The sequence below is a fragment of the Lates calcarifer genome, linkage group LG20 (assembly GCF_001640805.2).
Source record: "Lates calcarifer isolate ASB-BC8 linkage group LG20, TLL_Latcal_v3, whole genome shotgun sequence".
Taxonomy (NCBI): Eukaryota; Metazoa; Chordata; class Actinopteri; family Centropomidae; genus Lates; species Lates calcarifer.
Window position 1 is genome coordinate 6416937 of NC_066852.1, and position 131003 is coordinate 6547939.

Consider the following 131003-nt stretch of genomic DNA (forward strand, 5'->3'; position numbering starts at 1 on the left):
GCAGTCCTACACAATCAGGCTCTGACAGCACCGGCCATACCACATTTCCAAAATGCCAAGTGGCAAAAGTATGCCTCCCTGCCTCTGACATCATTGGCTGATGTGCACGGGAACGATGTCATGTCGAGCTCATACAGCCCCTGTTCGATAAAGCAATAGTTTGACGTCACGTCTACAAAATGGTGCAGTGAGCCATTTAATAAATTAAAGTAAACTGAGTCATTCACCATCAAGTCGAGGAGTCGCTGGCATGTTGATGATACTGCAAAGATAGTTAAACTTTTATCCCTTTTGTTGAGTATTTCTTTCTCTCACTTATATGAATTATTCAACCTCTGACCCTGCTCTCTCTGACTAACATTTGGTGCAGCCCTCCCTCTTCTCACAGTACCGTATGACTGCTATTACCTTTGGCTGGCTTGAGAGGAGAGTGGGTGGAGGGTCACAGTGGGTGGCAAGGAGAAGGAGCCATGGGTGGGTATTTGTTTAACAATTCTAAAATGCAAATGACAGTATACTCTGAAGATCTGCTGTACTAACAAAGGACCTAAGGGAAAGGTCAGCAGTGTTTCAGAGGGGTCATCCTAAGGACGGATGGCCGCTCCATTAAATCGTAGCTAGACAGATTTTAGTATGTCCCCAGGTCTCAGCACCCATGTTGTTTATGTATGGGGTCAATATGGGCCAGTCATTTCTGGTGGGGTTATCCATTTTTAAGCTGCCCTTGTTCAGCATTAGTGGCTGTATTAGTTTGTATAGGAGCTGATGGGAGGGTACTGTAGCAGTGAACTATGAAGTATATAAGGTTATGTTTTTTTTATATTATCAAATGTAAATATTGCTTTGAGGCAGAGAATAAATATGAATAGTTAGTTTGGGTGGAATGAAAAGGGCATTTATAACAATCAAATGTAAATTCAAACACTAAATTTAAATGAAATGTTAGAAAAAACCCATCAGATCTAAGACTAGGTAAATAATACTGGCTGAACCATTGTTGTAAGAGAGCAACAGTGAGAAATCAGTCACTTAACAGATTATAACACTATGAAAGGATTTCAGTATCAATTTTGGATACATATTACTTTAAAGGATAAGTTTGGTAATATTCTATATTTTCCTTATTATCAGCAAATCCCATGAAAACACCAAAACCACCAATAAATGGATCCTCTGAAAATCCTGATATATCTTATTCTTCTGAGTCAGAGAGATCTGTTGTTTTCCAAAAGCTATTAAAAAGTCATCAGTGAGCCACACTGTTGCACAGGGTGACATGTTACTTCATTACACTGAACATTGACATTATGTGACAGCGAGTCTTGTTGCTGTAAATACTAGCATGTTGCTGTAAATACTAGCATACCAAATCTACAGCTCTGTGGTAATGTTGCTAAATGCAATTACGTATGCTTACAATGTCAACATGAAGCATTGTAAAGGCTTTAACCATAGACTGTACTAACATTAACTTTATACTTTATTTATCCACTTGTGGAATTTACACTTAACTTACTTTAAGATGATCGACTTCTCTGTTTACTTCTGTGTGCTTGCTGTAGAGTGTCCACAGTGCCCCTACATTGTTGGAGATCAACAACAACTCCTGCATGGATGAGATTGCAACTTGTGGGAGTACAGTGATTGTTTCAGACAGTGTGCACACACCTGCAGAGATTATGCAGAGCTGGCCATATGTAGCATGTTGGTGCCTTTAGGAAATTATTAGCCCATACTAGTGACTCTCTTTGGAGGCTATACTAACAAACAGTGGAGCTTTAAACAAAATGCTAACATACTCAAAATGACTACATTAACATGCTGATACTAAGCAGGTATATTGTTTACCATATTCACTCCCTCAGTTTAGCATGGTCATAAACAAAGTATTGAACAAATTACATTTTTGACCTGTTGATGGTGGTGTTTCCATTAGTGCCACCATGAGGTTGACATTTTTTAGACATTTTTGAGAAATGTCTAAACAACTACTAGATGGACAGCCATGAAATTTGGTAAACATGCTCAGAAGGAATTATAACAACTGGTGATCCTCTGAGCAGTAGAGGAATGTTTACCAAATTTCATGGCAGTCAATCCAGTAATTGTTTAGACATTTCTCAAAAATGTCAGCCTCATGGTGGCACTAATGGAAAAATCATTGGCTCACCAAAGTCAGTAGGCCTCTTCTTCTGGGGACCAAAGATGTCTGTATAAAATTTCATAGCAATAAATCTATAGTTTAAATGTTTCAGTCTCTGATAAAGTAGTTTACTGACCAACAGACCAAAGTTGGCACCCTAATGTTTTTAGCCATGCTCAAGACATGGTAAAAAAATGTGTGCAAGAGATCATACTGTCTGTCTGTCTGTCAGAGGCTGTCTTGAAAGTGTTATTGCAACAGTTATTTAATTTTGATGTTACACTCTTATTATCTGTTGCATGTTCCATTCAGCTGAGGTTTCACTGTTTGTCAAAGGGTCAGTCTGAATCTATGGTCAGTTATTGAAGACAAGCTGAACTGCTGCCTAATACTAGTCCCTGTGACCACAGACAACTCTGTCCTTTCCGCCTCAGACTAATGCAAATCTTGGTCAGTCTCACTTCATTTAAGTAAGGAGTTTGTTTTGCTTTGATGGTAGGTAGGCTCCATTAAACCTGACATATATCAAAGCAAGACACCATCTGCTGTGATGTTTTGTGAGCATGCTTCCTCGCTCTTCCCCCCACTTTGGCACCAAATGGAAAATATTCCCACTCCACAAAGTTAGTTTTGAGAATCCTTCAGTCTGGGGTGCCTCTAATATCCTCTGACTGTATGAGATTTTAGAGCAGGTGTACATTTATTCACTGTTGTCAGCTCAGAGACACTTGGCTAAACATTTTGCCAAAACATGCTTCAGCCATGTCAGGCAGGAGTGTTGAGAGCGGCGTGGCCTTGTGCTGCTGGGACATGATCACTGTCAAGGCCGAGTCCCTGGGACGCTGAAAGCAGTGAGAGATTACTCAATGGCAAACTTTCAGCTTCTCCTTTAGCTTATAGGCAGAACATGTTCCTGAGTGGCACAGGGTCACCCTGATCTCTGATGACTCTCCTCCTCCTCCTGTTCTCCCTCGTTCTCCCTCTCCTTGTCTGTGTGTTGTTTTTTTTTTTTTTTTTGTGATGTTATCTTTTCACTCTCCTCCCACTCACTGCTGTTCCCTGAAGCTGTCTCGGGGATGAACGCCTCATTGTTTTTGTCCTTGTGCTGCTTTCCAAAAGTGCGTTACTGGATGTGGATGTTGAGCAGCTTCACACTCTGTCTGACCTTTTTGTTTCTAATGGAGGGCAGGTCATGTCTAGGCCAGTAAGACTTTATGAAATTATACATTTCACACTGAAAATGTCCAAATTCTAGTGTCATTCATGATGTTTATTACAGGAGGCAGTTTGCTCCCATTTCATACTGTTGCACATGTTTTTCTTCCCCTTTCTCTTTGTGAAATGAAGACATAACCATATCTGTGGCTCTGACAGTTGAACTTGTTGCTCTGGAGTCTCACAGGGCGTATTTGGCAAGAAAAAGTAACTTTTCAGCTACAGCTCATGCTGCTTTTTTTAGCCAAACACTTGTGTAGTTATCTGGTGTTGTACAAATACTATATTATGGAAATGCACTGTAAGTATAACTTACAGAACACCATATTGTTTTTGACAACTGCCAAGTTACTAATCACTTCCAGTTGTTACATGTTCTCTGAAGCCATCTACCGCCACATTTTGAGGTGCCATCCATCTGTTTACCCAGGTTGTGTCTGTTTATTTTTTATTCTGATCATGCACGGTACCGGGTTTCACACAAATCAAGTGCACCTTCAGATGTCGTTTCTCCACAGGGGGCTGAGTGATCGAGGAGGAGACGCAGTGCCTCCTCATGAGGGCTCTAAAATTGATGTGCCCTTTTGGCTCTAGTGAGGGTGACCTTAAAAAATCAGAAACACTCAGCGAGCGGCACAGCCACTGTCTCACCGCTGATCAATCTCAATCCTCCACTCAGCTCTCCTCCGTGCTATTCAGACTTCGGAGTAGTCAAATACCGAGTGCTCATATGCTTAAATTCTTGTTATGTGCGGGCAGGTTGAGAGAACGTCACACAGCCGTGAAGTCAGATAGTGTGCGCTTTGTTGAATATTGAGTGAAAGTCTTGTGCATAACTACATTATGTCAGATAGTGAGACAGCCCTGATGGAAAAGGAAAGCTATTAGAGAGGATGTATGAAGTAGCATATGGTCCCAGAATTCAAATGTGGCAGGCCCTGACTACAACTGACAGGCACCAGCATCTGACATCGTCTCAGACTTTGTGAATAAGAATTCTGGGAGAAAAATCTATTTTAATCCAAACTAAAGGATGCAGTTAAACCTTTCATTAGCAGTAGGCCAAAGAATAATTATTGCACTTTGGCAGGCTTTGAATTTAGTTATTTGATAATTACTGTTGTCCCTAGAGATTTCTCATTAGGGTGTTGACCTTGGGGAGGTGCACACACCATTGACATCTTAACTAAAGACCGGAACATGCTTGCACAATGCACATGCAGGGACACTCTGATCGCATTGTCCGCTGAGAGCCAACTGGAGCGGAAAAGGCAGTGGAAGTTCAGGAAGCATGGATAAAAAAATGAATGTGATGAAGTGCTACAAGGGCAAGACGTCTTCAACGAACCCCCGCTCCCTCCCTCACCCCACCACAACAGTGCACAGACACACACACATACCCACACACACATACCCACACACACGATTTCAAACAGCAGGACACACATATATGCTCCCTATAGCCCATTACCTCAACCTGCCTCTCCACCTCCCCCTGACCCTGTCATCCCGTCCTCCCCCCTCCAACTCATTACTCCCTCACCACCTATCTGCCACCGCTCTCCAGCCCTCCACCTGTTCTCTCCCCTCGTCTCATTCTCGCTCACTCCCCGCAGGTCGGCTTGCTTGTTGATGTCAAGGTAGAGCGCATGGTGAGTAATTCTCCCAGTGATACCAGGCTCCTGACCTTTTGTTGCACCTTAAGGAAAGAGGGATTTTTCTCCGTCCTCACCGGTGTCACTCCTCATCGGCAGTGACGGCTTTCGGTGCATTCTGGGGCTCCAGCTTGGCCCTGGACTGGGTGGGGGGGGGTTGGTAGGAGGAGGGGCCGGCTTGTGCTGTCACAGCGTGCGAGTGTCAGGCCTGACCCCCCAGGTGGCCTACAGGCTGACAGCAGACAGACCTGCTATTTGTTGCCTGAAACACCTCTGAGGAAGATGTCAGGCGGCATCACAGCGGCACATCACCAGTCCCTGAGGCCTCTCCATGCACTCGGCTTTCACTTTTATGAACAACCTCCATCCAAACACTGCACAAGTGACAAACATTACATCCATTGCATCCATACGGTGGCCACCGGCCTTTGAATGATGCCCTTATTTGGCATGTGATCGAAAACCTTTTCCTTCCTTAACTGCAGCATCATCACCCCAGAGATGAAGTCTGTTTGAAACTCCTTCCCAGAGAGCCAAATGGTGAAATGATCATCCACGCCACTTGACTGTAGTCATAATCCTGTGTTTCATCTGAGCTCTCCTGACAGTCAGCGCTGTGGCTCTGGGGGTGGGGTGTGTTTTCCTGGGTTCTGTGGTTTGCCATGAGAGAAAGGTGTTTGATTTCCTCCCTGCTAGCAGCATGACTGCTTTAGAAAACACAAAGACAGCAAACACATTTGATAACACGCCATCACACTGGAATGAAGGGATTTGATGAGAAACCTTGAGCCCCAAACATGGATGCGCGCAGGAAGCATCAGCAGCTGAAGTACAGTTCACACAGAGGTTAGAGGAATTGAGAGAGCTGGAGTGTAAGTCACAGTCATAAAAAAACAACCACGCCTTAATTTGAGATCCTGTCTATGTCCTCCCCTCCTGCTTCGGGCCTTCAAAGCCTCTTTTCTGCAGCTTTTCCTAATTTACACTGAGCTAGAAGAATGGCTAATTGCTCACCAGAAAACAGGTTTATTTTGCTATCCTATTAAAAACACATGGTGACAATGTCCTTCCTGTGCTGCCGTGTGATCAGAGAGGCAGCACTAATGCTCTCAGCTTTATACACTTGAATGCACACGTAGGGGTGGGAATCTCAAAATTAGAAGTGGGATCACACCGGTGGTATAACAAGCGACAGTTCCGCTCTCTCTTCCCGCTCCTTTTTGCTCAGGAGTCCTAATTTCTTCATGGTCCCACAGTGACAAACCCTTTGTCAGCGACGAGGGCTTTGTAGATATTTATGTGCCAGGGGAAGAGAATTTTTTTTTATTATTATTATTCCAAACAATGGAGCTCACACAGGGACAGAAATGGGTCACAAATGGATTATCTATTTTGTGTTTGTTTGTTTTTTGACAGCACTTTCATTGCGTTCTATATTTAGATGTTGTAAGGAAGCATTTCATTATTATGTCTTTGATAAAGTAGTGGCTGAGTTGTGCAGCTGCTGCGCAAAAGGACCGCTTTAAGTCGTGAAATGAAAACACAGAAACTCTTCTGATCTGCAGCTGACTTTTACAGTGAAAAGTAAACTCCCTCAATTCATGTCAGCCTGCTTAGGGAACAATATTGACTGAAGAAAACAAAACTATGTTTATTTGTGCTGATGATTAAGAAAGCACTGTCATAAAGAGCAGTGTCTCAGAGAGGTAATCTGCTCGTGAAGTAGCTTTCATAATGAAGATGCTTTTCTACAATGTATGTTTAGGAAATTGTGAGCACACTTTACGATACTCTACTGCCACAGCTGGAGCCAATGCGCCACCATGGGCTACGCATATACACTCACACAGGTTACAAAATGAGGAGGAGAGTAAATAGCATTATTATTACTATTATTATTATTAGTAGTAGTAAACAGTCACATTTTGTTCCAATTTAAATCACATATATAGAGAATATAGAGAATACAGATTTTGTATTGCATTAGAAACTGGCATGCTGTAAATATTCCTCATGACAGGTTAAATTAAGGGTTAAATTAATGGTGCTATATGTACCTTTTTGCTATCACTACATAGCCAACATTAGCATTAACAGCATTACTTACCAGTTTAGGAGAGACGACAGGTGAAGCTCTTGGTAAGTAAAAGCTGTTAAGGCTAAAGTTGGCTCTGTAGTGATAGCAAAAACACTTGCATAAAATACTCACTTGTACGTATGGTGGAAGCTAAGTTAATCAGTAACATTTTTGGCAAGCTGAAGGCAGGAAAAATAAGCCATGTTCACATCAGTGACATTATATTAACCTGTCTCCTGGAAATTACATTGATATACAACTTATTTGAAAAAGCAAATGCGTTTTGAAGGAAACATAACCATGACCAAGCAAACCACTCCTCCCTCTCCCTGCTCTGTTACACTCCACCCAGCTCTTCACCTACATCCTCACTGTGTTCACTGTTTCAGCTAATGTGAGAATCAGGAGCTTGCTAGTCTGTGAGTCAACCATAGCAGATAATACAAGGTTGGAGCCTCTGTGTGAGAGGAGTAATAGAAGTAATAGAAGTGTGATCATGTATTGACTGACAGCCATGAGTTCCCACCCCTAATTGCAGCCCTCTGTGATTGATCTGAAGTATGAGGCTTAATTTACTTTTTTCCAAAAGTCACAAAAATGTTGATACTGCATGAGTAAGATGTTCACCGATAACATATTTGTTTTCCACAACAATATCCAGTCTTGCAGTATAGTATCCATTTGTAGTGCCTACAGAATTAACAAACTTTTTTATGGTTATGTCTAGACACTTGGTTAAGGTTAGGGAAAGATTGGGGCCTGGTTTGACACAGTCCACAATAACTTGAGACTAGAGGTCTTGAAAATAATATTTTCTATGATGCATCACGATGCAGACGTGGACAATTCTGCATCAATGCAGTGACACAACATAACCAATTACAGCCTTCCAAAAGTTGCTTGTTGATTTTCCAGCCTCAGCCGGACAATAAAGTTCTAAAGCTCAAAATTACCTCTAGCTAGTGACGCATGAGACATACCTGCGTTAGCCATTTCCCCCCTGAGAAGCTAATGCCTGTCACTGCAAAGGAAATAGCAGCCCAATCAAGAATTGATGTGACACTGTTGTGACATGTTAGCAATAACATATGATTCCTGGACTTCATTCATGGTGGAGCTTTATGTAACAACACTGGCAGATTATTTCACATGCTGCAAATGAGAGCTGTTTATGAGTCTCATGCAGGTGCTCATCTGGCAGAGCTACTGGCTCATGTACGTCATGTCTGTGATGCTCTCCACATTCAGGAAGTGTCCTGTCCTACAGAGCAGAAGACCAGACTAGCTGCCAGACGCTGAATAAATATTTGTTTTGTTTTTAAGGATGGAACAATTTCACACACAAATATAGGAAGGCTAGACCTATAGAATTTATTTATTTTGGTTTATAATGTAAAGACATTTATGTTGACACTGATTTCTAAAGCCCTTTTCTAAATAATAATAAAGGGAGTTGATATTTATCTGACTGCTTTTATTCAATGATGAAAAAGTAGCCATATGCAGTAATATAGAAAATGCATTTACAATGCATCGTGATGCATTGTGATATTGAATCGAATTGTGGACAGGATGATCGTATTCAAATTGAATTGTGAGATCAATAAAGATGAAAACAATGTGTTCAACCAAATCCAATCCAATAAGTGCAACCATTTTCTGTTTACATCCATGTCTGTCCAGACTCACATAATTTATATAGTGAAGACTCTGAAGGTATATAACTGGGTGGAGTGTTATCTGGTATATAACACTCTATTGACATGTTCCAGTTGTATGTCTTCACATGCTTGGCAAATAAAGCTAATTCTGATAACAAAGTCGTGGCCATGACAGCAGACAGCGTTTCAAATATGGATGCTGCTGCAAAGAGGCTACCAATTTTTTTTTAAAAAAAGGGATGCTTGAAACACATCTTCAATCCAGCAGCACAGAAGATCAATACAGTCACCACAGCAGCCAAGATTAGTGTCACCAATCCAGTGAAATATAGTCACCATCTCCCCCTCTGTTCCTGAGTTATGGCTTTTAATAATGGCTAGAAAAGTGTTTTTGCAGAACATTATGGTGTCACAGTGAATCTGACCTTTGGCTTTCTGAATATAAAATGTCGTAATTTCATTTTATCCTATCAGACATTTGTTGGACATTTTGTCATAAATAGTGCATTAATTTTTGAGTTATGGCCAAAAATGTGTTTTGTGAGGTGATCATGACCTTGACCTTTGACCACCAAATTTTAACCAGTTTATCTCCATGTGGATGTTTGTGCCTGATGTAGATCTAATGAAATTCTGTTGGTGTTCCTGATGTTCACAAGAATGGGATGGATGTGAGGTCAGAGTGACCTTGACTTTTCACCTCTGACCACCAAAATCTAATCAGTTCATCCTTGAGTCCAAGTGAATTTTTGTGCTAAATCTGAAGAAATTCCTTCAAGCCATTCCTGAGATACTGCATCCCCAAAAATGGGACAGATGGATGGACAACCCAAACTAAGACCTTAAAGTTGCTGTGAGGCTCTGCAGAGCTGAGGAGAGCAGAGGAGTCAGAATTCTTCCTATCTTCTGGCTGTTAACAGATCAGATAATGACATAAATCACAGAATCTTATTTTTCCAAATAAACAATATATATAGCAGGTATATGAAATATTAAAAATAGCACCATTACAGTCAAAATAGTTAGTTGCAAATAGTTAGAAATAACTTCATAACTGTTTTACTTTGACAAAAGACTACAAATGAATAAATTAATTAATCAGTAAATAAATACAATTATGAGGCCATTCATGAATTTTTATGTTGTTGGGGAATACAATGTGAAATGAATAAAAAACTTTACAAACCGATAATTAGTCCAATTTCTAACCATGTTTAATTGAACGGGAATGTATATATTTAAAAACTAAACCCACCCACCACACATACATGTAGTATCTGCACCACCACAAAGGCACTGAATGCACCTGTGTGTCCTTGAAACTGATAGAATGATAAGTAGAGGTGACATGGAAAAGTAAATATGGAACTGACTGCTCAACTAAAAATGAAACTAACGAAAGAAATACCCCCCAACCCTCCACTGAAATGTATTTTATCATCTATTCACTGATTGTTCAACATCCATTTTAATGGATAGGATCTACTCTATTTATTGATAAGTTGAATAATTAAAGTTTAAAGTGTGTAAATCTATTGCTGTTCAGTACCTCAATAATACACAAACTGCCTTATAAATATATTGTTTTCTAAATGAGTTACTACTTAAAGTTATCTCCTTGCTGCACCTTTATTTTCAAAATGTTAAGAGCAGCCCTCTCCCATTATAATATGTTGGTCAACTCCAGCTACTGCCCTTACTGTACTATTTAATGAATACTGAAGACAATAATGGTCACTGCTGCTATTGAGTACAAGTATTATGGTACTTTGTCATCCTACAGCAATAACTCCTTTTATGGCTCTCACAGAGAGACAGTGTGGGTAATTAGCCTGGCTGTCACCACACCAGTGGGAATGAAAGGGCCCCTTGTGACCTCTGGGTCACACTAGATCAAAGGTCACTCTAGGGCCAGCGGTTTGACCGGTGAACACACATCAAGTGTGCGCGTAAGCTCTCATAATGCAGCTCTCACAGGTCCGCTGTGCCTCATTATATTTTTCAGTGTATCTTTGAGTTTAACGACCTACAGTGACACAATAGATTATGTAAAAGCGGAGTAAACAGCAGCCTTAGAGAGCCGGAGACGAGGTCTGGCTGCCCTCTCCTCTTCGCTAGATTACTGTAAGGTTGAAGGGTGAATGTGGCCCCAGGGACACGAGCCAGTAAATGGTGATGGGCTTACTGAGAGTGACATTTAAGATAGAAATGACATCAAGTGTGGCACCGCTGTGCCCTGTGGCAAGCCACCACATGGAGGCAATGTCAGCATGATCTGACGTTGCCCCAAAATGCTGTGGATCCCCCACCCCTCTGACACTGTACACACACCCACACACACACACACACACACACACATATCCCTTACACATGTCAACTGCATCTCATGTCAAATGACAGATAACAAGATCTGCCACCTTCCAGATGTGGATGTGCTGTTCTTGCCTTGGGGCAGATTTAGCTGCATGAGATTTATATGAAATACACAATAAATGTTCTTCTATTTTTGGGCCTTTTTGGGAGACCTTATTTTTAGCATTGGGAGCATAAAAGCTAAATCCTTGTGGCTAGAAATCATGTCTATCTGACTGAGGTGCTCAGCTATAGCTAAGCTAAATCTGCTGTGGATGAGCAGAGGTGTCTTACTATACCATCAGTGAAAAATAGATTTCATATCATATGAGAGCTAAACAGGGGAAGAAAAAGAATTACAGTTGTTGGGGCGAGTAGCTGCATCACCCAGTAAGCTCTCAGTATCAGCAAGCCACAAAATCCAATTATCTTATTCATACATGGCACAATGACCTTTGACTTAACATTCAAATGGTCAATTTCAGCAGAACTCACAGAGCCACAGGAGGCATGAGAAATTGTTTTTCCTTTTGCTGAAAGCTTATCTTGAACTGGGGCTATATTTTATAAGAGATCTGTTTGGTGTCCTACATAAGTCATCAGAACTACAACTCCCAAGGAGAATGGAGATCAGATAGGGAGGTCTGGCATCAAGGACAGGGAAGCCATTTAAAGGTGACATTTCAGTCAACGCAGCAGATGCCGCCAATCTGTCTTTCCTCGGCTCTAACTCCTGCCCTCCTTTTACATCCCTATCTCTTTCTCTCTCTGCTTCTCTATCTTGCTTTCTCTTCTGGGTTTCTTTTGCTTCCCTCTTCTTTCTCACCCCCCCCACCCACCCCCACCTCACCTCTCCTTCCTTCCACCATCCCCCGCTCTGTGACGTGCTGACGAGGCAGTGGGGAGGAAGCGGAGTAATAAAAGGAAGCGCTAATGAAAGGTTGAGCGGGGTCATCGTACTCGCATACCTTTGCCAGACAAGGGGACTAGAGGTCATTTATTCCAAGGGGACAAACTGTTTCACTTTTTGACTGGGGGGTGTCAAAAGTTCAAAAGGTCGCAATAAAGGGCACCAGGTCGTAGCCTCTGGGCTGAGATTCTATGTGTCCTGGTGTCAGAGGTCAGTGCAGGAATGCTGGGTGAACTGGAGGTTGGGAAAAGGGTCAAAGGTGTAGTCTCCATCCCCCGTTTGGATGGACATGTCTGAGTGAATGAGAATTGTACTTTTGCCTGAGACCGGAGGTCAAACTTTACCTACAGCAGCGGCAGCAGGTTTAAGCTGAAGGTGTAACTGTGATTTGATGTTATAATTACACACAGCGGAGGGCATATAATGGGAACTGATGGATCATATTATATTCAGACTGTCACAAGAAAAATTACAGCGTTTAATTAAACTTTTCAAGAATAACTGTTGCTGCACCAGATAAAATTTATGCAAGTAATATAAGATCATCCCATGATAGCCATTCCTCCAAAACTCAAACTGTAGTGTGTTGTGTAACTTATTACGAGACTGAGGGATATTTAATAATTTAAATAAACACGTGTAGAGGATTTAACATTTAAATGTGAGTTTTCATACATTTCTAAAACACCCTCTTACAGCATTACTAATAAAAAGTACTCATATTAACAGTAAAGAATTCAGCTGTGATGAAAGATGAACTGAGCTCAGAGCCACTTTAAAATCAGTAGGTGTGACACTGCCATCTAGAGGATCAATGAAAAAAGGCCAGCGTTAACGTCAGCATTGCTACACACTGAACCTTTGAAGACTACAGTTCCAGGAGAGGATATGGTTTAATGTAAAACTGAAGATCAAAGCAAGAAGACTGGTGTTATGTTAAAGGTGAGCATGTGTGAACCAAAGGGTTAGGGTTAGTGTTAGTGATTGTTCTCTATGTGTTAAAGGTCACAGGCTCAGGCACTGTGTCTCTCTCAACATGTTAAGTTAAAATAATGACAATAGCTCATGATATTATGCTGTCTCACTGGATTAGTATTAACTTCAGGCCTGCTCAGTCTTATAAATTTATAGTCCCGACAGGTCCCAATAGAGGGCAGCACTCCGGCGGTCAAAACCCACTCTGTGTAAAATTGAGATTTTAATGAATGTTTATGTGGTGACTTGAATACAAGAGCTCTATGTGATGAAACTGGTTAAGCTGTAATATTTCTTGAGGAGGATTATAGGCATTTCATCCATGACATCCATAATGTTCCCACCCAGAAAAATATCTTTTTCATGTCTTTTGAAACTGTCCATTTACAGTGAAAGTGTACTTCTAACATACATTTGTCTCCATTTGAGTTAAATAAAAGATATCTCTATGGGCAATAGCAATATGTAAATCCAAAGAGATATGAGACATGAAACATTTTCAATGTTTACATTTTTCATCATATGTTTTTCAAAATATATCGTATCACAACTGAAAATATGTCCCCAAAAGGCTTAAAGGCTCACTTTCCACACTGGTTCTGTCAGTATGCAGCACCTCTGACTGCTGCAGATGTTCTGTAACAGGGGTCAGAATCCAGCAGCAGCAGCAGCAGCCATAACATATTAAATATGCAGCCATAACATTTTTAATATGCTGCAGCACTGATAACTGCCAGAGGATTATGAATCCAGCTGAGCTACAATGAACTTGGTAAGAGAAACAGCCATTACCATTGCTGAGGCGCCCTTGAGCAAGACATTTGATCCCCAACTGCTCAATGGCCAAGAGATCAGAGTGTGGTTGAACTGGGCAGCCTCCAGGCGTGAAAATGTGTAAGTGGGTGAGTGTGACCCAGGGTGTTAGCTGACAATGAGCTTTGAAGCTCAGTGAACCAACCCATGACAAGTATAGAAAAACTTGAAATTAAAGAGCTACACCAGTAAATAATATCATCAGTAAAGTTGGAGTGTTGTTTGACAGCAAGGCAATCTCAGTAAATGAAATAATTATTAGAAACTATAATGTGCAATACACAAAAATGTATTCTACAAAGAGAATAATGGTCATGCAAATATAATATGATTCCAAAGTTATCCTAAGAATGGCACTATTTTTCAGCCATGAAGTGAGAAAACTAATGAATGAATAAGGTCTTTGGTGGCTCTGGAAGGAGCACTCTGCAGTCTGAAAAAGTGAAAATATCATCAGCATCAGATGCTATTAAGTTGAATTATGCAAATAGTGGCATCAGGTTTTTTTTTTTAAATTTGACCCATAAGGGGACTTAAAGTCTGGGTATCCCAGCCTCGGCTCCTTTGATTTAGACCATTTTTTTTTTAAAAATCTGTCCCTTGTGAGTTTACTATGTGGAAAGGCCAAGCTACATCGCTGCAGTATCCCTTTGACATATATGGGATATAAATCTTTGCTGCAGTAAAGACACAGCTGGGAATGGAAGCTACACAAAATGTTTTGCATTGATAAACAGTAAGAGTCTTGAATGTTCTTTCTAAGAGAGTAAAATACAAGTAGCATCTTTGTTTCTTACTGCCAGAAAGATATTGTCCTCATTCTCTGACCTAATTCTGTAGCGGAGCCTGATCACAACAAGATGAAAGGTCTTCTTTATCTCTGGATGTGAGACGAAAAGACAGCAGGGCAGGAGAAGGTGTAGACAACTGTACTGGGGAGTGAAGGGTAGCGGCCTTTGAAGAGGAGATTAACACTGGGCTTGACATCAGTAATAATTCTAATAATGTTATTTTCAGAGGCATCTTCAACCACTGCCTGGAGGGATTAAAAGCTGTAGCCTAAAGATTTAAACTGATGTTTATCCTCAGAGTAGATGAAGAGAAATGACTGTAATAAGAGGTTTGTGTTTAAAGATTTATGGGATTTGTCAGAGTGAAACACGGATATTTCCTCAAGTATCTCTACTTTGAGACCAGGTAAACGTCTCTGCAGCTTCCCTGTGGGAACACCCACTGTTTGAAATGGCCTCAATCACTGTAATACTGCTGAATGAAAATGGTGCAATCATGCTTTCCTCTAGATGTTTTCCAGTTTATCATTCTTTTCATCATAGAAACAATGTAATGCATTTGCTCTGTCAAATCTCGGTTTATTTTCCTTCACTTGCTTAGAAACAATGGCAGCCATAAAATTAAAAGTATTTCTGTAGTGATTAATTATGGATACCTCACCTTCAGTATACACATTTGTGTGCTCTGTATGAATAATAACAAAAAATAAATTAATAAATCAGTCTTTTTCTCACCAACCTCACTTAGTGATTACTTAATCTCTATCAGGTCATTATCATAATTATTTCAGACACATGCCAAACAAAGCCGGCCTGTGTTGTTTATTGTCTTGTTGTTACGGGTGGCCCAGCTCTCTCTGAGGCCAGTGTTGGACAGTGACGGCTCACTGCATCTATTGGATTATGTGAGGGATTTGAAACTAGGATTAGGCCATTGGGCTGTGGACAGCATGCGGGCTGCGTGAGCCTTTACATCACAGGGGTGTGTTACGGTGCATGTGTGTGTGTGTGTGTGTGCTTGAATGGGAGGTGGGTGTGTGAAAGTGTGTTTGTGCATCCCAGAGGCAGCGACTCCACTTGGCTCCATTGTCTTTGGCACGGACTTTCAAACATGAACCTGTTTTGCTTCACGCTGGTAAGATTCATCATCTTCTGTATACTCCCGTGAATTTTTGGGTTTTGTCTGTCAGGAGCACTTGTTTAGTCCCTGGAGCCTCAGAAGAAGAGGAGACTCAGTGTGCCACTGTGGGAGACACTGGTGATGTTATTATGGTTGACAAAGATCTGAGATGGGCTCTCTGGGGAACAAGACAAAACTGCAAACTACTTTCTTTCTTTCTTTTTTTCTAAGATTCATAAGGTTCCTTAGATTCAGTCCTCTTCTGCTGTGCTTTTGTTTGCTGGATTGTGTAGTCCACATATTATTATTATTATTATAATATTTAGCATAATTTATCATACATAGTTCAATAATCCTGTTAATGACATATTTTCCAACAATGGAACAACTTCTTCACATTGTTTCTGTAATTCTATCACAGTCAAATGTAGTGCATAAATACTAAATAACTGCTTTGAGTAAGACTGAATGTGCATTTTGTGTATGTGTCAAATAACTATCAAACTAGTCTTGCATAAACAGACCTTTCCTCATAATGAGTGGCTGCAATTTATTACAATGCTGATAGTTTTTATGATTTATATGTATATCTACAGTTATAACCTGGCTTATATAGACTATTAGTAACAGTTTATAGTGGGAGATGTCTATACCACGCTGCCACTTGCACTCATAGACGGATCTGGGTCTTTATTCTCAGGTAAAATTCTAAATGTAGCAACAAACAGTACAAGATGTCACCTGCTTCATGAACTCAAACCACAATAACACAAAAGTGTAAGGTAATCTGCTCACCTGAACAAACCAGATTTATGTCAGTGGTTACACAACGCATGTCATTAGATAAGGTTGAAGAATTGTATAAATATGTGTAATTTAACATATGGTATGGTAAGGATATAAGAATGAAGAAAACTGCAAAATGCTGTACATCCAAAAAAAAAAAAAAAAGGAAAAAAAAAAGCTTGGAGGAAATATCAAAAGTTGCCATCTTACATTTGATAAAATGAGGTTTTACACAGTGATATAAAAAAGCATACTGATTTTACAAGTCTGAGTTTCTTAGGTGGGTCATCCCCATATACAGTTAGTGGTAAGGGGCATTTAATTCAGAGCTATAGTCGGGGGCCAGGCCATGAAGTGTTTTAAAGTGAAGGAGTAAAATCTAAAATCTTAATTATTTTAATGGACATTTGACTCTTTTCCCAGACTGCAGACCTGCACCGTGAACTGAGAAAATTAAGCACAAAGAGTAAAGCAAAGAGTGATGGATATTGATTATACATGCCTGAGTGACACGCTGTACATGTAGAATAATTACACCAGTGTACATGCCAAAGATTAGAAGATTAGACGACATGCTCACCTGCCCCTCGTGTAAAGCTTTTCATTGATTTTATATTGTGCAGTCAGGCTGATTTAGTCTGAAAGTTTGAACAGAGTGAATCAGTGCACTGTAGTGTTTACACTAGGCTGCTGTCACTATGCAAACTGTTGATTGTTCTTTTTTTTTTCAGGAGGGCTCCACAGACAGCATATATGAACCAGCCTACAGCCAAACATTCAGGGACGTCTTACCCAAGTACCAGTGCAGCCCTGGTCTCCTGAGGTGTCAGCCTGAGTGGGGTGGCTCAGATCCATCCATCAGTTCTGTAAGTTTGTTATCTCACTGATGTCGGATATAGTGGGCAGTTTCACACACAGCCATGCTAGAGGTTGTAATGTGGCACAGAGCCAACTCTCTGAGCTAAATGCTACGACCAGTGTCAGTGCTAACATGATGTTAAGCAGGTGTTCTTACATATACAATGTATGTAAGCATAGTTACTATGGCTGATGGCCAGTGTATCCCATTAGCTTTGAATTTCTTTTCTTTTTTATTCTTTCCTCTCTAATTTTGCTTGTGTTGTATCTGTCTGTGTTTCCCCAAGCACCAACCCCAGAATGCAATCAAATTAAAATGGAACAATAGAAGGTATGTGAGTTTTCTAGACTTGTTTAATTGATATGTTTTTTTTAATGAGCCCTCACTGCATTTCCTAATGATAATTTAAATTGATTGTCTGTGGTTGTGTTTTTCTTTGCCCTTCTTTAACTCATTAGAATCAACTTAGTTTCCATTAGGAAATGAAAGCATTTGTCATTTCCATTTGTCATTTTAGGTCATGTGTGCCACAATCACAGTTGGACAATGAGACATTAGGTTTGTACAAAATTATCCCAATCATTGATCTTTACATTTGTAATGTCGTCTTTCTTACAGATGGTTAAGACTTCAGGCAAAACTAACTTCAGCCTGCTCATCTTGATCTTATATTACATGTTGAAACTTTCTGTATACGACTACAGTGTGAGAGATTGTCACCTGCTCCTTTTTCTTCCCCTCCACCTTGTCTAATGTAGAAAAAGACATTAATCATGCCTGCTGGATGTCATCTGCTGACAATAAGGACTTATCTCATCGAAAGAAAGTCCCAAACAGAGGTAAAGAAATATGTCTACATGAGCAAAACATGAGCACTTATACAAGGTTAGAGATTAAACTAAAAAAAGGTTGATGTGGATTCAGCAGATAACTCGTCAGAGTGAATGCATGGTGGTATAGGCAGGTATAAAATAATGAAGAAAATTGGTGTTATTGACCTGATATGTAGCATAAATGAAAAATCACAAATTGCATTTCTTTATGTTTGACATTATATAGTATGCATTAAGAGAGAAATTAGAAGCATTATCTGATATGTGTGGATTGATCCCACAGAGACACATAAGGCTCCCAGTCAGAGCAACATGCTGACAGGAGGTGACAGAGTGAAGGAGGTGAACTCAAACAGGACACAGACAGATCTACCAGCTCAGGTACAACCACCTTACAGCAGGTTTCACCCTCCAGTAGAGCCACATAATGATGACTATTGTATAGTAGTAACAGTATCCATAACCCTGTTCTCTGAATAAATCACATTTTGGACTGGAGCTAGTGCATACAGATGAATATGGTGGGTAATATTGGCATCTTTCATGCTTTAAATGAGAAGATCCTGTCATTCCCACGTGGACATTAGTGTCACAAATGATAATTATTTGCGAAGCTGTGGAGATTGCAGAGTTTAGTCTTTTGTAATCCTGTGCCCACATGACTGTTCGTGTGACACATGGCCACGTAGATACCTGGCATACCTGGATGTTTGTGCATGTGTTAGTGCACGTGAGGGAAATGACAGTGGTTGTTTATCTTTGTTTGTTTTCCACAGTCTGCTTATGTAACAGAAAACACTGAATTGATTAAATCACAGCAGGGTGCTAATAAAAACACCATATTAGATGCATGAATGCATTTAATTTTTATTCTGGCCAAACCTTCAAGTTAACTCAGTATATTTATGTGGTTTGTAGGGAGGTTACAGAGGGTAAAAAGTGAACGTGAAGTAAACGTGAGGGAGGTCAATTGTATGTCAGCCAAATCAGATCCACTGTTCACTTTAATCTGCTTTACAATCTTTAATCTCCTTTATAAGGCCCTTTTATATCTGTCCTGTGTTCTTTGGGACACCTGGATTTTGTACTGTTTGATGCTTTTCATGCCAACAGCTGATAGTTGAGATGGGAACATCACAACAGGACAGCAAGGACAGAAGGGAACAAGAGATAGTGCAGCAAAAAAAAAAAAAAAAAGCAGATTTAATGCTTTAACTTTAATATACGCAGAGTATTCAGATCCTTTAAATAAGTATCGAGAGGTATTGTATAGTTTTTTTTGTTTGTTTTTTTTATTTTCATTTTTATTTTTATTAAAACCGTGATGTGCTGACAAGACATCTAAATTAGACACTGCTAAAATGATTGGGAACCCCTGCTTTAATTTAGAACAATGGATTCTGCCTCATAGGATTATGATGTGGTTTTTAAAATCAAATCTTAATCTGAAAAGTAACTACCACCTACATCATTAAAATGCTATTTACACACTGATGGAGGCAATAATCCAATAATGTCATTTACAATGACAAAACAGTCATAGGAAACATAGTTTATAGTTGTGCTGATACTTTTATTCAAGTGAAAGATCTGAATACTTCTTCCACTACTGAGTAGAGTACAGTATGGTGAATTCTATATAACAAAAGCAACACACACTGAAGTTTATTGGCACTGGAAGATCATTCACAAACAAAACCACTATGCAGTGGTGAGAAAACACAAAAGTTTTTATGGTGCCATATTTGATGCAGTTGATGCTGTCTGTGTGCACACTGCACATATTGTTCCTTCATTTCAGGGCAGTGAAACTGCAGCTGACACAGCAGAATCAATACACACCAAAAGAAGAATAAAGAAGTTACAGAGTCTGGTGCAAGCAAAGAAGGGACATCAGAGTGGAGCTGGAAAAGGGAAGAACACATCTGAGAATAATGGTGAGCTGGTGGTGTTTTTCAACCTGTTGGAGAAGCTGCATTGTTGTGTGATTATCAAAAATAATTTCTCCTCATCTTCAGATCATTTGGCAGATGTGCTGAGTAACAACAATCCAGTGCTAACCTGTATTGGCCTGGGGAGGAAAACACAGAGGTCCCCTAAAACTGTTCCATCACCACAACAGCAACAGGCCAAAGACCATGAATATTCAGAAGAGGAAGGACTTTGGAGCCATGGAGTTGGCAATCATCCGTGGAGCCCATTTGAGTGTTCACAACCCTGGGCTCCCTTCTACCACACCTGTCACCAACCTCGACATGACCTATGGGTCTGCGGCGGCACCCTGTCACTGCCTCGGACCACAGAGTGGGATCGTTTCGAGAGTTTGATACAAGAACTGGACAACAAACAGTCTAATCTAGCTCGCCCTCAAATGATCCGCTCCATCACGGATCTGCACCTCTCACAAAACATGGTAAGATATACCTGGGTATTATTAACATCAATCAACTGAGACCAGATTAACAGATAGGACAAGTTCACAATTTTTCATGTCTGTCTAAACAATAGTGGGGTGCCTATATGAACACTGAAAGTGTTTCAGCTTTGCTCTCATTGGCTCATTGGCTTTATTTAGGAGGATGTTTGTTGGATGTTGGAAGTTTTTGCTACACCAGCCTTTTCACTGCTTCTGTCTAGCATTGATTTTATTTGTAGCATTTACAGTATTTTTGTGCCAAGGTACAGTAGAAACCAGGGCTATAATCTCTGATGTCTAACCCTTTCTGCTGATGCAGTTTAGCCTGCTCTCAGACCTCCAAAGTGTCATTAAACTGTGCTATGCAGGGCCTAGCTTTCTAATTGCACCTCAGAGCTCTTTGGGGAGCATTAGACTAACTGAACAGTAATTGAATACTTTTTTTAAATTGCTTTTATGGTATTCTGAACCAAAGGTTTTACAGCTTAGATTCATTCTAAGCCTCTAGCAGCACTAGTGCCTCATAAACTGCTATCTAATGATATCAGAATCAGACTATAGAGCATCTTGCTAAAACTGGCTGATGCTTCACATTGATATTCCTTAGAGTTTACATATGAAGTTTGGTTTATAACATTATTCATTTTTCATTACACTAACATATCTAACCAGGAAGCAAGTAGCAGCTTTAGGTACACATCAAGGAGCTTCACATGAATTAAGTGATGCAGTTAGAGGGGCACTTCTGTGGCTCTGGGAGAGCAAGTCTGAGAAAATAACTTGGTTGACATCTCTTGAATATCACAACTTGGGCTTGGAGACTACTGATTTTTAAACCTGTATGTAACAAAGGATGCTACTAAGTTGTATTATGGGAGGTATAAGATCCCAGGGCTTTGGAGTTTAAAGTCAGAATATCTTGGCTTCTGTTGCTTTGATTTGGAGTGAACTTATAACCAACTCCATTCATGAGATCTAGTAGACAATAAGCTTCCAGAATTCAGAGTGAAGTAGAGCTGACTTTAGGCAGCTCTAAGTTTCACATAGCCAGACCTATCACCAGTCTTTCATTGTACATCCCTGGGGACTATAACAGTATTCACAAATCAGTCTCGTGTTCATCATCTCTCTAGTGACAAATCTCAACCAGTGAACCTTTAGCTCAGCAGTCAGCCAGACTGACTCTTCTCTTACCTCTGCTACATGTCGTGGTGAAATTATAACACTGCGCTCAGATTTCAGACTTCTGCAAACAGGCAGGACTTTGACCTGCCAGACTGTTACATTTCAAAAACATCTGCCTCAGAATTAGCATTAACATGGCTGTAACTATAAATAGGAAACAATGCACTACAAACAGTAAATAAATCCATTGGTGTAAATTGTTTATCCAAACACTCAGTGTGTGACAGTGAGGCCTCATTTTGGTAACGGTCAATGTTGGGAATTGATCCAAGAGTCAGTGTAACAGATGTTCTGAGAGCAGTGCTGAATGACTGCTAAACTGAAGCTAATGGCCAGCCAGTGGGGAGTGAATCATTGATTTCATGCTGTCTCTACTTTAATGACAAAATATATGACTATAGATCAGCAGATCTTAAAAATTCAGCACGATGGGATAAACTGTATGGGATGGATGGGATAATTACTGGCAAAAGTAACAGTGACCTTCTCACTGAAATACTGTTTTTAAGAAACACAGTTAATAGTAGAAGATCAGCGCAACATGATCATTCAAATACAATTTATACAATATTTTTACACAGGATTTAAAAAATACACCAAATCTAGCTGTATTGCTGCCAGGGGTTAACCTAATTTCAGAACACAAATAAACAGGGATAAACACACACTGTTTTTGTTGTGGGGTCACAGGAGAACACACACACACACACACAGAGAGAGAGAGACAATATGGCCATCTGTCACTAGAAAACATTTTAATCTCGATTTTACCCAAACAGTTGACCAGATTTGGGAGATTGGACGCCTTCAGACAGCACTCGCCTTTAATGAAACCACAGGATAATGGAAGCTGTCTGGTAAGAGAACCAACCTCCTCTATCTGCCAGCTTGTCCATCTAGGAATTTAGCTTTCTCTAACATCCTCCACACCACAACAAATCCAGTGTTTATATAGAAAATTTACATTGTTTTTATTGGGTGGCTGTGGAGGAGCACTCTGTTTACAGTGCGTTTTGTTTTTAAAGCCAAAGCAGGATCCAGCCAAATCCAGGCTGCAGGCAAAGCAAATGGAGGCCTCATCGCAGAGTGACAGGGACTACGTCAAGGCCTCACCAGAGAGAGCTCTGACAGGCGTCATCGTATGTCATGCACCCCACAAAGCTTATGTTAATACAGCCAGTGTGAAGTTCATGGCACCCTGCATTTGCCGTGGTTCACACCTAATGAAACAACATCTGTTAGCAACCAGACACATCTGTCAGCCCCACACCTGCTCTGCCAGGCTGCAAACTATCAATCAAACTATCATTTACTGTTTTACAGAAGGGGCTTTACACGCTAGTGTTGAAATTAGCACTTAAAGCACAACAGGGAATTTCATTCAGTTTCATCACAATATAACTATCCACCCATTAATATTTTCAAATATATTTTCATAATAATTACAAGTGTTTTTTTCAAATGAATATGTTTTTTTTGGTTCACAGTACTGACATTTGCAATCTATGCATCAGTAGTCACACTGATTAATTAGCATGTTATGTATCATGGTTTCCTATTGCTCATTAACAAGAAATACATGCATGCATGTATACATAGAACTGCAGGTGATCTGCATTTTGATAAAAACAGCATCCAATGGCTTAATGGTGCAACCAATTCCTGGCTAGTGGACCTTTGTTGTCTGTCATAACCCTTTCTCTATGACCTAGTTCCTCTTTCCCTCTAGACAAAATACTGAACAACCACAACAACAACAACAGCAACAACAACAAAGAATAAAACAAAAACAGAAATAACAGCCACACTCAACAGTAACTGTCCACAGGTACAGACTGAGCCCACACATATGTTACACATATGTGGATATGTGGATCCATGTCAGTAAGATGTCACTGTATTGCAACAGTTTTATCACCTAATAGCTGATGGGACTCATGGTCACAATTTGGTAACACTTTGTAATAAATAAAAAAACGCATAGTTAACAAATACACAAATTCATGATGATTTAATGCATGAATAAATGCAGGATGTATCATGAAGTGCTGTTTGCTCACCATTCAACCACTACTGTTTCTGACATCTTCTTAGAACTGGTCCACTGTGTTCCATTCAGAAAGCATATGGTCAATGTGTGTATGTGGCTGGTTGTCCTCTTGAAACATTAAGGGCATTTTTAGAAATATACAGGTGACATACAGAATACTATATGTAGTTTAGTCAAACAGACCAAGAATTCAGAGTAAAATAGAGCCTGCCAACACCCTTTATTTACAAGCATCAGTGAAGGGAGATTTAGAATTTTTCTACTTTGAGCTCTTAAAGTATAACCTAATTATTCCTTTAGAAGAGTCTGCCTGACAATTTTAGAACCCAATCATATGATATCTTTTGTAAACTGCATACCAGTGAGGTTTAAGTGCATCTAGTTCAGAATCTTACACCTCATGTAGTCCACTGTGTGAAAGTGCCTGTACAGGAACAGGAAGTGAAAAGGTGAACACTGGTAGTTGGGGATTATGCTCACCACACACCTCCCAGGTCTCAGCTATAAAAAGCAAGGCAACTCTTGCAGGATTAAGTATTTTGCTTGCCAGAAGAACTGCGTGTGCCTGCATAAACTGGGATACTGAGCTGCTCCATCACATGAGGAATCAAACACAGCAGCTTAGGGCTCTGACTCAACTTTCTGGTTGGTTAGCTTTCTCTTTTGTTTGCCTGTAGTGGAAGATAACAAGTGACACAGAGCAAAAAGCATAAAAGAGAATAAAAAATGTGACTTGGTGTTTTCATTGTGCAGAATGGAGACATGCAGAAAAATGAAGCAGCAAAGGAGGAGACTGGTGGTGGGCAACCATTTACAAAGGGATACAGGCGGTCCAATAACTCTTTGGAAAGCCTCTACAGCCTCAACAGTGGACGAAGCTCCTCAAGTAAGCACCTTCAGGCACAGAACCAAGTGCACTCTCACACTACAACCTGATAAATTATGCAACCCTTGTTTGGCACTTCTCCTACAGTCCTGTTGCTCCACTTTAAAGGCACTAATTTGCAGAGCCTCTCTAACCTTTGACAAACCTCTCAGACTATTGTGTTAGTGACGTGGACAATCAGGAAGAGGAAGAATTCAACATAGTAATTAGCTGACCCTGTAAAGAACTCTGTTTTTTGTGTGCTGTTCTCCAGGTGGAGTCACCAGTGGGTCTACCTGCTCCAGCAACAGAGGCAGTCTGAGGCTGGAGGAAGATCTGTCGTACACCAGACAGTTCTGTGACAGAGCTAGAGTCCATACAGATTATGTGCCAAGTCCATATGACACAGAATCCCTTAAACTCAAGGTAAGCAAGTCTTACTGTATTACGGGCTACGTCATACTGGGGTCGGACTACTAAAAGATTTAGGATGACAGTCAGTTGGCCAATATCCATAGAATTTTTTACCCCATCTCAGTGGTGTTGCTTTAGGGATGGCTATGTTACTAACTTTTGGTCTAGTTGATCCACCACTTTGATGGATAATGAAATATCTGAACAATTATTGGATAGATTACCATGACATTTTGTACAGACATTCATGGTCCCCAGAGATTAAATTCTGGGGTAGAAGGTGTTCCATATCTTCTCCATTAGTGTCACCATTCACATTTGTGGTTTCAAAGTGAAATATCTAACTCTTGATAGTTTGCCATCACATTTAGCACATTTGTGGCTCCCAGATGAGTATCCCATCAGCCTGAGCTTTACTTTGTGTTTGGTGATATTGTAAATACATGCTAATATGCTAAACTAGATGGTGACTATAACAATCTGATCATGTCCTTGTCACATGTTAGCATACAGATATAGCATGTAGCTCATCACTGCTGTGTTATACAGCTTACAGAGCTGTAAACTCTTAGTCTTGTTGATGGCTGGTTTTCCTCATTGTATTAGTCTTAATGTATCTTGCCTTGGAATCTGCTGTCAGAAATATGAAAGCTGTAAATTATGGTGTATTAACTGTGCTGAGAAGTATTAAGTTCTGGTACAAAGTATCTCTGTATGCAGTTTTTGTACATGGTCCTTAATATTACATGTAATGAAATTCATTTAAACTTTCATTTAGGTGGGAGATGTGATTGACATCATAGCTAAGCCCCCCATGGGAATATGGACAGGGAGACTGAATGGCAGAGTTGGAAACTTCAAGTTCATTTATGTAGATGTACTAACAGAGGAGAGCCCTGAGACACATGAGGAAAGACACACCCACAAAGTTAGACAAAAATCAACTGTCCATGAAGTGCTGAAGCATCTCAGTTTGGAGGTATCTTATTTTACTTGTTTTGGACTCTGTAGCAACAATCATCTTCAGTACAAGAGGGTGTTCCTTCAGCTTCTGAATTATGTTTTTTTCCACTTGCTTTATCAGGAGTATTCCTCGTCTTTGCAGCAGAACGGTTACCAAACAGTAGATGACTTGATGCAAGCTGAGGGAGCATCACCTGATAGAGCTGAATGTGACTGATCCAGAGCACAGGCATCGCCTGCTCACTGCTGTCAACTCCCTGCAGCAACTGTGCTGTGAGTAATGCGAAACACAGAAAAGGCCATCCAAGGACAGGGTCATCACGCACATTTTGTGACATGATAAAACTAGAAATAGATACACCGAGACATTTGGATTCAGAAAGGAAAAGGGACAAGTGACATTACACCTCAAGCAGATAAGACAGGGAGGGTATCCAGGCCACTAAAGAGGAGAGCTAAAGAGGTTAAGGATAACAGGATAACCCCAAAGAACGTTTCTGAGAATAGAGCAGTATACATGAGGACATTAGCTGCAGACAGATAGGCTGCTCAGCCTTAATGCACAAGAACAATAGCTGTAAAGGATTACTTACTGCTCATCTATTCAACTCTCTGACAATACATCCAACCAACCTATCTTCTCTGATTTACAGCTGATAGTCAGTTGGAGAATGAGGCCAATCAGGAGGCCGATACCCCCGGTAAGAACATGAAGTCAGACATGAACAACTGCTCAAGAGACTCCGGCTGCCCTGACAATGGCTCAGAGGATGCAGACCTTCACTTTTACTCTGAACAGCCTGTAATGACAGCTTCATGAGTTTTATTCCTCATTGTGCTGTTGAGTTGACATGTGAATCAAAAGCTGTTTTTTATTTTCTGCAAGTGTAATTTCTACTCATGTACAATAAAATGTCCATGTTCAGCCTTTCCCACTGCTAATCCTTCAACTCCAAACTGGATATGCATCTGTAAATTGTAAGATATATGTTCATATGTTTCCTGTAATAAAATATTTTATGAATCTATTTTCTTTTTATTATAATTATATTTTTAATATGGCTTTTATCAGTCATCAGACAGAATCACCCCACGCTGTGTGTAAATGTTCACCATCTGTGCACAGGACAACATTACAGTTGAGTTGTACTCTACTCGCAGTAAGTGAAAAATTAGACTTTTTTTTAATAGTACAAAAGTCTAAGGCTCCAACAAGTAATTATTTTTATTATAAGTAAATGTGCCATTTTTTCAGCCATCATTGCATCTACAAGAGGTTAGAATACACTCTGGGCAGCGCTACTTCTTCATCCTGTCACTTTGGACTGAGGGCAGACTGGACACTACAGTGACTCACTATCACAAAGTGGTATTACAATACAGGATGGGCTGGGGGTGGCTGGTAAGCATGCTAAATTCAGTAGAAGAAGCGATAGAAATAGAAGCAAAACAAGAGTAAACATTAGCAAATAAAATACATATTGCTTGGAAATATGTCAACAAGCATATATAATGCTTACCATAACCACCATCTTAGTATGTTATTATGCTGGCATTTGCCAGGTAGCACAAAACACAAAAATTGGACTACAGCTGAACGGGAAGTTTTGCAGATACTAGGTCATAAACTAAAGTATTACAGAAATTACAATTTTGACCTGATGATGGTGCTACAGTAAGGTCTCACCCTGTGGAGACCATGAATGTCTCAACCATAGGGCATGAACAAAATAGCAAATCCATCCAACAGTTGTTGAGATATATCAACATGCACATCCATGGATCCACGCTGCTAGCATGGCTGGCAGCGGGTAGCATGGTTAAACATTCATTCATATTTCTACATATATAATATAAAGGGCCTCCATTTTTTGACGTATTTTAAGTCAATTCAAGATTTTTTTAGTATTTATTTTCATATCAGTATTTCAGATTTGCTACTTCTAGATTTGTTGTTTGGTAAGAAATAATCAACAGAAGACAACCTGCACATTTTTCAAGGAGAAAAGATCACTTTAATTGAACAGTTGAGATGTCTGCAGCTAGAAGTGTAGATGTAGTCTGAAATCTATATCACTATTATTAAACTGAAAGACCAAATACTGTACAATATTCTACCAGTCAATTCATTTAACAAAAAGGCAGCCATGTGAAAGTTGTAATAACTAATGTGACTAGAAAATAATTCAATCATGGCATAACAGAAAAGAGGCAGAAAAAAACTTTGACCCCCAACCCCCACCCAAAAACAACCTCATTCCATGAAACTGCAAGAAAACTTATGCCCTACTTTGTCTGTCACACTTGAAAGAGGACATCGGTCATAATGATAATAAATGCAAACATAAAATATACTGTTCATATGTCCAAACCATTGAAAATCCTCTCAGAGGGGAAAAAAATAAAAACATGTAAAATGACATCATGTGACATAAATTACATCAGTGTATATTACAGAACACTACACAGCTCATTTCCTCTGTTATAAAACAACAGTGAAGTAAATGACATGGAAAAATACAACATTACAGCTTTATTAGCTCAAATAAAACTTTTGAAAAGGTCACTCAAGAAAACAGACGGAACAGAAATTGTTCTTCATGGTCAAATGGATTTTTGGCCCAATAACCACACACATCACTATATTTAGCCAGTAATGTTGAATAAGTGGATATTCTAGTAATTTCATTCATTTCATGTTTCATTCATTTTCTGTTCCAGGAAAACTATGTTTCTACATTAATTTGTGAAAAGTTCTTTTAAAATCATGAATCAAACAAGCGTATTTGTTACAACAAAAAACACCAGGTCAGTGACTCTGACTCTATCTGACATAGCCATGTGTTCCCAGTTATGCTAACTTTTGCACACACATTCATAATGTTGAAAGTGACTAAATGACTTCTTATAGCAACCTTAAAAGTAAATGCTGAACTATTTTAAAGGACTGTAGTTTAGACTGGCAGTCTAATTCAGAATTGATGCAGACAAAAGTATAGTAAAAAGCAGTAGTATCTAGCAGGTGTTAGATGGTGAAAGGCTGTACTGATAAAAAATCTCAGCCCAGTGGACAAACGTGTGAACTCCTGAAATACATTATCAGATTAAATTGCACATATGCAAATGAATAATCAATTATTTAACAAACTGGTCATGTAGCTGAAACATTCACTGTCTATTGTACAGTCATACTTTGGATTTTGTATGCTGTAATCACTTCCAGAATTTGTTGCCTGATAGATTACTTTCCCTTGTGTGCTCCTTTTTCTTTCCACAAGAAATTAATTTTCAATCATTGTCAAAGCTCTGAAATGAATCTAACAGCCAAGACTTTCCATCTGTGACTGTGCATTTTGTTCAGCGGTTGAGGCCTCAATGAGAGTATCTCGCATAACCGTTCTCAGGATAGAGGGAAAGCTCCTCTGTGCTGCTGAGCCCATTGTTAAGTTCTGAAAAAGATGACAGAAGAGTATTAATGGTGATATAACTCTCTTTACTGAACAGAATACACACATTTTGATATAACTGATTTAGCTGGAATTTCTACATTTTTATTTTTTTGCAATTTTTGGAGTTTGTTTCATATATATATATATATATATATATATATATATATATATATATATATATATATATATATATATATGATGGCCTGTTTTGACATGTGTTGTGAACATAAGTAGACAGCAATGGAGCTCAAAATTAACTGTTTTCTGTTGCTGAACATTGAATATTAAAGGGAATATATAGAGGAAGTCTTATATGAGAAAATATGAGTTAAATAGCCTGATGTTAAAGATCAATGATTGAATGAGTTCTTGGTAAAATGTCAAAATCATTAAATTATTATTATTGAATGAATATAATTATCAAATGAATAAGTTATTGCTGAAATGCTGAATAATATATATAATAACAGGCCACTACTAGTGGCTGGACTGGAGCTGTTATGAGGATGAGTACACATTCAAGCAGGAGGCAACTGAGGAAAACCAAAAGGTGAAAAATCACCAGCTGTTGCATTATTGGCCATTTGTCCTCTGTTGTGGTGCTGAGTGGAGAGCCACTGTTAAGAAATTTTATAAAGCATCTATACATTTTCTGCAATATTCTTAACCTCTCGCCAAGTGTTTCTGTTCCTTCTTCTTAATCTTTGTGGCTCTAAACAGGTAAAGGAAAGCTTTAAAGCACAAAAACTGTGCTCAGGCTTTCTCCCACCTGTCTGTTTTGTATGTGCATCCTTGTTTTCCAGCAGTGAAATTGTATCCATTACAAACTTGGCTATATGCTGTAATAATAATTAGATGTATGTGTGCCCACTACAGGAGCTGATCTGGGAGCTTAGACCTTCCAGGGGCAAATGTAGTCAGAGCTGCACCTGAGAATATGAGCTTCTCCTTCATGATGTTAACATCCCGACTGGGCCGTGGCACCACAGCACTCAGCATAATCTGTTCTGGGTTGTAGTTCTGCATCCCGCTCATCCTCCACCTGTTACAGCACACGCAAATACACACCATAGCAAGGATATAATTCCACACAAGGCAGTGATTCCAGCTGTGTCATTACTCCTTTTAATTCAGAAGTAGTGATGCATATAAAATTCTATACTTATAATAACTGCACACTGATATACAAGAGGTAAACAAGTGCAGTGAAAGAAAGAGTGAGAGAAAAGAGGGAATCTGCCTTTGGGTATTGGGCAGAAAAAGCACAAGGACAGACAAGGAGGCAGAAACAAAGGCCAAGGCAGTGGCAGCAGTTACCTGATCATATGATAGCTGACAGATGCCAGGGGGCAGCAGAGGAAGGTTGCATGCAGATCAGGCAGAGCACAGCACAAAGTAAGAATGTCAAAGGAGAGAGAGAGGACAGGGAGACAGTGAGAGGTTATAGCATGGAGGACAGACATGGAAACATTCAGAAGACAAAGAAAAAGAAAAGGAAGAAAAGAGCAGAACGAACAGTCAGTGTAGACACAGCAGACAGTACAAGACCAAGGCCCAGCTCAGGTCCAATCAGACTCAGAGGCTGGTGTCAGCAACCTCAGCTCTTTTACATTTGAAATCTAGTAAATTCTCTATATGGGCGTACATACTGTTTAAACACAGTGCCAGACAACATTCAGATAATATTTGTTTTGATTTTGCCTGTGTTTTATTTGAATCGTTTTTAAAGGCCTACAAAAAAAGCAAAAATTAGAGGAGGACTGAAAAAAATAAACATAATCTTGTGCAGTAGGAATATTTCCTGCCTTCCTATTCTGGTAATCATCTTGTCATCCCTCATATTTCTTTTGTGACTCCCTGTGTCCTGAAATCAGATCATACATCACAAATGATGTTCCATAGAGTAAATGAATGCTTTCTGTAAATATAGTGACAGTAAGATGAAAACATTTCTGTATTCTTTCTTTTTTGATGACAGGTGTTTATGCATGACAGTTCAAACTGTACTTACTTCTGAAAGCAGAAAACCCCTATGACTATGGCGAGAGAGACAAGATCTGAAGAGATCCAGATGAAGTCGTAAGCATTCTGGCTCTGCAAGACAAGAAAAAAAGAAAAGTAGTTTCCAGTCAGCACCACTGGAGGTCACCATCAACATGCATGTAGTGTGAAGCTAACACAAGGCACTGACTAAAGCAAAAGCCTGTTGGACAGCTGCTTTTGAGTTCAAATCTGTGCCCTTGTCTCAACCTGTCTCGGACTCTTTCCCAGGGTCCTGTTGTTGTCTAACGCCATGCTGAGCTCCCTCATATTTCTCTGCGTCCTTGCCCTCGAGTCTTGCTGGGCCCTCGTCAGTCTCTGTCCTCTCTCCTGCTGTCCTCTTGTCTCGCTGTGTGACCTTGCCTGTCTGTGTGTGTGTGTGTGTGTGAGATGCCAGATGAAAGAGAGAGAGAGGCAGAGGAGAACTATTTACCATGAGCCAGATGGGGTAAGGCACCTTTCGGAGAACTTGAGGGGCATCAGAGGACACAGAAGGCACCCCGCTACACCACAGAGTGGAGTAGAGCCAGGGCTCATTCACTGGGTAGACGGTCACACTCACATTATTGGCCAGATACTCCCTGGAGGAGGGAAAAATACATGTCAGCACCCCCCTTTCACTCCTTAGCTCATTTTACTCTCTTGTTACAGCACTCTGCTCTTACATGATCATTTACAGTCACAGGAAAACATTACCACAGGAAAACAATACTTTCTGTGGGTGAGAAATACATGCACTGTGAACCTTATAATATTTTATCTAAAGATGCTATGAAATTTTGTGTGGCTGGTTTAATGATCATAACAATGTTCGAAAACTTAGATTATCTGTATTTTTTAATTTCATCTGTCCTCTTTTCACTAGTTTGGACTGGGTGGGGCTCACTTGACTAAAGGTGAATTTTACTGACAGAATTTTAGACCATTTGAATCTAAATCTGATGATTATTTGCTCAGTCAATAAAATGTCATCAAACCACATCGACACAGTCCTGATGAAGTAGATTAGCTGAGTCACTGACAGATAAATTGTCGAATGCTGAAGTTTGACTCTTGCTCAGATAGTTTTGAACAAGTTTTAGCTGCTTAAACCTTGAAATTATTTATCCTTTCACTCTTGTGACATTGTAAGATTCATGATGGACAGTTTTGTTTTTTTTTTTAAAAAAAGGAACCAAATTGATGCAGCAGAACCAGACAAAACCTGGCACCTACATTATCCACAATGCAACTCAACTGCCCACAGTTCAGCTGGTAAGCTCACTTCTTTCTAACGCCACACCCTTATTCTTTAAAAACATTTTCAAACTTGTAGTCTCAGGACACAACATCACTTGAAGACTTGAAGATCCGACTCAACACAGCTCCGTCTGAAGCCAAAAACTGTTTATGCAACTTTCAGTATCAAATCTCTTTATACTTCGGACAACTTGACTTGACATTGTTCTCGTGTTCGTTTACCCCCGCACCTTTTCTACTTCAACTCAGCTGAAGATCAATTCAGTGGTTTGCAGTCAAAAACACATTAATTGGAGCATGGAAGACGTTTGATATTTGCTCATGAATATGAATGGGTTGTAGTAGAGTTCCACTTAAATTAAGTATCTATATAATTTTCATGAGAGAGAAGTCAAAATTGCAACAGAAAAGTATTTTCTCAGATAACAAAGCTCCCTCTCATCTCCTCCATAATTTTTCAGAGCACTTTCCTCGTTGCTCAGCAGTAGATGTTTGTCCTTACTGTATGTCTTTGTGGCTGGCCTTGCCATAGTGCAGGGTCAGGCTTGTTATTCCCCTCTGTCTTATCTCCTCCACCGACAACTTCTCAGTTGTGGTTTGCTGAAGCCCTCGGACCCTCCCCCTGTCAGTGTCGGGGGTCCACGTCACCTGGCAAAAATACATATGACGAGGAAAGACCCCGATCAGACAGAATGCAGCAGAATGTGCTTTGTATTCAGAAGCCATTACAATATCAATGCAAAAAGGTGCTCCTTGTAGGATTTAAAATATAAATATTGATGTTAACAAATCAAAAGTGATATGTTACCATAAAGCAGTCCAGTGTCACACAGTGGCTTACAAGGTAAATTAAGAATACTATAGGACAATAGCAACTGTCAATCTGCTCAGTGACAGTGGTTCACGTATTCATGATTTACTAACTACAAGCAGCACCTTTAAGTTATGAAAGGATGATTATGAAAGGACCTACAGTCCTCACCCGCTTCTGGGAAATCCCTGCTTTCTGCACAGCCCACAGTGTATCCATGAACCAGCTCCGATAGCGTGGGTGCTCTGCTGGAGGTTTGCGGATGTTAAGCAGTGCAGAGCTGTTGGCCCTGGCCGCCAGACGCAGCATCTCCACCAGGCTGCAAACAGACTGGTTTCCTATTCTGCTCCGGTCCTTTGCTGACAGGGTTTCCACTGTCCAGTAGGGGTCACTCTGGACGCAGAGGGAAGTAACAGAACGCCAGACACTGAGACTTAATGAGTCTGTAGAGTGATTAATGGAAACATGAGAAACCTCTCGCTTCATTTTGTGTTGGATATATACAGTTAATTTGTGCCTTGCTTCTTTAGTCATATTCTCATATTTGATTTTTATGTTGTTAATATATACACGTTCCTTTGTTCTGTTGTGCATCATTTCACTTAAAAGAAATGACAGCATTTACATACTTATTTCCATTGCAAACATCCAGTTTGTAGTTTAAGGTTTTAGTCTGTTTCATCAATAACTCCTGTCCTGTTCTGCAGTTATATTTCATAACCTCAAAATATTGTCAATAATTGGGAAATCTAATTAATTTATAAAGTACTTCATTCCATCATTTAGCTGTGCTGCTTATCCTTATTATGTTTTATTGTTTATTTTTTTAAATAACAGAGTATGGTAAATGATGTGATTCTGATGATGCCATCCAGGGAAAAATCCATTTTCTAGCTGTGATGGACTTTACATTGATAGAATGGGGGTGACTTGAGATGAAGTGGATTTCAGTACCTCCAAAAACCACTGGCCTGCATTCAGAGAGCGAAGCTCTGTCCAGTTGAAGAAAGAGGCATCATCAAACTGTCTGCCTGGAAAGACCTTACTGACATCTGTGGTTCGCCTCAATGTGCGGTCTCGCATTAGGAATGGAACCCCATCAACACTGGGAGAGACAAAGTGGTCAGAAAATGTTGTTTAAACCACGTATTCTGTTGCATCTGTCTCATTAACTGAATACTGAATAATCTATATCTCAGCTGGGGGACCTATATGTGGAACTTCAGAGCTCACAGAATTCATTAAAAATGAATATGTCAGGATTAAAATGTTATTAATGTGTGATTAATAACCTGATAGTGACGTCGGCCTCCAGGGAGCTGGCTCCATGCTGCAGGGCTCTGTTAAAGGACACCATGGTGTTCTCTGGAGCCAGCTGGGGTGGAGAGGAGACAGACAGAAGGGCTACTGTCAGTCACATCAACAGGGAGTGATATATTTATTATAAAACAACACATAAACAGAGAAGCATGATTTGCTGATATCACATTTGAGTGATATTATTTTAAAGTGAATTTATGCTGCTTTAAAGTGTATTTATGCTAATTCACTCAAGCAAAAAACTTAATTACTTTTTTTTTCTCTTTAAGTCAGGATTTAACCTCCTAACTTTTTCAAAGAGATAATATTTGGTCAAACCATGACTAAAAAAGGCAGTGGCTAAATGATAAAAACCCATTTAATTCCTGATAAAGGTAGCTAGCTTGGCAGAGTAGCAGTAACTGCCATCTCAGTCTCTGACTCTTGTGGAATTAATGAGGTGTGATGAGGTTAAGATATCAAAAATTCAAGTGTATTAAATTGTGAATGAATTGTTCATATTTCTTTACGTTCAATGAATTAATCTCTTCATTTGTTTTGATGCATGGTCTTGTTACTCTGCTAGCTTCATTCAATATTCTGTCACTGTAATATCAGAGAGCTGGTTGGTCAGTGATTATAAAAAACAAAACTTGTTAATTTACCAAAACCTGTTAGTCTGTCTGCTTTTCTTTTTTTTATCTGTGAATTGTTTAAAACCCGAGGTGAGCAAAGCAGTGAAAACCAGGTGAGTTGTGTGTGTGTATGTGTGTGTGTGTGTGTGTGTGTGCCTTTAGAGGCAGGGAAACACAGCTCTGAACATCACTGTACATTTGTTCATAGCCAGTCATCTGGAATAGTATTTGCTTGGCCAGCTATGAGATAACAGTTCAGTGTGTTGTTGGCTGTCATGCTCACAGACCCTGACGACAACACATACTGAAGCAGTATACCATTCTGCGCTGAGTCAGATACACGTTAAAGGAGTCTGTGCTGTCCTGACTCAAGAATACACAAACTGATCTCCTGGCATGCTAAGCAGACATGATTCTGAGAAGAACTCATAATAAAAAATATTCAAAACATCTGAACACCATTTTTTCAACCACAGGTCTTGGCAGTGTCATGTTCTTCCCACAGAGCTGCACATCATCCTTCTGAATTAACTGGATCAGACAGTGAAGTCTGGCAAAACACCAACTCACCATAGGAGCCCCCCGTCGACCGATGATGTCTGGTCGAGGTTTGAGGCTGTGGCGGTCCATGATGCAGGGGCAGGTGAATGTAAGTGGGGCTAAGTAGATAGCCAAGAGGATGATGATGTAGATCAGCAACACCATCACCTGGAAATCTAAGAGGGAGGAGTGAGAGTCCCCTTATTCATCTTCTTCTCATCTTATCTTATTGTGGCAATAATTTGGTATCTTTGCCTGTGTTGGTAAGTACAACAGTTAATCTCTTACTATCAGAGAGGCCGAAATAATTAGCAAATAACAATTAAACCAGATAATCTCTCTGCAAAGTTCATTCTTAATCATACAACATTAATGTCACTTAATGGCTTATTTTCATTTTTAATTTTCCTTCAGCCTAAAATCAAATGGATTAAATCTTATTTGAAAGCAGTTTACTGAGGTTTGACTAAAATGCTGATTCTTGTGTTCACAGCATTTTTGTCAGTTTATCCTCTGATGACTAAGAAAAGGTAAAAATATCAGTGTTTCCGTTGACTAAAACTAGACTAAATTGTTTTCTCTGTCTAAGAGGAAAGTAAAATATCAAGCGTATTAGTTTACTAAAATGGACTAAAAATAAAAGGGATTAGGTTGACTAAATCTGACTAAAACTAACCTGGACTCAGAGTAGTACTACATTCATGCAGTCATAAAAATGATCTCTTGAGTCCTTTATAAACCAAAGAAATGCTAAGTAGACATTCTGCTCAGTGGAAGTGGACAGGCAATCTTTACTTGAAATACAAATCACTACTTACTGGATCTGTCTCTGCGGACCACATATCCAGCCACCAACCAGCTGATGGCTGTGACTGTTGCCAGGGCTCCGATGTGCAGGAATGGTGCTGTGGACTGGTAACAAAACATAAATACAGAAGAGTGCTGTTAATTAGTGGTTTCTTATTAGAGAGAGTATAACAGAGTGCCACGTTTGGGTAATAAATACATGTGTCAGAGATAAATAGGTTGACGATCAAGCTCTTTTTGAGTGTGTTACAGGGGAAGTAGAGCAAATTAAATTGCTCTGTCTCTCATAAAAACTAATCTATGAATAAAACCAATACATGTACTAGGTGTTGATATGTTTTTTTATTATTATTATTATAACTGTGTTGTTGATTCACTTCCAGTCAATTAATAGCTGTGTTTAAAGAGGAAGCCATAGCATTACAAAGACACTGTGTTGCATTTTTTCGGCACTACAGACACTTAAATGACTGGAAAATCCTTAAAGGAATAGTCTGACATTTGGAGAAATGAACTGATTTGCTTTCTTACAAATAATTGGTGAGAAGACTGTTACCACTCTCAGATCTGTCTGTTCAATATGAAGCCTCAGCCAGACTGGAAACAGGGGCAAACAGCTAGACTCTCTGAAGGTAACAAAATCCACCTCCCAGCACTTTTACAAATCAATAAGTTGGAAACTGTCACTATTATATACTGTATTTAATTTTAATCAAAGAGTATAGAACTATATAAAAGCAAAAAGAGAACATGCATTAAACTTAAGGTCAATTCTTGTCATTTTGATTCCAGACCAACCTGCAGTGATACAAGCAGGATGTCCCACTCATCTCCCCATATGTCATCAACAGAGACGACACCAGAGATAGTGGTGACTAGTGTCGCCAACACTCCAATCTGTGGAAGTGAGACACAATGATGAAGTCAGTTATTATTTTGAAAGTGTGTTTGGAGCAAATTCATGGCAGCAGTTGAAGATGTAAATCACAGCACCTTGTGGACCCAGTAGAGGTTCAGCTGCTGGCCCAAGGATATATGGAAAAGAGCTAATATCTGAAAAAGAACCAAGATTCAGTGAGCTATAGCTTAAGATGTCAATAAGCAGGCCTGCTAACATTCAGGGGTTAGGAAAAAGACAGGTTACCAGTAAGAATGTAATGTAGCTGAATCCCACGGTGGTGGATGCAAGGATGGGGATGGTCTCATCCCTCCATTCTCCAGAGCGGTTGTATACTGACCTGGAGTGTGAACAGGAATGAGCTGACTGATCCGTGCTGTTGGTGAACATGCTGATCATAACAGACACACAGTGGGAAACCTGACTCACCAGTTAAACTCGTTGAAATCATTTTGAGCCACCAACCAGAAGTAGGCCCAGAAGAGAAGCAGGAGGAAAGAGCTGCACAAGATGAGGAACCATATACACTCCCACTGTAAAGAAAAAAGATTTTGAACTGTGTCAGGCTTGAGTTTGAGCCTTAATTCTATACCAAGGAATGAAAGAAAAAGCTCTGAGAAAAATATAAGCTTCTATAATTATTATTTTTAAGTCAACAATGGATCAAGTTATTATGTGTAATGTGTGAAGGGTTGGTCACAGTGACGAAACCACAGATAATTACCATCTCCCCTCAGCTCAAAGGAGCGTCGTAGCAGCTTTCATCTCACTGTTTTGGTTTCATGACCTGCAACTTCTTCTTTGTTTTGGTTCACTCTAACCTCTCTTATAGCATTGTTTCCAGATGCAGCAAGCAGTAGGCTACAGATCCCTCTGTAAACCAGACGCTCACAACTAAACAGCTGACAGACAACAGTAGCATCTAGCTGGGGAACGTAGTGAAACATTTAGCAGCTAAAGTACCAGATATTTACCCTGGGTATTTTTCAAAGCAGAGCTAAAAGTACAGTGAATATTTACCAGCTGGCCAGAGACATGACTCAGAATAAATGATAATGTTGGACCATGTCTGCAACACTATGAACTTGAATGAAGAATCAGTTTGGTTACTAATTCATTTTATTAAAATGATATACTCAGCAATGTAAAGGCCATTGAGAACTACAGTAGTTAAAAAAAGTCCAGTTTCCATGTTATCACTGAAACATGTTCTCTCATTACCAGGCTTTTAACCCCACACTGTACAGTCTCCTGGCTTGACATGTGGGGCAAAGGTATAGAGGAGAGTTTGTGCAACATTCAAGGACTCTTCCCTTCAGTAGTTAACAGGATTAGCAGTTAATGCCATGTGAAGGGGGGGTTGTAGAGTATGATAGGCCAGTCAACAGATCCTGTTGAGCACTGATCAGCTTTGCACCACACCGTGCCTGTCCTCACCATTTCCAGCAGCTTATATAAGAGGCTGGGAGGTAATTAGATGTTTGTGCAGGTGAAGAGTGGATGGCTGCACTTCACTAGCTGTGAAGTATACACTGAAAGGCTTGTGGAGGGTCTCACTTTTAGTTAGGAGAGGGGAGTACATGCAAATGCATCAGGGAATATCTTCTAACCTAATGCAGCCAGTAAAAATATGGCAGGTTAGGATATGACATGTACCAGGGGCTGTTTTTAATTGGCTTAGTAGCTACCTGGAGGTCGGGTGACTGTTCATGACTGCAAGGCACTGAGCCAGAGTCACGTTGTTATTTTAGCTCATGCAACCAAGCAACACCAAGTGACTGTCCTGTACTGCCACTTTTATGGTCTCTACAGATATTCACAGAAATGTTGTATTTCCCCCATGGCCCATATTTAAAATATCACACCGTTCCAACTAAATCACACCACTTGTCAAAATATGTAACATAAGAATATGATTTCTACATCTTGGTATCTATTCCGGCTCTGGTGGACTTGAAGTGGAGAAAAACATCTGAGAACTATGTGATGTGGTGATATGAAAGAAGCTCTGAAAACGTCATCAGATTATTAAATCACCTGATGTATCTCCATTTCCCCAGAGAATCTAACTAAATACATTTTTTTAATCATATGTTACCTGTCTATGCCTCCTCAGAGGCCTGCTGTTTGGTAGATTAGGATTCCAGTTTCAGGCAGAGGGTCACCAGTGGGGTCAGAGGAAGGCTGTGACAGGTCAAGTAATCCCTGGCTGAGAAAATCTCCTTGGTGATGAAAATGGTGACGAAGAGAAGCTTGTTCCTCAGTAATTACTGTCAAAGTTTCATTTAGCAAGGCAATAAGTAAGACAGGTCAGAGGGAGTGTCCACTCTGCCTCCACCAGTAGACACTACCTCTGACTAGAGACGGACAGTAAATTTTGGGGACATATTTTCTTTAAATTAAGAGACAAAATAACCATCCTGGAATGTCTATGTGTGGCTAATCCAGCCAATTAAATACATCACAAACTGACACAAAAATTCTCTAGTCCCGCTCGCTGATTTGTAACGAGACATTAAAGGGACTTAATTTCATCCATTCATCCAAAGTGTGGTTTTCCAACCCCTAACAGGCCTCTCTCACTGCGTAACACACTTCATTTCCAGAGGATCTGTGTGATAGCACTATGCTACAAGGTCCCTCCATCTCTCCAATTAGAATTGCTACTACCCATCAGCATCCATAAATCCTGATCTATGTGCTGACTTCACCATGATGAACCTCTCACTCCTTCTTTCCTCTGCTGCTAAATACTGTATAAAATGATCTGTATCAGACAAGGTCAGTGTCAGCTCAACATGGACACTGATGCATGCAGCTGTATTAATTGAGTATATGGGTATGCAAAGATATAATGTGGATATATTACATCACTATTTTCTCATGGAAATGGACATTTGCAATGGTAGGACAAAGTAGGACTGAATACCAGAATTCAACTGCTGATTATACTGGTTGTTCACCTGATTACAGCAATTACCTGAATCCTCTGCAGAGTCATGTTGTATATGTTATTATCACAATGTTTAATAGAGAAATAGCTACTATGTGCTATGACCAACACAAAACAAAAAAGAGACAGCTAATAATGTGAGAGTAAAATATCTATTTGACATTATATCACCTTAGAGGCTGATAGAAGTTTGCAAACATGTAAATGGCACAGTGGCTTTTTTAAAAATCTTGCAGACATGAAGCAACATTAGCATTCATTTGAAGCCCTTCCACCTGCTGAATGGTGAATATTCAGAAAAATAATGGCTTTTTAGCTGCTGAATGTTCTAATATATCCTCCAGTCAGTCTCTGTCTGCTGTTTGGTGCTGGTCAGGTAACGTACAGAGGTCTGAGGTTGATGGGAGCAGTGAGAGTGAACCAGAATGATAAAATTGCAGGTTGTAGAACAATAACAGTTTGCTGAGAGACACTGTAAAGCTGCATTGTTAATATTAAAATACTGATTACTGCAACTTTAAATGGTCATGCACACAAACTGGGCCATGAAGCCAAAGTGCACAGTTGCCACTCACACAGAGGCAGAGGTTCAGTGCTGATGATTTCTAACAGAACATTAAGCCTGAAACACATAGAAGCAACTGAGGCTGAAATCCACCCTGGATTAAAACACTGATTGTCTGTAATAATAAAATCAGGCCTAGATTACTGAGCTGCAGTGTAAACAGACACCAATTCAGTGCATGAATGCTAACCTCTCTGCTTGTGTTTCTGTCTCTACTGGACGCACTGTGTGTGTGACACCATGGAGCTTTGTAAATGGAGACAGAGAGGGGGGAGAGAGATCTGTGTGCTTGTATTTTTCCCCTTGGTCAGCACATCATCAGTGCCTGATTCACACATTCAGTAAATGGACTAATTTATGACCGAGCCACTGGCTCTTTGTGATAAGACACCCAGCAGAAGTAGCTATGGCTGCCCAGTGGGTATCCAACACAGCTGGGTGTCTGGCCCTGCCTTACACAGCCAAACACTGCACTGATTCTGCCTTACTGAAGGGATTGTTTTCCCCAGTTACTAGGGTCTGGTCAAGAAGCCCTTTAGGAATTTAAAGGAAAAAAATTAGGATGACATCAGCGTCTAACAGATTTGTTTTAGAAACAACCTTTCTGATTTAAAAAAATCCTAAAAGAATTAAAATAAACTTTAAATTATTAAACTACAAATTAGTTAAATAGCTTACTAATACTTCAGGAAGATAAGGTAAATGCTAAGATTGATTTTGATGCTTAACCCAAACAATCCTGTCTAACTCATATTAGGATGACAAACGTAACTTGAATTGACAGGAATTTATTTTAAACCCTCGTAGTATATCAATCCTGCCACTTGTTCTAATCATTTAAACCATTATTTTGGTAAAACTGCAAGTTACATTTTATCCATGCAATGGTGCATGTTAATATCTTAATAACCACTGTTACTTCTCCTACTTACCACACTTAACTACTGCTGAACTGTGATTGGAGGATGACGGAGAGGTTCAGTTTTTTCTCTCTGAGTGAGACACCTTTGTCTACTCTCTATTTTGCGTCATGAGGTTATAGTAAAAGTTTGGTTCAGTCCATTGAAGGAAGACAAATTAAGCATATTAGACATAACGCTGACTGCCATATAAGCTGCTTGTATGCTGCAAGCAGCTTTGGTTTCTTCTGTTTCATGTACAAAGGGGAAAAAACATGCTCACCATTTTCAAAGTGGGTATCTAAAAGTACCATTTTGGTATCATCCATCTGTGAGAACTTACAAGCTTCATATAACAATAGTGCAGTAATACAGTAAGGGATGAACCAATAAAAGTAAGGTATAGGTATGTTTTGATCAGAACACCAAGCAAATAATATTAGAAATCTTCTGGTTATTATAATGCTATCCATACTCTATGATCAGAGGAATTATCTTACCCTGGAGCTGTCGTCTTGGGAACGCTGGTAGCGTTTCCAGCGGCAACCATAGATCCCAGTGACAAAGGACACAAAGACCTGCTTCTCATAGACCTGTAAGGGTTGGTGTTTCACCATGCTCCTTCAGCCTCAACGCACCACCAGTCCCTTAACATCCCACACAGGACTGGGAATCCTGTGGAAGAACAAAGTGTTACTACACAGGACAAGCTCTCAGAAAATGAGCTCAGTCTTTATACAATTACATTTTTCATCAACATGCCACATCACGTCATGAGGTATATTTTCACAAAACAGCACAGAACATGTTGTTAGCCCTGGGCCTTGTTTAGAGTAACAACACCTGTGAGAGGAAGTCAACACACTGTTCAATAGTGAATCATGTCTGGGACACATACATAATAATATGGTGTATGCTCTACAGTCTCAAAGTCAGCCTTTACCCAACTAAGGATTTATGACGGTGGAAAAGTAGGCATTGGTAGGTATGTAGTGCCTATCTATGGTTATGGCTTAATCCTTAAAGAAGAACATCAACAGAAAAACCAAAGAGTCAGATGGTGACAGCATGTTGCCTTCAAACTCACTTCTGCCTCAGAGAAAAGCTTGTTGCCTTGGTGGCAGGTAAAAATGTCTTGGCACAGAGGGCGTTGTTTTTCATGGCTCTCTGGAAGACTTGCTGCTGTGCCTTGTCTCTTTAATTTCAGGCCCCTTTGTTACTCAAAAAAGAGATCTTGTGCCTTTTTTCACTTTTATTTTTTGATTTTCAGATTCGTCTGAAGTATCTTACAGACAGAATAGTGGAATTTTAGTTAATGTAATCTATAGCAATGTATGTGCTATTTATACATAATGCCTAAAAATAAAGCTGAATACTAGGAATAAGTTCCCAATCTGAGCATGTGACCTCCACAGCCTCTCTGTTTATAAAACACCTTGATGTCCTGGGTCCTGGTTTGTGGCAGTTCTTTAGAAAATGCTGACTTTCAAAGCATGCTTTTTTTCTTCTTCTTCTTCTTCTTTTTTTTTTTTTTTTTTTTTTTTTTTACAGTGTATTGATGACAATGTCAGTCTCTTAAAAAGTTGGTTATTTGGTTCAGGCTGAATATCTCAACAATTATCAAAGGGATTGTTATGAAATTTTGGACAGATATTACTGATCCCCAGAGGATGAATCCAACTGACTGTGATGATTCCTCACCTTTTCTCTAGTGCCAGTTTTACTGTATTAATTGACTTATTATGCTTAAAGAACAGACTGTTTCCCTCACACTAAAAGCCTCATGTTCTAGCCATGAATTGGGATCATCACAGTGTTTATATACTGAGCTGCAACTCTGTGTGTTTGGAGCGCTCTTTTTCCAGCTCTTGGTCATGTATATACTGTATGTACACTCCAGACCACTGGACTTCTGCAGTGAAACAAATCAAAGAAGTAAGTTTTCATGCACGAGTCCTACCCGCTGACTCTGGATGAGCCCATGAATGTGAGCCTCAACTGACTCAAACAAAGTAATTCTTCACCTGATGCACAGTGGTTGAGCAGCTAATAGATGCCACTGCTTGAAAGAGAAGCATGGGGCAGACTAATGGACAGCAGAAAACCTCCTCTGTTATCTAAACCAAGGTTAATAGTGGACCTGGGAAGAGAGCACAAGGTCACTCACCCTACTGGCTGAAGCCAAGAGGTAGCACAGTCTTAAAAGACATCACCATCAGAGTGATTTTGTCAGGGTTTTGGAAAGACATCCTAAAGAGTGCCACTGTGGGGCAGCTGCAAGTGTCACTGGTCACAATCGCCTGTCTCCCTGCAGGCAGCGTTTTACCCACATGACAAGAGAAGATGGATGAAGCATGCACCTTTGATACCACAGTCACAGTGACAACAGCCCTGTGTCAGAAAAACAAGGCCTCCTCATTTATTTCAATGAGATTACTGCCTTGGTACAGCAGGAGGGACACTGCTGAGGGGTTTGTGGGACCATTTAAAAAGTCCACCCTGATCCAAACACCACTTATGAAAAGAGAGCTATTTGGTGCTGGTGACCCCACAGTAACTCCCTCCATGACCATGGCTAATGTCCTGGACCACACTAACAGACCCTAAACTAACAATAAAGCTCAGCTGTAATAAAATCTTTACTCTTCTATTCTTTATCATTTTTGATAAAAGGTGGCAATTTCCCAGTCAGATAACAGTAGAAAAGGGCATGTTTCCCAGTCAACGGTCCTTAACAAAACAAACTGCTCCTTTGTCCTTATCTCTGAGCAGAGAAATTACAACATAACAGGAGGACCGGGCTGGCTGTGTCTGTGTGCTGCTAACACTCTGTTTCCATGTCACTTCCAAGATCTTCAGAAATTCAAAGGGGGAAACACTGGAGCAAACCTTAGCTTGACACACAGATGGCAAGCATTTTAACCTCTGAAAACTCTGACCTGCTGGTGGTGCCAGAGGAAAAGAATCACAGTAATCATCGGAATTTATCCTGTACTGACCTTCAAAATCTGTACTGAATGTCATGGAAATCTACCATATAATCTATTCAACGTATTTCACTTTGAAACAAACAAATGTCAGTCTTCATGGTGGAACTAGAGGACAAGTCAGGGGATCAGTGAAGTAAGTGACTGTGATTGTCTGTGCAAAATTCCATAATCCATCCAATAATTGTTGCGATATTTCAAATCAAAGTGATGTACTGGCCAAGGAACTGCAGACACCTTAACACCATTAAATTAAGCCACAAGAATGGCTAAAATGCTATAGATGAATGGGCAATGAATAAAAGTTGATTTGTTATTTGAAGAAGTAAAGGTAGATGGTATCTGCAATCTTTTCCTTCTCTTTCATAGTCAAAAGTCAGTACATTTCATGGATGGAAGATGAAAGATATCATGTTTAATTTCCCAGTGGATATGACTGACTGATTTAAAAACAGCATCCAACAGCTAGCTAGCATTTTGAGAATCATCCACCACTGCCTGGAAAATAGCTTGTGATGAGAACATGTACCCTATCCTTGACACCTTGGCAGCAAAGCTTGCTTTGTGATAAATCTGGGCTACAGATGGACAGTTTGCCAGCAAATCTCCTAAACAGGAGAAAAAGTACAAAAGAAATCCCCTTGATATCACTGTCTTCCATCATCGAACTAAAATCACATCAGAGCATCTAAAAAGGTAACAAAATCCCACTACAGCATTGTTGGGTATTGAGTTTTACATGTGTTATAATACTTGCATTATGCATTCTGTATCATATTCAGGTTTTCTCAGGGGATAAGCATGTGTGTTTGTTTAGGATTCAGTGCTAACCTTAATCTACACAGTTTTCAAAAGGAGGAAATTGTTGTGCATCCACCTTGGAGATCTTCATCCTTTCACTGTTGACTGGTTATTATATGGGAACTCCCATGCCTGAGGGAGCCTTCTCCTATATTCAGAGAAGTTGGCAGATTCCCAGTGTTCACATCCTGACCCCATCCTCAAACAAGGGCCAACTGGAGCTGAAATCACAGGGGCCTTATTCCAGCCAGGTTGGCCTATTGTCTCTTTGGCTTTCGACCATGGTGCTATCGTCACCGAGCTGAGGTCATCATGAGGTAAAACGGGACCAGTCATGGCTGAAACACTTCACTCATCTTTTGCTGGGGGATTTCTTGAAAATAACTCATAACTGCATAGATTAGGTCTGATATGTATTGATTAGAGGGATGTAAACATAAAAAGTTTGTCTTCCCATATCTGCTTTTCTTGTCCAGTAAACACAGACTGGACTAAAGGAAATGGAATTGATTTAGCCGAAGGTTGCTTCCTAATGTGGATAAAGTGGAAGTGTTTTCTCAAGAGGGACAGGTAAGTGTTTCTATCAGACATCAGGGATAATGCTCAGATGTTTTTAATGAAGCGAGGCTGTGCAAGGAACAAAGGCAATGCTTGTTGCTGCGAGTCATAAGACTGTATCATTAAAGAGATCCAAGGAAACACTGAACTGTTACTGGAAAGAGATAGGCAAAGTTCCTCTGGACAGAAAAGATGACCCTGCCATCATAAACTACCATTCCTTTGAAGAAATGTCCTCAATACAAACTCTATTTACAGTATAACCACTGTGAACACGTAGACACACACAGATCTGAGAACACTGGGCACACAAGTTTTAACCTCAGTAAATGTCATATTTGATGAACAAGCATCTATCTGATATAAATACACATTCAGTCTTATACTGCTTCATTTCATTGTTAGGAGTTGTGTGGTTTATTTTGTGCTGTGATGAGTCAGCAGTGTTGGTTGATTTGCTGCTTTACCTACAGAGTCAGGAACTGCTCTGTTGACTGGACTCTCAGCTCTAATGTCCATATTAATTTTTAATGTAAATTCTATTGTTTCTTTTAGCTTCTGTTACATACTGTGTACTGTATAGTCTCTCTATTTCAGGACATGCCTGTCATATCTGTTACAGTTGCATATACAACATTTGCACCCGTGCACAGTGGGCTTTGTGATGGCCTCTCATTCATCTGGCTTCAGGCCAGTTTACTGTCGTGAACCTGACATTTATCTGAGAGGACTTTACTACTCTCTTCACTTCCTTTCCAGCTTCCAGAAGTAACCTGGTCACGGTCACCATGCTCCTGAGGCTGTGGGCACCTCACTGTATCGAAGTTGTCAGTGGAGTTAGAATTATGTGCTCATTGAATAATAATACAATAATCCACTAAGTCTCATCCAACCAACTGCCATAGAGCCTCTGTCATATCTGGCTATTATTAGCCTTTTATCTCGGTCATTGTCGCCTCTTTCCAGGCTTCCATCGTTCACTCCTTCATGAAATTTATATATGCATGCATTAATAATATCCTTAATCTTTGAGTGGATTTAGCCAAAAATAGAGTTTCCATTAGTGCCACGTGCTCATTATCCACACAGAGGAAGGAGGTATGAGGGCACAGATTGGAAACAAAGCTGCTGTCTCAGCCAATGAGTTTTATGCCGAGCTTTTGTTAGTATTCTGTGTCCATCAGGTGGTCAGAAGACATGCAGTTCTGCTAGTTAAAGTGAGACCTGTTCCCTGGCCATGCACATCATCAGCCAAGTAACACCTGTCAGTTGTGAAGCAGTCTGAGATTCATTAAAGTCTGGCAGATAATGTAAGTGACGCTGCAGGAAGGCCAGGGTACAGATAGAGAAAACTGGTAGTCAGATATGTCCTCTACTAATCAGATTTGGGAGGACAAAAGCACAGACCAATGTAATTAAAGCTTGATTCATTTCTCCTGCAAAGGTGATGATGTCACCACTCAGCTGTCAAGGACCTTGTCCTTTTTTATCAAAAAAACAAACAAAAAAAAAAGAACAGTCAATAAATCAGCCTTTGAATACCCTCCTTAGCATTCAGTGCAGAAACTATATGTGGATAAATGAAGTACTGTATATGCAGGTACAGGGATCAAATAATAATATAATAGCTTAACATTTAACCAAGGAGCTTCTGTCTACATCCTCAGTTCGGTGTATCATGTCAGAAAGATGGTCTCAGTTGTTGACTGCATGGTGTGAAATGCAGTCATATCAAACTATAGTTCATTGTGTGTGTTACCATTTCTTATGTTTGCATACTTACCACTACTGACATTGATTTTCTATGTCTGTGCCAAAGTAATTGACACACAACTCAGTTCAGCAGCAAGTGTTACTGAAGTTGCTCAGTGAACAAATACAGCTGTAATTTTTTATCTACCATTATATATGTTCCTTTAAAGAGAGGTGAGACATAGTAGGATAGATATGCATGAAAGTGTCTTCAAACGATGTGTATGGAGAGGAAACACCCAGTGAGTACAGATGAACTCATAATTCCACCAAAGTAATCGCCAAACAAAGTGACAGTTAGATGGATTAGGTTTTATGAAGATAATCCGATAAAGTGCGCACAAACACTCACCTTACCTCCACCACAGTCTTTTCAACTCACAATGCTGGAAACGTCTGAAGCTCTCGGTTAATGAGTTATTTCCATGGATGTTGGCATAATGTCGTTTCTTCACTGCTGGACCTTCATTTGATAAGTCTGTAAAGTTACTTTAAGCGGCAGAATGAGACAAACCGATGGCGCACATCAGCCAACCTTATACCTGAACAGCGAACACAGTTTGAACGCAGAGAAAGTTTTGAACGCATGAAAAATACAGAGTGTTTCTATAAATGAGAGGACTGTGTCTCCTTGAATAAACCCTACCATCAGCGCTCATACAGAAGAGTTAAAAACTGTAATCCGTCCGACACGGTGTGGGTGGAGCTGTGAGCCACACTGCAAGAAGTGTCCAGTCAGAGCAGTTTTTAAACTTACCACAGAACTAACTGGTGTGTTAGAGCTGGTATTTTTTATAGTGTGCATAGTGACAATGTCTCAGGTAAATGGACCTGAGCAGGAACACTGTACTGTGCGTTACTGCTGGTGAGCATACAGGGAGAAATGTTAACTGGGGCTTTGGTGGCGATACTGTGATGATTCCATGGTGTTTTCATGTCAGTCACTTTTCCTCACTAAACACTTAAAGTGTCATTGTTTGAAGGATTTATAAATTGTAACAAATGGCTTTAACAATGACTAATGAATCACAGATATATATGACCACTTAGCTTCTGGACTAAAACTGGATAAAGACTGTGACCAGTCAAAAAACAATCTCCAATCCAAAATGTTATATACCTGACCTGTAAAAATGTAATATGTTATTATTAATCATTAATAAAAACCTGACTCATTACGATTTGTGCCTTACTAAAAAGTGCTATAGTAATTTTAATTTGCAAATCACAGCTAAACTGCGATTTAATTCAAGTTTGAGTTCAAATAATTACATACATAAAAGTCAGTTTCCACAGGTTAGTAAGGCTCACTTTCAACCTGAACTGCTTCAAAGTTCTGACTGAAGAATTTTGCCTCTGTCTGTGAGGTTAGAAAATAAGACTTTTTCTCAATTTCAACCGGTTTCAAGAACTTTAAAAACAGGGCAGTCATTCTGCATGTATAAAATTGTACAGATATGTGAGAGGATCTAACCCCCTCTGACATATTTTTTTCAGTTTTTCAGAAGCTTTTAAGCCTCACTAAAGGATCAAATATACAATTGATGTCTGGAGTGTGAGGAAACATCACTATTAACATATGGAAGCATCAAAACTCAGTCTTATTCCTCTCAGCAGCTTCTTATGGATATTCAAATTTCAGTGGGACAAGACATCTGAAACAGAGGAGATAGATGTAGGGAGGAGGAGAGACAACACACAGTGAGAAGTTATCTGGAATCATCAGAGATTTGTAGCACTATCTGTTACTCTAGCCCTGTGTATTTCATTGTGAAGACAACTGAGAGACATGTGTTGATGGACAGACTGTGTTTTAGGAGAGTAGATTAGACAATGACAGTTTTTACAGAAAATGTCTTCAGGTTTAGTGGGTTGAGAGGTATTTTGAGAGGGTTAAGTCAAGTATGTTGCAGGCTTCAAGTGTGGGTGGAGATCTCAGAAAGGAGAGATCAAAGGGGGATAAAAGAGAAATAATTTAATTAAACGTCTCGGTGGGGGAGGGGGGAGGTGGTGAGGAGGTTTGGAAAAGGTGACAGAGAATTTCCATGGTGCAGACATGGGCTCAAAGGCTTGAAGTGCAGATATAGGTGCAGAGATAGTGAAGAAGACATCTCAAATTATATCTGTTATTGTCATAGATCTTTACTGTTTTACTGGAGTGAAAGCTCCAAGAATAATTACTGGCAAATTTTGTGAACTTTATGTTATGAACTTTACATTTCTGACATTAGTCAGTAATGTTGAAAGGGTTTAATGACCTTTAGTGGTCAGAGAATGCACTCAGCATATAGAGAAACATAACATCTTCTGTGTATGCTGAGAAGAGCATATCACAGTAAAAGCTTGCTCTTCTGTGCTCATTCTACTAGACTATTTCAGCAAACTCATTGTTGTAACACTCAGTTGTAACACTAATATGCAGTAGTAACACTCACTTCCACATCACTGTATAAAATCCAACAGGCCATACGTTGCCAACAACTGGCAAAAAGGTCGAGCAGAGGAGTAAGGTTTTGTAAGAGATCTATTCCAGGCCCAGCAGTCAGAGATTAACCCTTGGCTTGGGATAATTACGTAAGATCCCTTTAATCCGAAACAATTTAGCCGTGGCACTGACGGTCCACCTGCAACTACTAGTTCTCTTACAAATGTAACACATTTAATAAACCTGAGATGGCATCTTTGACTGAAAGTTAAGAAATATTTAAGTGAAATATGGAGACATGCCCAGAGAAGCACTTTAGCAAAATCTAATGTTTGGTACCCTAGTTTAAATTCATATTACTGCACTTACTTGTAATTCAACTCATCACAGTGTAGCTGAAAGCAGAGTATGATTATTGTGATGGCTGCAGTTGTGGCAATAATAGTAGCACTAGTACTAACAGTAGTTAAGGAGTGTGTTACTTTGCCCTAAGTATTTCTAGCTAGCTCTTTAATGACCTCTAGTGGTCATAGGAATTACTTCCATTGCTCAGATGGAAGTTACTATTTACTGTGCACCACAAGAGGGCACCTGTACCCACTGCACTGCTGGCCAGTGTCCACCACGCACTCCACAAATGACAGTCAGAAAAGCAAAACATAATAAAGTGACAATATTGAAGCTGCAGTTCCCCCAGGGGTGTCATTGAAATATGACTAAAGGAGCATAGAAATGGGTGAAATTATAGCCAGGTACATAGTTGTAAATATTGCAAATCTGTAAAATCAGTGATCATATAATTTTAATTGATTGTCTTAGTGCACAGAGGTTTTGCTTATACTGCATTACAGAATCAAACCCATCAAATGGCAAACAGGAGGTGCTACAAATCTCATGGGATCTTGGGATCTTGGGATTTCGAAGCCTTTTCAACTCATAGTATCACGGGGGAGTGGAAGCGGAATCCTCCACCTCCAGACCCTAAAAAATCCTGAAATTGTAGCCTATTTGGAGCTCTGGGACACTAAAACCCAGTGATCCATAATAAAGCAACCCCTCATTATTCACTGATTATGTTTGTACTGAAACACATGATACTTCTCCCTTTAGTTTCTATGACAGATTAGTAAGGATTGGATTTATGCATTTCCTTTATACATAGAGTTACTGGTTTTCTTTCTTTCTTTCTTTTCTTTTGATATGCTTTGTTTGAATCTATGTCAAATTTATCTATACTATTGTGGTGTCTTGATATAAAAACCAGTATACATGTTTTTAAATTCCTGTTTTTATAGTGGCTTTATTGTGGCACTGTTCTGTGAACAGGGGATTTGTTACAGAAACATAAACAGATTCACTTGAATTAACCAGATTTTTGACTCCATGAAGTCTGTTTTTGTAAAAAAAAAAAGAAAAAAAGAAATTAATAAGGTAAAAAGTATGTGTTTGGCAAAAAGAGACAACAGGATGGTACACGCCTGCTACATAAATGTCATGATTCTTTGTGTGATAAAATATTCTACAAGTCCATACCGACAACTGCACAGAAATAATCACCAGCTGAGAACAGGAGCAGCGTTACACCGGAAATGCATCCGCTCCTTCTGTAACTTCCTTCTGTCTCCATGTTCAAACACAGAGCAACTCTCAAGCAGGGGGAGGATACACACCACACCAGCAAGAAGAAAAGGAAGCATTCATGGGAAAGAATGAAACCAGAGCATTCAGTTCCCACACTCCCTACGTATATCAGATTCATACATACAGAACAGATTCATACACAGTCCACCTAGTACTTTTGTTGTTCTTGAGAGGGATATGTCAGCAAGAGTTACTACAGCCTTAAAAGTGTACCTTTGCTGCTGAGTGTTTTTGTGGAGATCAGTCATAAGATACGACATGGTTACCACAATGAATTAGGCAGCTGTATCTGATCTTGGCCGCTTCTCAAGTCTTCCTGCATTGTTCATGGAGCTAGTTACAAAAATCATACAACATCACTACATGACTGACCCATGACTTATGGTGTCACATGCTTAATGTCAAATGCTCAATTTAATCAAACCACTTCTTTGAGATAATGAGACATAATCAGTCTGTCAGTCTAATCACTGAAGTGTCAGACGTGTAGCTTGAGGTTATGTCTAGCTCATGTTATTGGATGGTCTGGTAGGTTTCAAAGGACTTCCTGTTGTCTCCTGCAGTTTGCTCTACATTCCACTGGTGACAGGGCCTGTACAGCTAACATAATGTAACCAGAATTCCCTACAGAGGTATCTTATTTAAAGGGCTAGTCCAGTGGTTTTAACCCATCATGTAGTATGGTATTTCTGAGCCTATGAAAGGCTGTGGAGGGAACCCTGATAATATCATCAGGGTTCTATGAGATTATTTTTCACCTGCGGCTTGAGACTTCAATTATTTGACAGAAAACCTGAGTTATAAACTTGTGGCTTGTAATTTGATTGGAATTAAGCACAAGAGAAACAGGGCAGCACAGCACATAGAACTTCTGCAAAACAAAACATCACATTTCATCAACAGTAAGTCCAAAAGAATCAGTGCAACATTATTAAACTCTTTGACTGTTGAGTGGGAAGTAAGGTTACAGCAATAACCTACACTGTGCAAGTGACCTACAGCATCCAAAATGTTGCTAAAAACCAGTACATCTGAGTACTCCTTCAAAGTTATATCTTGGGGTTAATTAACTTTAAAACTTAAAACAGGACCCTCTAAGCTGGACCCCCTCTGTAGTGTCTCAGAGCAGCAGAGGTGTAATTACAGGGTGGGGGAGGGAAGAAAAAGGCAGTTAAAGCACTGACCCAACAATAAAGATCATTAATTAACACTACTTGTCAGTACCATGATCTACCCTACACCCAAAACTCCTAAAAGTCTTAAAGGAGTAACAAAAAATGTTGTGCATTTTGAAAGTTTGTTTTGCATTACAGATCAGTGCAGCAGTGAAGCCACCATAAAAACAGGAATTTAAAAGCATGTATACTTGTTTCTAAATCAACACACCACCATAGTATAAATACATTTGATGTGAATACAAGCATATCTAAAAAATACATAACAATAATAACACCTTTATTTCATGTATCACATATCCAGCTTTCTGGAGTAGCAGAGATAATACTGATGAAACTGTCTGAAACTCAGGGTAACTTTACAATGGGTCACTGGGTTTTAGGTGTCTGAGAGCCTCAACCGCTACAATCTCAGGCTTTAGGACCTGGGGGGGGAGGACTCCTCTCCCACTGCCCCCAGACACTATGGGCGGGACCGGCCTGGAAATAAGATTCCACAGCAGAGATTTTCATGCTCTGAAAGAATAGGCATGACAGTTCCTGCAACTGTGTCATAAAATCCTGTTCCTGACTATCAGATACATTAAGTTCATACACAGCAGATCAGTGCTGGGGGGGTCTATTTAAGCAGGTTGAGGACAACTTGCTGGATCTGCTGAAAGAACCTAATAAGGTAAGATAAAAGTGTTGGGCGTTGGGGGGAGGGAGAGTATCCTGAGCTTGTTCAACTAGTGGGAAATGCCCAGGCATGTGAAAAGAGGCCACGGAGTCAGATGCATGATATATGATTCTATTGTAGATTGCAGCAGTGTGGGTCACTCAAGTTGCTGGAGAGGTTTGAAAAGTAAGAAAAAAGATAGGGAAAATGTAATAGCATGAGACTTCAAACATTCAATTCAATGCAAAACACTTTATTTTTCTATTAACAGGCAACTGGAAGCGTGCAAGCTTAGAAACAACAGCACCCAGACAATTCATCTACACACATACAAGCATACAAAAACTCAGGGAGGTGGCTGCAACTTCTGACCTGATTTCCTCTATGACAAAGGACATCTCTTAGTTTCTTTGTCTGCATAGTACACTGCCAATGGCACAATATGTTTCAAAATAAATGACCATTATTGATGGTTCATACATATAAAAACTCTTGTAAATTAAAACTGCACAACAGAATCTCTTATCATTCATTCATTCATAAGTCTCATGTTCCATGAACCATTCATTTAAGTAGTTTAAACACAACAAAAAGGCTCTGAAGAACATGAATGAAAAAACCAAAAATCAAATTTAGCAGATATGAAGAAATTTTCCTTCTTTAGGATTCAGGTAGTGTTTGGCAGTGTTTCCACTTACACTTACTTGCACATTGGCCCTTAAAGCTACAGTTCATTGTCTGTCTTTTGGAGAGCTGTTGACACTGATGGAATCCAATTAGCCCAGTTCCCAATTGCAGTTCTCATCACAATCAAGGTCATAGCTCAGAACCTTTAAGATATCACGGACCGAGACTCTGGTCTCGTCACAACACAGGAGCCTCAGCCCAGGGACAGGGTCTTCCTGTGATAAAGTATTCCTTATACAATGTGACTTAGGTGAATGCAATTCTTTGTTTAGGATTTGGTGGCCTGCAGAATCTGCACACATGTAGTAGTATTACACAGTGTTAACTGTGCTGGTATTATCTCTATTCTCCTTGATCGATTCTGCTTAAGACATCTGGGTCTCCTGACAGCAGATCATAACACCTGCCACACACCATGAGGTCATATAAAAAAAAAGTGTGGTTTCCATATGTCTAATACAGTGTCACTGCTCAGATGTAAATGTAAATGTAAATGTATTCATCTGTATTCACTGAGTTTTAAAGCTGCCAGAACATCACAGGAAGAATCCTGTTTATAAATACTATTAAACACACTATATTAAGAATAATTAGACAAAAAAAAAAAAAAAAAAACTCCAGCTGCATGCACACTGAAGTCAGATATCGCTCCATCTCTCTCTGTTGACTTTGCGACTTAGTGAGCCTGTAAAAACATGTCTAGGAAGCTGCTGAAAAGAGATTCTTGATGTATATAATCCTTCTATGTTAGGTAGACAGTTATTTCCTGAATGTATGTATGCTGCTTAGCCAGACAGATTATTTATCTGTGACCAACCATGTATATTATAATAAAATCCTATCTGTAACTGTCACTACAACTGTAACTGGCCATAGGCACATAAGCTCCTTTTCTTAAAGCATAAATCACCTCTATATACATGACCTGTGTGAGTCAGTACGTGGTCACCTCTTCCACATCACAAGGAACCAATCACCATGAACCAGATCACAAGAGAATTTCTGAAATCTTAAATCTTTTGTTGTCAAGACATGATTCTGATCTAGCTGGCCAGTGTTTTGGATAAGATACATCCAGTAGCTGCCTACGTGGCTGTTATGTAAGTCTTGCCTTGAGGTTTATGGGGACAAATGCACTTTGAATGGCATGGCTAAATCCCTGGCTGGCTAGCTCCCCCTGCTATCATCCTTAAAAACTATTTCAAATTTATATTCAGTCCACTGAAACAGAACAAATATCAACCAAGAAAATATACAATCTCTCTTCTTAGATCAGTAACAGTGTATTGGCGGAAGCATCTCATGACTAACTCAGTGTCTTCTCATATGTTTTATCTGTTTAGTGCTACATCATGTGGGTGTCAAACCTGGTAGCTCTGGTCCTCCTGGCCACTTCAGCCTCTGCTGCCACCTCTGCATCAGCAGACAAGGTCCTCAGTAACCATGCTACCATCCTGGCTGACAACAGCGCCAACCTGGCTTTCAGTCTCTATCAAAATATGGCAAAAGAGAAAGACGTAGAAAACATCCTCATTTCCCCTGTAGTAGTTGCCTCCTCTCTGGGTCTGGTGGCTCTTGGGGGAAAGGCTTCCACTGCCTCTCAGGTGAAAACCATTCTGAATGCAGCTAAAGTTAAAGATGAGCAACTGCACTCTGGTCTGGCAGAGCTCCTGACTGAGGTGAGCGACCCAAAGACCCGAAATGTCACATGGAAGATTAACAACCGTCTGTATGGACCCAACACTGTCAACTTTGTGGATGATTTTGTCAAGAGCAGCAAAAAACACTATAACTGTGACCACTCCAAGATAAACTTCCAAGATAAGAAAAGTGCTGTGAACTCAATCAATGAGTGGGCAGCCAAGTCTACTGATGGCAAACTGCCTGAGGTCACTAAGGAGGTGGAGAAGACTGATGGGGCAATGATCATCAATGCTATGTTTTTCAAACGTGAGTCTGAATGAAATCTTAACACTTCCAGTATATTATTCCTTTAAATGATTTCAAAGTTAATTAATTTTTATTTTCACAGCTCACTGGGATGAACAGTTTCACCATCAGATGGTGGACAACCGTGGATTCTTGGTATCCCGCAGCTACACTGTTTCAGTACAGATGATGCATCGTACAGGTAAGTGTACAACAATCCTATTCATATTTTCAGACACATATTCACACTTAAAGTAGTGGTCCAACATCCTGAGAAATACACTTATTCACTCTTTGCCTGAGAGTTAGATGAGAGGACTGATACCAGCTGCAGCTAGCCTGGCTCTTTCCAAACACAATAAAATCTGCCTACCAGCACCTTTAACACTCTCTCACTAATATGTTGTATCTTGTTTGTTCAATCTGTACAAATCCAGAGTGTAAAAACAACAATTTGTAGTGGTTCATGTGCTGAACTATTTTTGGCTCTTGGAGCTTCAGGGTTCTGTTCCAGAAAACCTCATTCAAAATCATATTGATATTTGTAATATTTGTAATAACACAAACACATCCAGCCTTGGAAAATCACTCAGGACTGTCATTATTTTTTCTAAATGATCTAATATTGTTGTTTATTCAGTTTTCCTATTCTTAGCCTTTAACAAACACCATTTCCCATGAACTATGGACCATTGAGGATCACAAAAAGCAAAAAAAACAAAACAAAAACTGAAGTATACTGAAGTACCCTCAAATATTCTGAGAATGGAAAATAAAAGGGGTGTCTGTGGCCTGTGACTGCTTACTATTAACAATCCTACAGTGCAGTGCAATATGGCTTTAACCTCACAGTTAATGGACAGATATAAGAGTGGATCTTCTCATCTAATTTTTTGGCAAGAATGCATATTTCTTAATATGAACTAGTATAAAGCTTAAGAAGTTCCATAAAGTGCATTGTAAGCACAGATTGCTATTTGATTTGTTCCCTCAGGTCTCTATGGCTTCTTTGAAGACAAAACCAATAAGCTGACCATCCTGAGCATGCCCCTGGCTCATAAGAAGTCCAGTGTGGTGTTCATCATGCCCTACCATCTTGAACCTCTGGAGAGACTGGAGAAGATGCTGACCAAGAAGCAGCTGGACACATGGATGGGCAAGCTGCAGCAGACAGCAGTGGCTGTGTCTCTGCCCAAAGTCAGCATGGAAGTCAGTCACAACCTGAAGGTAAAAGATGCAAGAAATCAAGAGCTTCTTAGTGGATTAATCTGACTGCATCTCAGTCTTCACTTCTCACACCTTATTTTTCTGCCTCTCTTTAGAAACACCTCGGGAAGCTGGGCCTGACAGAAGCTGTGGACAAATCCAAAGCTGACTTCTCCAACATCTCTGGGAAAAAGGACCTCTACCTGTCCAGTGTGTTCCATGCCTCTGCCATGGAATGGGACACTGATGGAAATGAAATGGATACCAGCATCTTTGGCACAGACAAGCTGAAAAACCCTAAACTGTTCTACGCTGATCACCCTTTCATCTTCCTAGTGAAGGACCAGAAGACAAACTCCATCCTGTTTATTGGCAGGATGGTCAGGCCAAAGGGTGAAAAGATGAGAGATGAATTGTGACCATGTGGTGAGCTGAGTATCCAGAGAAGTTAAACGTCTGACTGTGTGCGTGAGTGTAGATTTTCTACAGCAACATGCTGAGAGAAGTGCAAGATAAAAAATAGTTTTGAAATCAGACATGTGCATTCCTACATCCAGTGCCAGCAGCATTCCACACAGAAAAAGCATTGTGCACACCCTTCATTTGTATCTCAGAGAATGTCTTATCACTATGTGGCCTTTTTGTTATGTATTGGCAGTTATAGACTGAAGACTTAGATTAAGTACGATTTCCCAGATTAATGCCTAAAATGTAAATACACAGTTTAATGGAGGAGGAGAATCCCTGTGAAAACTGTCTCACATCTTACTAATCTTTGTGAAAGGTGAACAACAATTCTGCTTTCGAAAAGACTTCATGGTGCTTGTTTAACATTTTTTTTGTCATGGATTGCTGCTTTTAATTTGAAAGTCCATTGGCCTTCACAAATATTTTTCCCATTCTTTGCACTACTTTCCACCACAAGCATATTTTCTTTTAACCAAGCAGCTGTGTTTCTTAAACTACACATAATGCACTGATCAACACCAATGGGAGTAAGGACTATGTCTGCAAAAGCATGTGACCACATGGTTTTAGGCTGTTATAAATTTCCTGTTTTGCAATAAAAATGTGAAAAATGTGACATCATAAGATGCCAACTTATTCTGCCAGTTTGCCTCTTGATGTTTCTGTTTGAATGTCTGTTTGGAACAGCAGTGTAGCTTTCAGCTGGTTTGAAGTCAGGCCTCCAATGAGATTCTCCAGCTGAATAACGTGAGAAAATACTAGTGAGAGTGATTGTGGGACCTCCTGGGCAGTTCTGCTTCAGCGAGACATCTGATAGAATTGCAATTGTAAGCAGTATATGGTAAACATAGTCTCTTCGTGATAAACTCTAAATATTTGGAATGTAACAAAATATTTGGGCATATCCAGATGGGTGCAGCAGCTGCTCCAATGAGCAAAGCACTTGCTAAAAGCCGCATCACCAACCTTGTAATAGGTTTATAAAGAAACTTGAACTACAGTGAAATGAAACAGTCAGCAATGAGCAAATAGGTAATTTACCCTTTATGGAAAATGAAAAATAAAATGACATAATGTAAGGAGAAGATTAAATAGAAGATTGGTAGACTGATAGGATACACATTTGAGTGTACCTTGTGTGAGTGTATCACACCACCTAGAGGACATTTGAACTTATGGCAGAGACAGTTTTTCCTTCTGACACAGCAAAATTTAGAAATGAAGATTTCTTAGAAATGATTTGTTAAGAATGTTGTTCTTATTATATTAATAATCCTGTAATAATAATTGTAATGTTAGAAATTTCTAGCATTCAAGTGATTGTTTTAAATTAATTTAAATTGTCTTTAATTGCATATTGGGAAGTGGTTAGGTGTGTGGATGTTTATAAGGTGGTAGGTGAAATGTTGTTACGCCATCACCATCTTAAGCCTCTCTACTACAGTACCTTTACTAAAACTGCACTGTAACTAACTAGAATGAATACTCACAGTAGAAGTTGGAGGTGTTAAATAATCTTTCATGAAACTAGTTGTATAGTGTGATGTCTGGATCCTAACCTGTCTAAAATGAAGTCATCATCTGCCATGGGAGATACTTAGCATGAAATGACGGACTGTTTCAAAGACACACATATAAAGCCATTAGGTATTTTAAAATTCAAAGTTGACTATTTCCCCTGATCTTTTCTTTTTTACGTCTAGCATGTTGATTTATCACCAGTGTGCATCTTGTTCTGCTTTTATTACTGTATTGTTTATCTGAACTGTACTGAGATGTTGTGCTGTGTTCCTCTTTTGTCTGAGCTGCACAACAAATTTTGCTGATGTGCAAGAAAGTAGTGAACTGAAACTATTTCATTTGTTGGTTTCTAATGCCTGTAGTACAGTCTGTAAGAGAGCCATGACGGTTTTCAAGGGGGAATAACAACATGACAATAGCCTACTACAATGCAAGGATATGAATAATCAGGTTCTGTTCTGTATTAGAACAGAACATAAACAGAGGAAGTTGAAAGGAGGTTATAACTGAATTTAAATTAAGTGTTATTAATAACGGTCCTAAAATATTAGCTGTAATGAAAAGATCAGACTCCTCAGCGGCGCCAGTGGAACGCCTCGTCTAGGGCACAAAACTGCGTACTTCACATGATAAAACTGTGCTAGCTACATTACATTATCTTTACTTCGTGCTACTGGTAGTTTATAGTCTATTGCAGTTTTGTTGTTGATTATTTATGTATGTATTCACTTATTTATTTATCGTAACTCACTGTAACAGCAGTAGTACTGGACTTTGGTCTGCCTCTCCCACGAGCGTGAGGAGGAGGGCTCGAGGAGTGCTCGTGCTGTGATGGGACTACAAATCCGTTAGTACCCACAGCCTCCTCCTCTTCCATCATGGCTCCGTCGATAGACAGGCAAGGATATTGGGGGCGGCCGACCTCAACGCTGGACTGGTGTGAAGAAAATTATGTCGTGTCTTTTTACATCGCGGAATTTTGTGAGTAAAATATAACTGCATCATTTTCGCTAAAAATCGTGGATTTGGGGTTCGTTTGAGTGAGGCTTTTGAGGAGGACAGCCATACTGTGTCCGTACAGTCGCCTCTGAATAACGTAAACATGAAGTATGAGCAGCGACTATAATAATAATAATATAGTGGATTAATGTTTTCGTTCTTGGCTGAGATGAATTTCCGGTCACTTAGCATAAGCTATATGATATCTCGTGTGGCATTCAATTAACTAACGTTAGAGCTGTAATGAGGAAAAGAGAAGCTGTCCGCCACGAAGATACAGCTAGTCAACCTGGTCTGTGTCGTGCTGTTTTGCATAGCTTTCCCGTAGGTTATTATACCGCATAGTGCTGTAAGTGTTAGCTAATGTTATCACCGACACGTCACAATTTAACATTTTTCCACATTATTTCTCTTTTTTTAAATTTTAAATCGGCTTCGGGACGTTGTCGTCAATGTTTCCCTTCACAAGGTGCCTTAGTCATTCAAAGCCACCACTTGAAACTTGATAAAACATTTCCTTCATACTGTCGGGGTGCCTCATTGCATTGTCTACGATAAAAACTGGTTTCTCAGGAACCATTATCTTAGATTTAAACACTGTTAGCGTCACTTTTTTTCAAAAAGCTGCTATGTCAGCGGGAATTGTAGAAGGCATTATTGCACAGGCTTCAGCTTTCACTGACATGCAGTGACACACACTTTCCCCTTAAAAGCTTTTAGCCAAGCTTAAAAATGGATAAAAAAAATTTGTTTAAAAATAAGTTACTAATTATCTTGCAGTCAGTTTAACATCTTAGATGTAAGTATTATTGCCAACTGTCAACTACAAAGCCTGGACTCTAGGCTGATGTGTAGAATTTATATATTCATTGTAGATGCACTGTATAAAAAAGATAAACCTTCCACTTTCCATTTGCTGTTATCATGTATCATGTCTGGTTTTCCGGGTACTGAATGATGAACAGTTAGTCAAAGGTGAACTCAAGCCAAGTGGGTCAGAGTTTAGTTTGATTACTGCTATCATCTTCCCTGTATTTTGTCTATGCTAAGAGGCCTTTATAGTATCATACATTTTGTTTTCTTGTCCTAAAAAGTGTAAGATCCTACTCTAAGCCACTAGTTGTGGAGTACACAATGTAGGCATTCTGCATTCATTCATTTCATTGAAACGTTTATAAACTTTAGCACTAGTGTGAATGCAGTGTATCTAGGATACTGACAGATAAAGCTTTCGTTAGCACAAATGACACAGAAGTTTGGCATTTAAATGGTGATTCAGGTTACAATGATCGGAATGTGGCATTGTTCATGTGGAAAAGAGACACTGCCATGACTTTAATCCCGATTTGATGTGTGCTTTTGTGCACTATCTCTCTTTTTAAAACATCAGCACATGGTGACAGTCGAAGCAGACAGACAGGGAGGATATCAAGAGTCACTCACACTGGGGGCAGGCATCTCATCACATTGTTTGCATTTGTCATTGAAATGTGAAAGGAAAATATTCAAGTGCTGTAGTATTTTTGTTTTTGTGCATTTATTATCAGTAACCAAAGTCCACTCATTTCAAAATGGTCACTCCAAGGACTCACCTTGGCTTTTATCTGCATCTACAGATAAGGGGAATGTGCCATGATGTGAAAAAAAAGTCAGCAGCATTAGTTTTCAAACTGCTTAACATCCTGGTTAGCCTGATTGTTTTCCATGCCTGAGTTTGCACATCACCACACCCAGAATGATCAAGGGTTGAGCTGTTTTTATCAGGTTCCCTGTGGACCTGATGATGTACCAACAGTAAGTACATAGCAATGGCCTAGGGGTGGGAGGTTTACATACACAAACACTGACCCCAGTTCAGCTGTAGGCCACTTTTGCAGATAAGGCTTAAATGCTTTGAGGTAAAGTTTAAGATAGTTGTTGAAGCTTTATTCATTCCCACTTCTCAGGGTTTCTCAGTTGTTTTCAGGTTTCAAACCAGTGATCCTGACAGCATGACAACAGTACCAACACTGCAATACAGAACAGTATAACAACATGTGGTAAAACAATTGTAGCTGTATCTAACAACTATTTTCATAAGTGCTCTATCTGCTAATTGTTCTCTTCATTATGTGGTTTATTGATTAGTCTGTAACACATTAAAAAGTAGAGAAAATGCATTATTCTAGTGACCAATGTGACTTTTTCACATGTCTTGTTTTGTCCAAAATGCACAAAAGACAAGAGCAAGAAAAGCAGCTAATCTGCATATTTGAGAATCTGGAACAACACATCTTTTGCATTCATGATAGAGAATGATCTACACAATTACTCACTTTTCAAAAGAGTTGCTGATTAATTTGCTGTTTGTTGTGTAAATGATTAATCAATTAATCATTGCATCTTAAAAAACAATAGAAATGGTATTGGAGTTCATCCATCATTTAAGATCTGCTACTTCTGCATTAACTGTAATTGCAAACCCAAATACTAATATATCACCAGTATTACATAGTTAAAATAACAGATACACAGTTAAGTATTTAATTAGTGTCATTTCAGTTTAAGAATAGAACAGAAAATTGTTTGCAGCAGCAAACATAGCAGCAGTCGTGTTTGCATGAACTCCCAGTGTAGTGATCAGGTTTCTGTAACAAGATACCATTCATGTTGTTGTTATAATGATCACAACATGTAACCCAGGCTGTCTCACTGAACTCTCACTGCAATCACAGAGGCATTTTTAGTTCCTCAAATATCACACAGGTCATGTCACCTAGCTCTAATTCATCTCTGCTGTCTTTTTGAACAGGGAATACTGTCAGCAACCTGATTATGATTCTTCCTCCCATTTGTGGGGCCATCCAGACGTTTCGCGATGGCCTTGAGTTTCGCTACATCTGCTCTTTCCTCGGACTAGCAGGTTAGTCTGTTGAAACTACAAATTACTTGGCTCAACATCTGTGACAATACTGAAGCAAACACTGCTCTAGTTAATTTTCTACTTATTGACAACATCCTTTGCAGTTTTACAGTATTAACTCTCAGTGCTATCACATCATAATCCATACACATGAGAATGTCTTGATTTTAATGTTTTGCGCGGTTGTGTGTCACCCAGCTGTTGGTGTTGGTTCCTGGTGCTTCCACATGACGCTACTGTATGAAATGCAGGTAGGCTACAATGTTACAGTGAAATCTGAGTATGTGAATACTTTGTTATATGTTAATGTCTTGCTTAAACTGCATGAATCAGACCCATTGTTGGAAATATTAGGTCAAACATCTGCTGCCTCGTGTAATGAAAATTATGTTGTAATGACATCCCGTATTGATGTATTCATATGTGTTTCTCTGTACTCTCATTTGCAGCTACTGGACGAGTTGCCAATGATTTACAGTACATGCGTCTTTGTCTACTGTCTGTAAGTAGCTCAGCCTTTTGAATTTATTGCTGTTGAAGCATTCTCAAGTCTGACTGGCACTGTGAACAATTTTAGTGTGCCTGTGCCTGTAGACTGAGCTAGTGAATCCCTTGCTGATCATTTGATCCATTCCAAGAAAGTACAGTGTGTCATTTTCTTGTGGCTGTGGAGTGTACTGTATGTAAGGAAACTATTGATTCTAAACTGGACTTTTCTTTGCACTTCAGCTCAGTGTATTATTTGTTCTCTGTTCTTGGAGGCGATTCAAACTGAACATGTAAGATAAAAATATTTGTTTCTTTTTTCAGATATGAGTGCTTCAAACAAGAGAACAACATTAGTTTATTTCCTATTGCATTATTATTAATCTTCAGTGTCTCAGTCACTGTGGTGAGTACTAACTTAAACTACAATGTGATCATTTACCTGGAACCATACTGTAAATGAAACATAAGATCCGTCATATGCTCTTGAGTAGTTTCAATATTTGTATTTTGTAGGTATACTTACAGTGGAAGGAGCCAGTGTTTCACCAGGTAAGGGAGTGCTCACCTGGCTCAGATTGCTCATTGTTTGCTGTTAGGGCTCAGTGTGCCTAAAGTCATTTTTACCTTGGGTAAACATTTGGCTTTCCAACACAGCATGCAACCAGTTTGGTGTATGCTGGCTGTTAAATGGACAGAAAAGTAGCAATTTATATAAATGCTGATATACAAAATGCAACATTCAATTACATTTAATTTTATAGTCTGTTGATAATCAGTTAAGTATTTGTTAAGGTATCATATTAGTCAGTCAGAAGTCAGCTTTTACACTAATAAAAGTCCTGCTTTAAGAAGAGAAAATATAATCTGTAAAGTCCAGTTGGATTAGATGTCAAAATACAGCACAGTGGTATGTAATACAGGATTTTAGTGAACACTGGAAATTCAGCATTAACATTACAAAGTAATTTACTCAAAATGTGCTCTTGCATGTATATGATTGGCCACAGCAGTGCAGTGTTGAATGGCGTCATCTTGCGTTGCAGCAAAAGTTAAACCAGTACTCTGCCCCCATCGAAACAAATGAAAAGGCCTACATTTTTTCATGCAGAGTGAATGCTGGTCTGATGGAGGCCTAAGCCCTAAGATCAGCACTTAGACCTTAACCATAAATTCAAACTACAGTTACTATTTGCTGCCAAGAAGAATAATCTCATAACCCTAACCATATAGAGTAACTACAAAAATCTTGAAAGAACAGAACAAAAATTTCTATTACATCCAGTGTTTACCTGTACCTGCTGAGGATCTCACATTGTATGTTTACCTTTACAGCAGTAAGGACAAGGTGACAAAGCTGCCTTTGTCTACTCTTTGGAGCTGACTTTGTTTACTAATCACACTGCTCTATGGTGGTTCATAACGAGATACTGTTCCTGTTGGAGCACAGTGAGCACACAGAGTACACAGGGTTTGCTTTAAACAGCGACTTTTTAATGAGTAGCTAATGACCTTGTGTAGACATGAGTTGTGAGCATTTCAACCAAAGTGTGGATTCTCCTTTATATATTATTTCAGACTCACCGTTCACATCTCTCATCTCCCCAAATTAAAGAGATAATGATGAGAAAATGAGACTGAGAAAAATTACTTTACTTTAATCTGGTAACTGCTGTTAACTGACATTTTTAGAGACAACTTTGCTTCTATTGGAAAAGCCATGCAAGGTTGCATTATTAGCATCATTTTTAGTGTACAGTTCAGGCTCCAAGTCACCTCTCTGAGCACTGATGACTTGATTTAAATTTGTAAACAGTAGTCACATGTTTTGTCTTGCCCCATGACAAGCACTTGCTTGCTTGTGTTTAAAAGCCAAATAACTGCCTCTTCTTTCAGGTCATGTATGGTGCTCTTGTAGCTTGCCTAGTGATGCGATCCATCTTCATTGTTACATGGTAAGTTTTCAATCAAAATGTAAATTATTATCACATCAAAGAAACTACTGTTCGTTGGTATTCAATGAAGAAACAGCTCAGTAATGGGTTTTCCTTATTTTATTTAAATTCTAGGGTTTACCCCTGGCTCAGACCGCTGTGTTACACCTCCTTAGGTATCTTTATGTTAGGGTTCCTACTGTGGAACATTGACAACATCTTCTGTGACTCATTAAGGTGAGGATTTGTTAGTTGTAAAATACGGTAGACGGTTTTGTTATTGCGTATTAACTTGAAAGCTAATTTTAGAATTGTAGGAGCAAAGTTAATTATCCTGCTTTTAAGAGCAGTGGAACAGTCAGTGATTTTAATCTATATGTGACATCACAACATTAATTGAATGCATTTTTCTCTGCGAGTCAGCTAAACTATTTCATGTGTGAGATATCTTTATTTATTTTATCTTATAGTGCATGATGTGTGTTCAGGTTTTGATATCTATGAAGAACAAACACTTGTAAAATAAAAGAGTTATTAAGTATCACTTTCTTTATATCAGAGCCAGTAGACAAACACTGCCCCCTGGTGTTGGAGTAGTGACACAGTTCCATGCCTGGTGGCACATCTTTACAGGCCTGGGATCCTACCTGCACATACTTCTCAGGTAAGATTATTGAGTGGCAGTGGCAAGGTTCTGTTATTGTGGGATATGTTCATGCACACTTAAGTCAAATGTTTTTTTCTTTTAGCCTGCAGATCAGGTCAACCTACCTCAAATACAGACCAAAAGTAAAGGTACGTCTAACTTTTGCAAATATTGTAGCTTTTATTTGTTGTCATTTGTTCTTTTATTCAAACATTCATTTATTTATTTGTACTGTTCTATCCTACCTTTGTTCAGTTTCTGTGTGGAGTTTGGCCCACATTGCACATTGAACCACAGAAGACGAGCTGAAGCGAAGGGATGGGGACCAGCTGAAGGATGGTGACTGCCATATCCACACACCACTGGCACAGGGACCTGCCAGTGCCCACTGCTGGGAACTCAGCCCAAAGGCAGATGGCAGGTGGACCCCAAGACACCACCCCAGGAAGCCTTTGGTTCTGCACTGTGGGGATTTACTAAGTACAGTATAGCACTGATTCCAGTTTTAAGAAATGGAAGATTTTTCTCATCAATCATAATTTATTAGACTAGTTTTTCTGTAACTTAACTGAAATGCAACATTTTATTTGTTGCTTCATTTTCAAAGTGAACATGATGTGTAGTCCACTGCAGAGATAGCTTTTGAAGGGGTTATGGATGTTAACTTGATTAGGGTTTGGGAAAAGGGAAAATGATGTAATTACTTCAGAATTCACATTAGTTTATTTATCGTTATATGTTCAATTCTTTGAATGTTTGAATCTCATAAGCCTAGAGATATTTAAATAGATCCCTAAACTGAAGTATAACTAAGGCTATTACTTATGTGTAGTTTTACAGGTAGCTGATGGAGCTATACTTACAACTCAGTGTTGCCATATCCCTTTTCAAGGAGTATCATATTGTGTCTGGATGTGCTCACCACATATGGTAATGACCAGCTAGAAGATGTAATCGGTACTGTGTTATTATAGTTCAGCTGTCTTGACTAGAAGATCTTCGTTCAGTTGTTTAGCCATTGGCTTCATTGTTTTACTTGAAGTTTCCCTATCAAAACATGGCAAGACTGGAATTATTTGTTTTGGGTTTTTTTTTTTTTTTTTTTTGCCAAAGTTGCTCTGGGATTTAAAACAGTCACTTGATATGTGAGAAATGTTAATGTTTTACCTCACTGTAAACAAACAAGAAATACAGTGCTTATAGTTTTCTTAGAAACATCATTATACTGACTTTTAATATTGTTTAGGAGCTGGTTAAACTTTACCCAGCTATACAGTTGGACCACCTTTTTACATCTCAAGTTTCTGTGGATACTTTTACAATGCAAATTTGTGTGGAGACTTCCCTAAGAGCCACCTTTAAAGCCCACAGGGATTTTGTATTGGGTTTTGTGTTGGGTTTGTAAACAGAATCACAATGAGCCTCCTTCAGGGTGTGTTAGGGTTAGAGACTGCTTTGTTGGAATTTGACCATGCTTCTAGAGGATGTGGTGAGGCATAAACAATGCAGACATGCAGAAATATTACTAGAAATGCTTCAGGTCAGTGTGCCCCAGGCCATCACCACTGGCCAGATTATTGTAGATGATGTGTTCAGCTAGCATGGAGGCCAAAAGAGTAAAAATGCTGATAGTTGAAACCCAGCTAACTAAGCCAGCTAACAAACTGACAAATTTCCTAGTTGTAATTTTTAATATCACGTCAAAGGACCAAGTGAATGAATGGAACATTTCTGAATGATCACATCTTCATAAGCCGCAGGGAATGGGTTACAAGACACAGTCAGTTCTGGGTAGCTTTTTGTCTCCTGCTTCATTACAATAAATCTGCTTAATATTTGTCATGATAGTAAACAGTAATGTGCCCCTTTCTTATGAAAAAAATACTATACTTGAAATAAGTCAAGTGTCTTGAAATCCCTACAAATACTTCCATATCTCCCCACTACACGACTACATTTTATTTATTACTCTGTTATTTATTAGTCATTTTTCTTTTTATTTATTTACATCGTGGCATTAAGATGGCAGAGTCAAATGGCACATACACCTTGTGGGGTAGCATCTTTGTGAAACAGTTTGTGATATAACCACTAGGTGGCAGAAATTTCCAGCTTATTTCAGACATTGCCAAGCATGCCATAGTGCATTGACAAACTAACTACCTACTGTAAAACCGCTTAGGATCTTTGCCTCAGTGTTCATTTACTGGATCTGTGGTGTTAAATGAAGGGCTTTTTATTTACAATATTTGTTTTGCTACTGTGAAATAGTGGATATGTAATGGTGACAAAAGACAGCGTAACCGGTAAACTGGAAGATGTACAACTTAACTGTTGGATGGAGATATTTGTATTTGTGTGGCCTCCTAAACTGCTGTGTGCTGTATTATCTCCTGAAACAACACATTCATTTTTCATTATGCATTCATAAGCACATATGTACAATGTATGGAAGATAAGTATTAACGTTGTTCAGATGTCTTTGTGGAACCTTCAATGTTGTCACCACTCATCAGTGGAGGTGAACAGTTGTCAAAGAGGGTGCCTTATTGTTATCCTTGCAGTGTAATCCAAGTTGCCTTGATGTTTGTGGTAAACCATTCAAGTTATCCCTTGTGTTCTCTAATGTGCCCTTCCCATAATTATTAACAGTTAAAGCATCAGGAGGACAAACAGTAACAGCTTCTAATGCAAAGTCTGTGCCTGATTCTTTGGCCTTCCATTCATTTCATGTGTCCAGCAACTTAGTTACAGGTTGTCCCGATGATGTTAACTGTAACTCAAAGTGATAATACTTTAGTGTCGTGGCCAGAAGATCATGTGCCAGTCTTTAATGATGCCATGTATTGTCAAATAAAAAAATGTTTAAGAGTTTGTCTACCTCTTTGAAGCCATACACTGTATTTCACCTCCTGTTCATTACATATGGCTTTTTTCTGCTTGCAACATGTATGCAATGTTTGACACCCAAGACTGCCATGTCTGTGACCACTGAAATACTAACATTCATTTCAATCCGAAAATATTCAAACCCCTTTACTTTTTTCATGTTTGTTAAGTTGTAGCCATCAATCTACAACCAGTACAGTATAATTTTAAAAATATTTGCAAATTTTTTAAAATGGAGAAACTGGACTATCACATTGGCATAAATTTTCAGACATTTTGCTATGACATTTGAAATTTAGCTCGGGTACCTCCCACTTCTCTGGATCATCTTTGAGATGTTTCTACACCTTGACTGGAGTCCAGCTGTGGTAAATTCAATTGATTGGACATGATTTGGAAAGACACAACCTGTCCATATAAGGTCTTACAGCTGACAATGTATATCAGAGCAAAAACCAAGCCATGAGGTCAGAGGAACTGCCTGCAGAGCTCAGAGAAAGGATTGTGTCCTGGCACAGATCTGGGGAAGGCTAGAAAGCATTCTGCTGCATTGAAGGTTCCCAAGAGCACAGTGTCCTCCATAATTCTTACATGGAAGAAGTTTGAAACAACCAGGACTCTTCCTAGAACTGGTTGCATGGCCAAACTAAGCAATCGGGGGAGATGGCCTTGGTAACAGAGGTGACCAGGGTCACTCTGGCTGAGCACCAAAGAGTGTGCGGAAATGGGAGACCTTTCCACAGGAGCAACCAATTCTAAGCATCATGTCAAGTTTCCTCCAGACACTGAGGGTGTGGCAGTCACTTACTGGCAGTGGCACAAATACAGTACGATACTAACAGTGGCATGCTTGAATAAGGGTAGTTTTCCAGCATTTGAAGGGGGAAGTTGGTATTTGTAGGGCAGACATTTTACTACACTTTAGAGATATTCATGAGAAATTATTTGTAAACGGAGCCTCCTTACATTGCAGGGCTGTTTTAGTTGCTTCTTGTGTCATAGTGTGACCAAACATCAGACTTTTGACAAATACCATTATTGTTCAACCCACTAACCAATCACTGGAACTATGTGGTATCTATGTGGTTTATAAAGCTGCCAACACTGGAGGAAGTAGTTTTAATATTGTGTCAGTGAGGACCATAGAAACCACAATATGACACTGGAGGCTTGTTCCTGAGTAACATAAGTTATTTGTCACCCAGACTTATTATTCAGAGGTTTAGTCACTAATTTGCTCATTAAGTCACTGAGTCACTTGTCTGTTTTAAATATCTGATAGCTGCAGACCATCTGTTCCTGCATAGAGATTAGAATACAGTAGGTGCACTGGTCAACTAGGGACCAGGCCCACTTGAAAGCACTGTGTGGGTAAAAGGAGTAAAGTTTTGTGTTTGACTTTGCTAAGATTCCTAAATTGTTTGTGGTTTACACAGTAATTTCATCAGTAAAATAATTTTAAAAAGAGTGTGCAGTACAATCTGGGTCATGCATTATCCACCTTCTTTAGGGTGTTTTTCAGTGTACTGTAAGAAGAGCAAGTTTTGACAAAGAATAATTACAACATCCATGGGCCACAGCACATTCCTGGGCATCATACATAAACACTGTTATGTAAAGACAGTTGTTGCTGAATGTTCCATAGGTGCTGTTAGCTTCTGGCCAGTTAAGAACACAAACACATCCTTTCACTGTCAAGTCATTTTCAACAGGATTTGGGTATTCAGAATGCTTTAAAAACAGAACTGTCATTGACTGATCCAGATAATGTCATTTTACAGTACACACATCAGTCAGGCTTTGCAAGCATAGCATGATGCACACACACGATAGACTGCTGATCAGTGTGCGTAGAGGAAGGTATCCTGGGCACACAGAGCTCTGAATTAAATCCTGTCAAAGTATTTGCAGAATAAACAAACAAACAAAGCACATGCATTCAATCCCTGGCACTGTATTATGGATGTATTTGACACAACTTCCTCAGTGTATTGAGAAAAGGAGGAAAACACCACTGAAATGCAGTGACCAATCTGGAAAATTCCCCTTACTTCCATAGTTGGCTGGCACGTAAATGTCTATTTTTCTTTCCAATTTAAAAGTCATTTTGATATTTGGTAGCATAAACCTGTTCAGTCAATGTAAACCTTATTATTAATACAAGTTACACATTTAAATCTATTTATTAGGATTTTTATTTGAAGATCAGTTAGAGCAGTATGCAATGTAATGTGAACCACTGTGTATGCATGCTAAGAAACATTACTACAACTGGAGGTTTAAGTCATCACCTGGGTATTGCAAAACAGCAGCACTTCATTCAAGGAATATTACAGGTTTTAATGGAAACATCCTGTCCAGATTTAGCCTTCAGGGACAGCAAGATGATTGTGAGTCAGCGTCAAGATGTGTGTAACAGAGTCTTAGTGAGTGTCAATAGCAGGTTTTTCCCAGTGTTCCCGTTTCCTTTGACTCAGGATTAGTTGTATCTTTTGAAAACTGGGGCTGTGGTTCTGGTTCAGGTGTGTGTCCCAGCTGAGAAATAAACTTAATCTGGGTGATGCCTTGTCAATGCTGAGATGACTCATGCTGGGAATGCCCAAGTTGCTGAAGAGGGTGATTAGTTACTGTAAGGCTTAGTCTAGTTCTAGATGGTCTTTTACTAATGCAGATTTTTAAAAGAGTTGGGATTTTGTTATAACACCCTGTAGTGATGATAGTCAACTTAAATGGTGGATTTCTGTCTATCAATAGATTATTACAGAATTGCACCAGACTTTTAGCATGGTTAACAATACTACATCTGCAGTCATCTGCTTTGAGCTAAATGCTGACATCAAAATGCTAACATGGTGATATTTAGCAGGTTTAATGTTTATCATTGTCACTATCTTAGTTTATTTTGTTAATATGCTAACATTTGCTAAATAGCACTGACAGTAAGGCTGAGGCTGTGGGCAATGTCATTAGTTTTGCAGATATTTTGATAAACTAAAGTATTGGACAAATTCTTTTTTTTTTTTTTTTGGTTGTAATGATAGCATTAGATTAATTCAAGGGGAGTTGAAAAATTGTGAAAAAATTAAGTATTAAGTCTGCTGTGATTAGGAGCTGCACAAAATGAACAGGACAAACAATGGACATTAATGTCTAAAACAATTAAGTCAACAGGTAAGGGATCACCATTAGGTGATACACTTCATGAACATTTTGTGTCAGTCCCAGTTGATAATGAGATATCTCACAGAATAAATGAAAAATATGACCTGCTGGTGGTGATAAGAGTAAAAGTCAGAGGATCACCCAAGTGGTGTTAGAATTCATCAGCTGGGGACCATGAATGTCTCTACAAAATTTAATGAAGATCCATCCAGTAGTTGTGGACTCATTTCAGTCTGAACCAAAATGGTGAAACAACTGACTGTGTGAAATTATCTACCATGGGCACAAAATAGACTTATAAACTGAACTTAATTGGAGTGGCAATCACAAATGTATGCCTTCATAGGTTACCTGTTTTGTGCCATAGACAGTACTACTGTCTGTAAAGCTTGATATTAATGCATGTGTATCAGTGGGCAATGATGCGACAAAGATAGGTTCCACTTTTAAAGTCTGTACTTGAAAAATTGTGGTGAAGACAAATAGAATGTCATCATGTTTTGGTGCCCTTCTGCCAACATTTTTAACATATTTTTGTAGTTATGAGCTTCACGCACAATCTTTTTTAACACTTTGTGCTTCCCCTCAAATCTCATTGTCCAGAGATGCACCAAAGGACTAAAGCACTTTATGAGATGAGGATAATGCTCAATGTAGTTCTGCTCTGGTTGTAACCGGAAGTTAGGGAAAACTTCCTGAAGCAACTGCCTGTGATCAGAAATCTTACAGGCCATGTACTGAATGACGTCATCTGTGAAAGAATGAGACAAAGCCAGCTAAACTATGTCTTTCAAGTCCATTAGCACCTCCCAAAAATTGTCCCCCTCTGCAGAGGCGGTCCTGGCTAGATTTGTGCCCCGGGCGAACCATCCCTTGCCTGCCCCCTGCAGTCGCAAGTTGATCCCCCGCCCCCTTCCCCCTTGCCTCACACACAACCTGTATGACTCTCAGCAGCAAGTTGACGTGCCCCAGCGCCCACTCCACTAACTTGACATGGAAATGAGCGGTAGTCTAGAAAACTGGCGAGTTTTGTTTTGAGTTTAGTTTTTTTTTTTTGTTTGTTTTTTTGAGGGCGCCCTCACATAGATTGCGCCCTGGGCGGTCACCCATTGCCCATAGCAAAAACCAGCCCTGCCCCTCTGGGACTCTGGAGCCTATGAGAGCAGGCAACAGTCTAATTAGTGTGTGGTTCTCGTGTCCATTCCCACCAATTGTGCCTTGAATGGCAAGATTTTGAGGAACCAGGTGGGGATGGTCAAAAGTCGGAAGGGAAAAGTCGGTATTGCACCAGTGACGTGCGGTGAGGTTTGTGGCTGGTGAGGCACTGACTCTTTCAGAGTCAGATTTACAAATATATGCACCCAATATATTTGCCAACTGCCGATTGTGTTTCATATCTCATATCAGCATACTGTCCATACACATAGCAGGTACATATTGGGCAAAGGAAGAATGTAAAATGTATAGCGGTTCAGTATGCCTCCCAAAAAACACCAAGGTGGATGCTACAGACAGCCTATAACAAGCGACAGGGATTGCGCAATCTAACGTGAGGCACAGCTCGGTGCTGCCTCAATTCGCTGCCTACGCTGTAATTGAACAGGAAATATGCAAAATACAGCGATTTTGATTATAAAAATTATTGAAATTATTTGAATCATACAGAAATTGCATTTATAGCACAGATCAGTGGACAAATATTTATTTTATCATTAGCATACATCTCATGATGACAGGTGAGGCACTGCCACCATTCCTGTATTTTACACCATAATTCACTTCACTGCTACTTTGCTGTGTTTCTTGAACAAGGTTATCGTGCAGATCTTTGGTTCACATCTCAAAAATTACCAGTGACTGCATCTGATGTTTGCATCTCTGTCTGGGTGGCAAGACAAAACCTGTAGAAATATGTAGATCTGAAACCAACTAGCCCATGGGCAGCAAGGTTATCAACCACAACAGAGTAGACTGTGTCTTTGTACCTGCAGAGATGTCAGAATAGGCACATACATAAAGGTATGTTGTGACGACTCAATCAGGTACTCATAATATGATTTTCTCCTTTTAGCTGTTGACAATGGTCCTTCAGAAAAAAACAGATTTTAGCAAAACATTACTCTTTATATTATATTATATATTTATAATTATATTTTTTCAGTACCTTGATTACAGATTCTGTGACAACAGGTTCTGATAGAGAAAACAACTGTTCAATTTCCTGTGTTGCTCTCTGTGATGCATGAAGAATCATTTGCATTTTCAAGAATAAGGCAGCCATATTATACTGTAACTGCTCAGTTATTCCATCAGACCTACAGCCGGCTACTGAGGCTGTTTCAGTTTCATCAGAAACCTCTGCTGGATCATGTTCAGTGTCACTATCCTTGGAAACATTCAGTAGATCTTGCACTACTTCAGATCTTGATTAGATCTTGCACTACAACTGCTACATCATAGTCGGATGCATTTTTATGTTTCCTGCAATTGTGTGCATTATGCGTGGATGCATGTGGAGTAAACATTTGTTTTAAAATTGCAAAATGGTTACTTGAAAGCACACAGTGGGCAATAAAACACCTGATTAATTAAACGTGCTAAATGTACACATGCAGTTTTTAAACAGGCAAGGTAAAGGTGAAACTGTGGAATACTGGCCGTGGTGGAGTCTGTAATGTCTCAATAACTACTTTTAACCTTCTGGTGCATAGCAGTCACTACAGTGGACAGCTACTAAAAAGTAACTTTCTCTTTAATGCATAGGTTTCTATGGTGGAACTGCATATCAGCCCAGTTCATTTTTACAGTAAGTTCACAATGTTTTATGTTGAGTGCTCAGGCGCATGTAGTCCACTGGATTGGACATGTCTGTAACTTTATGAAAAAAATCATATTTTTGGAAAAAAAAGTTGAACAGTTTTTTCATGTCCTGAGAAGAATAAAAACACTTCAGAAAAAAATCTTGACCAAGGCTTTCATAATTCATGCATCAGAGGGTTAAGGCACTAGAAGCGCCACACAACTTCCACTTCCACATTTTTCCTCTCTCTAAACAACTGACAATTAATACAGTAACACAACTAGCAAAAATAGTTAGTATCTTTCTAATTCTAAAGTTTGTGAGGCTTGATTAAATAATAGACTAAAAACAATGTGTGTAAATGTGTGTGTGTATCTGCATATATATTACAACAGTCATTTTAGTGGTATTGAAGTTGAGGTCAACTCAAAAGAAAAAAAAAAATCATTTAGAGTACAGTCAATTTATTTATTTTTTTTGAGGATTAAGTTATATTATCATACTTCTTTTATTAAGATGTGCTGTTAGGTTTTACAGTGTGATTAAGGATGTACAGCCTTAATCAGTATGTGAAGTAGACAGCTCTGTTTAAGCTTGCAACATTCTAGACTTGTGGGAAACAATGTTTTGCTTCTATCTAACTTGTCTTTCATCATGATGGACACCTCTATTAGTATCACAATAACTGGCCTTTACTATACCTTCCCCTTAAAGCAACAAATTGCTGCAATATATAACCTCTCTTTGAAACCAAGTCTTTAATCACACTTAAAATGCTTCAACAGTTCAAACCACATCAGTCCTCTAGTTGATTTATCATTTTTATCCTCAGTACCATTTTTATTATATTTGATAATTTCCTCATTTGGCAGGATCATTATCTGCAAAAGAAAGAAAGGATGCAACACAATAAATCAGCATTTTTTCACCTTGCAGACAGTTCAGAAGCAAACACTGTAATTACTTTATGTCTGTAGGCCATGACCACAGTGTCTATCTTGGTTTTTCACCCCTCAATTATGTGCGGGCATAAAATAAAATTGTAATGTTCCACAACACTTCAAATATGCAAATCTTCTGTCATGGATCCAATTGTACCAACAGGTTACTATATATATACACATACACATACACATAATCAACAGAGTTTGGACATTTTTTTGCATTACCTTTTATGACTTCATTTACTTACATTGCTGCAGAAAAGCCTTTATAGAAGAACAAGACAACAAGATTACCCCTGACCGAATCATTCCAAAGAGTTCTAAATTGAATCTTTGTAGCACCCTTCTTGTTGTTGTTTTAGGGCATCTTTACAGGTCCAAGGAACCCTGGAGGACACGGGGACAGATATCACTGAATCTGATAGTAGAACCAAAGATATTGTATTACTGAGAATTCTGGGCCAGTTAGGACAGATTTCCTACTCTGAGATGGTTTATAAATAAGGGTCTGATGTTTTTTTGAAGAGACATTAAAGAAGACCCTGCTGTGCACAGAGCCACCTTGCTGTTCTTGTTGGGACAGGAGCAGTCACACATAATTACCAGGTGGTCCTCACTGTAGCTCTGTGTATCAGCAGCTGCACATCTCAAAGAGGCACTGACTTGCTGGTACTCTTGCCTGACAAACGTGAAGATGCTGTGGCTGAGTCTTCTGATTATCCTTCTGGCTGGCCACACTCCTGTGATGGGCTTACCTCTCCGAACCTCAGACCTGCCTACACAGCCTCATGCTGGACCATCTGGAGCTGACCGGGAGTTTGCAGAGGTATTTGTCACTTTACACATGGAATAGTATGAAAGACAGCATGCTGGATTTACAGGTCTCTTAGCTGGGCTAGTGTTATTTTATTTCTGGAATGTTCACTCTGGACAGCTTTACAGCCCCTTTACCTTGGTCTGAGTGGAGCTCTGCTCAGGTATAGTAGTGATTTGTTAGTTTTAGGTTTCCCTAAAAGCTCCTTTAATCATCTTATTGTTGACCCACAGGATCTAAGTTTCCACTTCCAGAAAAATATTGTATATGGCTCCAGAAAGTCATAGTATTCCTATTATTCTTTCTAGCACTACATTATGAAAGCTTATATTGAAGTTAAGTAACATGGATTTGTATCCACAGTGTTTCGTGAGAGCTGGTTACTCTGTAAGCACACTGTGTTTTTCAGTGTCAGCTGTTGGACATTTCTACCCCCATGAAACATCACCTGAAGTGAAATGAGATACGCTGATAATATTTCTGACTAGACTCACTTCTCAAGAAGACAGTGACAAAGGGGGGTGTGCTTTCTACAAAACCAGTGTTATCTTTTGATAACAGATAACAACAGACTGAATATATGAGCAACCACAACCTCACAGCTAATTGCAACATTTGCCAAATAAAATATACTGTATTACATGCCTGCCAATCCTGTGGTTAATTACCACTATCACTTTTTCATGTATTATTAGATCAAATAACTCCATATTTAAAGAGAAAATATTTATTATGGTAAAGTTTTTTTTAAAATCTAATATTAATTCTATATTTTGTTAAATGAAAATCATGTTTATATTTCTCAGATATATCAAGTCAGTCAAGTCCTGTGCTAGTTCTTTAATAATTAATTATTTGTTGGCCAGAGTAGTCAGATTACATTTAATATATTTTGTATATGCATACAAGAACCATTCTTAAACTGAAGGATTTATCAGTATGCGGACAGCTACTGGCATCCTTCGATGGGCCAGAAAATATAATCATTAAATCTTGTTTGCTCCCTATTTGCTGTGCTCTGTTCTTTTACTGTGTTGCATATTCAAACAGTTATCACTCACATTACAGAGGTGTTAGAGTAATGAAAGTTAAGAACATGTGGCCTTGAAGATTAGTGCACCAATGTTTACAGAGCTGTCAGAGAAGTCAGTGGCGACAAAATCTTTAGGCGCTGTGTGGCTGCTCAACACCTGCAATTACATGAGTACCATACTGTTTCTGCAGCATACTGTTATTAAAGGTTTGAGGAAATGTTTGGAATGTTTACTGTAAAGTCTGTAGTCATTTCATGAACAGTGTTACTACTCAACTAGCATGACTTTGTGAGGAAAAAGGGGCTTACCTTCTACAAATTGTTTTCAAGCTACTCAGATTGTCAAATCTCAGCATATTTGTTACTTTAGTAGACTGTAGTAATCATCACTTATTATCATCTTCAGGAATATCTATGGCGATTCTATGGCTACCAGCCCAAGTTAGCAAGACAGAAGAGGACTACAGACAAAGATGAAGATGCTGATTGGAAGACTGGACTGTGTGATAAGCTTCAGAGCATGCAGCGATTCTTTGGTTTACATCCAAGTGGAGAGCTGGACAAAGAGACCCTGGCAGTTATGAAGAGGCCGCGCTGTGGTCTGTCAGATGTGGAACAATTTGGAGGCACAATTCGCTGGAAGAAGAGAACCCTCAGCTATAGGTCAGCAATGATCAGAATCTGCATGGCAATCTCTTATATTATTGTTAACACATTTCACTCAAAATCATTAATGTCAACCTCATGATGGTGCTGAAGGAAAAGTCACCAAGAGCACCAAAGAAAATCACCAAAATCATTAGAATTCAATGTTCCAGTCTATCCAGTAGCTGTTAAGATATTTCTCAGGATAGCATGAGTGAAACCTTTAACCTTCTGGTGGCACAAAATGAAAAGTCAACAGATCATCATAGTCATTGGTACCAGGAATCTTTATACCAAATTTCATAGAAATCTGTTCAATAACTGTCAAAATATTTTAGTTTAAATGAAAGTGTCAGATGAACTGACTGACAGACTGCCACTCCCATTTATAGAGCAATACCACTGTCCAGACTTGTGTCATGCCACAGAGGTTATTCCTCTTTTCTCAAAAGTGAAAGACAAAAAGCATTAAATGTGTCAGATTAGTAAGGATGAATTGAATATTAAAATGCAATTTTACAGTATGTTTGTTCTTCAGGATCACTGGTTCCAACCTCCCCAGTTCAGCCTCAAAGATTCACAAAGTCTTCAGGGAGGCATGGAAACTCTGGTCCAGTGTCGTACCGATGAAATTTCGCAAGCGGAGCAGGAAAGAGGCTGACATCGTCATCTGCTTCCACAAAGGAGGTAAGCTCTAAAGAGATCTCCTCAAATAGCACTGCACAGCAACCCTGACACTGACACGTGGCATAAAGGATGCACTGCATATAACAGTTAACTGCATCGTTTGTTGCAGACCATGAGGACGGCACACCTTTTGATGGCAAAGGAGGAATCCTGGCTCATGCCTTTCTGCCTGGGTCTGGTATTGGTGGAGACGTACACTTTGATGCTGATGAGGACTGGAGCTTTAATTCTACTGGTACTGGAGTTCAAAATCTCACACACACAAAGAATAAATCTCTAACACTTAAAGAAGGATTTTGTTTACTTATAGGAATAATTCAACATTTTGAGGGATACCACTTCAATCACTCTAATCATTGAGCTCCTTCTTCCTCTTGGGGTAGTGGTAGTGGTTTGAAGGTTGCAAATCAGTTCAAACCCACATTCAGCAAATGACTACACAGAGACCAATGTTGCAATTTTCGATTACCTGAAACCGAAATAACACAAAAGTTATTCACTTCAAACTTTGTGTATAATCACCCAAACACTTGAACTGCATATGCATGTAACAAGAGTTGTTTAACTTATCTCCTTTTACTTTAGGCCATGACCTTATCAATTGTCCATCGTATGTCAGCTGCTTTGTACAGACTAACAAGCTTTCTATACCATGAAACCCTCACATGGCTTGTATCCCTGCTCAAGGTTTCAACCTGTTTGCTGTAGCAGCCCATGAATTTGGCCATGCACTCGGCCTGCCCCACTCATCTGATCCTGGAGCCATCATGTACCCATCATACAACTTTGCTCCCAATTATGAGCTGCAGCTCTCCTTCCGTGATGTCAAAGACGTCCAAAACCTGTATGGTGAGTTTAGCTCGATTCAAAAGATGAAGCATTATTTCACTGATTGGACTCAAAAAGGTTCTTTCCCAAAGCAGACAAACAGAGAATGAAAAACAGACCATGCGCTGTGACTGTGAGATAGACTGTATACGCTGCTTGCTTAAAAAAAAAAAAAAAAAAAAAAAAAAAAAAAAAACCTTAAAAAAAGTTAAAACAGCTTTTTAAACTGAATGAACACAAGTACACTGGAGCGTTTTTGCATGTAAAATACTGACACATCAGTTTAGTTACAGGACACTTTAGTAATCACACAGATAAAAAAAAAAAGTGTTTATGCTGTAGTGTGGGAAACCAGGCCAACACAACATCTTTTTCATCATCACGTTTCATCATTATACTGCTGAAATTTCATCAGTGACAGTGGAAATGAAATTTATTTAGAAATGTCACAGTTTTAGATTTCAGTAGATGCATGGTTGAATTAATTGTTATTAGTATTTCTTTTTAGTCCTTTTAGCTACAACTATTCATTCATTATCTGTACCTCTTATCCATTAAGGGTCACGGGGGCTGCCAGTCCATAGCTACAACTAGCTTTTGTATCTTATATACTGTAGATACATGCATGAGAGAATCAACTGTATTATAAAATAAATGTGTATTGGTTAAATCATATCAGTAAACTGCATGTTTATTACAGACATTCATTTCTGAATGTGCAATTACACAGAGGCTGACAAAACAGCTCATTAGGAAGAATGAAATCTGGCAGCAGAAAGCATCAAATTGAAGGAGTGTCAATGGCTTCTGTCAAAGTTTGTCTCATGTTTTGCAGACATCTGCGAGTTTGGCTTGAAGGCAATGAGAATATTTGCAGATTATATATTTTATTTGCATACACTCAAAGGGCAGGATCACCTTTCCTTCTTGACTTGTCTGCAGGTATCAGTGCCAATTTTGCGTCACTATTCTCAAAAAAGCCTCCTCCAAGAACACCTGACAAATGTGATCCAGATTTGTCCTTTGATGCTGTAACAGAATTACAACAGGAGGTCCTGTTTTTTAAAGACAGGTATGTAAACTGTCCCAGTGTGCCTCCATAAGGAAGGCTTACAGACAGAGTTGATCCTCACCTGGTATCTCCTTGGTCTAATGATAATGAAATAAACAATAAGTGAAACATAGTTTGAGATAACTCTCTGACTTTTCAGATTTATGTGGCGCAAACATCCTCAGTTTGATGAAACAGCAATCACTCTGATCAGCAGTCTGTGGCCAGACATCATCCCTCCCTTCTTGGATGCTGTCTATGAGAACGTGGATGGGAATGTAATTGTATTTTTCAAAGGTAAAATGAAGTAAAATCCCAAAAAGAGGATCATGAGTTTTGTGGTGTTTGTGCTTTAATTGACTTTTCCAATGAAAAAGCTGATATACCTGAATGGGTGGTGGATTGGAAATATATAAATGTGTGACAGTAGAGTTTTTGTTTCAGGTCATCAGTACTGGACGCTGAGGCAACTAAAACTCCAGGAAGATTCTCCTAGAAACATCTCACACTTGGGCTTCCCCTCCAGAATAAAATCTATAGATGCTGCTCTTCATTTCAGAATTGAGCGCTCCACTGTGTTCTTCACTGGCCATGAGTGTTGGAGGTATGTAAGACCTCCTGCTGACTGTAGCCTTATACTGAATGGATATACATTTTAAATGGAATTGTACCTCATTACATTTATATGGAACAAAGTATTTTCCCAGTTCAGTATATGTATGTAATGACCATTGAGTAAAACAGAATTGCTTGCTGTGTCTGACTTGGCTATTTCTTACACAATGTGGTTTTAAAGTTGTTTAACCATCATGTCTGATGTCATAAGACACAGCAGTGTTCACTGTCTTTTACCATGCTTCCCAAAAAGATGGGAAACAGTGTTACCTCTACACAGGAAAACATATAGTTCTACCCTGTTTTCTTTGTGTACTGTGTCTAGGTACAATGAGAAGCAGAGGATGATGGAGGGATCACCGGTGCTCATAGAGCAGATGTGGCCAGGGATTCCAACTCCCATAGATGCAGCCGTCTTCTATGAGGGTAGTTACATCACCTTGCTTTTCTGGTGTCAGTAAATTAAATGTTTACAGTGCATTTCTCTCAGACAATGGGTGGTTTTCTGTTACATTGCTTTGTGGCACAAAAAAATATTGAGACCGAATATGGTGAGTTTCAATGACCTGATGTTTTAGTACTGGACACAACATTATACATGTGATGCATTTTATATATTACAATAATGAATCTTGATTCCCCACAGGATTTGTGCACTTCTTCAAAGGAAATATCCACTACAAATATGATTCCAACTCCAAACGTGTCGTCTCCACCAGCCCTGTTAATGACCTGCTGGAGTGTGAGAAGCACAACAACGAAATACTGACAGAAAGGAGATAACTGAAGGGAAACACTCTATGCTGCTTGATGATAATAATGCTGCTGTGTATCTGCTGTGTGTACACAGTGCTTAAAGTGTTACAAAACTGTATACCCTGTAATAACCACAATATACCTAATACCAAATTGGGAAATGATGAGTTACATAGGGGAAGTGACTGAAAGTGCGTTATACAATGTTGTAATGATGTTATTTGTACCTTGTATCAAAGTACAGCTTTTTGTGTTCTGATTTTAAGTTGATGTGATAAATGTGTTTCATATGTGTTCAACTCAAATATTGCTGAGAAACACTTCTTCTGAAGATACTCGTCAAAATGCAAAAATGTATTTCATGCTTCATCTTTGCATGTCTGTGATTAACACATTCATTCTGACTGTGTGTCTGCATTTATGGATGTTGCCGTAATTAACATGAGACAATACGTTGCACAAGAAAATCATTATTGTTCCTCTCAGTGTCCAGTGTTAGGTAACACTAACCAAAATGTAGCTTCCCACTAACATGAAGTGGTTATTAATTATTACAGGCATATCTGGATGGAATATAAAAGCCAAATACATTTTCTATGCAGTACAATACTCATGAATATGTGATGGAACTGACTGTTTTTAAGTTTGTTTTTAAGTTCAGATCAGTGGAGATTACAGTAGAAAAGATGACAAAACCAAAATTATTAAGGTTTGTGCATATTCTCAGTCATCCAGGTCATGATTATCCAAGAATTGTTTAATCAAAGGCAACTGGACTTGGTTGTAAGTATGTTTTCAAATATCTACAACCAAGTCCAGTTGTCCTTGATTCAACCCGTCTTGGAAAACCTTATTAATATTTTCCTGTAAGTGACTCACATTAATATGTGTAATTGTTTTGTCTGCTTGACTTTTGTTATGTGCTCTCTTAATACATGTGTGCAATCTGATGACTGATCATCAGCAAGTACTCCCTCACCTGTCAGAATTTTTAATCTGAAATGTAATGTAACAGGGCTTTAATTCGTGATGACGGGACACATCATGTCTGTGCTTGTTTGGAAGCACACTGTCTTAGCAGGGGCAACAATAGCAAGAGGGCTGGAGAAAAGAGTTTGTTAGTCAGAGGCCAGACTATTCGGGACAGACTGGCTTGGAAAAATGAGAGTGGACTAGGGAATATCACTCATAACAACTAAACACTAAAACAATTTATTGTCAAATACATGCACAAGGACAAGTACTGCGGTCAAAAAGATAATAAGAAAAAAAATGGTTGAAAGGCTCAGAATGCACGCATGTATGAGAATGAGAGAATACAAAAACAGATGAAAAGAGAAAAGGTTGTTGGAACTATCATCACTCATTGTGATCATATCAGTGTATAGGTGCCTAACATTTAATGCAGTAAACAACATGCGCTCTTTCAGCTGTTACCTCTTTAAGCTATAACATAAGAAACAATGTAGAGAGTATTTCTTTTATTGCAGATCTGAATTCAGTTGTAGATCCAGGCCTTTTTTAAAGGTTAGCAAAAAACAGGACCACTATGAGATCCATTTGGTAGTGGTTCTAGAGCTTTTCATCATATAATATGATGTCTCTCAACAGATTTAATGTAGTTCTTTACATTGCAAGGCAGGACATATGTCTGACATAATTTAACATGAACAGCTGCAGTTTCTAGAATCAAAACATCCACAACATCTTTCCTGTGTATGTTTGTCATTGTTTTAATGCACATCTAGATGAAGATACACATTTTAAAATTCAAAATGCTTATTTATAATTTGCTTAAATATGGTTTTGACTTGCTTTCACAACAAGTGGCAGTAGAGCCATTTCTTCCCACCATTCAAAATAACAGACAATCCTGAGCATAGTCTGTTTGACGTAGCAAACAGGTGTCATGTCATCATAATTACAGCGTCTGTTTGGGAAACTTTTTTGGTGGATGAGCAATCAAAGCCTTACTTCCTCTATTATCCATATAAGGAATATTTCAAGAGTAAATGACTCAAGACGCTTGCTCAACACGGCCATTCCCCAGCCCATATAACACCTGCCTCCAGTGCAGACTCTCAAGTTGCATCCAAAGAGGAAACATGAATACTTTCAACCTGAGCATTCTACTAAGCCTGGCAGTTGCAGTTTACTGTGTGCCATTACCACAGCTTACGGAGCAAGATGAGAATTTTGCAGAGGTATGTACGCTTGCTCTCCTTTTTTATGGATGTGTTCTGCCTTTGAGCTGTGCATTTGGAAAACTGCAGTACAACTGAATTTCAGTATCTAACCCTTGTTTTCTCTTGTAGGGCTACCTGAAGAAATTCTTCAACCTCACAGATGAGACCGGTCCAACTGTCAGAAGGGGGATCAGCCCAGTGAGCAGGAAGCTGGCTGAGATGCAGAGATTCTTTGGCCTCAAGATCACTGGGGCACTGGATGCTGAAACCATGGCCATGATGAAGAAACCCCGCTGTGGCGTTCCAGACACCAAGATTGCCGATTTCTCCACATTTGGAAACAACCTCAAGTGGAAGAAAAACAGCCTTACCTACAGGTGAATGAACTGAAGAGAAAATGTGTGAACACGAGTAACTGTGGTTAGTTTTTCTCATAGTATTGCTGACTATTTTTCTGTCCCGCAGGATTGAGAACTACACACCTGACATGTCTGAGTCAGAGGTGGACGACTCCATTGAGAAAGCGCTGCAGGTTTGGGCCAAAGTCACTCCTCTGAGGTTCACAAGACTCTTCAGTGGCACCGCTGACATCATGATCTCCTTTAGCCGTGGATGTGAGTACAAAAGTAACAGAACTGTTCCCCAGTTGCATACTCTCTCTCAGTTTATTGATTGTTATCCCATAAAACAGCTATTGGACAGCTGATCAATCATAGCTGTAGGATGTAGGTTCTTATTTTCCGTTTTTTACATAATTTCTGCTAATGTTTTGCATCTCTATTTGATTTAGAACATTTGACATGACTATGCTTTTACTCAACAGCACATGGAGATTATTACCCCTTCGATGGTCCTGATGGCACTCTTGCTCATGCCTTTGCTCCATCTCCTGGTATTGGAGGAGACGCTCATTTTGATGAAGATGAGAACTTCACTTACCGCTCCAACAGAGGTTAGTTTGTTATTTGTGATCCACATTCTGAGATATTACATGTATTTTGACACAACATGCTATAACTCACTTGTAAATCTGTCATTTTTGCTATAGGCTACGTCCTCTTCATGGTAGCTGCCCATGAGTTTGGCCACTCTCTGGGCTTGTCTCACTCTGAAGATCCTGGTGCTCTCATGTACCCCGTGTACACCTACAGGGACCCTGACACCTTCATTCTGCCTCGGGATGATGTCAAAGGCATCCAGTCTCTCTATGGTTAGTACTGACTGGCTGGATCACCACAGCCTGTTTGCAGAAATAGCCCTGTAACAAAATCTCTGATGCAGAACTTCTTCACAACCTTCAGTGACTTCAATGAAATATGACACTGATTTAATTTTACCTACAGGTCCAAACCCTGACACTGTGGGTCCTGAACCCACAGCCCCCCCCACCCCTGATGCCTGTGATTCAAACCTGGTCCTGGATGCCGTCGCCACCCTCAGAGGGGAGATGCTCTTCTTCAAGGACAGGTATTGCAGTCAATGAATGCTCAAATATATGAGTCTATTAAGAGTGTTTTCTTCACCTAAGAGCTGGCCTCTGAACCAATCTATGTTCTTTTGTGTGCCCTCTCAGCTTCTTCTGGCGTAACCACCTTCAGAGCAATACACTTCAGCACAGTTTCATCACAAACTTCTGGCCCAATGCCCCAGTCAATATCGACGCTGCTTATGAAAGCCGAGAACTAGACAGTGTCTTGCTGTTTAAAGGTATGTGTTCTCCACATATGTTTGTCCACCTACAGTTCCTAATGTCACACTGTTTTCAAGTCTTGTTTAGTTATGTTTACATATATTCACTAAAACGTATTTATAAAATTAATTTCTTATTTTTTGCAGGTCGCAAAGTGTGGGCTCTCAGTGGCTATGACCTCGTACCTGGCTATCCTAAGTCAATTTCCAGTTTTGGTCTGCCTGAAACTGTGAAGAAAGTTGATGCTGCTCTCTACAACGAAGACACTGGCAAGACTTTGTTCTTCGTAGGCAGCAATTACTACAGGTACATTCAAATCACATAACCTGCATTAATTCAGGATGACAAGGATTTTTAAATGGTGAATGATTCTAATTACTGTCTGTGTTTCTTCAGTTATGATGAGTCCAGCAAGACTATGGACCGGGGATTCCCCAAACGGGCGGATGAGACCTTCCTTGGACTGTCCACCAGGGTGACAGCAGCTTTCCAGTACAGAGGTGAGTGGCAGTCAAGTTTTTTCATAGTTTTCTAAGTCAAGACTAAGTGAGAGAATGTTAACATTTCTTCCAACTTCCTCCAGCCTTTACCTAACAGAGGAACTAACATCCAACATCTGTGTCTCGCAGGTTTTGCTTACCTCTACAGTGGATCCAAAATGTATGAGTACAGCCTGGGGAGTGGGAGGATGCTTCGTTTGTTGGACAACAACTACTTCTTACCCTGCAACAAATTCTAAACCGGTTTACTACCCAGACGCTTTATGCAGCTCTTTTTAATCACAGTGAAGACACCAAAGTTCAAAAGTGACCATAATAAGTAATTATCTATTTAATATGTAATTATATATTTTATTTGCTACACAGTTTTGGTACATACTTATGGGTATATACTGAATTGATGTCTTTCCTGAGAACTTAGACTTTAAAGCTTTTTTAGACTAGAATTTTGTGATGCAAGCCATCACTTTTTCTTTTTTTTTTTGATTTCCTGTATTGCTGTTGCTGTTGCTATTGCATTGCCTTTGTATTTAATGAAGTTTAACTGTGGCGCTCTGGAAAGTGTTACATTACTTAATTTTGACATATGAATGTAATTTATTGAAAAATGTGACAAAATGTAAATTTCTTACAAAAAGTTTAAAAGAAAAATTGGTACATGAATCAACAAATAAAGCTGTTTAAGTTAAATTATGTATATGTTGTTATTTTGTATAAGTACCCTGGATCAAAAGACAATTTTCTCTTTGTTGCAATATTGCTTTATTTTTTAACATTTCATTAACGTTAATAACCTTTCTCAAAGTTACAACTGGATGGTCAAATATTTTGCCTGTGAAAAACTGAATATACTCATTTTTCATCAATAGAAATCTGAACCTATACGGTAATATATAACATTTGTTATGTATAATGAAAACAATTAGAACACTTTGAAAGAAGGACAATAAGGAAAACCAATAAAGACCATATAACACAATATATAAACATAAACTGGAAAAACTGTACAGACACTTCATCTAAATACGTAATTGCATGACTTAAGCAGGTACATCATGTTCACCATCTTAGTTTAGCATGTTAGCATCCTAACATTCATTCATTCATTCATTCATTCAATTTCTGTACTGCATATCCATTAAGGGTCATGCTAACATTGCTGATCAGAATTTGAGACAAAGCTGAAGTTGATGATAATGTTTTGTAAAGTTATTTAGTCATAAACCAAAGTACTAATTACAGTTGTTGACCTGATGACGGCGGTTGGATAAACAAAGTTAGTACATCCTTCAGGGAACATGAATGTCTGAACCAAACTTACTTACACGCAGACTACCGATCAAATATTGCTCTTTAAACCAGAAATGTTAATTTCATGGTGGGAATACAGATCAGGGGATCACCAAAATCAGTAGCCTTTATCCTCTGAGGACAGTGATGTGTACAAATTTTTTTATGTATGAAGCCCAGCTGCTTCCTCATGTCCCATTAAGGGCTGCACCTAAATGAACTTAAGTTGCACAACTTTCAAATGTGATAGCACATACTCAAATGAATATGTTAACCTTTGTTGGCACTGAAAACTGACCACTATAATGTCTGTCAGGTTTGGTTGTTTTTCCTTTTTTGTACATTAATTTGAATAAACCACATCTGGAGAATCACTAATTATGTAAACTCATTACTGAACTGTTAAGTTAAGAGAGTACTGCTTGGTTATTACTGTTAACTAAATGTTTTGGCACTGGTGACCAGGGGACAACACAGAAACTTGTTTTTAAGATGTCTCTGGAAAAACTGATTATCAGCTTTTCAGCAAACTCACTTACTGTATCTTACTGTCAGTTTCCTTTTGTTGGAATGTTTTGTTAGAAGAACTCACTGTTCACTCCAAACCTATATTCCTTATCTACTTAGAGGCAAGGAAATGTCAGGCATAAACAGTGATCCATTTTTGACCAGCTGGGGGCAGAATAGCAAAGTAAACACAATATTATCACCCTAATACTGAGACTGAAACACACCCACTGACTGTCTCCAAGTTCTCTGAGGTGTCAGGGGGCTTTCCAGCAACGTTAGCTCAGAATTGTGTGGGAGTTGTTCCTCCTGCCACCTACACCTGAAAATTTACTCAGGGAAACCATAGTAATGATTCATGCACACCTGAATTGAGCTGTCCTACCCAAGACAGTATCAGTACTGAACTCTGACCAGTACTGAGCAAAGACCTAAATGTACATATATGACCATAACCCTAACCCTGTAACACATTTAAAACAGTTTAACATGAACCAGTTGTCAACAAACCTCATCATGTTCTGTGTATGTGAGTTAGGATGTGATGTTGAGTCAATATCTACAGAAATACTTACAGAAGTTTGTGCTATATATAGACAAAATATTATTTCTTGCCTTTATATTTAATGCAACCAAGTGGGAAAAACATCCTGTGTGTATGTGTGTGTGTATGTGTCTCTCTGTGTGTAATACATCCAGCATTAACCACATTATGTTGTATAACAAACTGGTCACTGATGAATAATGCAGTGGTGATGTGAAAAGAGTTAACATCAGCATGTAATACAGAGAGTAATACAAAGATGAATAATGACCTCAATAATGTCTCCCAAAATAATTACACTTATAACTTTATATTGTCCTGGAACTACAACAGAAATGATGCTTTTAGGGTTTTCTATCAGTTTTTTAATTCTAGTTTATTATTTGACCATGTTTAATTTCCCTCTTTAAAAGTAGATTTTATTCATTTTTATACACAGCAAAGACCTCCTGCTCAATTGGTCATAGATTTTAAAGGCAAAGATTACCAGACTTATCTTTTGTGGTAGTATAAAAATATATATGTTCCTCTTCACACACTGTCAATCAACCTGAGACATAAGTTGCACAATGAAGACAAAGCTACTCATCCCAGTGTCAACCACAATGTAGTTTTCCACTGACAATAATGTACATATATGTACAGATGTTACATAAATAGACACATAAATACAATGCTGAATAATCAACACAAACGCACATTTTCTCTATGAAATGAACAATAATCAGATGTTTGGTACTGACTGAATTTGACTGAAATTTAGGAGCCACAATATTGAAACTGGTGACTGATGTTGTGGTTGATCTGTGTATGATGAAGCCAAATTAGAAATACTGACTCACAACCATAAACCTACTTGTTACGTTATGAGTAAAGTTGTACAGCATGAAGAGGGATCATTGACACCTACAAATACTCCATAACCTGTCCAGGGGCTTTTGTTGTGGCTGTAACCTCTGGTTTAAGGTGGGAGAATATGGGGCTTTTGTTCATGACATGACCCAACTCGTTGGTGTTTGCTCACAGAGGACATCACAGTCTTATCAGCAGGAACTGTAGCCTGAGGGTTAGAGACGAATGTTAGTGACGTCAAGACTTTTAAATTCACATGATACTTCCTTAAATCCTAGGGGGGAATACCAGCCCTTAGGTTACAAATAACAGAACTGTAAAAAATTAAAATCAAAATAAAATGACCAATATTCAGCCAAGTATCTAGTCCTATTAAATTGCTACAATAGACAGTACTGTATGTATTAGTATGAAGCGAAGCACTAACCATCAGCATTTTCCTCATACACAATACTAGAGCATCTGTATGACTTCAACAGTTGCATTTGTCACAAATGATGATTGGAATCATAACCTCCATATCACTTTATTTATCCACTTAGTACATAAATATTGATTTGATTTTAAAATCATTGTTTCAGTACAGAAAGATCATATCTCATATGTGCATTGTATTATATGTTGTGTTGTGTCATCAACATTACAGTCTTGTCATGACAAATGTTTTGTGACTGCGTAACCAAAACTAATCTTCAGTTCTTGTCATCCATAAATGGAATACTTCTTGAGTTGGTGACTCAAAAAAGTTGTTGCCCAACACGCCCACTCCCCAACATAGCCACTCCTCAGCCTATATAACAGCTGATTCCAGTGCAGACATGCAGTTACATCCAAAGAGGAAACATGAATATTTTCAACCTGAGCATTCTACTAAGCCTGGCAGTTGCAGTTTACTGTGTGCCAGTATCAGAAGTTACTGTGCAAGATGAAAACTTTGCAGAGGTCAGTATGTTTACTGTGCTTTGTCGGCATGTATTCTCATTATTTGGTATTTAAGATGAGTTCAGGTTGTGCGTCTTGGGAGCTGTTATTACTCCAGAAATTCAAAAGAGCATTAGTGACTTTTAGGTATTAAATTCTCATCTTCTTTTACAGAGCTACCTGAAGAAATTCTTCAACCTCACAGATGAGACCGGTCCAACTGTCAGAAGGGGGATCAGCCCAGTGAGCAGGAAGCTGGCTGAGATGCAGAGATTCTTTGGCCTCAAGATCACTGGGGCACTGGATGCTGAAACCATGGCCATGATGAAGAAACCCCGCTGTGGCGTTCCAGACACCAAGATTGCCGATTTCTCCACATTTGGAAACAACCTCAAGTGGAAGAAAAACAGCCTTACCTACAGGTGAATGAACTGAAGAGAAAATGTGTGAACACGAGTAACTGTGGTTAGTTTTTCTCATAGTATTGCTGACTATTTTTCTGTCCCGCAGGATTGAGAACTACACACCTGACATGTCTGCGTCAGAGGTGGACGACTCCATTGAGAAAGCGCTGCAGGTTTGGGCCAAAGTCACTCCTCTGAGGTTCACAAGACTCTACAGTGGCACCGCTGACATCATGATCTCATTTGGTCGTGGATGTGAGTACAAAAGAACTGTCAGTAGAGGGTAAAGCACTCACATCCTTTACTTATATAAAAATTCAACTGCTATGGTCTAAAAAGCCCAGTGAAAGTCCTATATTCTCAGTATTATCAGCAACATGTACTCAAAGTATCAAAAGTAAAAGTACTCATTTTGCAGAATGAGTACAGAATGTTTTATTATTATAGTATAGTATACAATAGTATTATCATTCATTAATACATGTAAACATTATTTTAATGTTGTGGTACTTTGATGTGGAGCCAATTTTTCATACTTTATGTGCTTCTGGTTATGACAGGGATAGGATAAAATAGCACTGCAGATTTCATAAGTTCATTCATATATTTTGCATGCAAACTCTTAAAAGTAAGTAACTGAACCTGTCAGATATGTGTAATGGAGTACAAAACACAATATTTCCCTCTGAAATGTTGGTGAGCAGAAGCATAAAGTGGCATGAGAGGAAAATACTTAAGTGCAAGTACCTGAAAAATGAACAATACATTTCACCACTGATCGTGATTTTTATGCAACTTTATGCTTTTCGCCCCAAGTGTGGCTCTTCTTTATTGTTATTGTCATTGTTTATTATATGGATGAAGTGCAGTTTACAATCTAATTTTCAGAGGATTTTTTTTATAGAAGGGGTTCATATGTGAGAGACCTTGTTGACACCTCTGCTATAGAACATACAGTACTGTGGTGGATACTTGAGTGACATTTATCCAGTAATGACTGGCAGTGGATCATCTGTACAGTTTAGTTACATAATATCACTCAATGCAAGAGACAACAGTTATTCCACAGTGGCATGCCAGTGCTTGGAGCTATTTTTCCACAGTGCTTTAAGGGTTAGCAAGGTGTCGAAAATGCTGTGTTTTCCTTAGCTCAGGTTTGTAAGTGTAATATCCCACAAAGTATCTTAATTACACATAAAAAAAAATCTTTCTGTGCTGTAATATACATGAGTCTAGATGATCAACAGTTAGCAGCAACATGCATTTGGGATTTGTTGGTTTTTACAGAAATACAATAAGTGTAGAAAATAACATCAACTAGCACAAATGTTTTTTTCTTGTTTTCAAAGTCTGACACGAATATGCTTTTGCTCAACAGCACATGGAGATTATTACCCCTTCGATGGTCCTGATGGCACTCTTGCTCATGCCTTTGCTCCATCTCCTGGTATTGGAGGAGACGCTCATTTTGATGAAGATGAGAACTTCACTTTCCGCTCCAACAGAGGTTAGTTTGTCATTTGTGATCCACATTCTGAGATATTACATGTATTTTGACACAACATGCTATAACTCACTTGTAAATCTGTCATTTTTGCTGTAGGCTACGTCCTCTTCATGGTAGCTGCCCATGAGTTTGGCCACTCTCTGGGCTTGTCTCATTCTGATGATCCTGGTGCTCTCATGTACCCCGTGTACACCTACAGAAACCCTGACACCTTCATTCTGCCCCGGGATGATGTCAGAGGCATCCAGTCTCTCTATGGTTAGTACTGACTGGCTGTTTGCACAAACAGAACTTGGCCAAAACCTCTGATGATCTTTTGCACAATCTTTTTGATGTTACTCAACTGGGCTTTGTTCCAACGTGATGCAGGACTTTCTAAATATGTGGTGACTCAACTTCTAGGTCCAAACCCTGAAATAGATCCTCAGCAGCCTAAACCCACAGCCCCCACCACCCCTGATGCTTGTGATTCAACCATGGTCTTGGATGCTGTCACCACCCTGCGAGGAGAGATGTTCTTCTTCAAGGACAGGTATCAGGCATACTGAAGACTGCTTAAACATCTGAATACAAAGTCTATTAGGATTGTTCCTCATCATAAGTGCTTGGCTTATATTTTCAGCTTCTTCTGGCGTAGCAACCCTCAGAGCAGTTCAGCTCAGCAGTATCTCATCACAAGCTTCTGGCCCAGCGCCCCTACCAATATTGATGCTGCCTATGAGAGCAGACAGTCAGACAGAGTCTACCTCTTTAAAAGTATGTAGTTTTTTTAATCTCCCTGAGACATGAATCTGAAACCATTTAAAATTTGCCTAAGTTATTTTTATCTTTTCATCCCTACAGACCGCAAAGTGTGGGCCTTCAGTGGCTATAATGCAGTACCAGGCTATCCTAAAAAACTCACCAGTTTTGGTCTGCCAAGACACGTGAGGAAAATCGATGCTGCCCTCTATGATGTACAGACTCGCAAATCTCTGTTCTTTGTAGGCAGCTATTACTTCAGGTGTGTTCAGAGTATATATTAATTTCTGATTTCAATTTGTTAACCTTTACCCTTGTTGAATATATCTAATTACTGTGTGTTTCTTCAGTTATGATGAGGCCAGAGGGGCTATGGACCCAGGATTCCCCAAACATCTTGATCAGACCTTCTCTGGACTGACCAACAGGGTGACTGCAGCTTTCCAATACAGAGGTGACAAGATGTTCAATACAAATCAGTCATTCTTCTTTTCAGCTTTTAAAAGATTACTTGATCTGCACTAATCTACAAATTTTCAATTGCTGTAACTATCACAGGCATTAACATTGAGCCTCTTTTCTACAGGTTTTACTTACATCTACAGTGGACCCTACATGTTTGAGTACGACCTGAGGACTGGGAGGTTGTACCGTGTGTTGAGGAACAGCTACTTCTTACGCTGCACTAACTTCTAGACCATCTCTGTGGATTCATGGCAGCTGATGTAGAATAAGAATGAATGTATTATTCACAGTATTAAAAGGGTACATTTATATTAATATTTCTAATATTCTAAATATTATGTGTTTAATATATAATTCTATCAAATTACCTTAGAGCTGTAAATTTATGAAGATTGTTGTAGTTAATATGAAGTCCAATCATGCATTGTTTCCAGAGATGACTCTTTTTGTAGTCTGGAAAAAACAGACGTGATGTTAAACCTGCTGTGTGCATGTTAAGATAACTCACTGATGTTTATTCTCATAATAATGAAAACAATGCTAGCCACAATGAAAGTTAGTATTGAACTAAGTCCCTACCCTTACACAGCTGTGCATGTTGTCTTATACTGACTGTGGCACAAAGGCTTCAATAGCTACAACTGTAAATTCTTGAAATTAAAAACTAACTCAGCAATGGTATTTGTTGTAATTACTGAAATTACTTTATCTTGTTTATATATTATTGTAAAGCACTTTATAACTTAAAGATTGTTAGAGTGACAGAACATGAATTGATTCAACTTAATATCTCATGTTTATTGAATTAGTTTTCTCGAGGTCAATTAACTCAGTTGGTTTTACATTTTCAAAATAAATCGGACAATTTGGACCTACTACTACTAGTTCAGAAATTGTGCTCGTTTTTGTTATACTTGTGATCTAATTATAGAGACTAGAACTGTAATTATTATGCAAATCCTTGATTTATTTCATACTTTATTTATTATAAGACAATAAAAGAAATATTAACAAAGGACTTATCAAGTTAATAATTTATCAATAAATAAAATGAATATAACATCAATGTCACACTCATACTGTTTAAGAAAACAATTTGACAGTGTATTTTTCTTAATGGAAAAAATGCTGAACTCACAATTAAGCTAAGCCTGTTGCTGTTTGGTTAGAGTGACAGATTGAGGGATTTAGAAGAATGAGTCTATGTGTGCTTCAGTCAATTCCATTTTCAATTCAGAGGAATCTTAATGCTTCTCTAAATTTATGAAAAATGGAAAAAACTCAGTTTTCCTCTCAAGATCTTTACCAAGTATGTTCATCAGGTAAACACAAGTTCAAATCAATTGAAAGGAATAAGCTAAGTCAAAAAGGACATAGGTTCCCAATTAAGCTTTTGCGAGTAAGAAAACAAAAAACAAAAAACAATGTGAGTGAGATGACAGAGCAACATTAGCAACAAGTAACATTAGTAAACAATACTGCTACTTTTCACTCAAGAAAACACAAAAACATCTCTTGTTAACTGAAAACTGAAAACAAAACACTAAAGTCTTATTAATGGTTATGCAATTTCTGATCAACATCATGTTTACACAGGCCCAAGGTACTTTAACTTGTCCTCATCTTAACTCTTCCACCCTCCATGTCTAATGGGCTTGTTCAGACACTTGCAGGAATGCTTTATTGCCCCATCATGCATCTTTGGTCTTGCATCCAAAACACTGAAATTGGCTGTTTCAGGAAATCCTTAGTGCATTCCCACTCTGTACCTGAGCAGAGCCTGAGAGGGGGAATAAGTAAATTACCTGGAGTTATTTCTTCTCTGCAGCAGAAGAAGGAATCATGGAAGGTGAACTAGCCATTAGAGCTGTGATGATAGTGATGGTTGTAGCACTCTGTGGAGCTGTGCCCACCACTTCACCCAGCCAACAGGAGCTCACAAAAGCCCAGGTAAACATGAGTTGTCTGTTTGTGTTATTTAACCTGGTGATATCAGGGAGAGAAGAACATTCAGTTTTCCTCTGTGATTCTGTATGATCTATCCTTTTCAATCTTGTCAAAGTTTCAGTCTTTTTTAATTTTGTTACATGAAAAGCAAAAATGTACTTTCCATTTTTAGAAATATTAAACTCCAATTAAAGTCCTGATAAACATTCAGCTTTATGGTAATAAAACTGGTTTGACAGATAATAACAAGTATCATGGTTTTCTCCAGAGAAGAAAAATACCCTGGCAGCTGTAGTTTGAAAATCAGTGTATGCCAACCCATGCCACACATCACTTCGACCCTGATTATTCCAGTGGTTTTGCTTGTAGAAGGCTGACAGAAATGTTTTACATGATGAACAATTTGTAATACAAACAACTAGAGGCATTTCTACATAGCATTTTTATTTCTAATTGTATTTTTGTAAGTATAGCTTCAAATATGCTGGAAATGTAGTAATGCGAGTGTCAGCACTTAAAGTGCATTAGAAAACTGGGAATATAAACTTGTCTAAAGTTACAATTCACTGTACTCCTTGAGATTTTAGGGTGGATTAGGTGACACATATGGTCACTGGTGGTCAGAGTGAGTGTAGTGTTCTTGTTTACTTTGGAGCATAACAAACTCAAAGCAGTCAGCAACTGGCTTTTTTCCATTATGCCATGAGCAACCACACAGTAAGTTTGCACGCAACAGCAGGGCACAGAGAACAGAGTTAGTTTTCTTGCTGAGGAGTTGGAACTTCCCTGTAGTTCTTCTAAGTGTAAACTTGCAGTTCTTCCTGCTATATTCTCAATTTTCTCAAAATGCTGTTTTATCTGCATATAAGCAGTGGTTATTTCTGTTTTCTTTGTTCAGGACTATCTGTCTCAGTTTTTCTCTGATGTGGGCGTCAGTCCCCCCAACAGTGTCTGGCGCAGCTCTCTAGACTCCTTTGAAGACACTCTCAGAAAAATGCAGGAGTATTTTGGCCTTGAAGTGACGGGGCAGTTGGATTCCAACACCATGGAAGTGATGGGTCGCCCCCGTTGTGGTTTCACAGACGTGAGCAGTTATAGTCACTTTGAGGGTCGACCAAAGTGGGGCAAGACTGTGATCACATACAGGTACTACACAAGATCTTTGGGTCAGATCAAAGGTCAACAGGTCCCTGCATACAGTTCACCCAAACATAAAGCAAACACATAGCTGAAAATCATTTTCACTCTCACACTGCTGTAGGATAACTGACTACACACCAGACTTGAGTCAAAGTGCTGTGGATGCCACCCTAGCCAAGGCTCTGAAACTCTACAGTGATGTCGTTCCTCTGGATTTCAAGCAGATTCACAGTGGCACTGCTGACATGATGATCACATTCAGGACTCGAGGTAATGCAGTATCTTTAGTGCCTTTGAGAAAATGTTTGATCTAGTGGTAACTTGACTCCTCTTCTCTCAAAACCAGACCATGGAGATTTTGCTCCGTTTGATGGGCAGAATGGAGTCCTGGCCCATGCGTTCTCTCCTGGAGAAGGCCACGGAGGTGACACCCACTTTGATGAAGATGAAAACTGGACTCTGACCTCAACAGGTGCTGACAATAAAGAAATGTTGTTATTGAATTGAGATGATATGATCTTATAGCTGATTAAGTACCTACAGTAACTTTACCAGCATGTATATACAGGAGCCAACCTGTTCTTAGTGGCAGCCCATGAGTTTGGCCATGCACTGGGACTGGCCCACTCTCAGGTCCAGACAGCTCTGATGTATCCCAACTACCAATATGTGAACACAGAGGGATACAAGCTGCCGGACGACGACAGGCAGGGAGTACAAGCAATCTACGGTGAGAGCCCAGATCATTCACAGGCTGATTTCTGCAACTTAAGGGGTCATGATATTCCAGAAACAGCACTTTTCATGAAAGTGCTGACAAACTATTCTTCTCATTTCCATTATTCTTTACCAGTGCTATTTCTTCATTATTATTTTTTCCTTAAAGGAATCAGAGCAACATCAGGTCAACCAACGACTAAACCTGACCCACAACCTACACCTGAGTCAGATCCTGAGCCCACACCAGACAGGTGCAGCCGAATCCTGATGTTTGATGCAGTAACCTCCATTCAGAGAAATCTTTACTTCTTTAAAAATGGGTGAGATATATATGCACTAGTTTTTGATTCAGTCATTCAGGTTTCACATAAACATGCAACTCTGGAAAGCTGTTATTTTCAAAGTTAAATGTTGGCTTATAATGGAATTTTGTGTTTCTTTGTCAGATATTTCTGGAAGAGGAGCAGCTCCTGGGACGGAATCACCATGAAGAGAATTCAGTCTGTCTGGCCTGGAATCAGCAAAGTTGATGCTGCTTATGAGTATAAGAAAACTGATACTGTAATTTTCTTTGAAGGTACAAAATTAACTAGTAATTCATTAAAATAAATGCTGGTACCAGTTTGGAGCATGCAGTAGTAATTTTGCACCTTTTCATGTCACAGGGGATCATTACTGGGGGATCAGAGGAAACACTGTCCTACCTGGTTATCCCAAACCTCTCAGCGACTTTGGCTTCCCTCTGTTTGTCACCAAGGTAGATGCTGCTGTCCATGTGTCATTCACAAGCAGAACTCTCCTCTTTGTGGGCAACAGATACTGGAGGTTGGTAATGTGAATAGCCATAAACATATAGTCTGCATCCTAACATAGAGAGAAGCCATGTATTGATTTACATTCCCCATATTTCTCATAGCTACAATGAGAGGGGGGGCAGAATGGATGTCGGGTACCCCAAATTCACACACAGAAATCTCCCTGGGATTGGCTTCAGAGTGGATGCTGCTTTTGAGAACAAGGGTAGGTAACAGTGAAAGGACAGTCTCTCTGCTGTAGCGTTATGTTGCGGTTTGGAAAGATATCATTGATGCACTCTCCTTTTCAGGTTACCTGTACTTTTCCTATGGATCCAGACAGACAGAGTATGACTACCCCCGAAGAAGAGCTCTTCGCACTCTGTTAAACTACAGATGGATGGATTGTAACTAAAGAAACAATAACACACACACATACAAACACAGCTATAATCATGCAGCAAGGCAAAGTTCTATCCCCTGAACCCATCCTGAGTAGCTTATTGCAGCTTTTCACTAGCAATCTGCAAGGAAATACATTATTTGAAAAAGAAATACAATATGAAATTGTATAATTATGTTGCCAATAAAAGCTTGTTATGTAGCTAATAGTTTCTCTTGGACATGCATCAAATAAACACAATTTAATCAAGCTTCAGAAGTGTTTCTTCATCATGACTGAGTGTGTAATATAAATTAGGATGTACTAGAATCGGGCAACTGTAGTGTGGCAATGTTTGTGTTTGTGTGTTTCAACCCAGGATTTAATGAAAACGTGTTATAATATAGGAGATATTACTACCACCCTCTACCACTACATAAGATTTATTTTGAAGATAAATGTAGAGAACTACAACGACCATAACGCCCAGCCCACCTTGACGTCGGGGGAACACACCTCTTACTGTGATTGGCTGATGTATTTATCCCTCCGCTGCGTGGCTGAAGGTGAAGTGTGTCCAAGTGTGTGAGTCACAGTCGGTTTCTCAGTCCAAAATGTCATCCAGTGGACTTTTAACCATGCACGCTCGAATCTGCAAACGTCTGGTAAGTGTGGGTGTGTAAAATAATAATCACTTTGTCTTTTATATTGTTATATTGCAGAGGAATGTTGTCGTAGCAGCTGTTTGGCTGTGTGTAAACACAAGGCCGTGGTTTAATGAAAGGAGCTAAGCCTGTGTCTGTCCTTGAGCATAGTGATATAAACAGCTTGAAAACACCTGATAACTGCAGCAGGTGGTTCAGAGTGTTTTAGAGACCTTAAATCATGTCGCTGGTTCCTTTTTTTGTACACGGCGTAACAGCAATGTATGCCTCTCAACGATAAAAAAAAAAGCTAACAATGGCAATAACAACAGTACAGCTAGCTAACTGAAAATATCAAAAGCTAGAAAAGAGTCTTTTTGACACCTAGCTAAAACAGCTTTCTACCTCCTGTTGCGGCTTTAAGCTAACGTTCCCTGCTTCTGTCTGCCTTTATTCTTAGCATTGCTAACATATGTTTTATGCTAACAGCTGTCTCGCTTGGTCTGAAACTTCGTTCATTTGGCCCAAACATGATATAGAAGAGTCTCAGATTGAACAATAAGCCTGTCTGGACTAACTGCTGTAGATGTAGATACTTTATCATGAATGGAAGTTGAACTGTCCATGTCGTTATCCTGACACTGCAGGCTCACAAGTACCTGTCAAGAACCTACACATCTCGCCCCTCTCTCAATGTAAGTACACTAACTGGAATTACAAGCTCGCATCACAGCTACATGCTCGGTTTGAACACTTTAATTCACACTTGTAATGGTTGGTTTTAGGAAGTCGTCATTGTCAGCGCAGTCCGCACTCCAATGGGCTCCTTCAAAGGCTCCCTGGCAGCAGTACCAGCCACCAAACTGGGCTCCATTGCCATCAAAGGAGCCATAGACAAAGCAGGTATGTTCAGATGGTTAGCTTGAAATAGAAGTATTATCCTCACTCTTTGCATAGTGACTTCATCCGTTTTTACCAGACTTCCTTGTATATGTGTAAAATATGAAAATATTATAAATAGGTCTTCTCAGACTCACAGTTTCACGAGTGGGTGGATTGCTGCATCAATAGACAATGGTTATGTATATACTTAATGAATTGACTTATCGCTTCTTGTGTTTAGGAATCACTCCTGAAGAAGTGAAGGAGGTCTATATGGGCAATGTGCTTCAGGCAGGAGAAGGACAGGCCCCCACAAGACAAGCCTTGCTTGGTGCAGGTGTGGCCACACTTATATATTTTTAACCATCTTCATAACACTGGCATTTCATCAAAATATTGACCACCTACACATGTGCTGACTTGGCAAAGGTGGACACAAAACCAGGACTGCCATGTCTCTCCACTATAAGGTTAACTCTTAGCAGCTAGTCGATCCTGTTTCTGTATACATTCCTAATTTGAAAGCCACAGATCACACATACATCTCCAAGCTTCTGCAGTGGAACTCTTTATATCATTATTGATGTTAGAAGTCATGGGAATGTTGAAAACGAATGAGAAAATATGTTAGAAACCTGATTGCTAATTGATAATTCTGTTTTTATCACACATAACAGTTCACTGTGTAACAATAGCATGAGAAAAATAGTGAGAAAAAACTGCTTTCATGTATTAATTTTTGCAAAATTTTGACGGTATCTCCAGGCTTGACCCTCGGCACTCCAGCAACAACCATCAACAAAGTCTGTGCCTCTGGGATGAAGTCCATCATGATGGCAGCCCAGAGTCTAATGTGTGGACACCAGGTAGCATTGGCATGAAATGCACTGTAGCTTGCCTCTTGATCAAAGCTGCTTGCAGTAAATGCAATTTGCATATGAAAGTCGTGACTCTTGTGAGGTCTGTCTGAAAAAAATAAAATATACATTTCACATTCCTCTCACACATTGCATCTCATGCCATGAAGTTGTTTTTCAATGATGTAGATTATAAAAACAAATCTGATCCCAAGTGAGATAATGAGACTTCATTGTGACCAAAACTGAAGCTTCGTTTACCATAAACTGAAAATCTCATAAGTCACCACAGACTTTGCATAGCTGCAGTATACAGACCACAGGAATTAGAGTGGCATTATAAGACAATTGACAGGAGACTGTGGCTGTGCCTTTAGAGAACAGCAACAATCATTTAAGTTTACTGTGTTTTACACTGAGTGAGACTGGCTCTAATAAAATCATGGTTCACCATTAGTGTCTCACAGAGCTATGTAGGACTACTGTTTTGGATTGACCACCACAGATTTTACTATGTTTCTGTCATGACTGTCAGCTTAGGTCTCAGACAGCCCATAATCGCAGTGTGTAAAGGGGCCTGACGTTGACGTTACTTTATCTGTGTGACTTTAGGATGTGATGGTGGCAGGAGGCATGGAGAGCATGTCCAACGTACCTTATGTGATGGCCAGAGAGACTCCAGCCTACGGAGGAGTGAGGATGGAAGACCTCATCGTGAAGGATGGACTCACTGATGTCTACAATAAATTCCACATGGTAACTATCAGCCTTATGTTAAATTCAGGTCTAAAATTCCATCTTGCTTCAGTAATTGGACGTACAGTATTACTGGTGATGTAAAGATGCACCCTACAGTATGGCAGAGTGAATTTTTCTGTGTCCCAATCATTTGTCATAACATGAGGTGAATTTATAATTTAATTAGATTAGATATATTTGCCATTGCTTTTGCCCTGCTGTCTTTAACAGGGAAATTGTGCAGAGAACACAGCCAAAAACTGCAAAATCACCAGGGAGGAACAGGATGCCTACGCCATCGGCTCATACAGCCGCAGCAAAGCAGCATGTGAATCTGGAGTGTTGGCCAAGGAGATTGTACCAGTCAGCATTCCCCAGAGAGGTAAAGTTGGCAAACGTATTGTACTTCCACAAGTTTCTCTTGGGTCATGCTGTAACATTGGCCATTTCCACATCAACGCTTCTCTGTTGTTGCTATGATTTTTACAGGCAAACCTGATGTGGTTGTGAGTGAGGACGAGGAGTGGAGGAGGGTTGACTTCAGCAAAGTCCCTAAACTGAAGGCAGTGTTCCAGAAAGAGAATGGTAAATATGTAGCTGTCATTAAGCTTTCTTTCCTACATCAAGCCACATGTGGAGTGCTTGGCATACACATGTAGACATTCTGCTTCCGCAAAATGCAATGAAATGTAATTTTCTGCTCCAGAGTACAGAGCTAATGTTAGATATATATTGATATAGAGATGGATAAATAATGTGGCAAACATTCTGAAACAGCAGATGTCAGAATCCTTCCTCAAAGAATTTTTATTTTTCGTTGCATGTTTTTCTTCTGATTGGTGTACTTGCTTTGTAGGCACAGTGACGGCAGCCAATGCCAGTACGCTGAACGATGGAGCTGCTGCTCTCGTTTTAATGACAGCAGATGCTGCAAAGAGACTGAACGTCACTCCACTGGCAAGGGTTGTCTGTAAGCTTTACGCACGCACACACACATAACACACACACACACACACACACACACACACACACACCACACACACACACACACACACACACACACACACACACACACACACACACACACACAGCCATGTTTGCAGAGCTTAACTTAAACTGAGGTTGGAACACATGGTAGGTCTCCTAGATGAAACATAGTGTTGTGTTGCATTTTTTAGTATGTTGCAGAAGTATAAAAATAAAGCATACTTCTAAAACTGGTATTTGTTTCCTGTTACCACTTGTATTTTAGTCAGGTTATCACAGCATCATGGTTTTTGTTTTTCCACACAGCTTTTGCTGATGCTGCAGTTGCCCCCATTGATTTCCCCATTGCTCCTGCATATGCTGTACCAAAGGTGAGTAGGAGGATGTAATCTGGTGCTTTTATTTTTTTTTGAGCTGTCCTCAGGGTGCTATTATACTTTTCTAATTTAATCAAGTTTGGAAATAGAAAATGCCAGTGGACCTGGAAATGCTCTATACTGCTACAACAGTGAAGTATATCAGAATTCTATACTGTTGAGTCCAAAGAAGTGAGAGTAATTTTACTAAAATGACAAAATCAGTTTTAGAACATCCTAACATCATGTGTGAACATGTGTCAGGTGCTGGATGCAGCAGGGTTGAAGAAGGATGATATCACCATGTGGGAGATCAATGAGGCCTTCAGTGTGGTCGTCCTGGCCAATATCAAGATGTTGGACATTGACCCTGCAAAAGTCAATGTCAATGGAGGAGCTGTGTCCCTGGGACATCCAATTGGGTAAGCAGCTGACATGATACAGACTGGATGCTAATTATTTTTGAGGGATGTAATTTAGAGTAAAGAGAAAATAGCAACACTACCACTTAGCTATTCCAGGAATAATTGACTTAAGATGAGGAACAAGGAGTGTCCTGTTTTCTAAAAATATCCTATTCTCCTTCCTTTTGTCTTACATCTTCCTTAATGTGGACAGATTTTTGTTGTAGTATTTTTGAATCTGATCCAGTAGCGTAGGAGGCAAAAGGATCAGATTCAAGTAATGACGCAGCTCAGACAAATGATAAAAAAAATAAAATAATGTAGGCCCATATTCAAACTTAACCCATAACATCATAAACATCAAATCACTTAAAAGACATTGAGGGTTTTACTGCTGCAGCTATCAGCTGTTTTAACCTTTGAACTAGTTACTTTATTAGTTTTGCGAAACATGACTAAATGAGTGGGTTTGTTTGTATTTCTTTGCACAGCTCTTTCGTTCTGTAAACAGGTCATGAATAAACTCTGCTATGGGCTATATGTTTTCACACAGCTATTTGCCCTTGGGTTGCCATAACAGGAAACCTTTGACTCACTTTCCTCTTTTGATTCAGCTCACCTGAAAAGCTGAAGTCTGACAATTTTATGGACTGAAGGAGGAATTAGAAAGTGAGGGACAGTGGAGATCAAAACCCATGTCTGCTACTGATGAAGTGGTTCTAATTCTTTCATACATTACTTTCATAACTGCTTCACAAAAGCTCTTTATACAGCTTTTATTAGTTCCAAACAAAACTACAGAGATAATAAAGTATCTGTCATAATGTATCTCATCTGGTGCACTCTACTTTGTGCTCAACAGCAGCATTCTAGAAGAGAGCATTTTAAAGAACTGGCTGTGAACGCAAACACAACTGAGTCATCAGCCTGAGGGTAAAAGCAAAATATACCAATACTTTGTTTCTCTTTCCATTGTCAGGATGTCTGGAGCGAGAATTGTGGGTCACATGGTGCACAATCTGAAGTCAGGTCAGTACGGACTGGCAGGCATCTGCAACGGAGGTGGTGGAGCTTCATCTATTCTGATCCAAAAGCTGTAGGAAACTTGATGGGGAACTTTTCTCTCCCTGATACTCATTAAAATGTGTGTTGACTTCTTTTTGGTTCCAAGAGTTCAAACACTGTAAGCTCCCTTTTACTGTGAAGAATTCATCTGTTACAACTTTAATGCCAGTGGCCTTAATCAAACAGCAAAGTAGGACTCGACTCACATGACATCATGACTCCAATGTTGAAAACACTCCTTTGTTTGACAAAACACCTTGTGCAAAAAATGTATTAATATTTAACTCTGTATGAAATGGTTGAATAAATACTGTAGTTTTTATGAAACCACTCTTGTGTTAGTCATCTTTATGGACTGACTATGAGGTGGAAGGTTACTTAAGGTTTGAACATCAATGATTTTAAGTTTCACAGCCGCTATATTGCTTTGGTTTTCACATTTTTATGCATAATCTAAAATTTGATTACACTGATTGACTACAGTTGGCACTGTCACTTTCAAGTTGGCCACTAGATGCCGCCATTGCCCTGTAATAAGTGTATTCCAAGTTGCACTTCACACAGTAACATGTCAGAGTGGAATGTTTGAAGTTGAAGTTTTATGTATGTTTAGCTAAATTTATGCAGCTCAACAGCAGTATCTCAGAAAGAAAGCAGTTTCAGAGGTGAACGTAAAACAACTGTTAAAAATATGTTAGGACAGGTACCACAATGGCTGAGGGAGGGTGATGAAGGGCTATTTTCAGTTATCAGTTTATCAGGTACACTGAGCCAAAATCAATACAGAGTAATCTAACATACCTTAAATAAAACCCTGGCACCATGAAGGTTCTAATGTTCGGTTTTGTTGACTCAAATGTGAAGTCATTTTGTAGGCAGTTTGGCAGCTCATAGGCTGATGAGCTGAAACATGTCTGTATAATTCAATTCAGTATCTATACAATAACTCAGATATCTTCAGTGATGCAAAAGTTATTTCATGTTGATACAGGAGTTGAATGTTTATTTCTTACAATCCAACACTATCTCCCACGTACTCTTAAGTGCAGTATGTTAGAAGTAAGGTTGAGCTGTTGTCACTCAGTAGGACATTATGTACCTCACACTCTCTTTTTGGATGACTCTCATCTTTCATTCCATCCTTTTCCTGCTGGTTAACACAGTGAAACACAGAGTTAAATATTAACAGGGTCTGAAAGTCATTTAGCCATCATTATTTGTTAGGCAACTTTCCCATTTGTTACTGAGTAAACGCAGCTGGGTGACGCTTCTCTTTAGAAGGATGGACAATAGCATGCATAATGTAAGAACGACATCTATTATGCCTGTTCACTTGACAAAAGTCTTTTTTTATCCTGTAAGACTCTGTTTGAAAAGTGGCTGTAGGTGAAACAAGCGGTGACTGCTTGCTCCCTGTTGACTCCTCTCGCTCCCACTCTCAGTCACACTGCGGTCCTCACTGGGCTGGCAGCTCTGGCTACTGGAAAACAGTATGTTGAACTTGTTGAGAACTTTAAGAAACTGGCAGTCGGTTTCACTTTCACATTTCTATACATTTTAGGCAAAAGGTTTAGGTCGGAGGAGCAGATTGAGTCACAGCAAGCAGAAACTAGTGCATGTCTGTTGCTGAATGTCTGCAGTTTCATTAAGTACAATGAGAGTTTGAAACGTTGCTTGTGTGCAGATATTTGCTGCTCAGATATGTAGCCAAGAAATATTTTCAACTGCACAAACGGCTGTATGAAATGAATATTACTGAGCTAATGGTTTGCTAGGGAACATCACTAGTACACAAAGTTATACCATTAATTTACAAAATAAGATACACAGAACTGTAATGCCTGTAATTAACATTATATGTATATCACACTGTTGAACTGAGTTTCTAAATTAGACTTTTCCAATGATATCAAATAGCAATGGATGTCCAGTGCTGGATGGAGACACTCCTGTGCTCATTGTTTTTGCTTTATTCACCTTATCCTAAGGCCTGGCTGTGAAGAGAAGCTAATGAGTATCAGTGCTGGCCTTCATCAATACCTGCTCTTTACCCATGTCATTTTGAAGTGGTAGATAAAGCAACAGGCTGCCTTGTGCACACACTGGGAAGAGGTGTGGTCATGGCTGTTGATTACATGAAGGAATGGAGTGTACACAGGACAGAGAGGGGGAAAGGGAGTGGAAGGACAGACAGAAACAGAGCACTGAAAGAATTTGTGGGAATTTCAAGGTGAGTAGGAATCTAGTGAGAATAAATGTGTAAATTCTAAAGAAGTTGGCCTACTTAGAAAATGTGAGAGCTTTTTTGATACTGTATTTAGGAATGTAAACAGTTGTTAAAAAATTGGAAACTCTTGGTGTTTGGGGAATAACTGTATTTCTGTTAAGTGTTAATGTAGTAAGGCAGTTTTCTATGTTGTTTATGTTTCTTGTGACCTGACATTTAAATGGACAAGTTGCTCAATCAATGTTTTTAACTGTTCTACGAATATTGATTTAATGAATGTTGTAATTTGGCCACATGATACATGTATTTGTACATATTTATGAGCAGTGCTAATAGTAGCAGAACTGTATAACAATATAATGGTAATTTTATTTTCTAGGTGTGACAGTCTCACACCCCTGGCAGTTTGACTGGTTTCAGTATGAATAATAATCAGGTAAGCTCAGTTTCACAGTTAAAGGCAACACTTTAAAATGTTTTTATATACACTGTTAAGTTCTCTTTTTAATAATGAAATCTTTACATGGTCTCTCTGTTTTCACATCACACTTGTGAACATAAAAGTGATGTTTTTTTCTGAATAAAGCTTAATTCTCTGTCATTGTCAACTACAGCAAGCTTAACTTCTTTCTCTTTACCTGTAGGCAAATGGTCCCATCTATGATAATGTAGGGTTCCAGCATGACGAACAAAGACCCCCTCCATACAGCTCACAGCCCAGGGTATACCCTTCCCTCCCACAAGAGACCCCCAGCTATGTTGCCAGCACCATCAACACCCACCACACCTCAACACCTGGAACAGCACATAATACGGAACAAAAGAAAGGTACAGTCATTCTGACTTCCAGTTAGTCTCAAGACAAATATACACTCCTATGACTTTAAACAGACAGTTTGTCTCACAAAGCAAGACTGTGGAAGTTTTTAAAGAAGATATAACACACTCTTCCTTTTAGAAATAAAGGAAGTAAAACACACAGGCTTTAATATAGTCTTACTTGCTGTGATATGATTAATTTAAAAAAAATGGTTAGATTTGCTTTGTGCTAGCATAAGAGTGAGTTTATAATCTATATGACCCTTATTTAGTTGTGCTACTCTTATACACTACTACTTCTTGTTTTGTCACCTCTAGATAAATCCTGATAATTCATGGAAAACTGTTTTTTTCCTCGTTATAGCCATGCAAATGCTTTATGATTGCATCAGTGGGCTGTATGAAAATTATTAGGGTATTAAAGACAGCTGGAGACTTATGCTCCACTTTGTTTTTTTTAAAGCAAGGCCCTCCCAGTGTAAAACATTTCAATGCACTCCCCCTCCCTAATGTGTCAAGTATTGAATTGGTGCAGCTCACAGTTTTGAAGCAGAAATACAGAAAATTCTGTTTCTAACAATACTAAATAAGCATTGCTGTAACAGAAATAATGCAGCAGGACGTGGCTTCACTCTGACTTTTCTGCAGTAGCTGAGAACAACAATTCATTTGTTTTGTCATGTCTGTGGTGCAGTATCTCCCAAGTCATTTACATATGTGGTTCTATGTAAATTTTGAAGGGTGTGAATTGCTGGTATGTAAATCTCAATGACTGGATTTTATCTTGCCTTACAGGAATAAAGAAATGTCACTGGAAATCTATCCTGTGTCTATCTCTGTGTGTGCTTCTTATCCTGGCGGTGATCAGCCTCTTGCTCTGGTACTTCTGTAAGTTCAGCTGAAGATCTGTAGCTGCCTAAAATGTTTTTTGTCATTACAGGATTTTTTTGTGTGAAATGACCATCTCTTTAAATGTGTTTCATAGTGTATTACCAGTGTTTACTGGGAAAATCATGTAGAAGCGGTGGGAAGTGTCTGAGTCCCTCACAGTGGTGTGATGGTGTCAGGGACTGTTCACATGGAGAGGATGAATCTCAGTGCTGTAAGATATTCAAAATCAATACCCCAATCTTCCACACATACATACTGAACTAGTCTTTATGGTTTTTGAGCATTATGTCCATGAACCGCACTGTTCTCTTGCTTCACAGTTCGCCTTTATGGGACCAACTTCATACTGCAGAGTTATTCATCAGACAGCCAGACGTGGATGCCTGTATGTGCAGAGAACTGGGACAACAGCTATGGGAGAGCTGTGTGTGAGCAGATGGGCTACATGAGGTGATTGTCTTCTTCACCACTGTTCACATTGATGCTAAACTAAAATATTTTTACAACACATATTTGATTAATTGCTTAAGATTGTAGAATACATACAGATTCTTCACAGCTATATCGTCGGCACCTCTATCACATCCTACTGTATAACGTAGGATCACATGACTGGCTGACATCTAAACTTTGTTTGAAGGTCCAAATCCAGCTGAGTATTGTATGTTTGTCGTACCTCACTGATCACATGTTTACCCTGGTGTCCGTCCCACAGGCAGGATTACGTGACCTACAGACAAACCAGTGCAGGTTCTTTGGCCTCCGAAGGATACATGAAGCTGAAGTCTGGGAGTAACCATGACTCACATATGCAGTCACAGCTCACTCACAGGTAAGGTTTTATACCCAGTACAGGGGACCAATGATGAAATTAGTTTGTGAGCTGAGTCAGTCTGGTTTCTCTCCTGGTAATGTGGAACTATATAAAAGTTGAATATATCTGAATATTTAGAATTGCAGTCTTTAATATCAGTTTTTGTCATCCTCCTGTTTTCAGCCAAAGTTGCTCAGCCAGAGCCGTCACACTTCATTGTATTGGTAAGTTCTACAGTTTTAACTGGACATAACTGCGAAGCTGAAATACGTATGAAGTCATGTGACATGTACAAAGCTGTTTGGACAGCTAGATTTAGTCAGCCAGCCTGTGGGACATTCAGTGGATAAGGGGACCAAATGTCCAAGACAACAGAACTTTAACTTTACCTGAATTAAAGATTTTTTTTCTTTGACCCATGAAATAATGAGTTGGATTAAACCATTTTCCTCCATCTTCAGAATGTGGACGGAGTTCAGCAGCCCCCAGTACTCGTATTGTAGGTGGTACAGCGGCTGTAAATGGAGCCTGGCCGTGGCAAGTCAGTCTTCAGATTGTTGGTATTGGACACGTTTGTGGAGGCTCCATTATCAGCCCTTACTGGATCCTGTCTGCTGCACACTGCTTCCAAGAGTGAGCTTCTAGTCTTTACACTGTTAATGATCCTTCATGCCATTTGCCTTGTTTGTTTACGTTTGGTTTTTAATGTATTTTTTATAAATATTCAGGAAGAGAATCTATTACCTATTTCACATCACTCTGTTTTCCATGGCAGGTTCTCCAATCCTCAACAATGGAGGGTATACTCTGGTGACGTGAGCTTGGTGAAAATGAGCTATGGCAAAACTGTTCAGAAAATCATCAGTCATGACAAATATAACAGAGAAACTAGTGACAATGATATTGCCCTACTAAAGCTTGACACACCTCTGACCTTTACAAGTAAGTATATATAAAAAAAAAAAAAATCATATGTCATCACATCGGCTAATGATGTGACCTGTCAGTTGACTTCTGTATTGATAGTGACAACACATGGTTGTTTATCCCTCAGCAACAGTGAGGCCAGTGTGTCTCCCCAACGTTGACGTGAACCTCTCTTCTGAGCATCAAGCCTGGATCACAGGATGGGGAGCCTTGCGCTCATCTGGTGAGCCCAGTGCAAAATGAATATGTCCAGCTTTCCATACACAGTGAAACAGAGAATGACTTCCATGTTGATTTAGATTCCTGCAAACAAATCTGTCTCTGAATGCTTACTTTTCAATCCTTCTTGTAGATTATTTGTTCAAAACTTTCAGGGGTCACCTGCTTTAAAGGTTTAAACTAAGCAGAAGTAAGGGAACATTGCTCTGTAATGCTTGGTTGAGCTTATTGCTGGTGTACAATCATTAATTTTTCCCAGGACCATCCCCTGACAAACTAAATCAGGCCCAGGTGACCATTTACAGCAGGGAGACCTGTAACAGGCCTGAGGTGTTAAATGGAGCAGTTACTCAGACCATGATCTGTGCCGGCAAACTGCAGGGAGGAGTCGACACATGTCAGGTTAGTCAGAATCTGTTCTCTCTGTCTCACTGACACACACACGCACAGTAACCTGAGGTATTAATTTCTCTGCAGGGTGACAGTGGAGGACCCCTGGTGGTCAAGAAGGCAAATGTATGGTGGCTGGCAGGGGACACTAGCTGGGGAATTGGATGTGCTTGGAGGAACAAGCCAGGAGTCTATGGCAATGTAACCTACTTTATTGACTGGATATATGGACAAATGCAGGTACAGTATATTACTGCTATAGAGATCTATACCTCTGATTAACTGAGCTTTAGTGAATGATAGCTATTCTGTACAAGTGTGATCAGAATTTTACACATACTGTACATTCTGGTTCTCTTATACTGTTGATAGATATGTCAATGTCTTAAGTTTCTTGCAGTTACTGTAGGTCCCCCGTTGTCAGATGCTTAAAAGTTCAAGCTGCATGAACTTAGATCATTTTTGGCCGATAGAAGGCAGCATGAAGACTTGAGAGCACAAATGTGTTCAAGCAAAGCAACATGACACCAGAGTCCTTGTGTTGAATTCGAGTCCACAGTGTGGTTATATTTTGGCTCTGGTATGGTAAACCGGGAGAATGCTTTAGGAAACTATGTGAGTCTAATATGCATGAGTGATGTGTAGTAATTTTAATTTTAAGTAATTTTAAGTTGATAGATTAGTAAGACATCAGTTGCTATCCTTGCACCAGACATCTAATTCTAATGTTGTTTTTCATCCTAACAGAATGAATGATGGAAATGTCAACGAACATGAAGACAGACCTCATCTATTAATCCATGGTACTTACTTACTTACTTTATCATACACTTTGCACTTTGAATCCAAGACACCACTGGAACTTACTGATGACTACAAAAAAACTAACAAAGATTGTACAAATATCACTGATGTATCATTTCATTATTTTTCTACATCTGTTACTACTACAGCTGAATGTTTGTATGTGAACAAAATCAAGCTATTTTGTTGTAATAAAACAAATTTTGCCACAAACAGTTTCAGTTTGACATTGTGTGACAAATGTCGGAGAACACATTTGCGTTGCTGTCATCTGGCTACTGGCTACTGCTTCAGGCAGTTAATTTGACTCTTACTACAGAACTCATGGCACACTACTCAACAAAGCTGCAACACATACCATAGCTCCCCTTGCAAGAGGCTAACCCCCACCTTAGTTCCTCCACCTGTTGGCACAGTACAGAAGGCTATGCTTGAGGGGGATCAGCATGGTCACCAGCCTAGACCTGTTACATACACTCAATGAACACTTTAGTAGCAATACCTGTACACCTGCTTACTGATGCAGTTATCCAATCAGCCAGTCACGTGGAAGCAGTACAGTGCATAAAATCATGAGAGATAGATCAAACATCAGAATGGGGAAAAATGTGATCTCAGTGACTGTGACCATGACATGATTGTTGGTGCCAGACGGGCTGGTTTGAGTTTTTCTGAAACTGCTGATCTCCTGGGATTTTCTCACACAACAGTCTCTAGAATTTACTCAGAATGATGTGAAAAACAAAAAAACATCCAGTGAGTGGCAGTTCTGTAAACAGAAGTGCCTTATCAATGAGTGAGGTTAGAGGAGAATTGCCAGACTGACAGAAAGGCTAGAGTAACTCAGATAACTCATTACAACTGTGGTGAGCAGATAAGCTTCTCAAAATATATACAACATGACCAACCTTGAAGTTGCTGGGCTACAACAGCAGAAAACTACATCAGCTTCCACTCCTATCAACAAAGAACAGAAAAGTGCGAATGCTTTGTACCCACAGAATCAAAACAGAGAAGGCTTTGCCGTCTTTCCACCATTTGTTTGATCATGAGATTTCAAAGTTTTCAAAATTTCTAAATTCATAAAAATGCCCTTAACAGTCCTCAGATGAAGTTTAAAACACCCTGGCCTTTGTCTAGGTTTATGTGGAGAAACATAAATAGGAGTGCCGTGCTGGCAGACTTGGATGCCTGGACAGTGTCTTTAGAAAAGCTTATCTCTGTGAGTATATAGTGTAATACTAGTAAATCTCCAGCAGGTGTCAGTGTCGTTGTGTGGAGCACAGATTTATAAGCAGAGGCACGTTACTGCGCCACATGTAATCAAACTGTGAGGATGAACGTTGGGGAGGAGAAGCATAAAGTTGCCAAATGAAAACATGATTTTCACAATTAACAGGTGAGCTGGTACAGCTGTTAACAGTTGTATCTGTTGTGTCAGAAAAATGTTGCTTTACTTTCGTTGCTTTGTCATTACTGTGTGCACTTTCTTTCCAAACTTATGAAAGTTAGCAAGCTAGCAAACATCCCCACAGCTGCTGTCAACATTTTGTCTGTTTACCTATAAATTATAGTGTTATACTGAGTGAAGTAGTAAGTTTTTTTTAGATAAATATTAAGATACATTAACCTCTGGGAGAAGTTGGAGCTATGCTGGGAGTTATGTGAGGTCACCAGAGCAGACATTTTGAGTCCTCTCAGTAGTAAAAGCACAGGTGTATCTGTTAACATTAATTGTAGCTCTTTTTCACTGCGGTGTTTCCAGGCCATGGTGTTGTGCATGCAGACCCACTGCCTTGGCTTACTGGGACACCTAACTGGAACAGAGACACTGTTCTGTAAATGTGCTAAGTAACAAGCTCTATCTGCAATGACTACTCTATATGCTGTGATAAAGGTTTGTAGGTTGGTTATCTCCTTATCAGGAACAACTAGAGACTGAGTCAAGCACATGTTGCACATGCCTCTGTTGTCCCGAGAAGAGATTTAATCAAGCAAATAAGTGAAAACTGCTTTGTAGGTGGACCATGGGTCTGCAGGGCCTTTAAAGTCACACAAAGACAATTTCATTCAATAAAGACATTTTTGCTGATGAAGAATTTAAGAGCACAAAATTAAGCCTGTGTCATCATTCATTGCACCAGAAACATATGCAATTAACCAGCCAGGACAAAGAGTGGGCAGAGCAGTGGTCCATCCAGAAGAGGTGAACTCACATCAGCATCACTGACAGAGGGGAATCTTGGAGCATTTACAGGATGAAGGTATGTATGTCTATATAATTGTAGTGGATAATGTTTTTATACTCCTGCACCGGAGACAGCCATGGGTGTAGACATTATGTTTTTGGGTTGTCTGTCTATCCGTCCAGCTGTCCACCCCATTGTCTAAATGCAGTATCTCAGGAACACCTGAAGGGAGTTTCTTCAAATTTGACACAAACATTCACTTCAGTGATTAATTGATTAGAATATGGCGATCAAAGGTCAAAGGTTAAAGTCACTGTGATTTTGGCTATAACTCAACAATTCACATGCTTGAATGATGATAGAATTATGACAGAATGTAACGCAAAAGTCAAATAGGATTAAATTATGAAAATATGACATTTTTTATCCCAGTGGTCAATGGTCAAGGTAAATGTATTATTATAAGGTATTGAGTCTTGATCAAGCCTGGGTAGTTAATGGACTAAATATGAAGACATCATGCATCTTATACCAAGCCTTAGTTAGCCAACATCAACAAAATGTTTTGAGAACCACCCCCTTTTCAAAAAAAAAAAACAAAAAAAAACTGGCAGGCAGTGATACAAATATTATCTACTTGGTTTACATCTGTTAAGCAGAACTGTGCTGACACTGGACAAGCCTGACCTACTCTCTGTGCTTACGTTTCTAAAACAGCGGAGTTAGAAATTATGAATCACTTTCTTATTCAAATAGTTTTATGTTGCTCAAATTAAAAATTCATGACACAAGCACTGGTCAAATCCTAAGGACTCATATCTGTAATTGTAAAAGCTAATAAGCAAGAAACTAACTTGCATAACAACATGCACTCATAATTTCTCTTTTTATGCCTCCACACTGGCGACAGCTCTAGCTGGAGGCATTATATTTTTGGGTTATCTGTCTATTCGTTTCTGTCCTTCCCATTCTTGTGAATGCAGTATCTCAGAAACAAAATTTCTTCACATTTGGCACAAACATTCACTGGTCCCCAGAGGGGGAAGGATGGATCGATCAATTAGTGACTGTATTACCAGTCTGCAAGAGACTAACAAGCGATAAACAAAATATATGTATATAATCCCAAAAAAGTTATGTGTATGGTTGCAACAATTCCTGGACAACATCCTATGTAAAGTGAGGGGACTGGTAACAGACTAAATGAACAGAGTGACAGAAACTGGAGATCTCTTACACTGGTGTCTGGATCAATTTATGTACAATTTATGTTACATTTACAGTATATTGTAATTGTAGTGTACATATCAAGTAACAGATGTTATTTCATCATTTAATAAAGCACACAACAGCATCATATGAACAGTTAGTGCTGTTAAAAGCAATACCATATGCAAAGACAGGATGTTATGCTTTATGGGGGGAGTGTAAGGAAATAAGTAACTAGCCCATTAGTGGTGTCCTGAATGTAAGTGATATATAACATTTCTACATGTTTCTGCATATCTGCAGTGTTGTTTATTATCACTTTCGTCATCCAGTTGTGCCAAGAATTGGACAGTGAAGCTCTCTTAATGATCTCGTCTTGGTGCACCCTCTTCTTCTGCAATGGTTTAATGGTACCTGACCTGAGAACAGTTTATCTTGATGAACCAACTTTTAATACTCATAGGCAATATTCAACTTCTACACAGTAGTAGTAGGTGAAAACGCATACCAAGTTGCATTTTCATTTGCTGATTTTATGAAAATTGGTTTAAAGTTTTCATCAGATCTGGATAGAACCCTGCTAGTGTTGCGCTTTGGACAGCACACATTAATGACTACCAGATGAGGCATGATCTAATTATGCAAGTCTCTCACCTCAGTCTGGGAAGAGGGCCTAGGGGGCACTATTTTTGTGGTGGTAGTTGAAAGGAGTAGGAAAAGGGCACAAACAACTCAAAGTGTTATTCAAATGAGGCAGTGTAAAACAAGTTGTTGATATTTTGGTAGAAATATATCTTATAAGTTGAGCCTAGTATGGACGTCTCAGTCTTAGAACCATGTCTGTTTCTAGTGTGGAGTCACTACTTGGTACATGGTAATTTGGTGGTTCCGTGGATCGTCACTACCCCAACAACCTCCAATCTTACCAACATGTACACCACAGGCATAAACAGAGAAAGAAGAGTTGTAGCTCTAACTCATGCTGCTCTGGATGTGAGCTTACTTTGTTATCTGAAAGCACTGTAGTTGACTTCTGGAGTGCTCTCAGTTTCTGTTAATTTTATGGCATTATGACGGGCACCAAGGATTGATGGTTTCTCCACTGACTGAAAGCATTTCTGGAGTATCATTGTACCTGATTTACATGGTGTTTAACAGTATCTCCAGTTCACCTGTCTCCTGACAGCAAGCAGGGCTTTCTCTGTTTCCCTATTTGTGGGCACTAAAGGCTTTCAAACAAAGAACTGAGAGGGAGTTAAGGGGAAAGTGTGCTTGGTTGTCTAAATACCCCAGTTGTTGTAAAGGGGAAGAGTTCTGGTCGCCAGTAACATGGGTGCCTTGATTCTTTGCCATAGACTCTTGCATTTTTGCCTCCAAGAGGCCTGATAGATGATATTCAGAGAGCCATCCTGGACCTCTTCTGGTCTGGCCAGCATTAGGTCCCGGCAGCAGCCCTTTACCTGCTTGTGGCTGAATGAGGTCACAGACGATCAAAGAATCTGTAGAAAACCTTACTCTGTGTGATCAGTACTGGTTCTGAACATGTGCTCTTTGGCAGGGATGAAGGAGTTGAGGTGGAATTGAAAAGCGGACAGCACACCTGGTAGTAGCTACAAACAGATCTAGAACGGTTCTTGTTTTCACATTGAGACCCAGGGACATTTATTTGTTCAGTGTCCTTGGCTGTCAGCACTGTTAAAGCTTTTAAAAATGTGGTTACAAGGTCTAAATGAGGATTTTTCTCTCGGTTTGTTTATTTCTGGCCCAAATTACTGTTCTAAGTGGAAGGTTGTAAATACATTGACAAACTTTGTATCTGGTTCTGCCAAGTTGGCCATCTGGCTGACACGCAGGAACTGGGCTCAGGGTACTGGCAGTGTGGCTCTGGTGCCAGTTCTAGATGGACTGCTCAAAGCCTAAGAGTGGCACACACATATTATCAGATGATGGATGGAGGTTGTAAACTGCTGATCAGAAAAAAAACTGTGTTTGGTTGGTAGGTGTGATGATGTGATAGGTGTGATGATGTGAGATCTAGATTCTCCTTGTAATGGTTTAATCTCCTCCTCCTCTCCTCTCTTCTCTCCTCGTCTCATCTCATCTCCTCTCATCTCCTCTTCTCTCCTCGCCTTGTCTTGTCTCTTCTCCTCTCCTCCTCTTTGATCTCCCTCCATCAGCATGGCTGTCTAATCACTGCTCATGGAGGTTGGCTCACTAATTGGCAGATGCTCAATCCCAGAGCCTGCATCTGCTACCTGTTTGTACCAATTAACAGACCCATGATACTGCACCGACACCTCTTCAATGGGTTAACAGATGCCACAATTAGCCACTCATTTGAATAGCTGCCTGCTTAGCGTGAGGACCCTTGTTGCATCATCTCCCACTGTGGGGACCACCTTTCATCTATTTGCCTTTTTTCTTGTTGCCTCAAATGAGGCATGGGAAGACCAGGGAACCCTGGAGTGTTGAGCAAACTGTCTTTTCACTGGATCCCTAAATCAGCTCTCCAGACTCACAAATGTAGTTGGGAGGAAGCTGTAGAGTTGCATGGCAAAATGCACTGCATACATGAGAGATGCATGTGCTCACATACGGGACCTTTTTGTCATGCTGTGGTTCTGTATATTAGTCTCTGAAACCAATTTTAACCATAGCTAACTGTTTGCTATGGTTTGCTTTGGTATACAGAAAGTCAGTTAGAAGTCAGTATAAGTCACTATAATCAATCAGTTATTTGTTTTACTGTAACCTCTGTGGTTCTTGACATACAGTGAGCACAGAAAAAAAGAAACTCAAAACCTACACCTGTCCTTGATGATTTAAAATGTAGAAGGTTACAGTTTTTTTTTTTTTTTTTTTTTTTTTTAACAATTGAAGGCTGGTTGATTGATTGTACTGAGCAGGGTGTCAGTAGCCCCAGTGATTTTGTCACTTAGTGATTAAAGCTAAAGGAGGTCTTGTGTTGACCACCATTATTGTAGCACCTATTTAGAAGCATAGGTCCCCCTTGTAGAGCCTTAAATATGGAAACATTGAAACTAAAACATGTGAAGACCAACTTAAGTACATTAACACAGTTCTCACTGTAAGCACTGACTTTATGTATTTAAGGAAAATAAAGCTCAGTCATGTTTTTGAATGCTGACAAAACCTGTCAAATACACATTGTAGGTTATGGAAAAACAAAATAATCATGGCTATAACAGCACTCATTTTATGTATGTTTTATATTTCTTTGCTATGCTGTATTTTTTACATTTTTTTTTAAACTGTCAAATATTGACAGTATTAGGTTGAAAAATCCACCATTCATTCCATCCCTGTCGCTGTACACATGACAGTCATGGCTGTTTGCTGTCAACATATCAACTTTATGTCTGTGATATCCCACACATGCTGTATAGGTAATGCTGAAATAGCAAGGATGATCAGGCATTACTCTTAACAAAATGATTTTAATCAATCTAAATTCTCTAATATCTGATGCGGACAAAAGAATATTGAACTGGTCCAAAAAAATCATTCACTCTAAAATGTTAGAATTGGGAATATTTTTCCCAAACATAGTCTGATAGTAAACATTTTAAGAAAAATTTGATTTTGGAATTAAATTATTAACAAATTTTCCAGAATCTGTTTTGTCTTACTTAAAGACTCAGTCAGCTGCCAACCAGACTTATTCAACATCATTTTAAATATTTTAGTTAAAAAGTCATATTGACTGGGAAATGAAATTTCAGTTCTTAGTCATGTTTTCCATTAAAGCATAAACTTGATTTCGTTGTGAAAAGCAGTGAATTATTGAAACAGAGAAAGGAGACAGTGTTGACACCAAGTATGAACCATGGTGAGTGATGTGTAACAACACAATGACAGCACTGTTACTAGGGGCTAAGTGCTAATCTTGGGTGGGGTAGAAACTGAATTCTCATAGGATATTTAGGGGAAAAAAGGCTTACTGGTGTGATTCTGCCCTAGTTCTCACCAACACTTTGTCAGTGTGTATAACGTGTGTATGTGTAATTGTGTATGTGATGGTGATAGAGAGAGTGCGTGTGTTTGTGCATGTCTAAGCCTCAGGCTGTGCACATGCACACACAAGCTGCTGTGAGCATGAGCATGTTACTGTAATCCTGCCTGTGTGTGCGTGGATCAAAACCACGCGTCATTTTGCACAAAAGAGTATGATCAATGCAACATTCTTCAGCAGCCAATGAGGAGAGAGCCCTTGTTACTGGGCAGTTATGTGTTTATCCCCCCTGTTCTTTCGTGAGGTCGATGTCATGCGTCAAGCCTCATAGACTCTCAGATCAGCATGAGTCTTTACGACACACCAGGGTCCTGCGGTTGTGATGAACATCAGCACTCTCACTGGTTTTGTAGGTCAACCAGTATTGAGCTACGGGTACAGGCCAGCTCAACACATGTACTTGCGTGCACTGCTTTTACACACAGAGCAAAGGTCATATAGGAAATTCTATTTACAAAAATCCAGATTATTGGCTGGAGTTGATGAAGGAAAATCCACATTTTTTTTTTTAAACAATAGTCTGCAAGTCTAATTTCTTTTAGTTTACTGAACTTTGAAGGGTGACATAACATCAGATATATCATAATAGCTTTATTAATGAATAATTAGCTTCTGAAAAGATAGTAAGTTTTATTCATATTGGTAAATCATTGTCATATTATTATCACTGGCTAGAGATCGGTTTATCCACATTTGTACTAACCAGATTTGCATTTACTAATAAATTTGAATTGAAAGGTATTGAAATCAGCATTCATTGCCACTGATAGAGGAATTATTTAATTTTTTACTTAAGTAAACTGATTCATTAATGCATGAGCAGAATCTAAATGTTGTTGCTGAATAACGCAAAGCTCATTTGAAGAACCTGATATACTTTATATACTTTATTCATCAAAATATTTTTTCAAACAAAAATTCAAGAGAATGTGTAGGTTCCAGTTCCTTAGGTGTGAGGATTTCCCATTTTTCTCTGTCTAATATAATTGCAATTTGAATATGTTGGTTTTTTGGCCTGTTGATTGGAAAGAAAATGCTATATTTTGATGATGAATTTTAGGAACTGAAATACTGGAGAGATATGTGGTTCAGCCTTTAAAAAAAACCCAACGTGTGGTATATGTCGTATGTTACTGAGGACATGACCTCAGTTCCCCCAGTACTCTCTACGGTCTTGGCTCTGGGAACTTGTGATGGACATTTTTTCTAATGCTTTATAGTCTAAACAATTAATTGATTACTCAAATAAATAATAGATTACACAGTAACGAAAATTATTAATAATGTTGCTGACTTAATATTTTGTACTGTATAATAGCATTACATGGAAATACTCCACTGCAAGTGCCTCAAAACTGTACTGAAGTACAGTACCTGGATGAATTTTCACCACTGCATGTCTCAGTTGTAATAGTTTATACAAATCCACAGTCAATATCATGCAATTTAATGGCATTGCACTTTTCAATCGTGAGTCCTTTTAGAAAAAGATAAAATCAAATAAAATGAACAACAGGCAATGACAAAACTATAAGGTAAACATACCATGATTCTACTGTTTTCATTAGCCCCTGGATCACAGCCCTCCCTGCTTTCTGTTTTCCTTTATTTCTCTATAACTTTGTCTAAAACTGCTCAAAGTACTTCCATACCAAACATTTCTTATTTAGTTTTTTAGTGACTTCCATAGGAAAAGTCAATGTATTTTCAAGAATACTTTACAGTTTTGTTCAATTCTGGTTGACAAGTAACAAGGAACTCCTACTACAATATTGCAGTCGAATAGAATAATTCTATAAACTAGACACTGCACTGAGTTGGATTAATATCTCTGACACCATTTTACATACAGAACAGCACTGCAAAGGTAGTATTTATTACAGGGCTATTGTGTTGTACTGTATTTCATTGTGAGGTGTTCTGATTATTTTGTCTACTTCTTGTCTACCCCCTCTATATTTTGATGTTAAAATATACATGACACATGTTTTCACCTTGACTCTATGTATAGCACTACGCTGTATAACCTCTTGAAGTTTAGTCAGCTTAAGCTGATGGGTAAACAGTTTGTGGTTTTACCCTTCACCATGTCCCTGCCAACATTTTAGAATAAAAAAAAGTATAAATCCTCCAAATGACACATTGTCACAGTATATTGACATATCAACAAAATACATCAGTGTAAACAAGTTGTTGTTCTTAGGAGGAACCCTACAAAGATTATCCCTCCTTAAGAATGTAAAAAACCTACAAACATACAGCTTGATCTCCACAATCTTGACACTGCAGGATTTACTTAGGACTCCACCAGCAACACTACTATTGACCACAAGGTGGCGTCAGTCCTCAGCAACTCAGGCCATGAACACAGCACCACTGATGAATGTAGAGAAATCCTCTTTACTGGAAGGGTTAAACTTTAATCTTAACAATCTCTTTTCACCCAAAAACATACAGTAATAAACAGTAAGGCAAAAACATCTGTCTTAACCCCTCAGAGAAGTAAACAATAGGCATAACAAAGGGATTTAAATTATAACTGAACCAGCTCATTACTTATAATCTGATGTTGTTCACAAACAACATGTCTATCTTATTCAGTGAATATAAACATTATTTTGCATACAGAAAGTAGTTTGTGTACTGAATCATTGTGAATCATCATGACTTTGTCCTATGAAACATTAAAACAGCCTTTAGAGATGTGAATTCCCTGTTGAGGTGTTTTAACTGAGGCTGCCTTTGCAGAGTTAAAGGTTTGTTTCCCCAGTGTTCTCTTTTGGTTGGTCAGTGTAGGATTTCTGTTGACAATTTTGTATTTAGGTCAGTGTGACCCCCTCAGGGTCTGACAAACCACTTTCTCCCAGAGTCCCCATGATTGACACATTTTCTTATAGCAAATGAAGTCCTGCTCCTCCGGTTTTAAATTCTTGATGAGTAACATGTTATAAAATACAACACTAAATGCTGCTGTTGGTGCACTCTCATTTAGATATCCCTGAATACCATTTAGTTATCCCCTGGATACCACTGATAATATTACTAATAACAATAATGACAATGATATTATACTTTTCCAATCTGTCTGTCTGTGTATTGTGTCTGTCTGTTTATTCTGTGAATGTTAATCCCATCACTTTGTCATATACTACAAACAGACATATGTCCCCTCAGGGTGTTGAAGATCTTGTTTTGCATAGACTGCAGCCCCACGTGACCCAGCCAGCAGATATGGCTACCTGTTGTTCTCTGTGCTTCCTCTCATCCTCACCATTTTTAAACAACGTGGTAATAATCAGCAGCCTGGCAAAAACCAGAATTACCAGGACATCCTCTAAGAACATAATGCCTGTCTTAGACACTGGGCATCTGTTGGCATTTCCTAGCGATATGCTGGATACAGGGGAGGGGGGTGAGGGGAGGGAGGGAGACAGCTTCAGGCTTGGATTAAAGCGGAGCTGTGAAGAAGGGGAGGAGAGGAGGAGAAGAGATGACCTGACCACATGCTCCATCCATAAAGCGCTTTTCTTCTGTGCTGGCTCTCTGCCCTGGACAGCCAGTCCAGGTCACACTCAGAGCCCCCGCTGGGCAATGCTGCAGTCAACAGTCATTGTGATCTGTAGGTCTGCTCAGTCAGGCTCGTCAGTATAATGATTCATTTAGGGGAAGGTCTTTGGAGGTCTGAGGGCAGATCATGAGGGCAGGGCTTTAACCCCAAAACTTACATTACCTACAGAGCTACTACAACTACTACTACTTATTGATATCAACTTTAAACAGTGTAAAATAAACATTTGACATCAAAATGGAGCAATTTCAGGATTAAGCACAGATTAACAACTAACTTAAATATACTAAATATTGGTTCATCAGTTCGGTACTCCATGCCATTTTTTCATGAGAATTTCTTGCTTTTGAAATGATGACATGATTCAGATGTTCATTACAGAAAATAAGGCATTAAATTGAGACGTTAAATTCAGTAGATTGTCATGTGCTCCCTAACTGTGGTGGTGAAAGTATTTTCTACACAGCACTACCATTTTACAGTGTAGCTTTAACAGGGAGTGAGTTAGCTAGTTAAACACCATACATCTGTTGTCTATAAATAACTTTTTGGCAAACAAAATGAATGATTTCACCATTATTGCTGGGATGATTGTTTTCATTATTGATTAATCTGCTAATTATTTTCTTAATTGACCATGAAAATAGTGAAAAATGTCTGCTATAATTTCCCACAGCAAGGTAATGTTTTCAGACAGCCTGTTTCATTTAGCCTTACACTTGAGAAGTTTGGGCAAGGGAATGTTTGGCATCTTTTACTTGAAAAATGGTATGATAAAATTTTATTTAGAAAAAACGATTGATCGATTATGGTTATTTTTCACCTGATCGATTAACTGATTAATTGACTAACTGCTGCAGCTGTACACACACCATTGGAATCCATCCAAATGAATTGTAATGGAGATAAGCTGCAGAAAACTGTTGAGTGTCCAGTAACTGAAAGATGATGGACAACTACATCAAAACTACATTCATTTGGATATATCTGCTAATGCCTTCATGTCAGTCATCATTATTTGTCCCTAGATTGGGCTTTAGAATAATGATTTGAAAAAAAATCCTTACGCATTTTTATTTCATTACAGTCATCTGCTCTGTTACCATGCAACACAAGCGTTCACAAACCTCTGTTTGTTTTCTGCCTGTTTGTTGAACAGAGCAGATGCCATTTTATTCCCACATTGTGTCCCAGGGAACCTCGTGCACACTGTGAAGTTGTCAACAGTTTAGAGAGGAAGAAAAGAGACTATAGGAGAAACGTGGGGAAGATGATAATCATTCCCTTGCTGGACTGCATTCTCTACGTTCTATACATATATAGAGATAATAAAAGCAACTTCCACTGATTAAATAGTATTTTAATTGCTCTTTAAAGCTTAGCAATGTCAGCTATGCCTTTTAAGACATAACCACATTTAAAACTTATTTGGTTTCTGCCTGAATATTTGTCAAAATGCAGCTAATAAGATTAAAATGTTAGGGTGTTGTGAGATTACAATTTATAATTTGACTAGAATCAAGCTGAAAAGTTAGGCAAGCCATTGGCATTGGGATTAATTAGTTAGTAACTGTTCTTTTACTTCCACTGTCCACTGTTAAAATTAGCGCAGACTGCAGCGTTTGATTTTCATCCCCCACCCCACCCTTGCCACTCTCTTCAACTCCAGTGAAGCCGCCCAGAGTGTACAATATTTTGCACAAGGTGACTTCCAACTCCTGACAGGCTTTCTGTCGAGTAAACGCTGAAGATGCCCTGGGGCAGAGTGCCAGCACCGAGGCCAGATGGGAGCCCCACTCTCTACCTGCAACCCGCTCCGCCCTGTGCCAGTCCCCTGACACCGCTCCCTGCCATCTGCGCCGACCTGCCCCCAGCTGTCAACAGTTCAAGAGCTAGTTGTGGTGTTCCCGCCTGTGTGTGGCAGCCGACAACACAGCTGTGCAGATGTTGTCGGGGGCGAAAAGATGGGATGGCGGCAACAGCAAGGCTAACATCTGTGCTCCCTGTGGAAACAACAGAGCAGCACTTTGCAAGAAAGCCAGTCTCTGTGATACCGTGTCAATGAGCTGACAGACGTAGTGCTTAATGTTCTGTGTGGGATCATCAGCGCTGCTCCTGGCTTGTAAAGGCCTTAGAAAACCCACTCTGCTGTACACATGCCATGTCATAATACATTGTCAGTTTCATAAATATGTTCTGGGGATTAAACCCAGATTAAGACGCTGTAAACTAGACAGATTTACATCAACTAAGTAGATCACAGTGATGTGATACTGAAAACACCCCAGATTATAGATTACACAACACCTAATACAAATATCATTATATTTCTTGAATCTGCATCCCTTGCATGTTTTTATCTTCAGGGGCGTAATAGACATATTTCAGTGAAAGTGAACCTGCTCTCACACTTGCATCCTCTGCAGTTTTCCTGTGTGGACTGTGACTACTGATTTTCCTGTCACTGGATGCTCTCCCCCACCTCTCCCTCCTCATGCTGCTTGATGTAGTCTGTGGCATGTGTCAGGTATAGCCCTTCATTACCACCCTGCTGCCCTCTCTCTCACACACAAACACACACAAGAACAATGCATTTAGGATGTGTTCATCTGAACTCTGTGTGTGTGTGAGAGAGAGAGAGAGAGAGAGAAAAATAAAAAGGGGAGGGGGGGCAGAGAGCACAGCAGAGGAGGGAAAATGAATAAAAGGACTTCATACATTTTTATGACCGCACCGATAAGGTCAGTCATGTGCTGTGGTTACTAAGCAACGCTGCCACCCCATGTTGGACAGATACGGACCACAAGAGTCAAACTCAAAGATGTTTACTATTGCTCTGTGGATGACAGTCAACCAGCTTCTCAGATCTCTGGTCAGTGCAGTATCACAGTCACAATAAGATAAACAGGAACTGTATGGACAAACACAAACTTTATTTATACGAAAAGTAAATGAAAAGTTTATTAAGCTGTAAGACAGAGTGGAACATAAGGTTAGACCATATCTTTTCCAGGATATTGGGAAAACAGATTTGTTTAATAATTCCAGTAACATTAGATCCTTTTTAATGTTCACTATTAATGTATATATTCAATTGCTCACTGGTGAAAAAGTTAAATCCAAATTTTTTCCCAGGAAAGATGTGCCCAATACTAGATGTTCATAGGAAAGGAAACTTCAGGAATCTGGGACTGATTAGAGAATCTCTGTAATCTGCATTATGTACAGTACTTACAGTCTTTGAAAATGTGACAAATGTAACATAAAGCATGTGGGAAAGTCAAATCCTTTCCAAATGAATAGTTTCACTTTAAATTGAATGATTTTAAAGATAAAGCGAACACACTGTTTTGTTTGCTTATAGTTAGTTGATAAAGTCAAACTTTTACTGGGTCTGAGCTGAGATGACCCAAATCTGAATGATCAAAGTCTTAAAGTTGTCAGGTAGTAACACTTCAGAGCCATGAGGTGGACCACAGTACCTGGGTCATTTCCTTACTGCCAAACTGAATGACACTACTAAATCACAACATTGCCCTGAATGAGCAAAATGAAATTTGAATTGAAATCACTGCCTCAATAATCAGATGAGTTATGATTTCTGCTACATAAATCCAAAACCCATAGAATTACCTCTGGATGACCCTGCTGTCCACTCAGTCAGAGCTGGACAGGAATGTATTGAGCCGTGAGATGCAAAGTAGTCAATGAGTGGAATCAATGTATAGATCTGCTAAGGTGGGCCATCAAGGAACTCTGCCCTGTCCACTCAATTGGTTACTACCTTATGAGGCAAGGTGATTATGAAAACCACTAAGGGAAAATTGGTGTTTTTCAGCCTTGTTAACTAGGGTTCTACCAGATATTAAGTTAGTTTTCACTTCCTAAAATAAACTATTGCATATTACAACTACTGCAAGTAACATATAAGGATAAATTTGTTAAAAGTCCATGTATTTGTAGCAGAATGGAGCAATTTGTGAATGCCTTTCTAGAGCTGTTTGGCACTGCAGTAATCAATAAACAAGCAGCAAATGAAAAACAAACAAACAAGAAAACAACTTTAGAATTGATAGAGCAGGCCAGTTCTGGGTTAGTTTTAATTAATGGCATTGATAACTGGCCACAGCTCTTGTAAGCATGGAGAGGAAAAAACACATACATATATGGTGCCTAAGACATACACTTGAATGTGTTTCTAGTGCATTTTTACAAAAAGGTTGGTCTGAAGGTGAAGATGTAAGTAATCCAGTTTGTCCAATTCTCAACAAATGTACCTCTTTGGGTTCTCAAGTTAACAATAATTCTCATCTTCATTATATACATATTATACACCAGGTCAACACATTAACCGACACTTTTTTGCCATTAAGTATAAATTTCATATAAGCCACCAATAGTATTCGCAACAAATATTTATTATGACAACATATATTAATATTTCCCTCTTCCTCCCTTTAAGTTCCTCTAGTTTAATCAAGTACATCAACTCAAAATGTAAAATAATGTTGTTTTGAAAGACAGTTTCCAGGATGCAGTAAATTCTAGTCCAAATGGAGCTGCTGTGGGACAACTCCAAAAAAAAAAAAAAAAAAGAAAAAAGAAAATGATTTGTGTCTGTTCCCACAAGATCTCCAGCAGTCATTCTGCTTTGAATGAGATGTCTTTTGAGCAGGAGTAGAGAAAAAACGAATAACATTCCTTCTAGCTAAATTCTCTCCAGGATGGGGAGGATGTTGTTTTCCACTGTTGTCTAAATATCTCCTCCCACTTGTGTGATTTTCAAATTACCCTCTGTTTAGTTCACAACCTTTATTGTCTGGCATACCCACACAGCCTTATCAGAAGAGTTCACCTCCATCAGCACCACCTGCCACATCCCATATGTTGATTTGAATGAATGTTAAAGTGGATGTTATAAGATTATTATTTGTACAGATATGTTTGGTCCATAGAAGATGAATTGGACAGACTTTCGGTGATCCTTTTCATCTACCATCAGGCCATACTAAGAAATTGTCCTCCACTTTGGTTTATGAAAAATAATTTTAAATGAATTACATTCCCATCAGCCTCAACTTTACTTTGTGTATACAGCTAAATAGCAAACATTAGCATGTGAACATGCTAAGAAGGTGAACATGGATAACATATACACCAAACGCTATCATTTTAGTGTTATCAATGTGAGCACGCTGCGTGCTGAGTTTAGCATTTAGTCTTTTTTCAAATTAATTGAGCTACTCAAGAACCCTCCAGGGATACACCTGTGTAAAAATGTTCATAAACAGCAGTCATTTTTATGTTTGTTGTTGACCCCTGAAATGGAAGAGCAAAAGCTTCTTTCTTGAGATATTTTGTATTGATTTTGTTGTGACAAATCCTTCATGCATAAAGGTGTCAGAAATACCAAGTTGTCCATGAATAGTAACCTCAGTAGAACATGACACAGTCACAAGATGCTTAGAGAAAGGCTGCAGGGGTAACATCAGCAGATCGATGATATAGTTACCATACTGCTTCTGAGAATTCAAGGGTGGATTTGTCCTTTAAATTTTTTGTTGCTCTGGCTTTGAGAGCAGAGTATCGTTTCTCGTGTAACCTGCAGTGGAAAGCTTATGGCTAGTAGCTTATTTTCAAGCAGACACAGCACTTTCCACCCTCTAATAGCAAGGAATTACTCTCAAAGGGAACACGATTTCTCCATTTCTTTATTCTGCAGACATGTCGACTCATTAAACTTGAATTGTGACTTTGTCTCACGTTGCGTTCAGAATTTATGGTCAGAGAGATGGATTCAAAGATGATCTAATAAAATGAGGGTCTCGGGATGTGCGTTAGACTACTGTTCCTCTATTTCTACCTCATAACGTGGTTTGAATTATTCAGCAGTATGACCCAGGCAGCAAAGGCCTCTTATTCCTTATGAGAGGCAGATTGGGATGAACCTGCCATCATTGGTCATCTTTAAGACATTATCAGATATCTGTTTTATTGGGCTATTTGAATAAAATCAAAGTACTTGAGCGTATTTTGTTAATAAGAGTCATAAAAGTTTCCCTTGGGGAATCCAATGCTTTGTCATTAAGATTAATGGATATTATTATTCTGCACTGCACACTGGCTTCTTGGTGAACTCCTATACATTATATTGTAAATGAGCAGCTACAAGCTTCATCCACACAGAGAAGTGAAAGTAAGCAGGACAACATTGACATACAAACATCTTAACTGAAAGTAATTTTGAAAATCTAGAATTTAAAGCTTGATTTAAAGAATATTAATCTGCTTCCCAACTCTTCTGTTCCTGCTCTCGACTCTTCATTGCTGTAGTTACCACTGGATAGTAGCTGTACTGTTTTTAATCAAGCTTGGATACTCACAACCTGACAAGTGTTTGTCACAATAAGTGCTGTGAGGGATATTTATAGGCCTTGTTCTGGTCTCTGTGTTTAATAATGAGTACAGGCTTGCTGCTGTACTCACATTTCACTCACCATTTTACCCACCTTCTGTAAACTTCCTGTCTCTGCCTTTCACAACCACTATTATACATTTCTGTAACATCTCTAAGATATTGTTTTGTTGGATAGATAAATATGAATATATACCTGTTTTATCCATTAAAGCTGCATTGTAGTTGTTCATTGTGTACATTGTACATTGTGTAGAGTAGAATCTGTAACATCCACTGGTACCAGGCTTTTGCTGCAGTGTTCACTGAGCTGGAAACAACACCTTTTTTAAGCCATGCTAGTGGCATGGTTCTGTAAATGACAGTCATTAGATCATGAAATATCTCAGTAACCATTGTTCTCATGCATTTCTAGAACATTTTCAACAAAATTTCCACAACAAGGACGTTCTCCAATTCTACTTTTTGTCTTCCTGACTGCACCAGAGATGAGGAAGTATCTTGTTGTGTAAATTGACATCTGTTGTTTGTGATCATCTCGCACCTGCATTCTATCGTTAGTTAAAGCAACATTATACACTGACTTGTAATATGGGGGAAGGTGCCTCTGTCATTCCCGCTCTGCACCCGGCGACACCTGTTCTTGCTCTATGTAACTTTGGTGAGTGGCAGTGCATAACTGAGTGATAGTCAGCAGCTCAACTGCCAAAATCAGGCCCAGCAAGTTCAAGAGTCAAGCCAAACTGTAGATCAGGTAA

General features: G+C 39.2%; 10 protein-coding genes across 14 annotated transcripts; 9 read left to right on the forward strand and 1 right to left on the reverse strand.

Annotated features, from left to right (window-relative positions):
- The first annotated feature begins 17245 nt into the window (after positions 1-17245).
- On the forward strand, positions 17246-27107 carry samsn1b (SAM domain, SH3 domain and nuclear localisation signals 1b). Its single transcript, XM_018691024.2, is given in 14 exon segments — positions 17246-17364; positions 17644-17687; positions 17875-17915; positions 18116-18196; positions 18474-18571; positions 19992-20127; positions 20209-20603; positions 22817-22930; positions 24595-24727; positions 24981-25132; positions 25899-26099; positions 26205-26261; positions 26263-26356; positions 26737-27107. Coding segments are annotated over 11 exon segments (1602 nt in total). The 5' UTR covers positions 17246-17364; positions 17644-17687; positions 17875-17915; positions 18116-18141; the 3' UTR covers positions 26904-27107.
- Positions 27108-28071: 964 nt separating this feature from the next.
- Positions 28072-48999, reverse strand: gdpd5a (glycerophosphodiester phosphodiesterase domain containing 5a). Of its 4 annotated transcripts, none has more exons than XM_018692525.2 (17): positions 48674-48999; positions 42719-42893; positions 38231-38334; positions 38048-38141; positions 37897-37956; positions 37702-37800; positions 36915-37008; positions 36127-36272; positions 34915-34997; positions 34577-34727; positions 33785-34015; positions 33314-33459; positions 32006-32153; positions 31544-31626; positions 30850-30864; positions 30462-30574; positions 28072-29532 (listed from the first exon to the last, which is right to left on the reverse strand). In XM_018692525.2, exons 2-17 carry the CDS (start codon positions 42833-42835, stop codon positions 29456-29458), a joined length of 1761 nt encoding a protein of 586 aa, XP_018548041.1. In that variant the 5' UTR covers positions 42836-42893; positions 48674-48999; the 3' UTR covers positions 28072-29455. The 4 variants fall into 4 exon arrangements, with proteins under 4 accessions (XP_018548041.1, XP_018548042.1, XP_018548040.1 ...); XM_018692526.2 differs by having other exon boundaries at positions 33794-34015; positions 48669-48999; XM_018692524.2 differs by having other exon boundaries at positions 48669-48999.
- Positions 49000-54029: 5030 nt separating this feature from the next.
- Positions 54030-59149, forward strand: serpinh1a (serpin peptidase inhibitor, clade H (heat shock protein 47), member 1a). The gene is made up of 5 exons (XM_018692597.2): positions 54030-54230; positions 56246-56852; positions 56935-57033; positions 57826-58058; positions 58154-59149. The coding sequence occupies exons 2-5, from the start codon at positions 56255-56257 to the stop codon at positions 58454-58456; spliced, it is 1233 nt and encodes a 410-aa protein (XP_018548113.1). The 5' UTR covers positions 54030-54230; positions 56246-56254; the 3' UTR covers positions 58457-59149.
- A 1478-nt stretch (positions 59150-60627) lies between these two features.
- Positions 60628-69864, forward strand: acer3 (alkaline ceramidase 3). The gene is made up of 11 exons (XM_018692331.2): positions 60628-61007; positions 63817-63927; positions 64126-64178; positions 64377-64429; positions 64738-64819; positions 64930-64965; positions 66310-66368; positions 66483-66584; positions 66907-67011; positions 67097-67142; positions 67249-69864. The coding sequence occupies exons 1-11, from the start codon at positions 60905-60907 to the stop codon at positions 67300-67302; spliced, it is 804 nt and encodes a 267-aa protein (XP_018547847.1). The 5' UTR covers positions 60628-60904; the 3' UTR covers positions 67303-69864.
- Positions 69865-77290: 7426 nt separating this feature from the next.
- LOC108893262 (matrix metalloproteinase-18) lies at positions 77291-83739 on the forward strand. The gene is made up of 10 exons (XM_018691142.2): positions 77291-77614; positions 79042-79298; positions 79819-79967; positions 80077-80202; positions 80655-80816; positions 81738-81867; positions 82007-82143; positions 82291-82450; positions 82787-82887; positions 83108-83739. The coding sequence occupies exons 1-10, from the start codon at positions 77483-77485 to the stop codon at positions 83242-83244; spliced, it is 1491 nt and encodes a 496-aa protein (XP_018546658.2). The 5' UTR covers positions 77291-77482; the 3' UTR covers positions 83245-83739.
- A 1520-nt stretch (positions 83740-85259) lies between these two features.
- mmp13a (matrix metallopeptidase 13a) lies at positions 85260-88283 on the forward strand. The gene is made up of 10 exons (XM_018692630.2): positions 85260-85421; positions 85533-85780; positions 85869-86017; positions 86227-86355; positions 86452-86613; positions 86747-86870; positions 86977-87110; positions 87240-87399; positions 87490-87593; positions 87723-88283. Exons 1-10 carry the CDS (start codon positions 85323-85325, stop codon positions 87830-87832), a joined length of 1419 nt encoding a protein of 472 aa, XP_018548146.1. The 5' UTR covers positions 85260-85322; the 3' UTR covers positions 87833-88283.
- Positions 88284-91585: 3302 nt separating this feature from the next.
- Positions 91586-95505, forward strand: LOC108893138 (collagenase 3). The gene is made up of 10 exons (XM_018690981.2): positions 91586-91728; positions 91882-92129; positions 92218-92366; positions 93490-93618; positions 93715-93876; positions 94021-94150; positions 94241-94374; positions 94462-94621; positions 94710-94813; positions 94946-95505. The coding sequence occupies exons 1-10, from the start codon at positions 91630-91632 to the stop codon at positions 95053-95055; spliced, it is 1425 nt and encodes a 474-aa protein (XP_018546497.1). The 5' UTR covers positions 91586-91629; the 3' UTR covers positions 95056-95505.
- Positions 95506-96558: 1053 nt separating this feature from the next.
- On the forward strand, positions 96559-100077 carry mmp30 (matrix metallopeptidase 30). Its single transcript, XM_018690965.2, has 10 exons — positions 96559-96774; positions 97670-97917; positions 98033-98181; positions 98258-98383; positions 98480-98641; positions 98798-98951; positions 99078-99208; positions 99297-99456; positions 99548-99651; positions 99737-100077. Exons 1-10 carry the CDS (start codon positions 96667-96669, stop codon positions 99838-99840), a joined length of 1446 nt encoding a protein of 481 aa, XP_018546481.1. The 5' UTR covers positions 96559-96666; the 3' UTR covers positions 99841-100077.
- Positions 100078-100330: 253 nt separating this feature from the next.
- On the forward strand, positions 100331-106067 carry acat1 (acetyl-CoA acetyltransferase 1). Its single transcript, XM_018692571.2, has 12 exons — positions 100331-100472; positions 101099-101146; positions 101237-101354; positions 101575-101670; positions 102099-102199; positions 102803-102946; positions 103160-103310; positions 103418-103513; positions 103785-103898; positions 104222-104286; positions 104536-104693; positions 105655-106067. The coding sequence occupies exons 1-12, from the start codon at positions 100422-100424 to the stop codon at positions 105773-105775; spliced, it is 1263 nt and encodes a 420-aa protein (XP_018548087.1). The 5' UTR covers positions 100331-100421; the 3' UTR covers positions 105776-106067.
- An 895-nt stretch (positions 106068-106962) lies between these two features.
- On the forward strand, positions 106963-113046 carry tmprss2 (transmembrane serine protease 2). 2 transcript variants are annotated; one of them, XM_018692633.2, is made up of 15 exons: positions 107004-107043; positions 107729-107970; positions 108347-108403; positions 108612-108795; positions 109582-109674; positions 109772-109888; positions 109998-110127; positions 110393-110509; positions 110675-110715; positions 110953-111124; positions 111267-111433; positions 111546-111641; positions 111897-112039; positions 112115-112267; positions 112775-113046. In XM_018692633.2, exons 3-15 carry the CDS (start codon positions 108389-108391, stop codon positions 112781-112783), a joined length of 1437 nt encoding a protein of 478 aa, XP_018548149.1. In that variant the 5' UTR covers positions 107004-107043; positions 107729-107970; positions 108347-108388; the 3' UTR covers positions 112784-113046. The 2 variants fall into 2 exon arrangements, with proteins under 2 accessions (XP_018548150.1, XP_018548149.1); XM_018692634.2 differs by lacking the exon at positions 107729-107970 and having other exon boundaries at positions 106963-107043.
- Positions 113047-131003: the final 17957 nt, after the last annotated feature.

Bases quoted from the DNA above. Each gene is read 5' to 3' on its own strand.
- mmp30 (XM_018690965.2), top strand. From the start codon at position 96,667: ATGGAAGGTGAACTAGCCATTAGAGCTGTGATGATAGTGATGGTTGTA. The intron at 98,642-98,797 runs GTGAGAGCCCAG...TTTTCCTTAAAG, and splicing joins GGGAGTACAAGCAATCTACG to GAATCAGAGCAACATCAGGT. The intron at 98,952-99,077 runs GTGAGATATATA...TTTCTTTGTCAG, and splicing joins CTTTACTTCTTTAAAAATGG to ATATTTCTGGAAGAGGAGCA.
- tmprss2 (XM_018692634.2), top strand. The intron at 108,796-109,581 runs GTACAGTCATTC...CTTGCCTTACAG, and splicing joins TAATACGGAACAAAAGAAAG to GAATAAAGAAATGTCACTGG. The intron at 109,889-109,997 runs GTAAGATATTCA...CTTGCTTCACAG, and splicing joins AGAGGATGAATCTCAGTGCT to TTCGCCTTTATGGGACCAAC.
- mmp13a (XM_018692630.2), top strand. From the start codon at position 85,323: ATGAATACTTTCAACCTGAGCATTCTACTAAGCCTGGCAGTTGCAGTT. The intron at 85,422-85,532 runs GTATGTACGCTT...TTTCTCTTGTAG, and splicing joins AAGATGAGAATTTTGCAGAG to GGCTACCTGAAGAAATTCTT. The intron at 86,614-86,746 runs GTTAGTACTGAC...TTTTACCTACAG, and splicing joins AGGCATCCAGTCTCTCTATG to GTCCAAACCCTGACACTGTG.
- LOC108893138 (XM_018690981.2), top strand. From the start codon at position 91,630: ATGAATATTTTCAACCTGAGCATTCTACTAAGCCTGGCAGTTGCAGTT. The intron at 93,877-94,020 runs GTTAGTACTGAC...CTCAACTTCTAG, and splicing joins AGGCATCCAGTCTCTCTATG to GTCCAAACCCTGAAATAGAT. The intron at 94,622-94,709 runs GTGTGTTCAGAG...GTGTTTCTTCAG, and splicing joins GTAGGCAGCTATTACTTCAG to TTATGATGAGGCCAGAGGGG.
- acer3 (XM_018692331.2), top strand. From the start codon at position 60,905: ATGGCTCCGTCGATAGACAGGCAAGGATATTGGGGGCGGCCGACCTCA. The intron at 61,008-63,816 runs GTGAGTAAAATA...CTTTTTGAACAG, and splicing joins TTTTTACATCGCGGAATTTT to GGAATACTGTCAGCAACCTG. The intron at 64,966-66,309 runs GTAAGGGAGTGC...CTCTTCTTTCAG, and splicing joins AGGAGCCAGTGTTTCACCAG to GTCATGTATGGTGCTCTTGT.
- LOC108893262 (XM_018691142.2), top strand. From the start codon at position 77,483: ATGCTGTGGCTGAGTCTTCTGATTATCCTTCTGGCTGGCCACACTCCT. The intron at 82,451-82,786 runs GTATGTAAGACC...TACTGTGTCTAG, and splicing joins ACTGGCCATGAGTGTTGGAG to GTACAATGAGAAGCAGAGGA. The intron at 82,888-83,107 runs GTAGTTACATCA...GATTCCCCACAG, and splicing joins TGCAGCCGTCTTCTATGAGG to GATTTGTGCACTTCTTCAAA.
- acat1 (XM_018692571.2), top strand. From the start codon at position 100,422: ATGTCATCCAGTGGACTTTTAACCATGCACGCTCGAATCTGCAAACGT. The intron at 102,200-102,802 runs GTAGCATTGGCA...GTGTGACTTTAG, and splicing joins GTCTAATGTGTGGACACCAG to GATGTGATGGTGGCAGGAGG. The intron at 104,287-104,535 runs GTGAGTAGGAGG...AACATGTGTCAG, and splicing joins CTGCATATGCTGTACCAAAG to GTGCTGGATGCAGCAGGGTT.
- gdpd5a (XM_018692525.2), bottom strand. From the start codon at position 42,835: ATGGTGAAACACCAACCCTTACAGGTCTATGAGAAGCAGGTCTTTGTG. The intron at 33,460-33,784 runs GTAGGTCCTTTC...TATTTTTGCCAG, and splicing joins CCCAGAAGCGGGTGAGGACT to GTGACGTGGACCCCCGACAC. The intron at 31,627-32,005 runs GTAAATAGTTCT...CTTGTCTTGCAG, and splicing joins CTTACCCCATCTGGCTCATG to AGCCAGAATGCTTACGACTT.
- serpinh1a (XM_018692597.2), top strand. From the start codon at position 56,255: ATGTGGGTGTCAAACCTGGTAGCTCTGGTCCTCCTGGCCACTTCAGCC. The intron at 56,853-56,934 runs GTGAGTCTGAAT...TTATTTTCACAG, and splicing joins CAATGCTATGTTTTTCAAAC to CTCACTGGGATGAACAGTTT. The intron at 58,059-58,153 runs GTAAAAGATGCA...GCCTCTCTTTAG, and splicing joins AAGTCAGTCACAACCTGAAG to AAACACCTCGGGAAGCTGGG.